The sequence below is a fragment of the Harpegnathos saltator genome, unplaced genomic scaffold (genome assembly GCF_003227715.2).
Source record: "Harpegnathos saltator strain DR-91 unplaced genomic scaffold, Hsal_v8.6 scaffold640, whole genome shotgun sequence".
NCBI classification, from domain to species: domain Eukaryota; kingdom Metazoa; phylum Arthropoda; class Insecta; order Hymenoptera; family Formicidae; genus Harpegnathos; species Harpegnathos saltator.
Window position 1 is genome coordinate 187,783 of NW_020230472.1, and position 109,622 is coordinate 297,404.

The 109,622-nt window shown below is 48.5% G+C and overlaps 5 protein-coding genes across 8 annotated transcripts; 3 read left to right on the top strand and 2 right to left on the bottom strand.

The window, feature by feature from the left end:
- Positions 1–65,410: 65,410 nt before the first annotated feature.
- On the top strand, positions 65,411–67,388 carry LOC105180854 (uncharacterized). Of its 2 annotated transcripts, XM_011137170.3 has the most exons (5): positions 65,413–65,950; positions 66,219–66,773; positions 66,907–66,972; positions 67,050–67,142; positions 67,216–67,388. In XM_011137170.3, the coding sequence occupies exons 1-5, from the start codon at positions 65,600–65,602 to the stop codon at positions 67,255–67,257; spliced, it is 1,107 nt and encodes a 368-aa protein (XP_011135472.2). In that variant the 5' UTR covers positions 65,413–65,599; the 3' UTR covers positions 67,258–67,388. The 2 variants fall into 2 exon arrangements, with proteins under 2 accessions (XP_025160489.1, XP_011135472.2); XM_025304704.1 differs by lacking the exon at positions 67,216–67,388 and having other exon boundaries at positions 65,411–65,950; positions 67,033–67,096.
- Positions 67,389–67,402: 14 nt separating this feature from the next.
- LOC105180853 (uncharacterized) lies at positions 67,403–70,374 on the top strand. Of its 2 annotated transcripts, XM_011137168.3 has the most exons (5): positions 67,403–68,355; positions 68,720–69,283; positions 69,770–69,835; positions 69,902–69,994; positions 70,071–70,374. In XM_011137168.3, exons 1-5 carry the CDS (start codon positions 68,029–68,031, stop codon positions 70,110–70,112), a joined length of 1,092 nt encoding a protein of 363 aa, XP_011135470.1. In that variant the 5' UTR covers positions 67,403–68,028; the 3' UTR covers positions 70,113–70,374. The 2 variants fall into 2 exon arrangements, with proteins under 2 accessions (XP_011135470.1, XP_011135469.1); XM_011137167.3 differs by having other exon boundaries at positions 69,902–70,374.
- Positions 70,375–72,123: 1,749 nt separating this feature from the next.
- Positions 72,124–76,003, bottom strand: LOC105180852 (tetraspanin-17). Its single transcript, XM_011137166.3, has 6 exons — positions 75,578–76,003; positions 75,121–75,333; positions 74,146–74,328; positions 73,394–73,606; positions 72,481–72,688; positions 72,124–72,313 (listed from the first exon to the last, which is right to left on the bottom strand). Exons 1-6 carry the CDS (start codon positions 75,638–75,640, stop codon positions 72,255–72,257), a joined length of 939 nt encoding a protein of 312 aa, XP_011135468.1. The 5' UTR covers positions 75,641–76,003; the 3' UTR covers positions 72,124–72,254.
- A 538-nt stretch (positions 76,004–76,541) lies between these two features.
- On the bottom strand, positions 76,542–78,920 carry Elp4 (Elongator complex protein 4). 2 transcript variants are annotated; one of them, XM_025304705.1, is made up of 5 exons: positions 78,521–78,895; positions 78,412–78,447; positions 77,699–78,315; positions 77,427–77,639; positions 76,542–77,346 (listed from the first exon to the last, which is right to left on the bottom strand). In XM_025304705.1, the coding sequence occupies exons 1-5, from the start codon at positions 78,639–78,641 to the stop codon at positions 77,233–77,235; spliced, it is 1,101 nt and encodes a 366-aa protein (XP_025160490.1). In that variant the 5' UTR covers positions 78,642–78,895; the 3' UTR covers positions 76,542–77,232. The 2 variants fall into 2 exon arrangements, with proteins under 2 accessions (XP_025160490.1, XP_025160491.1); XM_025304706.1 differs by lacking the exon at positions 77,427–77,639 and having other exon boundaries at positions 78,521–78,920.
- Positions 78,921–79,866: 946 nt separating this feature from the next.
- mam (neurogenic protein mastermind) lies at positions 79,867–104,585 on the top strand. Its single transcript, XM_025304703.1, has 2 exons — positions 79,867–84,058; positions 103,259–104,585. Exons 1-2 carry the CDS (start codon positions 83,516–83,518, stop codon positions 103,307–103,309), a joined length of 594 nt encoding a protein of 197 aa, XP_025160488.1. The 5' UTR covers positions 79,867–83,515; the 3' UTR covers positions 103,310–104,585.
- Positions 104,586–109,622: the final 5,037 nt, after the last annotated feature.

Below are 109,622 nucleotides of genomic sequence, written 5' to 3' on the forward strand. Positions count from 1 at the left end.
AAGCTGGAGGAGTTTATGGTCTTGAGGGGCGCGTCGTATGGCGGCAATAGTTTTCTAGTGAATGGAGTTGCAAAGAAAATTTATTTGTTGCATTAGAACTTTATAGAGCGTGTTGAACTTTGATGGAAAAAGTATCGAGGTACACTTCAAATTCATATTTCTTCAGATATATCAAATTTTCAAATCAACGTTGAGAGATAAGTGAAGCGTCACGATTTGAATATCTCGACGAATATCGCAGTTTTGTAGTTACAATCCGCGATGATTCAGCAAACAAATCGCCCGTGACTTGCAACTCCATCCTTCATCGCGTCAATCGAGAGAAAGTCTTAACCCAACGTCGCGTTTTTAAGTAGCGCGCCTTGATTGAAGTTTACGACTAGAAAAACCTTCTTCTGAAAAATCGCCTCCTCCGGTCTCTCTGCCTTTCCATCCCCTTCCTCCCGCTCGTCTTATTCATCCCGCTGAAGATTTAACGGTGACCCTTGCACGCCGATCGGGGAGGCAAAGGGAAGCGACCTCTCATTATCGATACCGACTAATTCCCCTGTCCATCTTAAACGAACGACCCCGATCGGCTCGCTCTTTCATCCCTTTTCGTGCGGCCCCCGGTTAAACGCCACCTACTTCCGGCCGGCGCCGGCAGTCACTCCGATCATCGAGCGCACCGGTAATTGCCGCTTTCGGTAACGCTCCATTTTCGTCGTTTCTCCTTCTTCTCCTCTCTTTATCTCGTTCAACCGCGAGCGACGTTCTCGAGAAGTCGCATGGTCGGAGGTCCTGTTTTCCCGCGGCGACCGCCCGCGACGCAATCAAGACTATTGTTCGACGTTGTGTGACTCTCGAAACGTGTAATTTCCTTCAAGAGAGATCCGGCCAGGAAGCTTTTCAACATCTTGAATTAATCGTACAACGTTGTTCATCGTACAACGGGCGAACGGTGAACGCGCAGCCCGTTAGAACGTTACGCGATCACGGATTCGCGCGTTTTAACGTGTCCATGTCATCTTCATAGAAAGAAGAGGGAAAAGAAGAAGAAACGAACACACACACACACACACATACACATATGCCGAGAGGAGCAGCGGATGCGCAAGGTGCATCCACGACGAACATTGAGAGGCGCGTTTTCGCAGCGTAACGATAACGAGGGGAAAAAGAAGCAAGCTGAAAAAAGGATAGCTCGCCGAAGGGGATGAAAAGGGTTTACGATGAGTCCGGGTCCCAACCTGTTATTCGGTTGCCACCGCAATTTTTCCCCCTTTCGGCGGGAAAACGTTTAGGGACATAATGCTACCGGCCGACGAAAGAGTTGGCGGCGCATTCAATTGTGTGAACGCCAGCGCAGCGCACAAGGTGGCAGTGTACGCTCGTCTCTACCTGCGACTATTGCGACCGGCGGCAAAGAGGGGCAAAGGGTTGCGGCCGGGCCGCTTTGTGGGGCCTCACCCTTTCGGGTCCGCTCTAACTGTTCGCTCCCTGTGCATCGGTAACGCGCGTAACCGTGCCGCCGTAACAGGTGCCACGTTCGTGTGTGCAGGCGACACGCACACGCTCATCCACGGGGCACGAGAGGGTTATAACCGAGGAGGGATGCACGAGCCGGCGGGATCGCGCGACCCTTTCTCGCAGGTGAGCAGCCGCCCCCGCTGCTCGTGGGAGTTTGCCGACGCCCTCCGCGGAGCGAACAAATGTCAGCCGCGGGCGGCGCGCCGCTGCTCCGCAATTAGTCCGCGGAGGAGTTGTATAATTTTGCGCCGTTTAACGAGCTCCCACCGGCCGAGGTGGGCGTTTTCCGGCCCGTCGCGTTCCGCGGGACGATCAGTGGCGGGTTCAGTGAATCATTCGCTCTCCTGCAAGCCCGCGACGCGTTTTGTCCTCGGCGAGTTCTCATTTACCTCGTTCGTCGACGAATAATCAGGCGCTTCGCACCGGCGACACGAGTAATTAACGATGTGACTCACGGATGTGAGTCTAATGACAGATAATGTACACCTCATTTTTGCTGGCGATTATTATTCATTGCCAGGAGCGGCCGTCATTCGTTCCAGCAAGTCCTGAGTTCCACCGCTGCGCTGCGCTGTGGAATCGAGGTCGGATAAAGTCACGCGCGAGGACAGATCGCGAAGCAGCGCACATCTGTTTTCGCCTCCACTTGCCCCCGTCGTCAACCTGTCGCCGCGCGTACAGCCACCGATGACTTTTATGGCGCGCGGCTCGGCGCCGCTCAATAGAGCGTCTGTTTCCATCGAGCGGAAGGATATATCGCTTTCCAATTATTCCGCGCGCCGAAGGTGCGCGACAAAAAAAAAAAACGAGAGGAAGGAAGATGAGAAAGGGAAGAGAAGGGGCTGTGCGTTTTCGTCCGCAACCCTATCGGACCTCCCTTGCACAATAGTAACGCGTGCGTATGGTGCACACGCGGTTTGCGCGTCGCGTCGCCGCAGGCGCGTGCATCCAGCGGAGAGATACGCAGGTATGGGCACAGAAAAAGAGGGAGAGGGACAGAGAGAGAGAGAGAGAGAGGGAGAGAGAGAGGGTTGCATCGACGACGGGGTTTACGTTGGGGTAGGTCTCGGAGCCTTATAATCCATTACCCGATATATTAATTCGTCTCTCCCGGGTGTTCCAGGTAGCGCGGCTTCTCTCTCCTCTAAAAAAGGAGGAAGGCCGGGCCCAGAAACGCGCCGCGCACGCGTCCAGGTAGACCCGAAAGGGGTCCGACACGGGCCTCATAAAAAAACTTCGTCACTCAGGTAGAAGAGAGCGAAAGAGAGAGAGAGAGAGGGAGAGAGAGAGAGGGAGAGAGAGAGAGAGAGAGAGAGAGAGAGAGAGAGAGAGAGAGAGAGAGAGAGAGAGAGAGAGACACCGATGCGGAACCAGCCGCGGCATGGGCGGTCGTAAAGTACCTGCCTGCGATAGAAACCGTGTTTTCGGCGATCTCTCGGCCCGATGAGATAAAGAAGTATAGATCGGAATCGCGCGCGAGCGAGCGATTCCACGAAGAATTCGTGTTGAATTGTTAGCGGTTTCTCTTCTCTTGCGTTTTCATCGAATATACACATGTCGTATCGTACAACGGATATATTTATTTATTTATTTATTTATTTATTCAATGAGAACTAATCCTTTAATTCCATAGAAAAAATAAATTTATATATATATATTTATATATATAAAATCAAAAGTTTCGATTCTGCTGCATGTCTGCGAAATTCAAGCATTTCCAGATTAAATAACAGAAAAATATGCGAATAATCATGCTGACGGTAATTCATAAGGCGACTCAACTATATTCGCAGCGGAGTGCAAGTTTATACGTCGCGACAATTGATGGTTTGTTTGGATATTATAATGTGGAAATTTATACCGTGCGCGTAAAATATTTGCCTGTACTGCATCTGCAAAATTTTTGGATGATATAAGTATATCCGAGTCAAAGTTTCGACTCAATTTTCAACCTGAACTAACGTCCATGGATTTTGGAGATTTTATTTGCGCAGAAGCTGCAGTCTCGCTCAACGTCGCTCGTATGTTCCTAAGAGAACTTTGAAAAGCCGCTTAGCAGAGCTGTTGATTACAAATACAATCAAAGTGGACTGTGCTGTTGAATGGAGTATCGAGCGCTCGAGCTGATAATGACACCGAATGTCGAGGTTCTCACGCCAGGCTGTGTATATTTTCAGCGTACGAATGCGACGCACCTTCTCCGAAAAAATTCCCCGCGTACGGCTGTCGTTCCCCAGACGCAATCGTTGACGATCGAGCCGAGGCAGAACGACTAATAACGAAACGGAGCGGAGTAAATTAGATGAGAGAAAGATTTCCACGAATATATATATATATACGCACGCACGCCGGGGAGCTCGGGGCGAGCATCGGCACGGAAAACTCGTTTCCGACGGCTGAAGATAAGGGAAAAAAGTTCCTCAAACATCGAGACGAGAGGTATCTAAGCGCGGCCGGAACTACGGCGTACAGCTGCTCCGTCGCTTCGCGCGAGTCACCTGTTCCTGCGGTCTCCCTTACAAACGCTCTGAGGACACCAAAGTCCTCGGAGCAGCGTCCTCGGTCCACTTGGAGGCGACGCGAGCGCAAAATCCGCGGTGCGAAGAGCGCTCCCCTCGCGCCGCGACAGCTCCGGCAACCGGATTTACCCTCCACCCCTACGCGCGTTTCTCCTGTTTACCCGTCACCTGGCGCGCACCTCCGCTCGCGTCCAGCCCCTTTATATGCCCTCCCCCGTCCTCCTCGCACCTCTCTCTCTCTCTCTCTCTCTCACATTTTTTACACGTCATCTCGCGCCAGCGAGCGCCCCGTTTAACAGCCGTCCAGTCGGTCAGCGGCGAGTTGCGAGACGGTAACGGCCGGCTGGACACCTTTTCTTCTTCAACCCCCTTTGGTCAGGAGTCCGGAGCCGGGTTACGTACGTGGGATCTTTACGAGCGAATCGAGCGTCCACCCTGTCGGGGTCAAGGGGTTGGCCAGCTGGCGTCGGACGGTTGTGCAATCTGCACGGGGTTCCCTCCTTTTCTGGATCGGACGGCCGGAGGGAGAGAAACGAGGACCAGACGAGGAGAGCCTCGGCGAGGAGGACAGAGAGCGACGAGAATCACGGGGTTGCGGAGGTGAGGCTTGGCAGCCTCTCTGTGTGCTCTCGGGGGTTGGCTGACAGCGTCGCTGCCAACACTGCTCATTGTCCGAGCTCGATGGCCGTCTGTGCCGCGCCATTGTCGGTAATGATTTCGGAGAGGCTCGTGGGACAGAATGCACATGTGTGCGTGTGTGCGTGCGCGTGTGTGCGCACATCCGAGTAGCCGGAGAGTCGCGCTGAGCGCTCTGCGTCGTTCGCCGCAATAAACATATCTCTCGCGGCCGTCTCGCGCGCGCCGATTCATGCGACGTGTATATCGCGTCCACACGTGGCCCGCCTTAATCGTGATTTATGCGGGAGCACTGTGCGCGCAGATAGCTCTGTTGGCGGCTCTGTGTTATCAGCGCCGCGGATAAGTCCCGCTTGGAATGGCCCCTGTGCGATTTAGGACTGGAAGTATGAAGCAGGAGAGACCGCGCGCGCGCGCGCCAGACCAGTCAACGATTTTTGTTACTACATTTTATGTCACGAGCGAAATTGTAGCGACTCAAGCGGCGTATTCTTCGTGGTTTGGCAGAATCTCCCATCTGTCAGCTTCAACTGTTTACATTTCGCACGCGAGAGAAGAAGATTGGTTGAGTCGTTGGCGCGTCTATGAACGAACCGATCGCGTCTCATCGATTGAAAGAATTCAACTAGGGAGAAACGGGATTTCCGCTTCTTCGGACTTTAAATTTGGCTACAAGAAACGGAGATTTCCTTTTCCTCCGAACGCGTCTGCTTCGTTCGTTCGAATCATTTTTCCCCGTGTACGCTGGTCTTTCGTCGTAACTAGATATTTTTTTTCATATTTTCTTCAACCGAGCGCGAAAGGACAGCCCGAAGATGGAAATCCTTGAAGATGCCGTTATAATGGCCGCAGCCACGGACCGGTGGTCCATCGTCGCAGCGGAGGGTTCGCGTCACAGATTTACATCATCGACGCGAGATCGAGCATTTTAAGCAGTCCGGGGCCTCATTAGGCTGCCAGGTTCGCACCTTTCCTACGGAGGTGGCGTTTCCGGTGAGTTATGGCGACGGGTGCGTACACTTTTGCCTCCTTCTCCTTGCTTCTTTCTTTTTTCCGAAAATTTATGTCACCGGCCAGCGGCGGTTATAGATTCTCGAATGACAGGAAACAAGTTACGAGAACGACGAGGCTGAATATTCATGTCGCGAAATAAATCGTCTCTTCAGTCTCGCATACGAGTCTCCTGCGCGCTCCTCGTCCTTACGGCTAGTCAACGGAACTGACGGTCGGCTCGGCAGGAAGCGGAAACAAACGTCCGTTGAATATCAAAGTAGAGACGGACATTTCGCCGCACGGCGACCCCGGATCGTTGATAATTAATTCAACGCGAGCTGATCAGGCATGCTCTAAACGCCTCAATGACGAATCGCATTTTTCTCTGCGAGTCTGCACGCTGCTGCGTGCGCGACCGCAGAAATCTCGTAAAGTTCTCGGCAAGTTTTCCGAAGAATAACACAAACGGTGTAAAAGTGGACTTACATCGCTTATAAATCAAGAGCACGAGCTCGCCGCCATTATGAAACCGACACCGCCATCGCTCCACCTTAACCCTTGCGCAACCCTATCCCTCGGCAAAGGCTCGCCATTCGAGCGCGTTGCCTCACCCTTCCCCTCGAAAGAAGGAAAGGGATTAATTCGTGCTGCTGTCACAACATGGCTATTCTGGCATCAATCCGCTTCTTCATTGGCCGCGATCGGCGATCGTTTTTCGGCGGGCTCGACGGCGAGCATCGAGATCCCTTGTGCGATTAATCGAAACTTCAAACCCTTCGTACTTTGTCCAACGACGTACGTTTTTTTTTTTTCGACAATAATAACCCGCGAGAAAATTCCCGCTCGATGTACATCAAACGTACAACCAGCGGTCGGAAGCGTTGCGTTTCTTCTGCCAAGCGTCTCCACGCTCTGGTAATAATAGCGGCGGCCTGTCGAATTGGCAAAACGGGCTCTAACCGACGCGGAGGACCAGTTCGGAATTTGTATTCTTTATTCGTAACGTACGCGCCTCGCGCCGGGTCGTAAAGATATTTCACACGCGCCCTCCATTCGAATTAATTCCTCGTCGCCTTACGATCCTATTTCGTAGCTTGCACCTGAAGGGTCCTCCGTCGCCGGCGCACCTTTCCTAAGCTTTTTTACCTGTCCGCTCGAGCGTTAATATCTCGACATCTCTAACGAGTCGCTCGGTTACTCGAGAATGGAGCGATGCATTATATATTCGCCCGTCCGATAAATACCGATCCACCGGTAATCCACCGATACAAACTCGCGTCCGGGATCACAATTTTCCGCGATGACGCACCGTGAAAAATCCTCTCGCTCGAGCAAGGATATATGGTGTTTATTGTGCAAGAGACTCATCTTTACAACTTATTAAAATGAAACTCGCAAGATCTCTGATCGCGTTCTTCTTCCTTGCGGCGGTTCCGCCGCAGAATCCCAACGAACAGCAGCCGACAATAACGTTACACGAACGTTATAATCTTCCACTCGGCGACGTAAGTGTAATATAACGTGTACTTCAGTAGAGCATTGCCAGAGAAGAGAGAAATGATAACATCGGCCACGGCGGTAGTCGATGTCCACGGGGATTCAATCCCCACGGAATCTACGATGCCTTCCGGACTTGCCGCGCGGCAAATTCCGCTCGCAGAGGTCCGCACGGTCTAATTAATTGTTTATCCGCGGGGAAGAGAGCGCACCGAGTAGCCGAGCGAGCGAGCGCACGGGGAAGCGGGAATAATAATTAGAATTTACGCGCGTGCGGTGCGGACGGAGCTTCCGCCCGGCTTCCTAATTCCTGTCACCGCGAGAGGTCCGTCGTCGGGCTGAATTGCGGGCCCACCATTGCGGGATAAATCACCGTTGCGTGACCATGAGGTGTAGGTGACAACGCGAGCGAGAGCGTGGAAGGGTCGCTGAACCTTTATTACCCGCCGCGGCAATCTCTATTTTATGGCACATAAGCTCGATCGAAACGTGCTCACTGACGCTTCATTGGTCAGCCGAACGACGCACCGAGGCGCATTACACGACGATAGCGTCTGGATTAACATGGGCCGGCCCGTTCTCAAATGTCGATGAGAGCTTTCCTTCATCGATCATCCGCGAGAACGAGAGAACGACGACGCTCGGGAGTCTCGCGGATGAAATTAATATCGGCCGTCGTAACGTCCGAATACTGGCTCGTGGCTGTCTAATAGGAAAGTTTTGATGAGATTACGAAGTACTCGCAGAGGCGGAATAGCCAGGATAGCGAGGGCAGGAGGCGACTTCATGGGAGAGAGAGAGGAGACACTAAAATATTATATAACTCGAAACTTTAATGCCAGGTTTATTGATTAGTAATGAGCGTTAATTCAGACGGGCTGAGCCGTGACCGCGCCGGCGGCTTTGCGAGAAGAAAAAATCGGGACAATTTCTGAGCAAAGGACAAAGCCGTCGGATTCGCACTCTGTGCAATCGATCGCGATTTTCCTTCGCAGCGAAATAAATCGAACTTGTTTAATAGGTCGGCGTTTTCGCGACAGAATACTCGAATCGCTGGCGTGACGCGATAAATCACAGCGACGTTTTTTTTCCTACCGTTCGCCCCGGTCAAAGGATTCGAGATACTTTTTGCTCCCCCCTCCCCCACGCCCGTAATAAGGGGGTGCCTGTCTTTTTCTCTTGCCCCGCCTCTGCGTGCTGCCATCGTCGAGTTTCCACTTTCCGGGAGAGACAACGCGCGCTCTCGCCCCCGGACTTCACCCTCTCTCTGTCACCATCTCTCTTTCTCTCTCTCCTCATACGCAGATGCGCGGTTTTCCGCTATCCCTTCGCAACCATCGCTGTTTTACTCTCGATTCTCTCCTCTCCCCCAGACGAACGGCACCCGTGCCGCTCCGTTCTCTCCGTTCGACGCACCGCGTGCTTCGCGTTTGCACGCGGACCAGAAGCAACCCTCGTGCCTCGTGTAACGAATCCGCGCTTTTTTCGCCCTTTTTTCCGAACGAAAATATCCACTTTTCGGGGTGAAACGCGCGGCGTGCGCACGCGTCCCGGAGTAACTCGAAGACAGAGAAGGACAGACGCGGTAAAAAAAAAATGTCGGGACCACGCTCATACGAGCGTGAGAGCAAGAGAGAAAAACAGCGCGAGCGAGGAGCGGCGGGGAGAGAAAGGGAGGGGGACAGACGAACTGACTGCACACAGGATTCGGGAAAAAAAGTGGTTAAAAATATGTAAACCGACATCCGCGAGATCGGTAACACGTGGAGGGAGGAAACAGAAGGGGAGACAATGTGTCGTCGACACGCGCTTGTCCCGTGTTTCTCCTCGCCGCCGCCGCCGCCGCCGCCGCCGTCATTGCCTCTCGCTGCCGGTATCGAGGATGCTTTTTATGCTCCGCGATCCTGAGGGAGGTTTCCCGCGAGACGAGGCTATCTTGTCATCGACAGCCAGAAGCGATATTTGTCTCCTCTTCCGAGGATAAACACGGAGACGTAGTTTCGGCCCGTTCCTCAGGAAACGGGATTTTATCCGCCTTAATACGTTCGATTTCCGCCGGTGCGCTTTTACAGCCCAAGTTTTGTCCTTGCTCCTTGTGTGTTATCGCAATCGTACAGGGAACGAAGTGTATAATAAACGTTACAAAAATCATTTCTACGTAACATATCCGGGCTGCGCGACGAGGAAGGAAGCTCGAGCCAGGGGCGAGGATCGTGGACGAGAACGAACGATGAGAAAAGGAAAAGATAGGAAGAGAGGGAGAGAGAATCCACAGCTTCGGAAAAATAATATTGTTGGCGGGAGAAGAGCGAGTGCGCGGGAGGCGAGCGGTTAAAAGCGTACGGCGTTTAGTCTTTCGCGTCGGGCGACGTCGTTACTAATTATCGGAATTAGCGGCGCTTATTTGTTACGTGGAGCGTGGGAGGGTAAGGATTAGGGGGCTTTTAGAATGTTTTGAGGCTCGGGAGGTGTGCATGGGCAAGAGCGCGCGCGAGAGAGAGAGAGAGAGAGAGAGAGAGAGAGAGAGAGAGAGAGAGACAGAGAGAGACAGAGAGAGAACGGGACTTTATAGCGGGCGTGGCGGGCTCCTCTCCTAGCGGAGAGGAGGCGTTTGAGTATTTTTAGTTGTTTGATGCCGGCACGCGCCCTCTCCGCTTTTTTAACGACGCGCGGAAGCATCTGCCCTCGTTTAATGTCTCCCCGATCCACACACGCCCGACCGGCGCACTTTGTTGCCCGCTCGCGAGCGAGCACGCGCGCGCGGGCACGCGCGGCGGTTTATTGTCTACGCTGGAAAATGGGATTGAGTTACTCGCTTGTCTCGGGAAGAGAGCGAGAGAGAGAGAGAGAGAGAGAGAGAGAGAGAGGGAGGGAGAGAGAGGGAAAGAGAGAGGCGCTGGTAACGACGCCGGCCGAACCGTTTCCTTCTTCGCACCGCGTTGCTTTCCCGACCTTTTAGGAGGAAGAAAGCGTTCGGATCTCCTTGGTAGTTAATTTGTCGAGTCAAACGAGACTTTTCCTTGCCTTTCCTTCTTCCCTCTCCAGCTAGCCGCCTCCCTCTCTCGCGCACTCGTTTCTCTCTTCGTTCTTTCTTGAAATCTTCGCTAATAATGATAAGCGCACAGAAATAAAATGACAAGACGATATTCATTACGAAATTAATAAGGAGGCTCACCAATAACGACGAGAGTCGCGAGCTGGAGGTCGAGTATCGCTCGTTGAAAGAGCGGCTCTACGAGAGGCAGACGTCGCCGCAAAGTACAGGATCCGCATCGCGGAGCTCGCAGGTCCTTGTATTATTGAAATGCTCGATGAAGGAGAGAGATGTTGTACTTAATTACGCCCACTCCGGCGGAACAGGCTCATTTGGCATGATCGTCCTCGACGAGAGACGATCGCGTCTGATAATTGTCGGCCGGCGGCCGATCCGCGTAAGATGGAGACGGCGCCCTTTGTGCGGAGAAGTCCGTCGACCAATTATCGTCAAGAGAGTTATCCGACCGCCAAAGAGCCGCACGGAATGAGCGTTCGGGAGGGCTAGGGTTACTTTAATGGCCGAGTCTCCCTCTTCTTCTTCCCCTCCCTCTCTCTCTCTCTCTCTCTCTCTCTCTCTCTCTCGAGCACCGATCGTTCAGATCACTCGTCGCCGATACATGCTCTTGGCTCTCACTTAATTGGTAAACTATAGGGAAATCATCCGCGCAATAAGTCACTTGCTCGCAGAGACGTTTCTATCATCCGTCCGCTGAGCTCTTCTTTCTTCAGCGAATTACCTACAAGTAGCTTCCTTCCGCCAGACTCTGTGCATTTTGTCTCGTTCCGGCTGACCTTTTCCCCAAAATCTCAGGCTGCGTCGTTCACTTCCCACCTGTGATTACTCCTCTTTCGTAATTTTTTCAATTCATCTCAAAACTTCACGTTTGATTCGCTGACTCGCTATGAGCATCGCGGGAAAGCTACCGCTCGTCGCTCGCGTGTCTATCTGGACGTACTTTCGCCCGCCATGTCCGGGGTGTAGCAACGCGGTCTCGATGATTTCGTCACGGGGCGCGAGCACGCGCCGGGGAGAGAAATCAAGTGACAGCCTCACATATGCGGCTCGTAAAGACACTGCGGTGGCGGCCATCGCCGATGTTTTTCCCCGATATTTTTATTGCCATGCAGCGTGCTGGATTGGCCGGCCGGTCCGACCCTGCCTTCGGTTAACCGGAGGAGACCCCGTCGACGAGCACCCCCGCCGACGATGACGCCTTTCGCAGTTTGTGCGAGCGGCCGACCGCGGGAGCGGAATCTCATTCGCGCCAGGCGCGTAATAAATTCCCCGACGGCTATCGTAGATTTATCATAGTCACGCACTCCCGTGGCTGGCCGTCGATAATTGCCGGATTGTGGCGGCGGTGACGGAAGCGGCGGTCCTCGGCCGACCGTCCCGCGGAGGAGGGTTCGCCGCCGTCGACGACGAGTACCACGAGGGTGAGAAAAATAACGATTCGGGGCATTTTTCAGGGCATCGGGGGCGCAAAGGAGGGGTCTCCCTCGCGAGGAAGAGGGAGAAAAGAGAGCGGCGGATCGACGAGGCGTCGCGCGACGATGGATTCGGGGATTTTCGCTCTCTGCTCGTACGTGACTTCCGAATCGTACTATCATCGCACCTGCCGAAGAAAGAAGCGAGGCATGGGGAGGCAGAGGGAGAGAGAGAGAGAGAGAGAGAGAGAGAAAGAGAGAAGAAGAAAAAAGCAAGAGAAACGGCAAGCCGTTCAAGATGTCGAAAGCCCATCGACGCGCACACACGTTCGCTTAAGTAGTCGATCCGCTACGTGTTAATCCCGTCAATGGCGGGTCTTTATGTGTCAGACGCAGGATTGTAACAGGGGAATGAGGAACGACGAGAGGCGAAAGGTGACGAGGAGCGCCTACGCAGAGCAATAGTGTTGTTACGCGGACAAATGAGGACTGGGGAATGAGAGAGGGGCTGGAGTGGGATACAACGTTTTCATTAGGTAAGAAAATTAAGTCATTGCTCGGTACTGGAATACTCTTCCCTTCCCCCCTCCCCCCCCCGCGTCCCTCTCTCGGATCATAGATCTTCTTAATCGCCTCGGCAAACTCGCCACCCCTGACGTTAGGGCTGCAATTGCACCGCTGCAGCCTGTACGAGTATCGCCTTTATTTCCGCGTGATTCGCCTCCGCTGCGAGCGAGCGGAGCGTGAGATTAAACATCGTCAAGCACGTAGAATGATGTACAGATCGGCTGTTCGGTCTATCTATCGGATACACGCATTATTATGAGACGTTGCTCGGGGAAGAGGACCTAATAATAAATATTGATCGACAAATTCGCGAGATATTGCGAATATTTCCTATCAAATATGCATAATTTAAGAGGGAGATTAGGAGACATCGTAGCAGCGGCGCTACGATGGATTGGGCCGAAACAAGTGGGAGAAAACTGAAACTCGTACAAAGAGACGGCACAAAGAGCGATCGCGAGGAGGAGCGTCGTGGAGAATATTCCCGCGCTCTCCGAGCCGCTGAGCGCGTCCTCCCAACGTCCTTCGAAAAACCGTCGAAAAACCGGCCGAGCGCGATCTGTCAGGGAGGAATTTAGCGGCGTGTATATGCACCACGGCGGCGGCGGCGGACAAACAAGATTTCTCGGCCGAATGACGTATCGAATTTTGTGCCAACAAAACTTCCGGCCGCACTTTTGTCCAGCAGTTCACGGTGGCGGCCTCGGCGACGCGGACGCGCACGGCCGCAGGCTCCGGCGAAGAGCACCGTGATCCTCACACGGTGGCAGTCCTTTTGTCGCGCACAAAAGAGTTGACAAAACATGACAATCACGCCGGTCATAAGTCTCATAACCGGGCGTGGGAGGAGCAGCGAGAGGAGCCGGCCGACGGAATGGAACAAATATTATTTTGACAATCGACGAGCAGCTCAGCCGAGCCGAGCGTAATCCACCCTTCGGGGCTGTCGCTTATCGCGGAAATTACAGGGGGGAAGATTAAGCGCGGCCGTGGTTCTCTCTTCGAGCCAGCCAGCGCTGGCGGTCGATCGCGTCGCGATCCGGCGAGCTCGACCTCGAAGGAGCCGCGAGAATCTCGAGGACGCGGGCGACCGCGAGCGGGGGGTGAACAGGCTCACGGGGATAATCACGAGGCCCGGGTCTCGCTCTGAGGAGACTCCTCAGGTGGAGGCGAATGAAAACCGCGCGGTGGACACGTTAAAAGGTTTCTTTACGAGGTCATAACGAGGATCATGGCCCTCGTTGCAGGCCGAGCCGTTTCGCGACGACGCGATCATAAAGCGCATAATGTTGTCGGGGTGAGCAGGCGAACGAGCAGCGCGCCCACCCCACGCAACTGCGCCACCCCTCGCTCCCTTGGCCTCGCCTCGCCTCGCGTCGGTCCGCCATCGCGACATAAAACATTTTTGATATACAGGATAGGGTGGCCAGGCGGCGAAATGGGGTCTCCGAGTTCTTACCGATGACGGCCATTACCTTTCGACGGAGAAACGAGATTCGCGAGAGGCCGCGCTGCGAGACATCGACGGCGCTGGCGGAGTTGATGAGCAGGAGCATCGGCCGTGTCGAATTTCGCAGCAATCTCGACATCTTGCAAGAATTTCGTCGGACGTCGCATCGTCGAGTAAAAGTCACACACTTTACGCTTGTCAGCTTGACACTAATAGGCAGATGCGTCGTGTGCGATCTTCTCGACTGCACTACTTTCATAATTTACACAGAGTGTTCCGCACAATGGGATCTATTGTGCTTGAAAAGTGTTCGCTTTACATCCTTAACCCTCAGTTACGCAAAGTCGATTCTTACGTAACACGGACCCGACGATTTCCTTTTACCCGACTTTTGGAAGGCCAGCGGTTAAAAATGCTGAAATGTAAACCAGGTCTCGTGCACAAAACTCGGAAAAAAAAAACACTTTCACCCAAGGGCACCCTTCGATCTAGTTCTACATGAGCTTTTAGTACAAGGCCACTTAAAAATGACCTGCAAAAAACTGACTTTAAAAAGAGAAATGTAGTCCGAAGTAAAGAAAAGGTCAATCGTCACAATTTCATTCGTCGTGGCAGTTTTTTTTCGCATTTTGATGAAGCGGTAAGCTAGCTAATGCTATACAAAAATAAAATCTGCACTCAACGTTGCAAAATGTAGCGATTGTCTTGGTTGTTTTGTAATTACCGGACAAACAGGTAGAAAAGAGACGCAGGAAATTTATTTATTTCAGATTTTATTATATTATTTTTATGATACACGAGAAGGATATTACGGATATCGTAGCAATGCATCACGACAAAATGTGTTTGGAATAGTTAAAAGTGTGCGGACGCATTTGTAGCTTTATAGATAGTTAAAACATGATGAAGATGCAAACCCACAATGGAGCAATGATCGATTTAACAAACGAGACATATGTCTTTGGCGAATTGCCGCAAATATTTGTCGCGTTTTGTGCAACGCGAAAAAGATGGCCGCATCGAAATCGCGTCTCTCGATCAGAATAACGCTCTCTCCGATGATTCGCGACACACACCAAGGATACGAGTCGAGGTCGCAGGACCTCGCGCCGCCATGTGTTTTAATTTGCGCTCTGATCCCGAGATGCGTGTTTCGCGCGTGAGACGCATAAAAAGTCACGATCGTCCCGGGGCTTACTCTATGGGGTTTCCTCTCGTGGATTCTGTATAAGCGTCGCGCGTTCCCGACGCCAGGACCAGGATATCTCAGTAAGCCGTAAGCCAAACAGGACTAGCCGGTAAACCACTCGGGGTGGCGTTATCTGTTTGCGAGCGCAATACGCGCTGAGATCGACTGGCTGGTGCGTGCGTGCGTGCGTGCGTGCGTGCGTGAGTACGTCTACCGAAGTGATAATATTGCGACAAGACTGCACAATATTTACATGTTTGCCATTGTCAACTGAAATCCGTCTCTATTTAAAGAAGGGAAGAATTCGAGTTTGTCGCTGCGAAATCAAGAGACACGGTAACGAAATTGCGCCCGAACGACGCGAGGTATACCGCGCCTATATTACGCGAAACTGCGAGTTGAAACGAGGTGAGATATTCATATCTCAGCAATGGCTAAACCGATGGAGGTTTTTTCAGTGCCAATCGATTCGGCCGTAAAAGATAGGAAGAAAAGTGTCCTTGTGTTTTTTGTGTACGTTGTCTCTAAATGTAAATATATTAAAATAAAGTCCAAATCACGGAAAATTTTGATTCAGTAAGAAAATAAGAAACGCTAGACCGCAGAGGAAAGGGGGATTTGTGCATCTCACTTTTCCGACACCAGAGGCGTTACAAGCGCGCTGAAGAAGCAGCGAGTGCGAGTGAGCAAGCGATAGAGAGTAAGAGAGAGAAAAATATTGTTAGGATACAGGAGTAGAAATGTGCGAGAAAGAGCAAGAGAGAGAGAGAGAGAGAGAGAGAGAGAGAGAGAGAGAGAGAGAGAGAGAGAGAAGCCAAGACTTTTTGCATTAAACATTTTTTACTGCGTTATTATAATAACTAATTTATTATAATAACAAATAAAATAACCATAAAACTCAGTGTTGTAGTAAATAATGAAGACACTGTTTTTGAAGTAACGGACTGTGTATTATTGGGAGTTTTCGATACATTTCGTATAAAAATTAAGAGTCAAGAGGACTCTCCGCGATGATATTAAACAGTTTACGACGAGAGGAAGATAGCCGATGGTGTTTTCGATTCCGAACCTCGAAGAGAACGCGTAGAGCCGTGCCAGCTTTGGCACATGCTTATTAACACTACGTACGCATACAATTTACCGAATAGCCAAGAAGCGAAACGCGTCAGAACCATTTCAAACGGAGAGAATACTTTCGTTCTACCGCCCGATGTTCGTGAGCTGCATAGTTGCTTCGACACGACGCGTAACACGCTACGTGACAAAACTATCCGATATTCACGTCGGACTACGTTGAACTATGTTACAATGTAATTAGACTCGTTACAAGATGCCTAGGGTGTGTGGGGTGTCCTTGAAACAGAATCCCGACTGGCGCTGAAACTATGTGGAAAATGTTGAATTTGCAGGATCCTGCAATCCGCGGATTGCCTAGTTGACTTGAGACATTAAGTCGTTCGTATCCGCGGAAGCTCGAATACTTTTGCAAGCTCGTTGTTGAGCGAGTGGGCCTCCTCGTTATCTCTTCATCGTCGAGGATCAAATTCCACACACCGTAAGCCTCGCCATGAGCCGTGATCAAATTGTAAAGCAAGGATCACTTTTAAGCGCACCGCCCAGCATGATAAAGACTCGATATTTTGTTAATGTCTCTCTCTCTCTCTCCCTCTCTCTCTCTCTCTCTCTCTCTCTCTCCTGTCTCTCTCTCTCTCTCTCTTTCTCCCCCCCTCTCTCTCTCTCTCTCTCTCTCTCTCTCTCAATTTTGGCTACAGACACCGGTCAAGGTTAAGCCCCAACGCCATTTTACGAAAAGTACGATAATAGACCTTAGAATATTAATGAAGGTATGGTACAAACAAGGACCATGCGTACGCAGTCTCCAATGGTCAAAAATTACACGTTTCGCAGCGACAAAACTACATCCAACGGCCTCGAGGGCCAACAAAAAACTTATTTTGTTGATGTCCACGCTGCATTGACGACGGATTCGCATGACATTTTATCGATATCGTATGGATATAGTCGATATCTATATATCAACTCGATACCTCAAAAGTATCATATACGTTTCGGCAAATTATTGATAATCTCATCGGTATCTGATCGTATCTAGTCTTATTCAAATCGAGTACGTAAACACTTGAACTTGTCACTGTAGGAATGAGTTTTTCGACATTATTTCCAGTTTTTCTTTTTTTGTTACAGCAGTGGCTACAAATATAGAGTATTGCGAAAGTGCTCAATTAATGACAGAGCCCTAATTTGTTTAATCTTTTGACAATCGACAAGTAGTTTTCCTTAGTAAATCAGCTAATATTCATATTTATTTTAAATACGTATTCACACTCTAAATTTCATATATTACCGATCTCGATTGAGTCTCGAGTAAAAATAAAAACTTACAACAACGGCAGATCTTGCTAAGACGGCTTAAAACCTGTTTCGTTGACAAATTACTTTCTTCCAGTATATAATAAAATTTCATAGCAGTCAAAATCGTGCCCGAACGACGAAAAAGGATGTTTTCTGTAATGGTCTTAGCCCTACCTTTAACTCTTTAAGTCCTTCCCATGATACAGCATCAGGTCTCTGGGAAACGCCGAACAAAACGGAGACATGACTCGTGGAACGTTAAAGGATTACTGACTTCGTTTTGTGAAGGAAAATCTATTCGAAACGATTATTTGATTGAAGAACCGAAAATCATTACTCATCGAAGAATTCTGACATCTTCGAGCGATGCTGGAACAGTTATGACAAATCGTTTTTCTACAACGGAGGAGTGTCTGAGTTTGCAAATGGTCAAGGTTGGAAATTTCTCGGCGTGAGGCGACCTACAAAACGCAAAAAAGTGCGTTGATTCTCTCGACGACATAAAGTCCACGATGCGATCATTAGCATGAATGAACGAGGAGAAACGTCACGCACACCGTTCGCGATCCGGAAACTGAGCGGCGAGGCAACCCGATACCCGGGCTTTTTCACAAGCGGAGCGATGTGAGATTTTCCGTATTTACGTAATCGATGCCACTCTCACAATAGCGGGCGACCACTCGCCGGAAGACGCTGGAGAGGCCACTACAACGTCCAAGCTTACGAACCCGAATTGCACAAGGGACGGTCAAGCGGATCCGACATGTAGGTTGAGTAATATTATATTTGTTAATTGTGAAACACAATACCCTCCCGGGCTTGTCCGCGGGATTTCACCTGTATACGCGCGTGGGAAATCGGGCCCCGGTCCTCGACGAAGATCCCGAGGGTGGCTGCAGTCCTCGGCCGACTCCATGCGCGCGTCAAGATCGAAGATACTGTCGTATTCCGTCGCGGACCAGATCATTTAATGCCATCCATTTCGGCGACTCGAAATCATTTAGCGCTGTGAAAGGCTTGTGGCAGAGATATTCATCTTCGAGAAGGGACCAAGGTGTAACATGGAAAGGAAAATATGAAGAAAAAATTAAATTACCCACAAGTCGCGCGATGGATTAGGAAATTCTTTAAAATGTTTCATATCAATCTTAAGGTACATTCCGAAACGGAATAATTCGTGTAATTGTGGTGCCTTTTGTAAGGCGAACGATAATGATGAGCATTTTTATCAATGTCCTTAAATGCAATTAGATGTGAGATCGGAAATGTATGATGAAAAAGATATAAAAATAATAAAAATCCTAGATGTTAAAAATGAATGAAATGATAAAAATGGTAAAGAAATAATAGGAATGATAAAAATAAAAATATATAAAAGTATGTACGTATAGGACGGTAAAAGAATATAAATATTCGATAATCGTATTTTGATTTTTTATAAATTTTTCATAATTAAATAAACGCGCACTAAAAGAAATCACGACTGCACACGATACGATCTCGCATGTTCACGATGTATACGTACGAAAAAAGACATAATGGCGTCCGCGAGAGAGCACTTCTTGCAACGATCGGCGCGGCCGAGCGGTAGAAGGGAATTACGTTTCGAAAATTATCGGAAAGCGTCCGTGAAAGGCCCCTGTCCATCTTTTAGGCTAAGCCGCCTAATTTCATCCCCCGGTGTCTAGATAGTATTTCATCTTCGGCAAATCCCCCGAACAGGTAAAAATAGGGGTGAGCCGCGGTAGGGGATGTTCCCACGCTTCGGGTTGCAAAACACCGATCGGGGCATGAATGATGCGCCGCGGACATGTTATTTTCGTGGAAACTCTTGCGTGCGGACGTCACTCATATCCGGTCGTGGACCAAGCATCGTATTAAACGCCCTGAAAATCCTATTACTATATAATTTATCAGCGCGTGTTCTTCACACGCGAAAACACAATTCGACGCTTCCACGACGGACGGCACGAAACATACGCGTTAGCTCTCGGTATACAGAAATATTGCTGCGCTCTCCTCGAATGGGAAAAATCGCGAGCTTCCATAAAAAACTGTGCGACGCGAGGAAATATTGATTTTTGTTAGAGATGATTCGCAGCAACTCGTTGATTCCAATTCGCGAGGCAGACGAGCGACTTTGACATTTTTCCGGCCGGGATCTCCAACTCTCTGAGTTCACGCGAAATATTTTCGCGAAAGAGAGAAGGAGTCGTTTTGCGCGTATATATTTTTAAAAAAATATTCTCCACACGCACGAAATTCCAGCCGCGAGCGCTTTTCCCACGTGCACGGTTATTTGGATACGTATAAAAAGGACACGTCACACCGAACGGTCTAACTTCTGTATTCCACGGCGATTCATCTCGGTCATCCCCTATTCCGGCGCGGGAGGCAATAACAGTCTGGCGCAACCCTTTTCAGCGGGTCAGCCCCGCATCTCTCAGAGACATGCATAGCCTCTTATGTAAACGGCTATTCAAATATCGGATCCCAAGCGCATACCTGTGCGGCTTGGGAACTCAGCGAGCCCTTTGGAAAAAGATGCAATTTTGAGAGGAAGGCCGGCACAGGGCCGATCGCGCGACGTTTACCGGATTTCGTCGGCGCGCGCGCGCGTATCTGCCGTGGGATCGATTCGTCTTCACCTCTTCCGGCATACTCATGCATACGGCGCGTTGCGCTTGCGTTATTCGTTATTCCACGGCTTTGAATGAGTGTCGCACCGTGGGAGTGCCGCGTCGGGGTTACCGTTTCGGAAAATCTCGTAACGTTCCCATTCAAATTTTCGTAACCGTTCCACCTGCGCCGCTACAGAGCAATGGGAGAGGGAGAAAGAGGAAGGTAGAGGCGACGCATCGCGGATATATTATTCGACTGTGAGAATGCCGGATATTTTTGACGTTTCATCATGAGACGTCCCTTACGTTGCTCCGCAGTCTCGTTCCTTTCCCCTCTCTCTTTCTGCTTCTCTTTTTGATCGCTCTTAAATATTACAAAAAAATAGTCAAACTAAAGGAAGTAACACCCTACAAGAACCAAAGCATGCCAAGAACGCAAGCCATGAGTGCGAATAATCTTCAAGTCGCGGACGATGATAATGTTTGACATGCAACGCCGAATATAAAATAAACAGCGTTTCACGAGAGATGCCCCACCTGTACAATAGCAATAATTCATATTTTATAATTCCGATAATTGCCGCTGCAAACGCCCAGCTCGCACGCTCAACCGGAAGTTGCGAGAGCTTAATCTCTTTTTCTCTTGGTCGAGACCCATATTTGTTTTCCGCTTTTTACTGCCGGGTGAGACATTGGACGCACTCGACACGTCTCGCCTCGCCTCGCCTCGCCTCGCCGCGCCTCGTCTCGACGCTGCACACGGCGAGACGACACGCGGCGGGAAATGGAAAAGGGATCGTTTAAAAAGAAAAATCCACTGCTCCAAATGGTCAGAGCGACACATTCCCCGTTTCAAAAATAGAAAGAGCGTCGGCTATCGGCTCCAAATGCGCGACGCAAAGTTTCACACGCGGCGTCATATGACGCCGGACCTGCACTCGCTTCCACTCACGTTCATCCGGTCATTTCCCGTCCCGGACGTGTCCAGCCGTATGTTTCCACGAATGCAAGGGGATGCACTTCGAATCCTCTTCGGAGATCGCGATATGTAAATATACGCAGCACTATCCAAACGCCAAATGAAAAATCTCTCCGCGCGTACGTCGAACGACTCCCCCACCGGAGAGGACTAACCCCTCTCCAGGCGAAAGCGAATCGCCAGAAAAAAACCTCTCTTTTATATTTAATAAAATTCATATGTTTGCTACATATCTCACAAGCTGATTTACGAGTACACATTCAAATTTATTATTAAATTGTCGTTTGTATTTAATTCGTTTTGACATGTTCATTTTAACATCATTTCAACACTCCTACTATATTTTTAATAATATTATAGTAATTATTTGGAACACTATACCAAAAACTGCGTTACTTTAACTAAACTATTAAAGAAAACCCCGAATGCAACTTTAAACATCGCTTCGTGAAATATTTTCGCTTTTACAACTTTGCCCGACTGCGTTGTAAAGATAGCTCAAGCCGGATAAGGGTTAACGTCGGTGGTGTTCGGGCAGGCCACCTTGCAGCTTCGTTGAGAATTACGGCCGAGTTTTCGCGGACCTAACGAAAACATAACGTGATTCACTGCCGACTTAGCGATCGGCAGAGCACGCGTTAGATCAAACGGAGACCGACAGACGGCTATCAGCGTCCGCGCCGATCGCCGTATATTGCTTAATTATCACCTCTCGACCGCTGTTTTCTTTTTTTTTGCACGGAGATAGTTGAAGAATTTTTACAATCGTAGCGGAAGGATCGGGGGAGAGCTCTTCGCCGAGAGCTGCTCGAGAGCTCGGCGAGATAGCCCAGCGTGCATGGATCCATGGAAGGGACAAACCGCATCTCGCCCTAAACAAACACCCGGTAGGACTCGCGCGGTGCATTATGCAACCTGACGTAACCGCGCTGTGGATATATCTTCCCATCTAGTTTCTCCATCTAGTAGTAAAGTAACTCGCCCGGTTCCGCGGCGGCGTCTGAGTGTCTCCGTCGAAATTGCGAGTCTTTGCACACCCGCGCTCGTGTACTTTAACTCGACGCGTTGTACATTGCGGCGTTAAAGTCGTCTGTTTGCCTTCAGATCGAAGTCGATTCCCGCTTACGATACATCCGACGATAGCCGAAGAATTCTTATCGGGCTGGAAGGATCGATGGATTCTACGATAAGGTGCCGAAACTCGGCAAGATGACCAATTCTTGCGTCGTAAATATTCTTGTGTCGCGGTAATGTTCCTACGATCTCTTATTGTCACGCGATCTAATATTATTATTTTTCTTTTTTTTTTTCGATAAATCTTCGATTTGCCAAGAATTGATAAAGTGTGTTAGAATTTAATTAATGATTAAAGTGGAGCGTTCTAATTGTTTTTTTACACGGTTTCTCAGCAATGTACGGCTTTTGATCTTATGTACGAGTAGAAGCCGTGAATACGCGTGGCTCGCGTAGGAAGCGACATGACGAGCGCGCGAGTCCATTTGCGGGGTGTGGCGATATTTACTTCCGCGTACAAATGAGCCGGTGTTTTTTTCTTCCCGGGCAACACGTGCCACCGAAAAGCGTGAAATTTATGTCGGGCACGAGTGATAGAGCACTAATTTAATTTCTACTCCCGCTACATATTCTGCGCGTGCGCTTCGTCACAACCGTACTGAAACGGAAAAAATACGAAAGAAAAGTATTATTATTATTCCCTGGCGGGAAGATCAGATTCAGAGATCCACGCTGCGCGCATTGAGAAACACCGACTCGCTCCGATTTGATCGATGCAATCGATAAAACGCGCAATCGCCGATTAAAGTCTCTCTCTCTCTCTCTCTTTAAAGACCTGTCCGCCGTTTAAAGGGCGAGCTGCGGTACAGAAAGGCGTAACACGCTTAACACGCGTGTCTATTTAATTAAGATGCTTAGGACGGCGTGATGAAGGGCCGCGATGCCGTATCTAACTCACGCGATACAGCGTCTAATGCTAATAGGAAACACGAAGCTAATTTAATCACGCGCTGCGCGCTTGTTGATGTGTCCGATCGATTTTCCACCCTAAATACACAAATTAATATTTCCGTCACGACGCAATATTTCACCGCAAGTACCGCGGCATGGTGCAATGAATAATTTATAATCTCTGTACACACAGCAAACGCCTAGAAATGTATTTATTCTCTTCTTCCATGCGAATGTAAAGCACGATTTGTGTCCTTAACGAATCGGTTAATCTGCAAAGCAAGCAAGTTGCAAATACAATATATTACATATAATCGTATATATTTTCGATGGAAATTATATATATTCAATTTTTCTGCTCGTCCTCATTTTCGTATCAGTAAAAAAGTGACTTGGCAGGGGCCAATTGGATGAGATTAAAAAGGCGGGAGCAGATACGAAAGGTATCAGACGAAGGTGATATTACAAGAATGCAGAGTGGAGCTGAAGCTGCTAGGTTTTAACCAGTTCCTTTGTGCGATATGGACGACCAAAGCGTTTAGTTATCGCCGGAACATTAACTGATCTATGCCTCTAAATGTAAGCTCTCTAAATATAGGCATATCCTTGGGCTATTGTTTTGTTGACTTATCGTTTGACTTACCGTTGACTTACCAACTAACAATGTTGATATCAGAAAGTACAGAACGGCACGGTTATCTCGCGTTCCCGAGTATACGAAAAAAATATAGATATGATTATATTTATATATCGTCTTGACGGCATTACTTAGCTTATCTGGAGTTCATATGTCAAACCGGGTGATTTGGAGGAAGGATACATGTGCGTGTGATGTTGTATACTTAAATATTTGTACTTACTTCAATATTTAAGTATATAAAAATAAATGTTGAAAGTACAATATTTGAAAAACAAACGTTCTCGCGACACACGTGTGTCGATTTTGACGAATCTTGAACTGTATAAACGCAGTAAACGTACATGTGAGTTTTTAGTTTTACTTTAAAGATTCTTTTCCTGAAAATTGCGGCAATATATGGTAGGAGCAAATGTGTGTATATGTGCACATAAATAATATATATAACATATGTATCTCCCTCAGAGATATCAGCAGGCACATTGCGCAAAGACGCTTGAATCGTTTGAAGTCAAGCGATGCATCATGATTCATAATCTTCGTTATCATCGCGGCAAACGTTACCAAGCGCGCTGGATACGATCCCGCGTCTTTCAGCAGGAGCGGCTATCGTTTAAACGAATTTTATCGGCCTGTCAAGCCAGCACCGCCGACGCATCCATCGCCTAATTAGTCGGTTTATCCCAGTGACACGTGCCGGACATTCGGGGGGCCGCCGCGCATCTGCGAAACTAAGACAATAGCTGGAGCTGGCTGCAGCTGTTTGAAAAAAGCGGGACGGCTGTAATTGGCTGCGGCGGCGGCGGCGGGTGCGGCGGGGCAGGCAGATACGAGAGACACGACGAATCTATTTCATTAGTTTGCACCCTTCGCCGAGCGCCGCCGGTTAAAGTAGACACTTCGATTACCTCCGGCCGTTTCCGGAAAATTTATGTCTGTCTCACCGCGAGCAATTTTACGCCCCTTATCTCCTCACACACCGGTCCGGCTTTTGTTTCGTCGTTGCGACTGAATCATCGCGCCGGTCCTTCCGCGGCGGGAGGAGACGGCGTCGCGCAGGAATATATTCGGCGAGAGAAAGAGGAAGAGGAGGAGGACGAAGGCGCGGCGACGTTTATTCCGCCAGCTTCTCCAAACGCACGTGTGAGGGTTAAAATATGTCGAAAACATTGTCGATTCCTTTTATCCTTTCTCCGAGAAAGCTCGTCGAGTGGCAGCGCTTGGTGCACCCATCGGAACCATGTCGCCGTCTACCGCGTATGCCCCCCTCTCATCGCCGGATTACATTTCTTTCAAGACAGCGATCGTTATCGCGGCTTGATACCACTCCTGCGCCAAATTACACGCTTAACACGAGCCGAGACCAAAGCGAGAGAGGGTAGGAAGGAGATTGACGCGCCTGTAAAGATTCCAATCTCTCGGGCGTAACGAGTTGTGACATGCCTCGTTGCCTCCTCACACACTATCCAATCCTTTGCTGCCGATCCGATATAGAGTACGCCAGAAAGAGAGAGAGAGAGAGAGAGAGAGAGAGAGAGAGAGAGAGAGAGAGAGAAAGTGGATTCTCTCCGTTCGTGTCGGCTGCTGGATCGGATCCATGCTCGCTTTGGAAGCTAGTCGGTCGTGCGATCGAGGCCTAAGTCCTGGGCGCGCCTCGTTCATTGTGCGAAGCAACGCGCTGTCGCTCATGCGGACTAAATCGCGCGCGATAGACGACAGATACGGAAATTGCACGCGCGCAGTCACGCGGCTGTCTGTTTCGTCGAACTAGAGGAGAAAGCACATGCAAGTGTGACGACGACGATGATGATAATGGCGAGAAATGGGAGAGAGGAGCGACGCGAAGGCACGTCGCGCCGCGCCGCGAGTAAAAGCGAGCGGATCATATTTACGTACGATCGAGATCTCCATGTGAAACTCAAAACCGAGTCCTCGACGACGACGAGCAGAAAGTAGGGGCGAGGAGGAGGAGGAGGAGAGAGAGAGAGAGAGAGAGAGAGAGAGGTAAAAAAACGTCTTTCGCGTAATATTTCCGGATTCTTTCTTTCGGATCTGTTGTGACCGGCGCTGGTAGTGGTAGCAGCCAGGTCGCTGTGAGCAGAGTTTCCTTGCCTGCCAACTCCCAATAGAGACGCGCCGCTAATTCCACTGAGTCGGATTTTCCTAGAAGATAGAGATCTGTCGAGAGAGAGAGAGAGAGAGAGAGAGAGAGAGAGAGAGAGAGAGAGAGAGGACACGAGAATGGAAGGATTTGTAGATGCAGGTCGCAGCTATGTATTGTGTTGCGTCACATTCTCGCATCCTCGCCGCGCGCGCATGTACCTGCCCCTGACCTTTTGACATTGCATCAAAGTCCAAAAGATATCGCGATAAATGATTCGAAAGCACTACCTGTGCCTCGTGTCACGACTAATCTGCCAGTTTATCAGCGATTACGACGTACCCGTTGCTTATCACGCGCAGGTATCGAATCCTTGCGGATCCGTCGTCGTGGCACCGCGGTCGCGACTCGTCATCCTTCGTGGATATCGAGAAAGCTCTTTAAAATTTAGTCTCTTTGACAGGATCAAGCGCGACCTCTTACCCATGCAAACAAATCCCTGTTTGTCCGATAACTGGGAACCGCGTAAGACAACTCGTCTCTCGAACGTGTCTCCCAGCCATCTCCCTGTCGGAAGGTTCAAGTTTAAACTTCTCTCTTCCTGTGGACAAATATTATCGATCTTACACGGCAGAGAGCCCTTTTCCCCCGGTGTACTCGGAAAAATCACGGCACCATAAGTCCGCAGCCGCGAAGATTCACACCTAATCTCTTGTATCGCTTTACATAGCAGCGACTGAATCGCATGACGAAGGGTCAGGAGAAAAGTAGAGAACCTTGGTATTACCGCGCGATCGCGAGTATACACAGCGAGCGATCGATATGTTTGTGTGATATTGGGATTTTGTAAATACGTAGATAAGTCACACGCATGCAAGGGAACATACACGGCTGGACCTTGAAGAATCAGATATCTCAAAACTTGGCTCCGCCGAAAAAAGACTCATGTTATGATCTGAATGTTACGAATGAGTAAACTGTGAGTAAAATGTGACAGGAAAAAAAACTGTATATATTTCAACACGACTAATCAAATTTTTTTGTAAGTTGCTCTATTTTCTCGTTTGCGCACGATTGCTTATTTTTAGCTCGTTCCCGCTCGAATATTTTAGTCGGTTTCATATAAACGCGCTCCTCTTCACAGTAAGGACGACACCGGGCCTCGTAACTTACAACTTTGGCTTTTAGAAAAGTGTAACGGCGCAGGATCCGTGGGAGCTAACGGACCGCGGTCTGTAAAGAGTTTAACTGGTGGGACGCAATAATTCAAACCGTTTCTATGGTCAGTGCCGGGACCAAGCTGAAAGGGCTAAGATATTTATGGGTCGCAGCTGATCTCCGACAGTCTGGCGTTTCTGACCCAAAAATGAGCGTGGAACTTGTTATGCTCGCCAATAATCAGCACACCCGTAGATCGAAGAATAGCTTTTGTATCGCCTATAAAACCACTGTGAAATGAGATTGTTAAGATCCAGAGATTCGTGGTAAGGCACACCCGTCACGTGTCGCATAGATCATACGACATTGTAACGACTTATAAAATCGTCCGAAAAACATCTTTCAGACACTCACGCTGTCAGTGAGCAGAACTCGTCTCATCGTATAACTCGCACTGATTAGCCCATCTTTCTTCATCAATATCTCAAGATTTCATCCGGTTGTTTGCAAAGTAATAAAGGAATTTTCTATCCAGTCTTACTCATTGTCAGTCTATTTGCACGTGACGAGTGCGCCTTAAATTCGCAAACATCTTGCACAGCAGTTTCAATAACAGATGTTAATATGAAACATATTAAAGATTCATTCGCGAATAGAGGAATAAAGGGAGCGAAGAAGAGACGCACCTCCTCGTGGTCTCGCACGGGAAAACATTGAGCGCGACGTCTCTAAAGACGTCGTCGTGTTTACATCGCCTAGATACGGAGCTGCTTGCATGAATGCGTATCAATAAGACACTCGCGATCCCTCGTAATCCTTTGAAACGCCCGTAGCTGCTTCCTCGTTGCGACACGCACACCCTGGGGGAAACCCTTTCAGCCCAGCTAGCCTTCTCTTTCTTCAGCTCGGCTGCCAGGCGTATCAACAGAAATTCCATGCAACCCTCGCCGCAGCCTCCGTCCCAGCCATTCTTCCCGATGTAATCGAGTCGCGCAGAGAGAAAGACAGAGACTACCCCTTTGAGCCTGAGTCCAGCAGGTCGTGTAGGTACGACCAGGCGAGGGAAGAATAGTGTTTTGGCAGACCACGATAATGTCGGCGCGGGCGTTTTCTTTGACGAGCTACCGTAGCCAGCGCTAATGGAAGTCGCCGCGATATTCGGAGGTGGTAGCTCGTGAAACACGATCAGGATTTAACCCCCTGTGACACCCCGTCCTACCTTACCCCCCTCCCTACCGATGTCACCGCTGCTTTACCCTTAATCCGCCTACGCCGAGTGGACACCGCTACCAGGGTACAATATCGCGGGGCTCCCTCACTCTTTCTCTCACCCCTCTCTTTCTCTCTTTCTCACCCTCACTCTCGTCGTTTCGGCTTCGCTCAGTACTCGCGTCGTACAACACAGGCGCGCGGCCTACACCCCCGGAGAGATCCGTGGCGGCATCATCATTTTCGTCACGTGTCGTTACCTGACGCGAGATCGAGTTTCTCGATGGTCATCCGGCGCCGCGCTTCGCTTGATTGCCGAGATGCCGCAGGAATCGAAGCGTGAGCGGTGCGAATGTCCCGTGGGAGTGACTGAAAGCCGCGCTAGCTCTGTTAGCCTCTAACGAATCTAACACCTACAGGACGGAGCGCGAAGGACGGTGAGCGCAGGAAACGCTTGATAATCTGTGGCGAGTCGAGACTTGCCGCAGACGGCGCGTCCTACAGGTATCTTTTTCGAGTGTTGTATTTGAGATTCGAGTGTTGTATTTGTATCGCTAACGCGTCTCCCCGGGAGAACGAAAGTTGTCGTCATCGTCAGCCTCGCTATCGTAGCATTGAGATTTTCCGCATCCTCACGTCGCACTAAACAGCATCGTTCGCAACGTGTCAGCAAGGAACGGAAAAGTGCCGTTTCCGTCTTCGGGAATCAAATGCCGGGAACTGTTCTCGTGCTTGCTGCGACATACTTTTCCCCGGCGTTTTCTATTACCAAAATACGAGAGAGGTGTTTCCCCTCTCCGCGATCGTCAATCTTCAAGAGCCTGAAAATAGCTGAGGGAACGCTGCACGGAGAGAAAGAGCCATCGTTTTAGGAAGGACAGCTATTGTTTAATTTTCTATCTCTTTTGCTTTCTTTAATCTTGCACACATAGCACAGTTATCTCGCGCCCATCAGAAATGAGAACGCAGACTTCGTCGGGTATCAAAGATTTCAGACTAAGTCGCTTCGGTATCTTTCGAACGTCTGCAGCAAGCCTTTCACGAGACTCTAGAATATTCGTAACAAAAAAATTTAGAATTTTGGCGGAAATGGGCGGAAGAGGTCAAAGTTTTGTCGCAGAGAGATTTATTGTCCGAACAGTCCGGGAAGTCAATGCGACTCCTTATAACCCTTAACCCAAAACCGTTGTCCACTGTTATTCGATGGACCTGACAGTTACAGAATCCTAAATCGAAGGCTTTCAAATCTGTAAGCCATGAACTAGCCATCCAATAATGAGAGACAATTAACTTCTATTGTGGACTGTGACATTTTTAATCTGATCATTTCTCGGGTTTTAGGACTACCCGTAACGTCTAGGAAATTTTTAAAAGAACCTTTGCCGATTCCGAACGGAGGAAAAGGGAGTGAAAAATAGGATTATAATCTCATAGCGGTAAAGGATTGTGCCAAATCGTGACACCGAATAATGAGCGAAGCGATTTATTGCGCTTTTGATACTTTTATGCGTCTCCATCGACGTGTCTCGTCGGGGAAGATGGATATTTATTGCGGCATTAATTGGGAGCATTATGTAAGGTTAATGCATAAGTAGCCATCGATACATCGCGTTGGAGAAACTCGATAGTAAAGATACCGCTGGAAAAAAAAAAATGCGACGTTCGTCGCAGCCTCATAAATTTTTCATGAGATTACGAATAATTATGCTAATATTCACGCTCAAGCTCGCCCGGCGCGGCGCGTCCCCCGCGTGTCACTTCACGTAATGGAAAGATCGACTTTTAAAACCGAGCCGGTCATGCATCGGCGGGCAGGTAGTGAGTCCCGGCGATGTTTACGAGAGAAGTAGAAATGCCGGCAAGAGCAGCGAGTAAAATTACGCGGTGAATTTATCGTCAGACGAATGCGGAGAATGTAACTCGGACTGTGTCCTGAGAGACAAAATTGTGCGGCGCGATTACGCAAAGCGGCGTAAAAGCGGAGTTCTACCGTCTACCGTATCTCTGGGCTACTCCTGCTGGTCCTGCTGGTGTTCGAAAACGAACGAGGTGGTCGGACGTGTGGACGTAAAATAGAGATAGGAGCGATGCATCGGGCATTCTCTCGAGTGCATACAACTAGCCCTGCATCGAAACATCTGCTACGAGGCCACTAACAGTCTGACAGTCCGGCCGAGCATTTGCGCAACTGTCGCGTCGGCTCTTGGGTCACGAGACAGGAAAACCCATTTAGATTCCCGATGATAATTAGAGCAATGATCGATGCTGATAATAATATATTTTTACGACTCGAACCTTGCTGCTGTCCGCGGCATATGACGCGCTTTCTTCGCCGACACGCCTGTAAGCGATACAACAAACACGGTGTAATCGACAATTTGATATTTTTTTTTTCACACGAATACCTCGTCGGTCTTCCCGCAAGTACGAGCCGCATGCACTGTGGATGAGTATTGAAGACTTTCGGTCTTTTTCTGCAAAGTCGTACCGATTGCTCGAAATTACAATTACAAATGCGAAATACATATGTGAAAAACGACGGAAAATTCGGAAGAGTTGACACCTCGGGCTGTCAGTTGTTGTTAAGATTTGCCCGGAAGGTCCTGCGGCTTGTACTGTATATGGCGGAGTTTATCTTTCGATAACGTGGTCTCCATATTACTGGCATCTCGAGGGTGATACGCGTCGCAGGAAAGTTACATCAACGCGGCGCGAACATGAGTCAATTGTACCACTATCCGTGGGTGGAGAGAAGAAAAGATAAGGTGATGTCTAATGGTGTCATCCGAGATCATAATGGACGGTCCGAGGATAAAGGCTTATATTCGAAAGGCAATGACTCACAGTCAAAATGGCGGGAATGTGTCTTTACAAGAATAAGAAATACGCAAAGGGGGCGGCTATTGTTATAACAGCCAAGATGTTTTATTCGCCGACGTCGCCACAGGTCTAATCGACCAATCGAACGACATTCGGTTTTCTTCCATTCGTCGTTCCTCGTCGTATCGTTTGATCCTCCGACTCGGTCGACATTTTTTCGAGTATAGTTTCTTTCACGGGAAAGGGGATCGCTTAGCGGGAATATATTTTAACTTGCATCTCTCTTTTCCTTCCTTCTTCCCTCTCTCTCTCTTTCTTTCCTCTCTTTCTCTCTCTCTCTCTCTCTCTCTCTCTCTCTCTCTCTTTTCTTCTCTCTCATCCCAGCCGTTAATTCATAGTTCAGCTCTGCGACAGTGCTTACCCCGAACATCCGTTGACTTCTCTTCCTACCCTATTTCTCCTCACATTTTTTCGTCTTTCTTAAACTGTCGTCAAAGAAATTAGAGCTGTGTCGAATTTCGACCATGCGAACATCCGGTGGCTATGAAGAGTTGTGCTTCTTGGCCGCAGGCCTACAGTTGCGAGCGGCCGAGAATTATATCGAGAATTTGATGTTCTTTAGCTCTTTTCGTCAATGAGCTAGTGAATTTTAATCAAGTCAACAGTCTGATCGAGCGGACTCGCGTTTTTGCACGAAAAAACACTTCTCTCTCTCTCTCGGCATAATTTTATACCAGAGTTATATGTAAAAACCATAAAGTATTCTTTCTACAAGAGTACTGTAATATAATGAGTACAAATCACGCCGAATCTGCGCGAGACCAAATGACTCATCGTCTTGTACGAGCATCAGTTTCTCGATATCGTCTTATTTACGATGGCGTGTCCTACGAGAGCGCATAATCGAGTCTCCGTCCTCTTACGATTTTTCGCCTCCAAGGCGATGATATTTCACCGATCCGCTGAATAGCCGGCGACTCCCGTCGTAAATGTAAAGATCAAGTGAGCGAGATTGTCCCCTTTTGCCTCCACCTCGCAAATTCTCGCTCTAATCTGTGAGTAATTGTCCCGGCACAAAGGCGAAAACGGTGCCGAGCTGCCGACGACCCGCCCGCCCTACCAGCACAGTGCCTGTTCCTTTCAATGCATTTTTTTTTACTTTGGCGATCAGCCCTGACACCCACACAAGCGATTAATCTTCAATTATGGCGCCGCTGACAGCCGCACTCGTAACACCTTTGTAGTCGCCTCGGAATTCCAGGGAATCCGAAACTTTATGCTACCGTACGATTTCCATCGAGCGACGCTCGAGCGAGAGCGAGAAGGGAGAATCAGCGGTGTGCGCGGCGTTGAAACATTTTAGGGATTCTTCGCGCAAGACGCTTCAAGATGAAGTTGTTATACTCAGCTCTAATAATTGAGCATCTAAGCACTTCATACTTGTGGCCAATTCCCTCTGCCGGCTGTCATGATTACAACTTTTAATATCAGATAATTCACATCGGACCTTGAAAATGTCAGATTACGACTTGAACTTTTGCGGCGCGACAACGTCATTCCTGCATCCCCAAGTGACACGATAAAAGAGAGCGAACGCGTTAAAGAAAGGGTATTATCTTGGCGTACGACCGAGGGCTACATCTGACGAAGCGGCGATCAGGTCAAGAATGATCGAAGGTTTGCAGGTATTGGTATCGAGCAGGTATCGGTTTTCGGAGATGTCATTTGTATCGGCCTCCAAATATGTGGCATCCTACTCTAAGATATTGATGTGCATGGGGTCGGCTTGTCATTGTACACGTGCGACTTCCTCGAGGCATACCCGCTCGACACAGCCTCGGGATCCTCCTCGTAACCTTCGAACGAAAGAGAACTACACTTGATATATTGAAACTTTTGTATCTTCCCCGGGACGCAACAGCCGGCGTATCCTTTTATACACGCTCCGGAGGATCGCGATCGTAGGATAACTCACCTGCCCGCCTTCGATCCTCGGCGAAGTCGTCGTTCCGTCGCTAAAAAGCCCCAGTTAAGTCGACGTCGTAAAATCGTCAATGCGATCCGCTGTCGTAACGACGCTTTCTTTCCCGCCAAATGAAATAGTGGCGATTCCGAGGAGACGCGCGCGCGCGCGCGCTCTCGATGTTATTAGCCTGAAAAATTCCGCTCGTGAATAGCGTTCACTGCGAGAAGAAAAAATCATCGGCTGGCTGGACCACCGTGGGCGCTTCTCTCTCCTGGACGAACAAAATTCACTTCTGCTCTCTGCTCCAAATTAATTCCCGCTCTCTCGCGTTGCTTTCACAATGCGGACGGTAGTCGGCGATAGATAGATAGAGACAATGGCACAAGAGCGATCGCCACGTGACTGGCTGCTGGAGTGTCGGCGCGTGAAGAAAAGGTAGAGCTGACTGCCGCGATGAGCGGAGAACTGTAAATCATTTCTGAGATCATTACTACTCGTTCCGCCGCCGCCTCCGCCGCCGCCACCTTCGCCGCCTCCGCCGCCGCCGCCGCCGCCGCCGCCGCAATCGCTCGATGAAACGAAGGCGGCGGCGCGGCAGTGCGGTTTTTGCGAGGAGCGTTTTAACGCCGGCATAAAACGCATCGTTAACCGTCGAGGGTGAGGAATCGACGGGAAAACGGGGATGAGAGGGAGAAAGGGAGAAAGGGAGAAAGAGAGAGCCGCCGCCCTTACCACACGGTCTCACCCACACGCACATTCCCACACGCGCCGCGTGGACGTTGGCCTAATAACTCGGCTCAAATGATGGATGTTACTTCGGTGGCCACATCTCGGGCCGTTATTATGAGGCGGTTTCGCGAGTCGGCGGAAAAGCATGGAGTCATTCGCGAAGCTTAACGTGAGCGGCCAACGGAACCTCACGGCCAACATATGGCGCCTACGGCACCCCGCGATGTGCTCGATAATTGATCTGGTCCTCGTGGGTAGTTTTGCTCAGAAGTTAGCGCCGCGAGTCGGAGCCTGTGCGGGTGTGGGCTCGAGTTCAGGGTGAAAAATCGATTTCGTGCAAACAGGGTGAAGAACTCTGACCACCGGCTAACACCGATCTGTCGCGGTAACGCGAGACATAACGCTGCAACATTGAACGGTTTAGTTGCCATTCCCTCATGGCACTTCCGAGCCGATCGATGCTGAATCGTCATGCGTCTGAGACGAATTCGCGCGTCTCGAAGGCTGACGACCGATTCGTCACCGAGCGGCGTATATACGGTAAATGCGACGCTCTCTCTCTCTCTCTCTCTCTCTCTCTCTCTCTCTCTCTCTCTTTCTTCTCTTATTTTCTCGCGATCGAGAATCGATGGAGGGAGAGATCGTGACGCATAAAAATTTAGAGAAATTCGATGAATGCGCGATGCAGCTGGCGACTCGCGTGTGGGTGCGCGCGGATCCGAGTGAGCGACGTGCGTGACGGGACGGAATAAATAAAAGTATACGGCTCGAGACACTCTCGATGGCGCGAGAGACGCGCATTGTGGCGCGTGGCGGTACCCACGTGTGCTCGATTCAGCGTATTTTCTTTTTTCTCGAGGAGTTTGCCGAAACTTCCTTTTCACCTCGAGTCGTTGATCCGCGATGAAGGATTGCTTGACTTTGCCGTCGTAAGAGACAGAGGGGCGAGACGGGGCAGGGAGGGTGGGAGGGAAAGAGGTTCGCGCATATGGATGTTTCGCGCGTAATATACGCGTAACATAATTTTCCAATTTATCCGACGAAACTCCGGGCTGGAAGTTGGAACGTCAAGCGTATAAATGATGATCGGACGCTGCACTCTTTGAACTCATTCGCCTGCACACTCGATAATAATTTCATTTCGCCCGCTTTCGTTTACCTTGTCTTCGCAGATCTCTCGAGTCGTGCCCCGTCATTATTCGTCAACCTCTCCCGATCACTGTTCCGAGTCTAATCGCCCGACGATAATTACAACAATCAGCCGGGCGCGTTCCGCAAGTCTTGCGGAAACAGCATTCGCTTAATGGCCGGCCGGCCGGCCGACTGGAAAACCGACCAAGTTTGAGGCTAAGCAAAACACACACATCAATAAAGAGAAGCGCCGTTGGCGCCAGTCTTCAAAGAAGGGAAGAAACAAGGAGTTCGAGTTAGACCGCTCCGAAAGGGTCGCAGCCCGGCAATTATATCATCCGTCCGCGACGCGAAGATCGAAAACTCTCGAGATGCCCTCCTGCCTACCCCGAGATATCCACGTCGGATAATAAACTCGGTCCACCGCCAATGACTCGTAAACCGTCGATCAGTCACTCGCTGTGCAGTCGTTCAGGTAGCCGAAGAGGCTCGCGGGGACCGATCGACGGCTTAGCGAGACGCTCGAAAATGCAAACGGCGCCTTTCCGCTGCTTCTTCAGGGCCCTTCGGCGCGAGTCACCTCGCGCCAGTTTCCATCCAGCGCACGCGCCATTGTCTTCGATTTATGCGGATGTTTGCATGCTAGAGTCAGCCTCCGCGATCTTGGCGGGTCCGTTCGCAAACGTACGCAGCGAAAGACTCCGCTGTCAATCCTCCCGCGGCCAGCGAGCAACAAAGGAGCTGACCTCGCTGGGCTATAAACAGCATTTTAAAGCTCTCTATTCGTCTTGCACTAATATCCGTGAAATTTCGAGATTGATGCTGTCCGACAGTCCACCCCCGCGGACGGAGGAGAGAGTTGCATTCGCTCGACAAAGTTCTCTTTAAAAACGCGCCTGAATCCGTTGGAAGAATCTCGAGTGCTGACCTCGGGGTGACACCAAAGAGTTGAGTGAAACTTTACTTCAAAGTTGAAATTGGATCAATCAAATTTATCGCTCCCTTGAAATCTCCACAAGAGATCGCACAAAAGATTGTCGATAAAGAATATACGGAATAAAAATAATACAATCAGCAGATACAACGCGGTTCTTGTCGCGTGCTATTATTCTCTTTCGCGTGGAAACGCTCCGAACGTTGCAGTATGAACCATTTTGTAGCCCTTGAGAAATGCTCACGCAACATCTACCTGTATAAAACTCATTTTTTCTTTTCCAATTCTTCTCCTCTTGGAAACAGTTCCTTCCCGAGCTGCTACATCTTTCGGAAATCATTTGTCGGCCGGCGAGATAACTCAAGCGAAAATAACACGCGGGTCTATTCTGTCGGTTTCGCGGAGAGCCTCACGAGATTCCTACGCTCGTTCAGCTCTCATACAGGACGTTCAGGATCGTTCCTTCATCCTCAGTGTTTTGCATCCCGTCGCGCTCCTCGATAGCACTCGGAAAATCGGCCGATTAGTGTACGACACGTAGACAGACATATTTTACGCGCGCAACTTCCGCTCGCGAAAGGTTTTCCCGCGTGGCGCGGAAGTCACGAAAGGCCACGCGATATCCGGCATGAAAGCACGAGACTCGAGAAAACGAGAAACGAATTTAATCCGACTCGTTCAAGCAGAGGGCCGACTCTCGAGAGCAGATGCGTATCCCGGAAAGATCCGAGATTCCAGATATCCCGCCAATTTCTCCTGCGGGTTGTCAATATCTGTAAGGACCACGACAATGGTTGAGGGGTAGAAGCGGCCTTCCTAAGATACTCGCTCGAGCCGAACAATAACATATTGCAGAATCTCCGGGGCACCTATATACGCGCCCGCGCGTGCGGGTGTGCGTGCGTGCGTGCGTGCGTGCGTGCGTACGTGCGCGCGTGTAAATACGCACCCCCGAACGCGCGCGCGTTCACGTGAGGGTGGCGAGCGAGGCGAGCGATGCTTTCGCGCGTATGTGTGTGTGTGTGTGTGTGTGTGTATGTGTTTCTGTGTGCATGGGGTATTCTGCCGTGTGCCTACGTACATACGTCTCTTTCCACTCGAGCACCACCGTAACCGTCGCGCATGACGAAGGAACGAGGATGAAACACCCTCTCGAGTTTCGCTACGTACGAGTGGATTACGCGCCCGCGGAGTTACGAGGCGGGTTTCTGTTTCTTTTTAGCAGTCGGTGTACGTTCAACGGGCTCAACCGCCGTGACTGGGTTTTTGATAAGAGAGCGATTACAGGACACACGCCGACTCTCTCGAGGCACTTATCGGATCGGCCGGCCGGCCGCTCGCCTCCACCCCGTCGTGTAAACTAATTGCGTCTCTGCAAAGATAGCGCGCTATGCGACGCGCAATTGCACGTGACTGTTGCAGGTGACAGGCTCCGAAAAGACGATCTTTCAGTGGGAGTGGATCTTGCTGATGGACAGAGCAGCGTTTTTATATGTTGGTTTCAATGTCTCAGTGTCTTTCCTTGAATTGATATTATTAGTAACAAAATAGGCTGCGACTCGCGTGATTTTTGACAACAATCAAATACAAAATGTTGTCCACGCCGTAGGAAATCACCGTAGAAGATTTCTCGGTCGAAGACGGAACAACACCTACTTTCTTCCTAGAAAGTCCTGTCTCACACTGTCTCGCGCGTTTTTCGAATCCCTGAATAAGAGGCTGAACGGGACAAAATCGCAGCGGCGTCAGGTCAACGTTTGTTGTCTTCGAATTAAAAGGTCGACACGTTGCGTAACGCTATTGTGCGCCTCTGCTTCGCTTTTACGTAACATTTAGATTTTCTGCTCTACTTTTACGTAACATGTAGATTTACGGTCGAAACGTGTTAACAATTTTGTCAGGCGCCGGCGGAGAAAGGTCCTCACACAAAATTGCACGCCGAGAATCTTTATCTGAGCTACATCGCCAGGCTCCACTAAATCACGGCGGAAAATTTACGGCATTGCTCCAGTTTTGGTCACGAAATTACTCCGTGCCCACACATTCCTTCCCCATTCCCGTTTCCCGCCAGGTCCGGTTAGGGCCTACCTGCGGGGAACTGATGCAAGGACGAGGAAATACTTTCTTTTGACCGAGAAGAAAAAGTGATTTTTATAAAAAACAAAAGAGAATACACATTACGTGCTCTCTTATCCTTATCCCGAGAGAGGATCCCCTCGATACGTAGTCACGGGCTCTTTGCGAGAGAAGAAAGATAAATTGCGTCACGAGCGTCAAACGGTGCTGTCATTGTGCATCAACGCAACTCCCCGAAATAAGAGCGTGCGCCTGCGGCGAGGGTGTGGGAGGTAGAGGAGGATCCCACGAGTTTAATTTCTTCCTTCCTGTGAGTCTCCTTCGTTCCCAAACGTTCGCACCTACACACGTAGGAGCGCGTCGTTCCTCGGTGACGTCTCAGCTTGTCTCAAGCAATTTCGCTCAAAGGTCAGGCCGACAACGGAGTGTACTCTCGAAGGGCGAAGACACGCGAGGAGGCTCTCGCTCTCGTTTCGAATCGTTAAGATCGCGTTCCTCCGACTCCTCTTTCTATCGCAAACCCGCTATTTTCACGCGCGCGCGCCAGAGAGTAACGAGGAGCTTGTCGGTGGAGTCGAGGGGTTCGGAGATGGCGAGCAGGAAGGCGCGGAAGAAAAGGAGAAGATTGTTGCGAAGGAAGAAGCCGAGAGTTTAATGATATTCCTGATTACGGCGGCACATGGAAGGAGGAGAAGCGAAAGGTAGACGGAGAAAGAGAGAGAAAGAGAGAGAGAGAGAGAGAGAGAGAGAGAGAGAGAGAGGCCGACAGATCGGCAGGGCGGCGTAGAGGATGGCGATGGCGGTGGCGGTGGCGGTGGCAGTGGTGGTGGTGATGGCGGTGGTGGTAGTGGAGGAACGAGCCAGGAGACTGCTCCACCTTGCCGTGTCAACCCCGTATTCATCCAAACCGACTTGCCCTTCCACCCGCATTCAAGCCCGTCCTCATCCTCGTCGTCGCTGTCGTCGTCGTCGTCGTCGTCATCGTCGTCGTCGTCGTCGTCGTCGTGGCCTCTCGCATAAAAAGTATTGATCTGAGCTTCTTCTTGGCCCGCGAGGTTCTCGAGCCGAGAGGGTTGAATCTACCCTAACTGCTTGCCCTGCCTTTATATTCATCATCCCTCTAGCGCCCCGAGAACGGCGGCAGCGGCGGCGGCTCTGTCTTCCGAGGGCGGTCGGACTTCCTCCCCTTTCTCTCTCTCTCTCTCTCTCTCTCTCTCTCTCTCTCTCTCTCTCACTCACTCTCTCTTTCTCTCGCTATCCTGTGACTCTCAGTCGCCGACCTCGTCACCCCCGCGACACTCTCTCTACCTCTTCACCCTTGCCACCTCCCAAGAAATCCAAGTTGCGTTTCGGGAGGGAAGCTATTTTTTATGCGATTCTACGTCGAATGCCAATGAGTTCTTTCTGCCCCTCCCTTTTGGTATCACCCGGAGCACCCACCCCTCCCCCAGGAACTTTAATTAGCATCTGAGAGTTGTCGCGATGGTTTTTGGACGACGATCCGCACGTCGCGTGGCGATAGAGAGAAAAGGAAGCTTGGAGAGCCGCTTCTATCCCGGCCGGCGGATTTATGGGGAGAGAGACTTGTTAGAAACGCATCCTCCGCTGAATGAGACACGAGATAGTCGAATAAAAGACGGGAAAAGTCAATTCTATTTCACTGCCGAGAAGCCGAGAAAGATGTCGAAGATTCGGAGGGCGGGAGAGCAAACAACAATTGGAATCTGCAAAGAGAGCATTTGCCTAATTTGTTTTTTGCATTCTCGTTAACTCGCAAACAAATTCGATTACCCGCAAATTCGCGTTACCCGCCGATGAATATTTCATCGATTTTGTCACCGCAGCTGCATCAGCGAGGCGCTTCGCGGGATGTCGCGTGTCAACCCCGACAGATTTTTCAGCTGTGAAATAATAATAAGCTATGAGTAAATAAATAATGCCGAAAAATGTGACAAAGGGGGGAGAGGGAGGGAGCAAACAACGAAACAATACCGAGAAACGAATTATATCTCAAATTTTCCGTTCCTCCGCATCTATATTGAATTTTCGTCCGGTACCCTCGCGATCGTCGCGAACGATCGGAGGAGCATCGGGAAATTTCTTTTCGACAGAGTTACTTCGCACCACACAACGCGAAGAGGTCGTCGGCTGCGGAGTCCTCGGCTCATCTTTCGCACGCTGCACCCACATCCGTCCGCTATTCACAACCGTGGCCGGAGATTAACGGCGAACCCTTTAGCGGCGGCCGTGCAAGACCATCATCGCGACAGCAATCTGTGACATGCGTCCCGGCGCCGGTTATGGTATCTCTCAAAACATCGGAGATCCACTTAAATATTTCCAAAACGAGAATCGGCCCGCGCGCGGTCCCGAATCCTTTCGAATCCTAGTTCTGTTGTGACAGGTCATCTACCTTCCGACCGTCCGCTCTATCAGATTACACGTTATTTATTTAAGACGCGCGGACGCATCGGCCATTGTGCATTTAATACATTCAACGGGTGTCGCGCGATGAAATCTCTCACTGACAAAATCGCTGCGCGTTCGCTCAGCTGAATTACACACACGCACAAACACACGCAAGAAAGAGAGCAGCCGTGGGGCAGCTCCGAAATGCGTTTGCGAGTTGTGCGACCTCCGCAGGTAGCGTTCCCAGCCTTCGATATATTACGAGAGAGCGCGCGGGGGTGGGAGGAGTGAAAGGGGGATGAGGTTTCGAAAATCACGAGCGGAATGAGCCTAATGAAGTTTCCAGAGCGATTTGTCTTTCTGACGGCCGTGCATGGCCGGAAAACGCGAGAGATGATGTCGACGCGGGAAAAGTGATCGTGCGAGATATCTGGGCGGTTCGTTAGAATCGGCCTCCGCCGATAAAGGATTCGAGGAGAGCGAGAGCGTATTCGATGATAAATAATGCTCGCCTCTTTTCCGCCCCCGCCCCCTGCCGATGTATGTGCGAGGATACATGAGAGATGTGCGCGTTTTTAATTTTTACACGCCAGCGATACAAGTCACGCTCGCGAGACCGTCACGAGAACGGACCTCCCACATTGTTCGCGAAATAGAGCGGAATAAATTCCGAGGAGAGAGTAATTCGATTAGTCGTAGTTCACGTCGGTAGGTGGGATTGAATTTCTCGGGGATAAATGGAGATTCTCTTTCGGGGCTTCAGCTTGTGTCGGCGCGGCGTGTCTCTTTCTCTCGATTGCGCAAAGAGAGAGCCTCGCTTACGTGGCCGCCTTTAATGACGTGAGATTATTCTCACGACGGCGACAACGACGACAGAAGCTGGGGGAGAGAGAGAGAGAGAGAGAGAGAGAGAGAGAGAGAGAGAGAGAGAGAGAGCGCGGAGCTTTTCTCACCCCGAAGCTGCTACGAATTATCCTCGTCGACACGATACACCTTGCGCTGCTTCTACTGCGCGTAGCAGGTAAGGCTGTTGCCATTGGACACTGCTGTAGGGAGATAAAAGCAGGGTTGGTTGCCATAGCGACCGGGAAGGGTTAGCATTCCTACCCCTTTCCGAATACCGCTCGGTGAAGGGTTAATGAGATTGGACCCTCCGCACAGACGGGAGGATCTCTTTCCCCCTACGAGGCTTTTGTCCCTTTTTTATTGACGCCATAGCTGAAACATGGCTAACCAATGTTCTCGGTAACTCCAGCGTTCGTTAAGAGTAATCCTTATATTTCACCGCGGCTACTCGTGACATCGCGCAACGACAATTAAACGATAATAAATATAAAAAAGAACACAATGAATCGCGTTGAGAATAGAACGAGAGTTTTTTGAACTCTACCTTCCGCCACGCCACGCGGTGGTGTCAACAACGTTCGGTCACGTTGGATCCCTTCCTTCCGATCGAAAAAAATATTTTCGCAGTGCCCGATTCCAATTGTACCTGCGGCTTTGCCCCTATTCAGGCTATTTCCGTCTCCCTCTCGCTTGACTGCCTTTTGAAGTTTCGCGCACGAATCTAGATCACGCTTCGTCGGAGATGTGTGGATGTGTGCGTGTCGTGTGTGTGAGTGGGCGAGCGTGGGTGCGCGCTTTGGGTGTGTAGGGGGCATTCTTATTTCCATACAAAGCCGTACGATTTCACCGGCTCAACCTTTGAAAGACGGAGAGAGAGACGCGAGGGTTTTCCAAGGTCCCTCACTAGCACGCCCATGACGCAGGCAGAGTTAGATAAGTGTTACGATTTTTCGAATGCCCGCCGAAGCCCTGGGAAAATTATGTAAACCGTAGCGATTCCCACAATATGCCGGGTGATGGAAAAGCGAAAGGATGGCCGGGGGCGGTGAGAGAGCGCGAGGAACCGGGAAACGCGACTCTCTCTGTGTACGCGACAAGGGCGAACACATTTGGCAGCTCGTCCCGCGGAAATCGAAAGCGCGATCGTGTATCGGCAGTTGTCTCCCGCCTCCCTCCTGCGTCCCCCAAACTCGCGGCTCGTAAATTGATAAAAATGGCTCGCGCTAAGAGTCGGTCGGCGATGATAATAAATCGTGCAATAAACGACGTAAACGTCCTTCGTGAATCAACCTCGAGCGAAGAAGAACAGGAGAGCAGGGAAGAGGGACAACATATGCGGGTGTTTAAGTCATCAACGTGAGAGAGTGAAAGAGAGAGAGAGAGAGAGAGAGAGAGAGAGAGAGAGAGAGAGAGGAAATGCTCTCACGAGGATTACGCAGTCGCGAGTGCTTTTTGGAAAATAACAGGATTAATTTTATTTCAGCCCAATCGTCCGCGCACTTTTTTCATCCCGTGTTTCTCGAATTTCCTCGTATTCCTCATCCTGGATGCTACAGGATCAACGCCCGACTTGGATTTTCTTACGGAGTCCCAACACGCAACCGGCTCTCGAAAAGAGCCCTGCTGTATCTTACGTAACTCGTTCGTTATTTATTTCGTTGTATCGCGATACTGATTATATCCGGCCGATACTCTCGTCTCTTTTCGTGTCTGCGCTTCTGTGAGGAAACGGCGGCCATTTCAGTCTTCGGGGAGGCGGCTTCTCGAAAGCAGAGGCAGTAACTTTCGACCCCGCTACGACTCGCAATTATACGAGAAGCCTGCACGGCACGAGACTCTCTCTCTCTCTCTCTCTCTCTTCTTGACATTTTGCAGAACATACCATTGGAAAACGGAGGCTGAAGGATTCAGAGGCGTGGCGAGTATTTAGCAGCCGGCTCTCGTTGGAGTCGTACGTATCCCTCTACATTTCTCCACATCCCTCTACTCCTTGGTGTCGTGTTAAGGTCTATGAATTTCGGACGACGTAACAAAGACCAAGTGACCGGCCGGCCATTGTCGCGCTCTTCCGGTCAGACGTGCGCTCGTCGTCATTCGGGAATCTGGTTTTTCTCCATTTTCACTATTTTCACCGCGCGATCGGCGCAGGGTAGTCGCGCAGAGTGAAAGGGTGAGCAAAGAAGCGAGCTGCGCCCTTGACAATCGCGGCACCTTGTACCGCCTGCAGTTAAACGAAGAAATAATTTCTCCAAAAAGGGGGCGACGTCGTCAAAAGCGTGGCTCTCGCTGCAGGATGTTCCCAATGTCCGGAACCAAGATCGATCGACCTGAGAGAGTTTGCAATGGATTGTCAACAAACTTCAAAGGATCGGCAATATTCTCGGGCCCGAATTTCGCTTACCGACGCCCCCATAATGTTCTCGTTAGCCGAAGTCTGCTGGGTGCAAGCGGTCTCAGCGGTGTCGCAAAAGTGTAATGACAAATAAGTGAATGTGAGCGAGCTAAGCAAGTCGAGTGAGAAATTCTCCATCGTATCAAGACAGCATAATCACCGCTTTATATTGCTCTTTGAATGTTCATCCACCCGTGACAAAATGTGCAGACAATCATTTCCTATTATGTTTTTACACCAAGAGCGATTCTGTAAAAGAGAATATTTTTCTTTAAGTACAAATTTATAAAACAGGGGATGCTGCGTCATCGTTATGTCATCCGACATGATCCTTGAGACCAGTCAATCCTGCCTGCCAATCATTCCTGCATAACACAATACGGCGAGTGATATTTTCGAAAAGTCGAAAACCGACATCGGAAAGAAATAGAAACGTTAATATCCAATAATTCGTTTGTTCACGTCGCTTAATCTCCAATCGGAGCGTTCGATCCGAATCCAATCAAGTTCCTCAAATCCTCTTCCACGCTCGCCGTAGACGCGTCACGCGAGAGAAAAAATCAATGATTTCGTCCGCTCGCTATCGCAGTCGTATTCCATCACATCTCGATGTCATATTTTTATTACGGTCCCCGGTCGGTAAACACATTACAGGTTTCTCACATTAGACGCCGCGTGTAGGAGCGGTGGAGGCGGGGGTGGCGGCGGCTGCTGCGGTGGCGGCGATGGCAACGGCGAGCCAAGGAGGAAATCGAAAAGACGGAAGCGGGCGAAGGATGCCGGCGCGGCGCGGCGCGGCGCGGCGCGCGCGCGTCCTTCCAGCAGGATCGCATCTGTCTTCCCTCGAGTTTCGGACCTCTCGATCATCCGTCGTATTTGCCTCCTCGAGAACTCGCCCCGTACCATTCGAGACGGGAAACCTATCAGGTTCGAGAGGAGCGGCTCTCTAACGAGAAAAGGGACACCGGAAAGGCGGCGGACGGGCGACGCGCAGTCACGAGGAGTCGCGGAGATATTAAGACAAACAAAATAATAACGTCCGAAAACGGGGGAGTTTCATCTCCCGGTGGGAGCTCGCTCGCGCGCGCAAGCTGCCAGCTTTATTTACCTCTGCTCGTTCCAGGAGAGCCTTCATCGTCAAAGTGGGATTTCGCAATATTGGCGTCGTCGCGGCTCGCATTGTATCCACGTGCGGCTGCGACTCGCCGCGAGATAACACGTCGACTCGTAATTACCGCAACTCGTAATTATCACGTCGCAAGTGTTGCGAGCGCTGCGACGTGTTCCCTCGTACGTTCGCAGCGCAACCGAGACCCGTTGGAACTCCTTCCCCCCGTTGGAAATCGACTTACCACCCCAATGACCATGACGGAATTATGTAAAACGAGAATACCCGGGACCCAACCCCGCCGACTCCGCCATTGGAGGAGCCAACAATGCAGTTTTCTGCATAATACGGTAGAACGGACGCAGCAGCAGCCGAATGTGACGGGCGCGGATGGGAAAAGGGGGGCACGCATATGCCGCCTTGCACGATACACTCGGCGACGCGTTTCAGAAACGCCGGAGCTCCGAAACGCGTGGAATCCGCCGCGCATATAATTGTCCACGCGACCGCAGCCGGCCGAGGGAATTTTTGCAATTGCGCGCAAAAACGACAGAGATCAACAAGGGGCAAGTGTTTCTCAACGAGACTCTCTCCTCGAATTGACTTATCGCGGCTTCGCTCGCCGTAATCGGCCGATGAATGTCTCGCCCTCGCTCTCGCTCTCTCGGCCGCGAAACGTATAATTACGCGAATCCGCAATTTACTCGGGCGTGATCGCGAGGCACAGCTGCTCTCTCTCTCTCTCTCTCTCTCTCTCTCTCTCTCTCTCTCTCTCTCTCTCTCTCTCTCTCTCGGGCCGGGTAATAAATCCGTGTGCTCCGATAATTAATCCGTGGATACACACGTGGAACATTCAATTAATTCAACTCAACGGCGTGTTCCAGGTATACTTTGTTAGTCCACGCGATTGTAGCAAAGGCGGAAGTCCTTGGTTTCACCGTTAATCCGGTCGCTCCGGTGATTGTGATGTTGAAATTATTTTAGACGGAGCAATTGAAAGATTGAATTACAATTGCGGAATGTCAATCTGCGGACATTTTTTCGTCGTCTCATTTATCGTTCCAGATGTCGCAGTCTTTGTATTATCCGTCGTAGTCGGAGACTGCACACACATACACACGCATATTGTGGGGATAAGATATTATTCATTGTGTGTCGCGTAGCTCGCGAATTACGTGGGTAAAGCGCGGGATAGTACGTGATTCCGGCGCGTTTTCGCTTGTAACTGGGCAGGGAACTGTAAAGGCGAGTATCACGATCGGGAGGTGAAAGAGGATAAAAGAGACATGTGCCGCCTGTTGCTGTCAGCCACGTCGCGGTGTAAGTGCCGTGAAAAGGAAGAGACGATATCGTCGTGGGTGGAAGGCGCGCGCGGTGGGCAGGGACGGCAAGATGTTTACGAGAGCGTTATAGCTTCGATCCTTGTCGGTAGTTTATCACGAGCAACTGACTTCGCGCGCCAGATATATCCGTGGTTACCGTATAAAGCCACTCTCGCTCGTCTCTCGTAGACGTTGCTCCGGATTACGAATTATGCATCCCCCTCCCCGCTCAATATTCCATCGGAATACCGAGAGAACGAAGGAACCCCCCGCCCGGCAAATTCTATTATGCAAGTTTGTCGACTTTGCGGAGAAAATCTTTTTAGGATCTATCGGTTACCATCGGCTAATTTTGCATATCAGACGCCAGCACGAGAGAGCACCCTTGAGTCATTTATTTCTCATTTATTCACCCCTTTTCTACAGCGCGATAGGAAGGAGCGATAACAATCAATCAAATGAGGATAACGCGCTTCTTTTTTCTGATTTTAATAGAATGAAATTATTTTGATAGACGAAAAGACGAAACGAAAAGAAAAGTTCCTTGAAGCCAAAGTTGCAGAGTTATCAGGATCACCATCGTCGAGAGAATGACGCCATTGAAAGTGTACGAAAGTAATTATTGCCGGTCGCCGTAAATAATCCGCTCGGTGACGTGAAATCGTTTTTAATGACTTTCGAAGGCGATATTCCCCGCTTTTGGGTGATTCGGCTCTCTCAGTTCTACCGGATACCCGGTAATGGAGTTAGACGCGCACGCGTGAGGCTATTAAAGAGTTTTCCTTTCCGCTACCGAAAACTCTCCGAAGGCCCACCCAGACGGCCGATATATAAATCAAGCGACCGCGGCATGATTTCCACGGTGTAAGGAAGCATCTGTTCAAGGGGTTCATTCTTTTTAATAACTGTCACCGAACGGACCCAAATGTGGACTTTTACATAGTTAATTTGATTTATGTGCGTGGCGACACTTCCTTTGAATCCAGCGAAAGTTTTACAAGAGAGACCCCTCCTAATAAGAATATATCATCCGCCGTACTTCACGCCGTACGCGCGGACCGTGCGTATCATATTATAAAAAACAAGTTTGCGTGCCATAAATTGATATCACTTGGGAAACGCGATAAATAAACGCTCTTCAACCTCGGCACCTCTGCAAATTCGTCACGGTGTCTCAACTACATATTAGCGGTCGTGCCGGTTGGCCTCTGCAAGAGAATCGTGTCCGCCATCCGGTAAAGACTCGGCCGTTTGTGATGACGGAGCTTCGTGAGACGTGTCGTATTCCTGATAAATAGAAAAAAAATTCGTTGACGATCCACCCCAGCTGAATGACGATAAAAATGACCGTGGCGATATGTTCGGCACGCGCGCCGAGTAACGGCTGCGTCGCGAAGGGGAAGGTGGGTGACGTGAAAAAGAAAATTGCTTGAATAATTTAAAGCGACTTAGCCGCGATTTCTTTTTTTGTGAAAAGCCGGCGGAGGGGCATCGGCGGCAGATGCAGTCTGGACTACGCTCCGATGAGCATCTTGTTCTGCGCTTGCAGTGGACTCTGCGCGTGCTGCTTCGGATTAATTTTTTTTCCCGATCCTTCCTGCGCACGGCGCAGAAAGGTGTCGTGGACACGTGCCGGGAAATCGAAAGAAATGCAACAAATGCAACGCAACGGTGTTTTTCTATCGACTTTACATTCTCCGCGTTATTTTGTTGTGTAACTGTTCGTTCTAGCCGTCACGTTCTAGTCACACCCCGTCGTAAGAGACGCAAATCAGGCACGTGATCGGATAAATTCTGGAGGCGAAATCTCGTCGAACGGAAATGTCAAAATTACCAGCCGTAATCCCACCCGTGATCCCGTAAATAATTATTATTTTACCTTGATGCTACAAACGCAGGAAGGGATTGTTTGATGGAGACGAGAATCGGTAGAATCAACAGAGAGGATAGCAGAAATAACAGAGGAGAATCAACCATTTTTAGAATCAAGTCAGAATCAATCTGTACCTGTACAATGTTGTATTTTTCGAGACTATCTAGACGGTCTTTCAAGTTTGACGCGTGGAATTTGCAAGCTGTAGGACCAACGTTCCTTTCTTTAACATCGCGCAGCGATATCGTAAAAAATCGTAAAAAAATATCAAGATATTTCGACCATCTCGCGGTCAAATAGCCGTTGATTTTTAAAATCAAACTCAATCAACAAATAACGGCGGTACAGTAAAGTTTATGAAGAGCAAAGCGGGCGGCCGGAACTCGCAATAGTAATTGCAGCTCCGCCAGAGTAGCGAAGAGGGCGCGGGCAAAGTTTGAAGTTGATCAAGTTACGCCTGGATGACGTCGCCTCATCTCCGACCCTCTCTTAGCTCCTACGAGAGGAGGCTAATGAAAGAATAAATACTTGATGCCGTGGGCCTAATTATGTCGCGGCTCTCGAGTTAAGGCGGAAGAGCGACTACGGGAGATGAATCGGAGAGCGTACGCGGAAGAGGATTTTAGAAAGAAAGTTGCGGCAGCGCGATACGAGGGTGGGATCTAAGATTGGTGGCTTGATCTTGAATAATTGATAACGGTTCCGCGCGTGGCCTTAAAAGCCTTTGACTGCTTAATCTTTTACGTTCGAAAGTGCCGGCGCTTCCGCTGCTACTTAGATTCACGCGGTAAATCAAGCCAGACGAGTTCGAAATAGGTGACTGTGCAAGCAGAAATTCGTTAAACAACTGTTTGTTTGTTCGTTTGTTCGTCTCGCTCGCTCGCGCGTTAAGAATTTTTCCGCGTTGGTCCAACAATATTCTCCAGTCCAGCGATATTCTCTGCGCAAATAGAATTTCCATTGTACCTTCCCTCCTTGCGATCGATTTCTCAATTTTCACGACGAAATTTTCACGGCTACATTAATATCTCCCGCGGAGTGCCATCAAGCGGAACGAGACGACCTCGCGGAGATCTCGCGGGCCCGGAAATCGCGTCTTGATCTCGGCGGCGCGTGAACTAATTTACAGATCTCTCGATTCCTACCGTATGATCAAAAGGAATATTAGCTTTTCGTCGAGGCTCAAGGGCCAAGAGCAATGGCCGCCAACGGCAGAGTAAGGCCGGCCCAGCGCCCTTCATCGTTCCACCATAATTTCCGAGAATGAGATAAGCTACATCTCTCCCCGGACCCTCGGACGATGCCATGGGGGTTGCAACCCTCTCCCCGACTCAACCCCCTCGACTCTTTGCGCGCTGGGGTTGTATCTGGGGAACCTTCCGTGCAACTGACCAATGCGCCATTGGCTGGCCGTGTACTAATCAATAAATCGTTCTGTGCAGCGCCGAACCGACGTTCAGACACCCTTCGAACGACGAAGGGGCGACCTGCCGGTTCACTATCGTTGCGCGGAATGGACGCCGCGATGCACTCCATTCTCATCGACCGACTCTCTCTCTCTCTCTCTCTCTCTCTCTCTCTCTCTCTTACTCGTTTTTTCTCTTTTTCTCTCTCGCTCTCTTTCTTCCTCTCCTACGGCTGTTTGCTCGTGAGATGGAAATGGCGATCACGATGACTCGCGATAAAGTCTCATTCTTACCCCCGAGCCGCTTCATCTCAGTTCCGCGGCTGAATGCTGAATTCTTACACAGGATGTACCTCAGCTATATATCGCGTTTTGAATTCCGAGCGGCTGGATCTCCGAGCGGGGAATTAAAGCGCTTTTCTTCGGCGAAATTGCTCCGAGGGGTCTAAATTTAACGGCGCCTCCTAAAATTAAGTTCCGCAGATTCGAATGAACTTGGGCTCGGATGACTAAAACATGAATTAACCCTCACAACACTTCTACTCTTTCTTTTTTTTTGGCAGGAAGTCTCATTAGGTCGCGGGGGGGGACGAGACTTTTGGAATAAGCGTGACTGAATATCCATTGCCACTGCAAACAATAATATGTCTATTGATAATGGGCGTTTACGAGGGACCGCTCGGTCTCCCGATATTTCGCAGAAGCATTACGGCAGTCCCTTCTCCATCGTTTCTTACGTCTTCACGGGGAAAAGTCCGCGGTGGCCATTGATCGATGGAGACGGAGATGCGAATAAACAAAAGTTCGCGCCAAGAGGAGGGTGCTCGCATCATCAGTCATCGGTTTTGTCATGTGTGCTCCTGATGCGGACAGTAGTAGACGCTACGCATCCTGCGGATCGTGGAAGACTCCGCAGCAACGCGGAGGAAAAGACGATGGAAGGGGAATAACATATACGATCTGGGCAGAACTTGCCTTTTTATCTCCTCGCCACCCTGCCCCATCTCGAGCAGGGTCTGAGATCGCCGGCGAAAGTTACGTCGCCGTAAACGTAGGCCTCGAATACGTCGATGCGGACGGGAGGTTTCTCTTCGCCGGAAACAAAATCGTAAGATGATTAAAAGGAATGGCGAGGAGGAGAGGAACGGTTAGGTGCAAGAGCGCAGCCGCGCGGTTCCTCGAATATTTCCGCATTTAATATCCTCGCGGGATCGGCGAGGGGGAGGAACGTGCGAGAAGTAGATCCATCAACATCCGCCGCATAGGTGAGCCCGGCTTGCACAATCGGCTACGTTTTCCAGGAAAAGCGAAGGGTCAACAATGGACTCGGGGCCGCACCCGACCCAGGTAGGGCCATTTTGAATACGCATAACGACCGTTCATTGTGATCTTTGCTACGGTTCCACGGTGCTCCTTTGAAGTTCCTGGAAAATTGCGGGAACATTACGCGATCTGTGCGTCTCGATGAGAGCGAACAGACGGGAAGAGGGGAGGGAAGGGAGGGTGCGTTAAAAAATATCTTGTCGCGCGATAGCGGGCGAGGTGTGACGTGTATAAATCAGCACCAATGGTGAGTAAGGCGCGAGTAATGCATACAACTTTCCAACTGTGTACATGTGTGTGTGTGTGTGTGTGTATACTTCGTTGTCTTTAATTAAATGTTTCTTCGACTCGTGTTATCGTCAACGCGCTAGGGGAATTTAATTTGCCGAGCAATTAAATCGTGTCCTCCGTATTAATTAACAGAAGGAGAATGACGCCCGGCGCCTTTGAAGCGCGAGAGAGGCGAGTTAAATTACTCGTTACTAGGCGCTGAAGATGACCCGGGGCGAAACAATAATCCCATGCTGTAAGTAAATTTCTCCTTCGTCTGTTTTTTCTCTCTCGGCCAGTACACTCCCGCTTCCCTCTGGGCATTACACGTTGTTCTACCGGGTCGAAGTTTGTTCCGGCAACTTAAGAAGACATCCAGAAACGCTCTCAGGACTGTGGACGATGAGATAGGGTCCGGTTGCCCTGGATACGGTCTCGTATCTTCTTCCAACGTTTACTTATCCGTTTACCATCCCGTCGAGTATGAAAGCTCGCGTTATCATGCGGTTATAATGAACACCCGTCCGCTCGAATTTAAGGACGGCAGTCGCGCGGCTCGTTTCCTTCCTAACTGCCTGCGTAAACACGAGGAAATATTCACCTCTGGAACACCGTAAAACACTTTCTTATTTCGCGTATATTAAGGTGAGACGAGCTTAATATTTGAAGGATCAACGAGTGCGAGTGGACGAGTGAACGGAAGGCTCGCTGTACAGCTGGACGAGAGAGTGGCTACGAGCAGTTATGTAAGAAGCTTGACACGCAGGATGCACGCAGGTTCTATATAAATTAAATTGGACACGAAGAAGCCCGGAAGCCGCGGTGACCTACATAAACGCTTCGAATATCGCTTGACCTTAATCCCGATAATGATCAAAACGTAACACTTTTATGATTTCGGAGGGTATCCTCGGCGGTCCCTTCGACCGGTAAGTATCAGGGGAAGACCACGTGTCGTCGACGAACTTGAATATAAAAATTTCAGGAGGGTTAAATTCCGAGATCTGCTCAGATAAAATGGCATCTCTCCTTCGTGATACATCCATCTCGATAAAACGATCGAGCTCTCACGGTTGAGTCTCTGGATGAATGATTGAATTTCCTCCGTGGAAGCGGAACGTCAACCGGTCAAATTGACCGACTCCGCTCGGTCGCGAAGACGCGAAACGCGTCCTCGGCTTTCGCGTCAGGCGCGAGGCTCGCGCGATGGAGTTCCGGAACGCCTATACGCCTGCCTTTACGCACGCTGCCGATTATAAGACTGTTTTTATTAGCGGAGCACTCTCGGGTCGAATTTGATAGGAACTTGATGAAAAGATAACAAAGATAATTACGGCGGCTGATTTACGCAGTCGCACGAGCGGTCGCGCCCCAACGACGAAGGGGGATCCGCCCGAGATCGCTCGCTTACTTATCGCGCTCGGGTATTTCGCGCTTATTGAGTTTACGCGCGCTCGCGTGCGAGTCGCGTATCTCGCGTTACTACCGCTACGTCGTACTTAACGTTGTTTAACTTCGCCGAAGATTTAAGTGGTTACACCCGAACTTGGATGTAATGGTACTTCCGCGCGGGAGGTTCGGTCTTGCTTGCACGAGCTCGACTGGGAGCTACGTCCGAGCGGAATATCGTTGAACTCAAATTAAAACTTCGCCGAGCGATCGCGGATCGCGCTCTCGCAACTACGGCGCTCGCGATCTTCGCTGTAAGCAAAATTTTACCCTCTGATGCACCCTCGCGATAAGGAGCGGTCGCGTCATACTTATATCCTAATTACAGTTCGAGCTCTCTGGAGAAATTTTGCACGAGAGACTGCCCTGATCTTATTATCGAATGCGCCTGATTGTTATGAGAATATTGCAATCGCGTTGAAAATGCATACAAATATATCATTAATGTATTTGCTCCAAAAAAATTATAAAACGTCTTTGCTGAGTTTAATCTAAATTAATTAAATCAATCTAAAATTAATCTAAAACTAATCTAAATTCATTGTTTTAAATTCATTCATAAATTATATTTTACTTATAAATTAAATTTTTACTACATAAAATGTGTTTCATAAATTTAGAATTTTTTATATATACAGTACCCTTCTTTCCGTCCACTCTCCGTCTCTTTCATTCCACATCTTTCTGAACGGAATCTCTAATAAGCTTCTTTAATCGGTATCCATTATCCCGGATCCAAATGTTTGAAAGTTCAAATCATGATGGAACATCTTCGATTTCTTCGATTATTATCCGATCAGACTCGCGCGCCACGCAATTCGGGAGTTTTTGCGTCCAATCAGTCTCTCGCCTCAAATTTACTATCCAAACTGATTGTGACGAGTACACAACTAATCCGGTCATCCGATTACTAACTCCGACTCAATCGGTCAGTGGGCAACGTACATTCTTTTTTTCGCATGTCCCTCTCAACGACAAACATCGAGACTATCTATAGCTCGGACTACCGTGAGCATTGTGAATTTCGGCAACACGAAGCGTGCGTTGTGGAGGTCACCGGTTTAACAGCTGCAGAAGGAAAAAGCTTTTATCCAGCGCTGACCGGTCAAGATTCGCTTGGGGTTGCCGACAGGGAGGAAGGGGAGGAAGAGAAAGATGGAGAGAAAGAGAGAGATAGAGAGGGTCGTACAGAGAGAACCGCAACCCCTGCATGTGCGCGCCAGGGGGTGAGTTACATGAAGGGTAACTCCAGCAGGATTATCGCACGTGCAATGGTGGACTGACGCCATTGCGGTTGTCCTGATGTGTCAATCCTGCGATATCTGCGTCTGATCTGCGTTTGCGATGTAAGATGATGGGGATCGAAGATGCGCCTGAATACTGCACGATACAACTTGATCGATCGATGGGAATGACCACGAGCCAACACAAATACTCTGCAGTTAGTTTTACTTTCCAAAAGAACGCATTGTGTATGCACACAATGTGCTTGTGTTTTAAACGTGACGTGTTTGAAGTTTAAGTACACCCCTCGATATATTCTCTCCTCTTTGTCAGAGAGATCTTTTGGAAATAATAATGAAAGAAGAAAATAAAAAAGGCTGCGCATACACGGCAAGAAGGAAAATCGCTGTGCTAAAAGCTGTCTCTCTGAAGAATGTATATGCCGATTGGAAGGAAGTTTGGTATATTATAAATACCGTGACAACACGGCGCGGCGATCGCGACCCTCGTAATATGCACGAGACACGCGTCCGGCGGAGAGAAAAAAATGTAGACGTTCCCTCGTCGTTGTTACCCCTGTGCTCTCCGGCGTTTTACGTATTTTTAACCGACTTTCTTTTCAACGCCATGTCGTGCGGATTACTCGTGGCGAGATAATATTTATTATGGTGATCATTGAGGGGTGGAGGAGGACCTGGATACATTTCTGAAGAAAGAAATACACTTTCTATATATAAAACAGTCGTGCCATTGTCCCGACAGTTTCTTCACTCCGTTAAGATGTGACATGAGCTGAACGATCCAATTAATGACAGCGATCATTATCTGATGCTTACAACATGATGATACAACAGCGATGATTCGAAAAATTATTTGCCCAACAATCATCTCAAAAGTCGTTAGTTAATACCAAATATCTATTTGTTAAATTTGTGTAGTTATTTTTTACTACTTTTTTCAAACTACTAATCTGTTGATAGAAAAAAAAACACTAAATCGTCACTTCAATGGCATTTAAATCATTTCTGAGAGAATAATATAAATATAACAAAATAATTATAAGCCATGTCATAAATTAAAAAAATATAACATAATTAAAACTCCAAATGTGTTGAAACTTTTCGATAAAATCAATTTTGTGTACCGACAAGTATATTATTAATTTATAATTCATAAATTTACTTGGGATTAAGATCGCCGCTTGTTCAATTACAGCATTGCACGCGTATGTTTTCTCTTAATCGTAAAATTTCCACGTCACTGTGACACCCACAGCCAACAATGCTGCGTTGCTCGATCACAATGCGGCACGATAACGTTGTTTTGAGGATAACCGCCATTACGCTCAAATGCCGGCGGCTGATACGAAATCGCGAGCGGCATTTCCTTGACGAGCCGGTGCACGTGCGGGAAATCCTAACGAACTTTCACAAGGAGGAGGAGTGTGAGAAAGACGCTATACGGTCGTGTGGGATCTCCCGATTCTCGTGTTGTTCCTAAGCCAGCAGCCAGTCGAGTATTGACCACGCGATCCCTCGGCCACCGGACGTCCGCCTACAAACGCCATCGTAATTTGGAAGGGTGAGATATTTAGACTAGGAGAGTGGAGTCGAATTACGCGGAGCGTTTCTCGTGATACAGTCAACTCGCCCTCACCGTCACCCTCCGTGTCGCGTAAGTAATTTAGTTACGCGAGCTAAGCAACTATACGCTCGTCGTTGTCTCGCTCGTGTAACCGAATTATTGCGCAACGTTCGTCGCGCTTCGTTTTATCAGTCGGTCAGTTTGTCGTTTGCGAATGCATCCGCGTGCAAAATATTATCGTCTCGGATTCGAAATGTCAATTGTTTTAAATTTGAAGTCAAGTCTGAAAGCCAAGTCATATCTTTGTCAGCTGCTCGCATTCGGACATTAATTACTGCGGTCTCGATTCGATCAGCCGGTATTTTAGATCTCGGAGCGATGAAAGGAATAAATTGCGCATTGTAATGAACGCGTTAATCGATGTGTCCCTCTTATATGAAACGCGTTTCCAAAGATCCCGGCCGTCCTATCGCTTTCAGGAAGTTCACAGCGATCGCCGGGTGATTGACGATCGAAGGGTTACCTCCTCCCGACACTTGCGGCACAGAGGACGAGCCCAACATGTGATTCCGCTCGCCCGTGGAACCACCTGCGGCCCGAAAATAGATCGTCACACGACACGAGAGCGACCGACGCTGGTTAGTTCATAGTGGCTTGTATTTAACTTCTGAATGCGTACGTGTGCTCAACAATTATCACCCCGAATTTACTCTCTCTGTCACTCTCTCTCTCTCTCTGTCACTCTCTCTCTCTCTCTCTCTCTCTCTCTCTCTCTCTCTCACTCTCTCTCTCTCTTGCTCTGCCGCTACATCAGGACTGATACGATTACTCAACGATTGATATGAAAAATTCAGTGTCAAATTCAATGAAGAGTCAAACGTGCATAAAGTAATTTCAGTCATAATTTCTCCAGAAAGTCCGAGATCAGGAAAGTTTCCACGTAATTCTCGCGGCAGATCCGTGTTAGTTTTCGGCATGATTAATACAGAAAACCAGGGATGATCGCACGTCAGACGTGCGGCGGTAACCCTAATGGACCCCGTTGAATCGTGCCCGTCCTATGCCCGGTAGCGGACTTTTCGCGAAATCCCATTTTACACTCCAGTATCGGCGGGACAAAAGGGAGGAGATAGAGTCGGCGGACACGACCCAGCCGCAAAATTACACCGAGATGAATGCCGCCGGGCCGCATTGGAAAGCGGCGTTGTCCCTGTACCATTAGGATGACATCGCGATGACAGTAAGAAGTATTAAGGGCCGTGACAATCCCTTCCTGTCCGGCTACTGGAGCATGTACGCGCGGTACGCCGACACCGCAAGCAAGGAGACGCCGGGCGGCGCGCGCTGGAGGAGGGTGCATAATCCACGATGACGTTACTTTCCTTACTCCTCTTACCTTTCTTCTCCCTCGGTCAAGATCCTCGTTTGGGCAACGGGCTATTCTTAGGAGACGCGCCGCCTCCACCCACCCCGCCCCGCCGCCGGACGTGGTCGTTGTTCTTCTATTATTGCTGACCACCGAGGCGTATATTCCTTACACCTAATCCTTTAATCCCCGGGAAATGGAGCTGTTTGCAGCAAACAGATCGTAAACTCGTCATTGTCCATTCGGATGCAAAATCCCCGGCCGTGTTGAAGTGCCGCTCGAACTGAACTTCTCGCCCCGAGGTCGCCGCGACGTTGTTTCTGGCTATCGCGGCCATATCTGAAGGGGAGAATACCAGGTATGTAAATATGAAACCGGAATTTTTGTATAGAAAGTACACGTTTATTGTATGAAAATGATAAAAAATATTTTATTCGAAGTATTGCCCATCGCTAGCTATACATTTTTCCCACCTGTCTGACAATCTGTGAATGCCACGCCAAAAAAAATTGTTGCTCTTTTGAGGCAAACCAGTCATCGAGCCATTTTCGTACATTTTCGTAAGAAGTGAAGCGCTGCTCAGCAAGTGCGTGTCCCATCGATGCAAATAAGTAGTAATCGGACGGAGCCAAGTCTGGTGAGTAAGCCGCATGCGAAAGTATTTCCCAATTAAACGCCTCAATCGTTTCCTTCCACCAGTTTTGCTGTGTGTGATGGTGCATTATCATGAAGCAAAATCACTTTGTGTTGCCTTTCTTGATATTCTGGTCGTTTTTCACGCAAAGCTTGATTCGAAATCGATCATTTGTTGTCGGTAGCGTTCAGTATGAACGGTTTCGCCAGGTTTTAGCAGCTCATAACAGATCACACCCTTCTGATCCCACCAAACACAGAGCATTGTCTTCCGTCCATAGCGATTTGGCCTTGCAGTCGATGTCGATGGTTCGCTTGGAGCTACTCATGATTTTTTACGCTTAGGATTCTCAAAATATATCCACTTTTCATCGCCAGTCACAATTCGATGGAGAAGTGACTTTCTTTTGTACCTGGCGAGCAGCATTTCGCAAGTGGTTTTTCGGTTTTCCTGCTGTCTTTCATTCAGTTCATGTGGAACCCATTTTCCCATCTTCTGGATCTTTCCCATGGCTTTCAAACGTATGGATACGGCTTCTCGTATTCACATTTAATTAACCGGCGAGTTGTTGTTGCGTTTGAGCGTCATCCTCATCCAACAATGCTTGCAATTAGCTATCTTCAAACTTTTTCGGTGGTTTTCCACGTTCTTCGTCTCTCACGTCAAAATCGCCACGTTTGAATTCTTTAAACCACTCAAAGCACTGCGATTTACCAAGAGCATGCTCACCGTAAGCTTCGACAAGCATTCGACGCGATTCTGCAGCAGTTTTCTTCAAATGGTAACAGGAAATCAATGCTGTCCGCAAATCGTAGCTTCCAGGCACAAAATTCGACATGTTCAACGCTATTACAAACGCTATGCTGTTGTATGAAACTTGTATTGTTGTGAGTTGAAAATCTTTGTCAGATGTCAACAAACGGAAATGGCGCCAATGACGCGGTCTGACGGTAACTACATTGACAGCTAGGGCCATCTATGGGCAAATTCCGGTTTCATATTTACAGACCTGGTATACACAAAGTTGTTATGTTTAAAAATTGACACGAGATACAAATGGACCCATGTAGATTTTTTGTTTATACGCCAGCGAAACAGGAGCAAGCAACGAAACAGACATAGCGGCTTAACGTTGCGCGTAGATTCCGCGCAACTCGCTCCCGCTTGCATTCTTCCCTCAGAATGGCGGAACGATCGTTGCACGATTGAACACAACGAGCCGCTCGAAAACCGAAAAGAATAGAATTCGATCCCGGCTTAGGTCAGTGCGAGTTCCCTGGATCTGTCAATGCGTTTTTACGTAACGCGCGGAGGATGGCGAGTGAGAAAGAGCGAACGGGCGAGGTTCTAGAGGGAAGACTCTAGATGGACGGCCGAGATATCGGCCCCAGATATATTGTGGGTGGAAGGAGTTTCATCGATTCACCAAAAAGAGCAGTCACCATTGTTACGTCACAGGCTTGTATTTCTGCGAGGCCCGGTTGACGCCGTTCGGCCATCGCATCACGCCGATTCCGAAAGTAAGACGAGAAGGGTCCCGCGGTTTTTCAGGTACGACCTCTCTCTGGTCCGGTTCTCTTGGAAAATCTGATAACCACCTGGAACGCGAACCTGGTGCATCTCGATATGCATCTCTCGATAGGAACAATGCGACTTGAAAGCCGCTGCACTTTATTTTCGGAAAAAATTGCGCGGATCGACGGCGGCTTGCTACCGAAGCCTGATTTTTATTTCAGGGAAAACTCAGCTGCTCGAGAAGAATCAACTTGGAAGAACGATACGTCTTCGGTTGCCGTTGTCGAAGTGCTTTTATTAAATATAATAAGGATTTGCAGATTTAATTGAAGAAAATCAAACCGAACTTTTCGACAGACTCGATAATTATGTACGACAGGCAACGTTTTCCCAAAGGATTTCTCTGCGCGAGAAAGCTTCCTCACGCGCTATGCACACGCGGAAATACACAAAAAATATTTCTTATATAACAGTACTTATACAATTCTTTCCGATGTAATCCGATACGAGGACCAGCGTAACGTTACCGCGTGCGAACCACAATGAGGAAGGAAAAAGCAGAAACGAGCGGCCAGATCAATTTGAATCGAACCAGTACATAAGGGTCCTTAATTTTTTGCGTCTCCCTGGAAACTCGATTTACACGGCCAAAAAAAGAAGTTCTCCAGCCCGGAATTCCGCCGTGGACGTTGACTACGTTTGACAGCTTCTGCATTAACCGTAAATCCGCAGTGGTCAAGAAACTCGGTCGTAATCACGAGAGAAAATTTAAAGGATGAAAAATAAAATTATATAGAAATAATATTTTTTTTTAAATATGGAACTTTTCCAATTAAAAATCCAATTAAATTTGAGAAAGAAGGATTTTCAATTGCGTTGCGAGAGAAAAAATATTGTCATACTATATAGTGTAAACATATTTTTCCTCGTGTATTGCTTTAATATTAATAAATATTTAAAGATTCAATTAAACTATGTTTAAGTATTGTTTTTGGTAACTATATGCTTACTTGGACGAAACGTTAACGTGATGTGAACTATATCGCACGTGTATATTGCGAAAACTCTTTGTGTACATTTTAATCTCTTCTGCTAAAATGTTGGGAATCGAGTAACCGTTAATGGAGACGAAGAAAAAAAAGTGTACGATCAATACAAGTCTAATGAATTATATTAGCGCAGCATCCTATATGTATATAGTGTTGAAGAAAAATATTCTGTGTGTATATAGTACCAGCGCACGCGCCGGGAGGTTCATTACCGCGACGGGATGGTTTCGCAAATTATCGTGAACGATGAAGAATCTGCGGCTAGCATATGGCGCGCGCGTTCCGGAGGCGTGTTGGAGATTGCTCGCGTGCGCGAAGGAAGCTACAAAATGTTCGGTGAAGCGTGAACGATAGACACCGGCGGAGCGCCCGCGCCGGCGATTCACTCCGCTGTTTTTCGGCAAGGAAATCTGAATGGGACTCGGAATCGTATCGGGCTTCAATAGCTGATCGTTAACGGCAATTGCGTATCCCCGTCGGAAAGCGACGGCCGCGTTTGGTGCTTTATGCAGTCGGATTAGACTATAGACGGTGGTTCGCTGCACAGAGGAGCAACGAGGGACAGAAATCCGACAGAGTCGACCGGTCGCATTGGTCGTATTGGTCGTTGAATGAGATAGAGGACTGTTTGCTAGGGAATTGGAGAAAAGGCCGCGCAAGCCTTTCGCTCCTTGCGTGTCCAAATATTAGCATTGTGGAGCGACAAGCCCGACGATGCGTACGCTGATTCGTGACATCCATTTCGTCGGGTAGATCACTGGTACCGTCGCGCAAATCCTTGCGACTCCTGCGACTCCTCGCGGCCTCTCGCATCTTTTCACGAGCACGAACGGCGATCCGGCTTCGCGGGTCTAAATGAAATTACCGAGTAATCCGCAGGCCGGAGACATCAACAGGATTTAAGGGCGGATATTTGGGCGTGCATTTGCTTCGCGCTTGACTTACTCTCAACGGAAAATTTCGCCGACGGATCGTCCGACTTCTTAAACGCCCAGCACAAGTCCGCACGAATCGGCACGAACCGAGGCACGACGGAATTTAGCGAGTGAAAGAAGGGATTAAGTTCCTGCTAGTTTCCAATAATTTATAACGTCACTCTCAGCTGGTGTTCTCAATTTGTCTTCTTCGTCATCCGTCTGTATTTTGAAAGAATATTATAATCTATGTGTTGGGGTCTAAATAGAAATTCTTGTTCAGTGATGAAGACTGCGGTCAAATACTGCGGCATCTAACCAAAAGAATTGTGAATCCTTTTAGAAGTCTTCTGGGAAAAGAATGAAACTAGTTCCCCTAGGAATGAAAGAAACAACTTAGCGCGTAACTTTCTAGTGCCGCTGCACGGATCGAAAAGATCGAGAAAATAATTTTTTCTTTCATATAAAATCTTTTTTCCGATTTTTTGCCACATCATCTAGCAGTGCAAGAATGTGACAATTAGTGCAGTTTATTTCGCTACAAAATATAACGAGCAAAACGAGAGCTACACATTTGAATAATCAAAGTAGAATAACAAACTAGTTTGTTTCTGTTTCAAAGACTTGTGTTCGCCATGCCATAATTCGGTAGGATTTTAACGGCTGGATACACAAGTTGCTAGAAATTGTTAAGAAATTATTAATGTTTACCGCAATTTTTAGTAACTCTCATATATGGCTAACAAAATCAGAGTTACGTAGATATAAGATCTTTAGATCCTTTCTCGGTACGTCCTGGTTCGTTCTTCGGTCAAGCGTGGCTCTACAACGCAATTTTGTACGATTCACCGAAAAAGAAAGAAGGAAACCCAACAAGGGGGCTGCACGTCGAAAAGGAGAATTTATGTATATAATATGGTGCAACGTCGACATCTGTAGAATTTTACCCTGTTCTCTCTCTCTCGGTCGGTCAACGGCTGCAGAAAGCAAGTCCTTTTATGAGTTTTGACCGGCCATTTGTCTTATTATCCCCGATTTCTGGCAATAGCCTTAGTGGTGACCACTAAAACGTGAATGCTGAATCTCCGATCTAACGTGTTGTTGAAAGTGATTAGTGACGAATTATACACGTTTAGTAGCTTGATTTTACATGGTAGTAAGAAAGAAAACGTTATCATCTAATATTTCAACAACCTCATCGGGTCGATCAAAATATTTATAGCTCGATTTTCTGCTTCCTTCGACAATGAACCACTTTATCTCCTACGGCAGAGGTATGCGAATGCTACAGAATATCGGCAAAGGATCACAAACAACATTACTCTCGATTTGATATTTGAACCTAATATTTGAGGCTTTGGTGGAATGAGGCTCGCCTTGGCTTCTAGCTTGGTACCTTGTCTTCGTGAATTTGTTTTCAACGTTTTGTGAATATTTTAGTTCATTTCTTCAGAGAGAAGAAGAACACTTTAAAACTTGATTGTTCTTCGACAAAAGTAAGCTACATGCTTACAGAAAAAATAAATGGAGAGGTGGAAATGATAGGAAGGAGAGAAAAAGGGTAAGAAGGAGATAATTTTACGTTTGGTCAAATAAGGATTTTTATAGAACCAAAAAGGATAGGCTGTCAAATTGAACTGAGTTGCAATCAGCCGTCTCTGTTGAGATATTATTATGAATACATCTGCAGATATGAATAAATCCACAGATTTCCTGTATCTTCTAGAAAAGTAGAGAGAGAGAGAGAGAGAGAGAGAGAGAGAGAGAGAGAGAGAGGCGTTGATCTTAGATAAAACATATGTTTGATCCAATAGAGTTTTTTTCTTTCCATTTTCCATGTGATATTCTGACTGAACGCTGATTCGCTCATTTCTCTCTTATGCAAATCTCTCTAGTGTGAATCATAATTTTCTTCTGAACTGAACACGACACACGAACTCAAATTGAACGAACTTTTTGACTGATCCGGTATAAGCTATCCCAGAGCCGTCAGAATTGTCGTCGTGAATTGATCATCGAGAAACACGGATAAGTGAAACAGAGAGAGCGGGATGACACTACGGAACAATATCCCGTGAAGAGAAACAGGAAAACAGAATTGTCCAGCAGCCCCGGAGATCCTCCCGGCGTGTAACGCCGGCAGGATATTTATCTGGAGTGTCACTTCACCCAACTTTCACCGACACAATGTTACCTCATTCTCCCCTACGGCACCCACTCACCCCGTCGGCCTCCTCTCGCGCACGCCACCAAGAAGATGTCCTCGAAGATCCTCGTAATGGGCTTTCATTCAGCCGACTGCGGCCGCTCCATCTCATCATTTGCATTGCTCGCGATCGATTTATCTTGCTGGCAGAATGTTCGCTTGCAGTCCGAGCAGGACTGCTGGACAGGATCCATTATCGTCACAACGTGACGACACAACGGGAATCAATGAACGTTCGAGAAAACCGCAGGACGCGACAACATTGTCGCGTCGGCCTCAACGATCTTTGACCGTACCAAAGACCACTGCTATTCTCGTTGGAATTGCGATGCACCTGCATCTTGACACTTTTGCTATTGTGGCATTATCTGCCATAAAATATGACGAATCTTGAAGCAGTAACCATGATGGACCAATAGTATCCGTCAGGACGATGGAAACGAGTAACTATGAAATTTATGTTACTCCTCATCATAGAAATAAATATAAAATCGATATAATTCTTAAAAAAGGCAAAGAGAGGAATAAAATTGTAGGAATTTTTAATTATTAAAAAAAAATCAAAATAAAGGAGCGCGACTCCGTCAAAGAACTATGTCTATGTCAAACGTACGCAGCGTCGAAAATTAATCATTCGTCATCGGTGGCGACGACAGTTCGCCAAAAAGGGTTTTCCACAAAAGTTCCTTCCACCACGCACAAATAAAAATGGAGTACGGAACAAATTGCCTAATGCGTAACTGACGTCGGTCTATGCTATTCATTATGATCTTGCAAAAATGACACAGTTTAGTAACGGCTTAGCTCTTCAGCGTGAGTGAATCATACATCATTGCAAAGTGCCCGCAACTAAACGACGTGGCATTTGACAATTTGGGAGGGATCATTGTGCTTTCACCGACTAACACGACCCTCTGAAAGAGACATCAAGATCGCGAAGAAGAAAATTTCTCCCTTCGAGAAAATCCTTTCGGGCGATTGCTGAGACGAATCTCCATCTTCACAATTGACAATGTCCGGTCGCGCCATACGTGGCGAGCTCTGCCTGAAACTTACTTCGCGTACACATTATGGAGTGGTGGCTTTGTGCGTCGATCAAAGGAAGATCTCAAGTCGCGCACTCGTAGCCATCTAACAACGACGAAAATCAATCGGCAAACGTGGCGTGCGTGGTCATTTTTTGCGTTCTCGAAATGTTGGCGTCCGTGCTCGCGAGCCTCCGTGAATTCTCGATCCGGTTCACATTATGGCAGTTTACATAATTTCCCCCGCGCGAAAGGAGGAAATCCCGGGCCACGGGATCAATGGGAACAAGGGAGGGATCGAAGTCGCGGTGCGGAGGCTCAGCGGAGACGCGCGAGACGTGCAGTATGGGCAAAGGGACCCTCGTCCTGCAAAATATCAAAGGCTCAGTAGGGAAATTGAAAGGCTTTGTATGGAAATAAGAATGTATCGACTGCCCCCGAACAACCACTCATCCGGAGACAAGATTTTCGAATCTGACATTTAAATGCTTCGTCGCAAGAGATCGAAAGGAGATGGCCGAAGGGAGGTTGGGGCTTCTTATTTATTCTATCCCAGAGTGTAATTTTCATCGATGCTATTGCGCAATCCAGTTGCTACATTCTTCCTTCCTACCTTCCTTCTTCCTTCCTACGATTTCATGCTTTTGTCACATACGTCAACACAGAACAATTTCTTTTATAAAAATAAGAATTATTGCGAGTCTTCGGGATATGCATTCGTTCCCGCAAACGTTAAATGACAAGGTCCTAATATTTGTGGCTTTTAAATAGAATTACGAATTTAATCCTTTATAGTTGATAACGCTTCTGTAACAATGTCAATTATTCGCAGCAATAGTACAACTTATTGATAAATCTAAACATTGTACATTGCAACACAGATTATAACAATGTTCCCGTTTAAAGTATAAAATGGTGCCGTCGAGTTATAAAATCTTTCAATAATCGATATAACGGTACGTCTGCATGCGTCACGGTAACTTGCCGACCTTACCACGAGTCTGCAATAGTTGAAAAAAATTGCAAATTTTTAATAAAGTCACCGATAACACGAGAATAAAGATCGTCAGTCTTACAAAATTTAGAGAATACGAAAATTTAGATTTTGAATAATCTCCTATCGGTAAATCTTGTATCGAATAGACGCAGATGATAACTACAGAAATACTGTTTAATAAAAGTATTTGATATACTTTATTCCAAGTTTGTATACATATTGACGTAAGATTAAAATATTCTGAATTATAAAATTAATATTTATTAATAGAATTTTCAGATGTTTATATAAAAATAGAAGAGATCGGTAATGTCATTCTTCTTCTATTACCTTCGAGTCCTTTTGGTAGTTCCTTCAAGCCCTTATGGTGGTCACACAAATTTAGCCAAGAAAGCGACGAACTACGACGAGCAAAGACCGTACTTATAGAATGCGTATACGAGACAGTTCTCCGACTAGTAGTAATCTTCTGTCGATAAATTTTGTATCAAATCATAGTAAATAATAATTATAAAAATATAGTTTTATAAAAATATTTGATAGAATATATAAATATTGGGATAACCGTAAATCATAAAAATAATACTTTAAATTCAAATTTATGCATTTAAACTCGAAAGTAAAATCTTGAATTTTCATAAATTATTGCACGTTCAATCTATAACAATATATGCTATGCAGTATATCAAAACACATTATATACTTTACAATATAGTAGGTAATGCGGATCTTAATACAGAGAAAGCCCGAATTTCTTCATTATTCATACATTTCTTTTGAATGTTTTTATACAGAATTTATTGAAGTAGTAATTTAATGATATTTTATAAAATCCATTACTATTTTAACAGTAAGAATCATCTAAATGCGAACTAACAACATGTGTTTAAAGATAAATTTATGATAAGCTACTAATTTATCTTCAACCCTTTATTTACGTCAGCAACTACTGCAAAAACACGAAGGCGTGACGATGATCAACGAACGTGGGTGGTCAATTGATCACCGACAGTTTCATACGAACCACGAGACAGTTCAGGTCTGTTCAATCGCGGTAACGCGTCTTTTCCACGTACGGAGTGATTAATATATCTGTGACGTGATATATTAAATATTGAAGATAATAAATATCAAAGAGCTACCATCGCCAAATATTCCGAGGGAAATGAAATTTTTACGTGCGGAAAACGGATTTGTGTCGAAGCGGTATCGCGCATCTCACGGAGGATGCGCAAACCGCATTAAACCATTCCTGTTGTTAATCAAATTATGCGGGATGTTTGCCAACGAAATTACAAAGGGACGCGTGAAACGTTGCTCTTGGCCCATTTACGGTATTTGCGTCTTTTGGTTGAGCTTATACGTATCACACGTATGTTTTCTACTGTGTTACTTCGCGAAAGGTGAATCCATCCAAATAACACTAACGATAGAGTTTACGAAGCATTTAATAGGATATGCAAGTCTCGGAGTCAACGTCATCGCCGCTTACACCGCGCAAGATAGCGTCGTTAAGGTAAACAATACGACGAAACAAAATGCAAGGTAGCTCAAATTAATATTCATTCTCTAAAAATCCCGATTCGTTTAATCTTGTGCTTTACTTCGTTCCTTTTTAAACAGACCTCGCAATTCGCATCTTGCGTAAAAGTCACAAAAATAAATAATTACAACCCTCGTCCCAAATCTTAACCGCTTCTTTTTCTATTTCTTTCTCTCCCTCTCTCTCTCTCTCTCTCTCTTTTCCTCCATCACTCTTCGATAAATAAATCTCCGCTTCACAGTTTTTCGATCGACTGGACAGTTATGACAGCGAAGTTGCGCGGATGAAGAACACGAGGCAAGATCACTTGTGGATACTCTCGATCGCCACGTTTGCGACGTTCGTTATCAACCTGATGCTCGCGAGCGTGATCGCAAGCGAGATAACGAACGACATCATGTTCTTCATGATACTTTCGGATATCTTCACGACCATCATGCACATGTGCGGCACTCTCGGCAAGTCTCTCATGCTGTATTTGCTGTTAGAACGTTTCAGGCATCTGAACAGGAAGATCGCGCCGAGCGTGTCGTGGGACGAGAAGCGACACGGTTCGAACGCGATCAAGGTCCTGGATGTCAAAACCCTCCACTCGATGCTGTACGACGCTCAGCAGGCTTTTTGCAACATGTACAATAATCCTATGTTGATGTGGTTCGCCTCGCTCATGATACACGTTGTTGCGAACATTCGTGCTTTTCGGCAGAAGCCACTGATCCTGGCCTGCGCTTTAGTATGTCCTGGGATCTTGCAGGTGTTTGCTCTGTGCACGATGTGTCACTACACGACCCAGGAGGTACGCAAGTTGAATCACGAATTTGTCCGTAAATGAGTCTCTCTCTCTCTCTCTCTCTCTCGCCTTGAGACCACCGATAATTAATATTCACATTCGTAACACATTCGTCGTTCTAAACGTTTGCGCGTTCCAGGCGAACAGGATCGCTTGCGTCTTAAACGAAGACATGTGCAGGCTTGTTAGCTCGGGGGAAACGATGGTAAGTGCGAATATTTCGTAAGAAACAAATGTTTCTCGCGTGATTTTTCAATCGTTGCAGGTTCTCTCTCGTTGCAGGTGAAAATTGACGTTTTCACATATTTCTTGCACAATCAAGTGTCTTTCGAGGCGGCGGGCTTCTTCACGATCGATCTGCCGCTGTTTCAGTCCGTGAGTATTCCCTCGTCTTGCTTGCGAATTAAGTTAACTGCGGAGTTAACATTGACGATGGCTTCGTTTTCAGATTGTCGCGGCGATAACTACTTATTTCATAATACTGATATAATCTCCCGGCCCCTAAATATATATTTCTCTTAACGTGTGCCGTTCCTTCTCACGATAAATATCGAAAAAAAATTAAAAATAAGATTAAAAATAAGATTAAAAAATTAAAAATTAAAAATAAGATTATAGATACGAATATTGTATTATTGTGTTATTAACGTGCATCGTTCTTTCTCACGGTGAATATAAAGAATTCATAAGGTGTACAAAGTGCGTACTTTGGATTTAATCGCCGGTCCACTCTGTAATAGCCCGGTGTGGAATTGATAGCAGCGTTGACATAAATTCCTCGCGAGCGTAATGAAATAAAAACAGTCGCGCTTCTATGTATCGACTTTTTTATACGTCGGCACGAGCCTCGCGTGATTCGATGTGGAACAGGACCATAATGCGGCGCGTATCGTTAGTAAGATTAATGTCGCTGCGTTACATTTATTAGCTAACGCGTCGCAAATGGATTCACAATGTTATGCGCGCGATTCCGACGATCGTCGTTAACGCGATTGTGTCGATGCTTTGTCAGACAATCCTAATCGCTGTCTGCCATCGCACTGGTTGCACCGTTTCGCTGGAACGTAATTTCAGGCTCGGCGGCGCACGAAAGAAAGAGAGGAAAAACGGATAGGAAAAAAGCGATGATCAATATGGAACTCGGTCGCATCAGCACGTCGGCGGTCATTAGGATACTCCGCGAATCGACCAGCTTCGCTTCAGTCGCCGGTAACGAGCTTCTTCAAAATAGTCGGACGATTTGGCAGTAGCGTTCCTCGTCATGATGAGATTGACCTCGCCGACGATGACGCCTTTTCAAAACCTCAAGTTTCTGATAATAACAAAGAAAACGATGGGTTTGATCTCTTGCAAATTGGTGAACGGTCGGCTCAGGCCAGGCAGTATCTGGAGCCGTTGTTACTGTGCGTTATGGATATTGTTCCACTGTTCGTACACAGGTATGAACCATTATAGATGGTACACCATGTCGTCTGCTGATACGGTCGGAACGCTTTTCTTCCTCAACATCCTGCGATATGACGTCTTCTTCGTCTCGTTGCTACCTTACCACTTCGTGGCGGTCTTTCGTTGTCGAGCTATCACTACGGTGAGTGTACTCGTAAAATAGCAAATTGCAATTAGACGTAGCGGAAAGCGCGAGGTCTCACGTGTAACAACGTCTTGAAAGTGATCAGCATTCAAATGAGCGTGAGTTGTTTCCAGTGTCTCACAGGTCCGCATCCGCGAAGCGACTGTAAGCGCGAAATTTTGTTAAAACTTATTCCAAATCCTAGTAAGTTCAGTTTTCTAAAATTTGTCACAAATACATATATACGGAGATTGTTATGAGGGAAGAATAAATATTCTTTGCTTGAAATAACCATTACTTGGAAGAAGGAAAGTAAACTGTCTAAAGCAACCGCTCTTTCTCAGCAGTGGGATGATATTTTTCTCGTGCATAATTGTCGTAGTTTTCCGACAAGCTCGAGGCGTACGACGACAAAGCGACGATATTGGGACACCGCAGGAAGGACAAATACATATTTATATGGTTGTGCTTCGCGTACACGCTCGTCACACTAACTATGAAGACGTATTACATCAGCGTGGATATAGAACAAGGAACGGCGGCATTGCTGAGGGCGATATTCGAGATGATCATTCCTACCATCATCGGCACTTATTGCGTCTTCATCACCGTCATATATCTCGACTTGATACGCCAACGTTTCCGTCATTTGAACGAGACGATAGTGCCGCACGTGTCGCAGTTACCGGTGACCGGATCGCCGGGCGAAATCACAGTTTACGATGTGCGCTATTTGCACGGCGTGCTCATCGACAGCGCCGAGCTGATAAACAATTTGTACGGCATAGGCACCTTGACGACCTTCTCGTCCATACTGCTGGAATTCGTTTCGGTTATATATCTGTTCATAGATGATATAGAGGACAATAATGCGATGGTGACGATATTGGATTTATTCTTTCAAGCCATTTTCTTATTCACGACGTACCACTGCACGACTCTGGAGGTGAACAGAGGGCTATCTCCCGTTATTTAACCCGTAACTGCTGTGAAGCCATTTTAAGTACCCGCACACTGTTCACCGGTCAAATTGACCGGTAGGAAATGGAATTGATGAATATCTTGACAAATAACACGATCACGATCACACAACTGCGCGTACATCAGTCGACTGACATTCAGAATGTAAGAAAATACACTGACGGATGAATACGCAACTAGAAAATTAACTGCGTTATTTAAATTTCAAATAGTGCAATGGTCAAATTGACCGGAGAACAGCAGTTACGGGTTAAGACGATTTTTCCGCGCACCATGCCGTCGCTTGTTGCACGTAAATTCAGAAAAATGCTTGATTATTCGATGACTCGTTTCGTTTTGTATGCGATATATACCATAGATGCGTCTGTACTCTCAATCATCTCATATAGTATTGTCATTATTATTATTATTATTATTATTATTATTATTATTATTATTATTATTATTACAGGCGAATCGCGTCGAGGAAAATATAGAGAAATATGGGCTGTCTTTTCAAAACGCGAAATGCCGCATGGTAAGTTTCAGGTTTATAAAACTAGCAGATCTACCAATCGTTTAACAATATATTGATCAATTTCAGGACAAAACCGAAATGATGCTATATTTCTATCACGCAAGATTTTGCTTCACAGCCGCTCAATTTTTTATTCTGGATTTAACGCTTTTTCTCTCGGTAAATGAATCCTTACTCGATTTACGCGATTACGCCGTTAAAAAATATTTTTCTGCGAATTCTTTCGTTGTTTCAGATATTTTCTACGGTGACAACGTTTATAACAATAATAATATAAGCTTTGCAATATGAGCTGAAGAAGACATATCGGAAAAGGAAACGTCGCAAAGAGAGAAAGCTTCGTGCATGTGTCGCAGTGTATCGCACACATATACGTTAGATAAAATTAACACAGATAACGTTACGTAAATGAGGGCAGCAAGGATTCTATTTATTACAAAAAAGATTTCGAACATAAAATTCAATACATCAATATCATATTGGATAAATATTCTATTTACATAATACCACACACGCGCGCGTAATTAAGTTATACACGAATATACGAATATACAAATATACGAATATACGAATATACGAATATACGAATATACGAATATACGAATATACGAATACACGAGAAACGAAACAAATATATACGTGTAAAAGGTAGTCATTAAAAATACAATTTAAACCACGAATGAATAAAAAACTTTCTCATACTCCCTCATCGTGTCACATGTCTAGTTTTATTATTAAAACAACTAAGTGAATAATGCATCGAAAAGGCACCTGTTCATCAAACGGCAGCACACAATCGTTTCTCTCTCGTTCTACCTTCATTCGAAAATATCAATTCGCGAATTGGAACAGGACAGTAATCCACATGAATTTTAGCATCCTCGCTTCACCACATCATTTCCGTCTCCGAATTGGTGCGCGCCAGAGGGTTCAAACATAAATTTTTCAAAACTTGGACAGCCTCTTCCCCGTCGTCCTTCGCGTATAGGGTCGTCCGTTTCGCGCTGCTCGTTTTGACCGACTTCCTACCAAAAGTATCCACCAACGAGCGGACTTTGATCCCATGCCTTCTGGAGGGTCTGGCAGTTTTCTTCTTGAAGGAGTTCTTCGAGGATAACGACCCTACTCTCGACGCGGTGAACGACGAGCGGCGGTGTTTCTTCTTGGACAGTCCGCCATTAGCCGCATTCAAATGCGCCATCGATTTTGTCGTCGACCTCTTGATACTGCGATCGACGTCCCTCATGGTGATCACCGCGCAATCCGGCTGCGGCGCCTTTCTCTTCGGCTGGTTTCGTCGTCGCACGTTTGGAAGCGTGCGAGGACTCTTGTAGATGGGTCCTATAGTGCTCACTATCCTGCGACTCATGCGCAGCGGCTCCAGGATACCGTGATCCTGCCAGGTCGCCACGACGGGTAAGCCGCAGGCGTTGTGCATACCTACCAACGGTACGCCAATGGTCCGGTGTCCTTTCAACTCGAGAACTGATCGATACTTGGAGCCACGCAGACTACGTCGAGCATTCTGCTCGTAAGCAGATATCTTCTGGCCAACGTGACCCTCCATCACATTCGCGGTCTTCTCGTTCCTCACGTCAGCTGTCATGGTCGCATCTCTTCGCGAAGAAGAAACGCACGCACGTCTCGAGGCTCGCTGGTTGTTCGAGGCGAGTCTCCTCCGAGAGCTCCTGCGGAAATATTCGTCTATATCGGAACCGTCTCGCGATCGTTGCTCCTCCATCTTGTTGAGACACTCGTTGTCCTCGGTATCCTTGTCTATTGTGTCGATGTCAACGCAATAACAGTCGCGTTGACTGTCGCAAAAGTGGCAAAACAATCTCCTCCTCGGAACGTTGCCTTGATGATGTTCAATCTGCGAGGCGGTAATTTGGGACGCGGTTCGGTGCTGGAGGTTACCGGTCGCAGGTATTTTCCTCTTCGACGTCGCGTAAACGCTCTTCTCCGGCTCGGAGACGAGGGACTCGAATTGCAGCTGAGGTGCCACCGATCGCCTCAGTGTTCCAAAGTTGTGCGCGATCGACGCCTGGTAATCCTTGATGGGGATGCTTCGAACCGTACCGCCGCCTTGAGGCCTTTTGATCTTGACGAGCTTGTCGTCGTTGAGCGGCTTCGCGCTCGCGTCGTCGTTAGTTGCCCTCGGCGGCGGCGCCGAGATCTGCGGGGATCTTTTTGGAAAATCCCAAGGACGATGATCGACCTCGACGTCAATCGCACGCTCCTCGTACGCTCGATCGCTCCTTAGCGTATCTTCGGTGTACTCGGGGGGATTCCGCCATTCCTCGATTATGCTCTTGCCGCTTGGTACTAAGATGCTGTACTTGGAATCGTCGCTAATAGTTTCTCGCTTATTCGTATCCTTGTCGATAGCCTGTCGCCCTTCGCCGCCCTCTAGCCATCTTCATGACTTCACACCGAAAGTCGTTCCGGCCGTGTGTATTCTGTTCTCGATTCCCATGCCTAGACACCAAATTGTGCACCATAAATAGTAGTGTTTTCTTTTTCTCGATTTTCGCCGAGCTTGGAAAAATTTCTTATAAATACACCGATATGCCATGATGAAAAATTACGAATTATTAATAAGGTATCAGTGAATAATTTTTCGCTTGTATCTTTTGATCTCTTACCGAAATCATGATCACTTTCCGCGAACGGACTGAGGGTTTGCGTGGAGGTAAATGTCGATGTTTGCGACTTGCTCCTCTTCTTTCCCCGCGAGCAGGCGAGGAGTACGCTGAGAAGCGCGATTACTTCGACAAACATGATGGCTAGTACGATGGCCAAGAGGATCAGTGCCTGATTCTGCATCCATTTCTCGATGTGCTCGAGGCAACCCTGAATGCAAAGCGAACAAGATGCGAGATACGCGTGAGATGGCGCGATCGGTAAATTAATGTACTCCAATGTATTGTTACCGAGGTACAATTAACGACCGAAGAATGGACGAGTTAAAAATAAAAAGAAAAAAAAGGAACACACGCATCTCAACACATCGGCCACCCGCATTTGAATAAATTCGCTCTCAGCCTTGGTCTTTCTACGGAGGTTCTCCGTAGGAGAGATTGGAGGCCGTTAACCAGCGAACGATCGTTCCCCCTAACATACACGAGGACATGCCGGCTTTATCGCGAGCCTCTCCGGTCGAAGCGCGAAAAATGCGAACTGCGTGCTGAATATCACGAGAACGAGAGACCGTGATTTTCGGAATGGGAATCAAGTTCGATTTTTCGCGCAGAGTACGCGATCTCGCGATCATGATGGGATAAAAATACCACGAGCGACATTCCTCCTCTGCGCTTGTACAGCGGCGAGAAGAGATGCGTCGCTTTGTTTGCTTCATGCAAATCCCATGCGTTATCGGCAACGTGTCGATATTCTATATTTAAGAAGCATTTGTCCCCCTGCCGCTCGATACGGAGGGGCCTTCGTGTGTTCATATTTGTGCGAGTCGATTCGAAGAGCGGGCCGCATGTATTCCCGCCGCCGCCGCGGCAGGCCGCAACAGAGAAGGCTAATAACTTCCTCATTATCGCCGCATACCACTGTGTGTCGGGCGTATTGATGTTCAGCAGGGTTCAGAGTCTGGCAGAGAGTGAGATTGGCAGGCACAGGGTTGAGGAAGGAGTCCGTCTCATTGGCGTTATTCAGGGTGCAACAACTGAGAGGCACCACTAATTCTCTTCGGCCGACTTCCTGCAGCCGCCACCACGACGTGCCGTAATTGTTGCTTCCGTTGATGCCACAACAGGAGAACTGTAATGGTCACGGTGATAGAGATATATAGGTGGCTCTTTCTTTCCTTCTTTGTCGCAGTACATATCAGACTGTGCACTGTGACATGTCGATAAATGTTTACGATGGCAGCAAACAATGCAGCTCGTATAACAAGGCGCGATATTAGGATAGTCCGAAAAAACCGATTCGATTTTCTGCCTGAAATCAGTCAGCGCAAAATCGTAGTAAATGACGGCGGTTATTCGGTTGATAATTAATTCGTTTCAATTAAATGCAGCAGAGACAAGTTTATTTGAAAAACTGATCAAACTAAAGTTTTGAGCGACTCAACACATGAATAAAAAAAGCGCGTATAAGTAGTTAGTTTAAAATTAAAATAATGAAAATTAAATTAAAATTAAATTAAATAAAATTAAATAATTAAAATCATTAAAATGGCTGTTTTGAACCTGCATATATTATTAGTGTGAAATAATAAAATTACAAAGTTTATTTCGATAATAAATAGTTAGACTACATTGCAATAGAAATATACAATCGATTCTGTGCAAACTTACTGCCGTTTGTGCCAGATCAAGAGCCGCTGTGAACTGCTCACGGCCGGGAACGGCGTAGCTGCGTTGTAAAGCGCGTATCAAACGCGCTGGTCTTACATCCATTCCCAACAGGTGAGGCCAAAACATCGCGATGATGCAAACGGAGCATTCGCCGAAGAACAGTAGGATTACAGTCACGAGGTACTAAAAGACGTAAAACCAAAAGCTTCATCCTGAACCATTCAATTGCTCATGCATGCATTACTTTTGAGCATTCAATTATTCTTGTTCGTTAATCTATTCGTGTTTGCTCCTCTAATATTTCAATTAATCTCAAAAGTTACGAAACACCAACATGTTAAATGTTAAAATCGTCGATCCTGAATAAATTTTTGTATATTATGGATAACTGCGAGAAAGAACTCTGACGACAGTCGTTTGCTATTTATTCTCTCAACAAGTCAACACACACACTCGCTCGTCCGCAAGCGCATAATTAGTGTTTTTACGTGCGCGGCGCTCGAACGCGCCCTCCTTCTATTTACGCGCGTGTCTGCATACGAACGGATCCGTTTCCGGGCAACGACGCGTGACCGAGTCCAAAGTAGAGGAAATTTGGTATTTCGTAGGTAGAACAGACGTATGAACAGACGCTTTACGCTGCAGGGAATTTGTTGATCGAACAGATTCTAATTAATTAATGCGTTAATCTGGTGGAGTCGCCGACACAAAGAGAGAAAAGTTTCCATCTGAACGAGCGCGAAAAGCCACTGCGATGAATGATTTTTATGCATTGCATCGAGCGATAATAATAGCGAAATATGAATCTCCTGAAACGCGTTAATTTTTTTAATTCAACTGAGGTCGCGAAACATCGCGCAATGTTTTCGAGAAATATGAAGTATTGCCGAATGAAACTGCAAGGTAGGATAAAGCCGAGAAGAATTTTCAATAAGAGATACTACAAACTTATATCTATACTTAGATCTCTCTTACAGAGGTCGTGAAGCAGCAATTATCATAGAGATAGGCTCCCCAGAATCCGAGGAGCCCGATAAGAAATCCTGACGCAACTAATGCGAATGCCAGGTAATAGAAGATTGGCTGATCCGGATAGATGTCACCAGCTCCTAGTAGACGCGACAGTAAAATTCGCTCGTCATCGGCCAACAGTAATCCTCCCAATAATATCAACACAAATCCCGACACCTGAAAAAGAAATATCATACTCTTCTACAAGTCTCATCGAGTTTCAAATCTACGACAACACAACTTCTTTTGTTGTAATGTAACATCCGACATTCAATTGTCTGACCTGTGTCTATAATAAATCGGGCAAAAATATTGCGCCCGAAATGTCACTGTTAGTCGAGATTCTTGAAATATAAATTGAAATATAAATTTAAATCGTGGCTACACGTGTTTCCGAATTAACCGGGCGACAGCAACTTACCAAGAAAATTATATTCGCGCAACAGACGCAAGCGCGCGATGGAAGCACTTTGTTATTTTTCATGGTTTCGTTTTTCGTATATTAACTTGAAATAATTGTCAGCGATTAATAACTTTAGCGATCAGTGGTGACTGCTTGTCGCATAAAGTCTCGACGAACACTCTCCGTGCACCGCATAATAGTCCGACACTCGCACGATTAGGTCATTTGAAAAAGTCACGGACTGTCTCAGCGGACAATTTTCGAAGTGGATCTGATCGCGTTTGTACGCGGACTGAAAACCTCTCGTGCGTGCTCGTGGTGGATGGAGTCCGCAGGAACACTTCTGGCGTTCGTAGTCGCGCTTGCGTTGCATGCCCTCATGCGCGACCGACCGGACGGAACCGGAAGGAAGTAGAAAGGTGTGGATGGAAAAAAAGAGGGGAGAAAATGTTTTCTGTACGAGCATTTGTATCGGTGATCGGCTCGCGTACGATTTGCCCCGGTAAAGGCTCACCTAACAAGAAGGGGAACTTTCAGCTTTCAGCTGCAGACGATTATTCTCGTTTAGTCGATTGAAATATACTTTCGCTCGTGTTTTCACTAAAATTCATTTGTTGTCCACGTCATCTTGTTTTCTCGGTTAAATATTGAGACTATCGCAGCTCTCTTGCGTTTACGTAAAAGTAACATACATGGAAATATTTAAATTTCGTCCTTCTTATATGATCTATTGCCTATTAAGCATTTACGGTAAAAGCAACCTTCTGCAATTGTATAAAATCGTACTACTTATTAATAAATGCTCGTAAAACAATTTATTAGTAAATATTTGTAATAACTGGAGATCAAGTTATATGTATATATTTATGTATAAACATCGCTTCACTGTCGATAATCTGTCAGTCGTCGCATGTAGAAAAAATCTGTAACGTAACTTGTGAGAAAGAACTCTGTAAAGATATCATAATCATTATAAGGGAAATATTTATAAAGGATATTTATAAGTTAGTAAAATTGAATTCATACACACATGAATATCTCAAAAGTAGATTTGAGATGGATTTCTAATCTTATTTTCTAATTTTCAGTTTAATTTTAACTTAATATAGCTGCCTGTTATAAGTTTCGCGAAAATTTATAATTTATACAAATTAAATCTTATTTTAAATTAATTATATATAATATAATAACAAATTAAATTAAAACTTTCTGCAGCTTGAGAGACTCGTTCTTAGAAGGGTAATTGACAATAATCCTTGCATCGTATGACGTCAAAATTTTGCTCGAGATCTTTATGAAAGTATAATACGAAACGACTTGCAGGTTCAACCCATATACCGTGTAACGCGGCAAAAAGATATTTTATGCGCATTATTGTAAGTGTTCACGGAGCCTATCTCCTCTTGTCTACATTAATTCAGCCGCCACACCATGCATTTCCCGTTAAACGGGATAGGTATAACATACGTATATGTGTAAATTCGGTTTACTACTTGCTTGTACAAAGCACTCATAAAAGATAAACATAAAAAAATAATCATAACTGAAAGAATTAACTTTAATAAGTCTTAGCGGATGAGTAGAACACTAGGTAAAATACGAGTTATTAAATATAAATTTTAAATAATATATATAACTATTATTGAATTAAATTCAATACAAAGTATATAAATTTAGAAATCTAATGCACTTTTACGAGATCCGCTCATACATCCTGTGTCCGATATTATTGTGTCATCTTGCTCTCGTTGTGTCGTGTCTGCAAACTCTGGCGGTAGATGCAATATCTGAGAAAAATAAATAGATAATATAAGAATTTCTCCTCGTCAACACCAATATCTACAAATAGACCTTAAAATTGACTGACTTCTATAATAAACTTTTTACGACGTAATTTGAATACTAGGTCCCTGAATTGTGGACACTGAGGCGCCAACGTATTTAATGCAGATAATTTGTTGATGTACAAAAGCCCGTGATAATCCTTGAATAATGGATTGGTCTCTTTTGCAGATCCCGCAAACGATTCTAATCTGATTGCTATGTCTGACATGTGTTCGATTTTCTCGACAACAACATCCTAGAAACCATGTATTGTAAATTTGTTTGTTAAAATAGAGGTAAATTTTCAAAACTTACAGTATTGTTAAAAGTGTTAATTGGAGTCGTTATCAGGCCAACTGCATAAGAATTCCTTAAAAGTGCTCTCAGGCAATAGAGAAACTTTAACAAATCACGATGCGAGGAATTTATTCTGTTGCAAAGCCATAATCTGGATCCCAAAGAATGAATGGCAATTCTTAAAATCTTCCTCTTCTCTGGTGTTTCGTTGACAGAATACTTTCCATCATGCAAAGTTTTTTGAATGGTATGTAATAGATCTGCATAAGCAATGTTCTCAAACATACTGTTCTGTCCTTCTAGATCATCTTGGTGCCACTCCTTTATATCTGCTTGTTCTAGGACCTCATGTTGCATTGATTTCGTAAGGTCATAAAAATGACCAAATACTTGACTTCCTGTAGGAGAAGAATCTACTACTCTCATATTTTGATAGCGCCAAGCAATTTCCATTTGTTCTAAATTTATTGCTTTTGCCTGTGAATCCGAATCATTTACAACAGCTGGTAATTCAGATATTAATCTAGAAGGCTGAATATCTTGTGATGCAACTAATACAGGCTGAGAAGTGACTATCCCTTCTGCTATAAAGTACTTTAACATAACTTTTGCATACAGATCGTACTTATCTTCCTCTGTAAAGAAAATATATTCTCTTAATTGTATGTATATGTAATTTACATATTGAATATATACTATTTAAATACCATAAAATTTACTCGAATACATACCAATTACAAATATCGAACCAATGGGTAAGCCTCCACCTAAAAAAATAATTAATAAAGATTTTGAAGATACAATTACATTCGAGGAAAAGAATAACACTAGTTGACAAACCTATCATATGATCTAAAGAAGGTATTCCTGTTGATATGAGCAACTGTGAATTTTTTACAGAAGGTTTTGTGCCTGCTATTAACGGAATTTTATTTTTAAGCCTTGTTGTCTCCGAAGCCATCTTTTTACTTAAATATCATAAAATTTCTAACAAGGACTCGTAAATCCTCTAACCTATAATACAGTCTGTAAAATTATATTTTTATTCACACGCGTAAATGAGGGTTAATATAGTGACAACAATTTTACACTATTAAAATGTCATATTTTTCAAAACTAGAAGCTCACAACAAATCACATAACAAGCAACAAATCAAAATATCATCATCTTTCATATTGTAACATTCAAAACACATGGTCTGCTCTTTTTATTACTGTACTTTTTCAAACCTTAAAAAGAAACAGGTACACAATTGAAAATTAGTAGAAAGAGGAAAGAAACAGAATTAGTGCAAGATAATGTAAAGAGTGTAGAGAAAGAGAACATACCAATATATATACAATTGTGCGTGCAACTTTACTGACATCTTTGTGAACAATGAGGTATTACATTATCAAATACTACCAACGTTATTTGAACAACTACCAAAATATCTGAATATAATTATGATTTATAATTATCCACAAATGTTTCATAGTTTATAAATTTATAAATTATTTTATTATCATTTTTTAAAAGATTTGTAATTAATTAGTTTATTTCAGCATGTTGGAGTTCTCTGCAGCATATAGCGTGTATTGAGTTGTGCAGTTTTCAAAAAATAAATGCTGAAACGTGATTGGCCGACGCGCGCCATGATGAGAACGTTCGTGAATCTCTACCGTTGCAACGTCCATTTGAACGGCAACGGCGGAGCGGTATGGTGAGCTCAGATGATTGTGTATAAATATTATTGTTAAGAATGTTGAAAGTAAGTCTCTTGCGTTTGTTTATGATGAACATGACCGAAAACAAATATTTTATAAACAGATTGCTAAGAATATTGACTAAAGTGTTTTGCGTCTACCGTATGACGACTCGAAGTTCAATTTGCTAACCTTTTCGGTTTACATTTTCGGCTCGTCGAAAGACGATATCTCACGCAAAATATCGCCGAAAATGGCGGAAGTAACTTTCGCACGTATATTGCAACAAAACTGTAGGCCTTCCTCTGAGCAGAATTAGACCTTAATGAGCGAAAAACCAATGACGAGCACATTATTTCAACGATTTTTAATATTACATTGCGTATTTACATGTTATTATCTCACATCATTATCCTTCTATTATGCATCATTAACATTATATCGATACAACATAATTACGAATAATTTTGATATCTTAAGAATATTTTTACGATATTTGCGAGAAAAGATCATATTATCCACGCTTGAAATTCGTGGACCGATCGTATATATATCATATATATTACCGTTGCAGTATATGTCGCGAAAGTCGTATCGAATGTTATCAAACATCATGGAATATTATAGAACAGATCGCGACGATACAATCAGAGAGCTATTCCATATTTTTTTAACGGTTTGGTCGGTTTAACGGTTCGTCGAAATGAATCTTCAATATCAATATTAGGAGAGTTGAAAAAATAGATATATTATACATATTGAAAGTAAATATGTTATAGTAATGAATATTTTCTATCGAGACATGCGCGTCGAAAAATTTTGTCGATAACGGACATTTCGCTCGTCAGTAGTAGTCGGTATCGGAACGAAACAGTCGTTCGTCTCATCGAATTTCGAAGCTTATTTTCGCAACAACGCGCTCAGAATTTCGATCCGACGCGCGAAATTGCATTGCCGTGAGTTTTCGTTGTCGGAATAATCCGAAAAGATGAGTTTCAATCGTTCGTTAAAATCTGACGAAACAGTCGCGGAATTATCATCATAGAGAAGTGCATCGGAGATTACTCCGGCGATGCATCGTGCGAGGACGCCACATTGGACGATGTCGATAGCTGCTTTCATCCTCAATAGTTGCGCTTGCTGGCGTCAGAGCGCAGCCAAGTCGCAGCGACTGTAATTACGGTTCGCGGTTTGAACGATATACGCTTCCGTAGCTACGCGCAGTTCTGTTAATGGCACCGCGCGTTCACTCGGGAACGATCACGAGCGGTTTAACACGGCGCTTTGTTTTCGTCAGCTGGGTGCGATCGCGCGCGAGCACCCGCGCGAAAACGACGGAGAAGAGCGCGGAGAAAGACAAATCTCGTGCTGACGACGCCGCGCCGTGGCGAAGAGCGCGCGCGCGCGCGTGCGTGTGTGCTCGGCACGCGAAAAGTGAGGTTATGTAATTGTTTGTAGTGCGGCGATCGCTGGCGCGGCGCGTTCGATGCCAACGCTCGATGACATGTGATTCACCACCGCGACGGTCGACGGGCGGCTCGGGTCGAGTGTGGTGTGTGCCAGTGGATGAGCATCGCCGCACGACGTATATGACGGGGCCACGCGCGGTATTCCTCACATATACACACTCTCTCTCTCTCTCTCCCCCTCTCTCTGTTCGGGAACCGTGCGTGCGTACGCGGCGTCCTGTGCGGTGTTGTGAAATTCGTATGAACAAATTCGACGTCGCGGAGTAACTGTGCCCGAGTGAGTTGCGCCGAGACGGTGTCCATGACAAGTAAACGTGATCACGCAGCATCCTTCGAATCGTCCGACACGGGGTCTTTGAGAGTACGTTGGGACAGTGTGTTTGGAGCGCGAAGAGAAAACGGCGAGAGAGAGAGAGAGAGAGAGAGAGAGAGAAAGGGGTAAGGACTCGTGAAGAAGGCACGCGCGCACAAGCCGAAGGCCACGGGAAAGAGAGAGAAACGGACATACAGACACGTTCTCGCGCGATCATTTCTCGCGCGCGCGTCAAACTTGAAACGGCTGCGGCGAGTGCGCGTAGAGACTCCGGCTGAACACTGGAATCACTCTTTCGTCTCCCTCTCCCTGCTACTGTCCCCTTCATGCCCTCTCGCTCTTGCTCCGGTCCTCTCTCCTTCGCTCGCGCGCACTCCTCCTCCTCCTCCTCCTCCTCCACTTGCCCGGTCCCTTCTCTCCGTCGTTCTTCCTTCGCCACCGAGCGCTTCCCTCTCGTTCCGTCCGTCGGTTGTCATCTCACTCCCGCGCACCGGTGCCGTTTGACGACCTCTCGCTCCCACCCGCTCTCTTTTCTTCTCTTTCTCCACAAGCGGACAAGCGGCAGCACGCTGCCCTCGCTCAACTACCTGTTGTGACGTCCAATGCGCTCCACGCACCGGGCAAATCCGCTGTAGATATTTAGCGTCGTGTGCCGCTGTGTTTTCTCAGTGCGTTCCCTACGACTGATCATCGAAGATCTCGCTACTACTCGCCGACTCGTTATCAGGCGCTCTCTCTCTCTCTCTCTCTCGCGCGCGCGGCGAGAGACGCGTGCCGTTTTCACGAGCGTGATTATCGACGCGCCGCGACGACGGCGGCGGCAGTTACCACGTCGCGCGGAAGGAGGTCCTACGATTGTGAAGCCGCGAAAGGCTTGTGTCGCGCGAGCACTCCCTCTCTCGCACCAACGTCTACGTCTTCGACGAGAGCAACGGGTGAGCAAGCGAGAGGGAGAGACGGAGAAAGAGAGAGAAAGCGTGTGTGTTTATGTGTGAGTGCGCTACGTCGGCGAGGCGAAGAGAGAGAGAGAGAGAGGAGAGAGAGAGAGAGAGAGAGAGAGGGAGGGAGGGAGAGAAGAGCGAGCGAGAGAAAGGACTCGAGCCAGGCGCTCTTATCGAGAACTTAGTCGCGCGCGGTGAACCTTCCGTCCCACCGTCGTCTCGTCGAATCTCCCGTTGCGCGCGCGTTGCTCGAGAGTGACAGTTGCGAACCCGTGACCCGAAAGGCGACCGATATATTTCGTCGCGTTGGAGTTGGATCTGCTGGCGCGCGCGCGCGCGCGTCGTCGGCATCGGACTTTGAAGTTGACGTCGATGATCATCATCGCGCGGCGTTACTCGCGCCCCGCGAGTCCCAGAGAACGTCCCAGATTCGCCGGTGTGAGGACGGAACGCGCGGCGCCGTTCGCATTCTAAATTGATCGCGATCTCGTGCAAACGCTCGAGCACCCGCTCGTCGAGAACTGTCAAGACTCGTCGCGCGATAATCGCGCGCGGGCTTCCGAAATCGCGTACCCACCCCGGGGTGGGGTGGGGGGGAGGGAGAAGAGCGCGAAGGAGAAAGGGACGGGGCCGGGATTTCGCGTACCGGCTCGCGCGCGTGTTCCCTCCTGCGTGCGCGACGCGTGCTGCATCGCGGCGCAGTCACGTGTACCGGGAACAAAAGGCGGATCGCGCCGCCGTGGCGCGTCCATTGACGACGTACTCTACCGCGTCGATGGCATCGCGTTACGTAGCGGAAGCTCGTCGTTCGCGTGCACCGCTCGTCGTCGCGTGTGCGATTCCGCCGCCGTGGTCTTTTTCTCTCGTGACGCGCGATCAGTGGCCGGAGTGGCACGTCTCTAACTTCGCGTCGCGATAAGTGCCGCGTCGTCCGTGACTTCCTAGTGCAGTCCGCGCGAAACTGCAGACGGAGGTGGACAGAGAGAGACAGAGACCAGTTTCGCAAGCGGAAGTGAATCAGTGCTGCTCCGTTCCTTCGGACGAAAATAGAAGTGTACTTCGGAAGGACGAGACGGCCCGAGAGAGAGAGAGAGAGAGAGGCAGAAAGTGAAATACAGAGACAGAGCGAGAAAGAAAAACCGTCGATCTTGACCGCGGTCAAGTCCAGTGGCGCTTCGAGCGGTCCACGTGCGCGGTATACAGGTTGCCAGATGCGTCCTGACGGCCGGAAGTCAGGCGGGATCGTGTTGTGACGGAGTGAACGCGGAGGATGCTTGACTCGCGGGCGGCGAGGGTGCTGGTGGATGACGACGACGACGTGATCGCACCGGCATCGCGCGTCATCCTTAGCAACCAGATCGACTATCCTACCACGGCGATTCTCCATTGAGAGCTGGCTTATTCTGCGGTGGATTTAGGGGGCTGTATGGAGGCCGGGGGGCTTCTGCCCCGTCAGCCCGCGCAAGGCCCCCCCGGCGTCGCCCCCGGCACGATCAACGTGTGCGCGGGCCAGGGCCCGAACGGGCACGCTGGCAACGTACCTGCGGCAGCGATACACGACCTCAACGCGGCGGCGGTAGCGGCGGCGGCGGCGGCGGCCGGTCAGCTGGGCATTACCAGTCAGCAGCAATTGCACTTGCAACAACAGCAGCACTTGCAGCAACAGCATCAGCAGCAGCAGCAGCAGCAACAGCAGCAGCAAATGGGCCAGGCACCCGGTATGGGTGACGTGATCACCCCGAAGAGGCAAGCGGTCGTGGACCGTCTGCGACGAAGGATCGAGGGCTACCGGCGCAGGCAGACCGACTGCATCCCCAGGTTCGATCAAAGCTTCAACGGCCTGTGCGAGCAGAATATACAGGACACTCTGATGCTGAAGCAGCGCTTCCTCGAGAGCAAGGCGAAGCGGCAGGCGAAGAAGACGGACAAGAAGCAGAGCGACCCGGTCGGCCTCTCCAGCGTTCACGTGGTGAGTCGTTGTCTCTTTTCTATCTCGCGCCGCCGATCTTGGTCTTTTTCCTTTCCCCCCTCTTCCTTTTCCCTTCTTCTTTTTCTTGTTCTTCTTCTTCTTTTTCTTCTTCTTCTTCTTCTTCTTCTTCTTCTTCTTCTTCTTCTTCTTCTTCTTCTTCTTCTTCTGCCCGTCTTCGCGCCGAGCACGCGTAGGTGTGCCTACGCCGCTGTGGGAATTCGAACTTGTTGCAAAGTCGGCGGCTCTTCCTTTCTCGTTGCGCTTCGCCGTGTCGCAGGTGATAGCGCGCGCGCTCATCAGTGATAGTCTCGAGGCGTCTCGTGACGAACGTAGAGCACACCACGGCAATCGCCGAAATGATTTACGCGGAAGATGAAGAGGAAGGAAAAAGGGGAGGGGTTCTTTGTTGATAAAACGCCCCGGAGATTTCCCCCCGGTAGGGACGAACGCACAACGAATCGCAATCGTTCGTACGATCGCTCGACGAGCAAAGCGACTCGTCCGTTCGAGCTTTCGCTCAAAGATCGCGAAGAAAAAGGCCTCGCTCGCGGAGTCCTTTTACTTCACCGTGCCAGTGAATCGCGCTCCTCTGCTGTGCTCATCGAGTGAAAATCGATGAATTTAACGTTTCGCTGAAATCGAGGCGGAACAGGTGGACGCGTCGGGACTCGTTAAGGTCGTAGGTCGCAGCCGCGCTAGTTACACCCGTAGGCGTTCGATTCGAGACGTCCCTGCGTTAACCTTGGCGCTACGTCAATGCAGGGGCGTTCTTACGATCCTCGCTGCGCGTAACGTTATTGTCACGAACGTCCTCCGCGCGCGCGCGCGCGCGCGCACGCGCGATACGTTTACGTAGAGGGACCTTTGCATGCAGGCGTCTGACTCGCGCGAGACGGAGAATTTCCCTCGAATAATTCCGTCAACTCGCAATTCCCGTCCCTAATGAGAAAGCAACTTAATCTTCACTTTCCCGGAGCTTCGCGCTCGAACACACACGCGAGCCTGAGAGGCAGGAGCGAAGTTTTGTTACGTGTTACCTGAGATATTGTATCTCGCTTGAATTTTTCATACAGCTGGCGGAAAGAGAGAAGAGGGCTTATAACAAACTTGGACATCTTACGATCAGTTTCTTACGCGCACAGTATCGCACAGTCGGCTATCTTTAGCTCGCTTCGAAGCTGTAATCGCGGGAGTCGCGGGCCGAAATAAAGTCGTAATAAAGTCCAAACAAAATCACCCGCCGAATGCTCGACTCGAGCAACATCTCAAGCGCGACGGGAGATCCTTCTTTGTTCGCCGCGGCGGCGGCATTATGTCGCCGATGTACCGCGCGCGCGGGAGCATGCGATATTAAGTAATACGTAGACGCGGACGTCACACCGTCGCACTTTATAAATGTCGCGCACGGCGCAAAGATGAACGATAACAACTTCCATAGTGGATGACGTCGGGTCATCGGTTTGTTGCACGTGTAACGTGTGACGTGACGTACGTCGCCCGTCCTACGAATCGCCCGCCAGCCGCACATAAAGGTGATAGGTAACACTCACACGTCACACGAAACTGTTACCGTGGGAGGTTGATATAATTAGCTCGCGCGTTCGTGTAGGAAAAAGCCGGCGAGATATCGGCAACGTTTATCAATGAACCGGACTTCATGCGAAATCGTCGGAACGCACGTCGTAACGAGCGCTGATTTGCATCCTATCCGCAGTTTAGCCTGTTTCTTACGATCGCGTTGTAATAACGATTTGCTCTCACGAGGTGTCTCTCGCATCGATTTGTAGCCGAATCCGACGTCCTGCGCCCAAACGGGCCGTACTAAGCTTTGCACAATCTAATATCAATTAATAAATTAAGTTGAATCTCTCGGATAAACTCGACGTTAACATATTTATTTAACGTTTATCCGCCTCGGTCCCTCGCTTCCATCTCCAGTTTCACCAGAAAACGACTAGAGGAAAGGGATTGTGAGATTCCTCCGATAACAAGGAAAATCCGATCGATCCCGATTTAGATTTTAATCGGCGCGAAATCACCTCGTCCTCGCGCAACCGCGACGTGCCGTTTCGACTCTCCGGTCCGGCCCCGCGATATCGCCCGATTGATAGCGCGTTATCGCGCCCGGCGCATACGAACGATACGATACAGGAACGATAGGCGCGACGAGGGGGGGGGGGCGAGGGGGAATCAGTAAGGAACTCTATCCGGCGCGGTGTAATAGGATCGCCGATAATCGCGCGTACTCGGTCTATTTTTTCCTCGCCTTTTTTTCCTCCACCAGAGCTCCTTCGCCGCGTACGCGCACGTGTCCAGGTCGGTGCGTGCTGGCTGCGTACGGCGCGCGCTCATTCATAATCGCGGTGCACAGTCGGGCCGCGCGAACGGCCCGCGAACAATGGTAGTGCATGAACGGGCCGGCACGACGCGGGGGAAAGCTGGTGGGAATCACGATTTCCGCCGAGAAGCTAACAGCGTTGAACCAGATCCTTCGCGAGCCTCTCCTTCCTTTCGGCGCTCCAGTTCGACTCGCGTGCTCCCGATTTATCTCTGCCGATCGACGGTAGTAGTAGTAGCAGTGGCGGTGGTAGAACCGTTGTGCGAGCCGCGACCGCGCGAGCGTCTCGAATATGGATTTTGAACGTGAAGAATTTTTCTACACACACCGCTGGCGTAGAACACGCTTTCGTTTCTCACTGTCTTGCTCGGCTTGAAAATCATACTCGTAATCGAGCTCGCGATTGGTTTAACTGTGTTTTCCCCACAGTGTATTCTTTTCTTCCTTTCTTCCTCCCGCCTCCGAGATCTATCGCGCGGGGACGTGGAAAACAATGGTTAAACTAACAAACAGTCGTATAGTTGATTGTCACGCCGACTTCTGCTGATTATTTCGATACCCAACGCGAGTTTAATCGCCGGATATATTCACGCGGCGAATAAATGCAATCCGTGCATTAGTAGATGCATACATTTATTAGCTTCATTCATCGCCTCGCTATCGGCCTGTGTTATATTCAACTATACGTAAGGGTTTTATACGTAAATTATTGAGACGCGACAATATTATAGCGTCACTAGTGACTTTCATGACGGCCAACATGTTAACATATCATCGACCGCTCAGATAAAGATTTATCTGTCTCACGATGGAGCTCTTATTGAGCGCTCAACCGCTGGTCGTTCAGTCCTGGCGAGACACGGTCAGTTTTCTTTTCAGACTTCATGGTACTAATCCCCGATATTATATCGGAATCGCAAGAGTTTAAATTCGAGTAAATCATTACACAAGCAAAAGCCTGCGCGATACTCAGAGCCTAGTAAAAGGTAATTCACACGCAGTCAACAATGTGTCGAAGGTTGATGAAAACGTCAGAGAGTCAGGAGACGAGTCTCTCTCCCTCTTTCTCTCTCTCTCTCTCTCTCTCTCTCTCGCGCTCTCTCTCTCTCTCTCTCTCTCTCTCTCTCTCTCTCTCTCTCTCTCTCTCTCTCTCTCTCTCTCTCTCTCTCTCTCTCTCTCTCTCTCTCTCTCTCTCTCTCTCTCTCGTTCTCTTCGACACCTCTTGTGCAACGAGATCGGTTCTTAGCGGGCACGAGCCGGCACGAAATCGCTTTGTCGCTCACCGAGCGACTCGTCTTTATTCAAAGCCGTTCGGTGCCGCGAATGACACGTGTCAGACTGCTCGCAACACGGAGGATGATGCCACTCCGACTAGATCGGCATCAGTGGTGTTCAGTCGGCAAGCTGATCGCGCGTACGTAGAACAACCGATCGGCACGACGGCGAGCGAGAGAGAAACTCGAGGTTATTTGTTCGCGTTCATTCTTATCCGACGCTACCTCGGGAGTGACTCACTTGCTGAGCGGCGAACGAGACCGGCGAGAGATCAGTTGCAGTGACGCTCATCGCGCGGAATAAGACGCTATTTTGATCGAGCGTGCTCTGCTCAAGTATAACGCGCTCGATAAATCGTATCAATCTATTTACGCGATATTTCAGGTTAATTTCATTCCTTACTAAAAAAAGCGCGGCGAAAGTCGTTCCTTCGTACTTCTCTGTCGCGCGGTACACCGTGATCGAAAAAATTAAATATCCTTGCGAGCGCATCGACTGCCCTTTAATCTCGGTAACTCTAAACGTCGAATTTCTACGTCCGTGCCTCTCGTAATCGCGGACAATCCAGGTAGCTAATTAGACATTGGGAAAACAATGAAGCTCATTGTCGTGTATTTCGGGTTTCACTTTCGGATACTCCCCGGACGGGAGTAAACTCTTCAAGGGCTGCTGTTAGTCGGAGCCTTGCCGTGCCATTGTGCTCGAATGGCGAATATAATTGTTGCCGCACGAGCAAAAGGCCCGCTAAACCGTAAGAAAATAGATCGTGGCGTTTTAGTTAAACCTTTCGGTTAGACGAGAAACTACAAACGCACCGTCGCCCGCGCGCCGTCTCGTGCGCCTAATATTACGCGAAGTAATATAAGTGGATAGCAATTTGTCAGGACTGGAGCATTTTTGTTGCACGCGCGCTCAGCCCTTTCCCATCGGGAATGTTTCCCTTTCGAGACGATCGAGAGGGGGAGAGAGAGAGAGAGAGAGAGAGAGAGAGAGAGAGAGAGAGAGAGAGAGAGAGAGAGAATTCGGCGGCGTTCGTTTCAGCACGGTCATTATGCTGGCTCGACAACTCTCATTACGACCCATTAGTCGGACGCCCACCGACAATTTAGGACACCGTGTATAGGTCTGAGGTACTAGGCGTCTCTGTTACTCGTCGCCGTGGTGTCGGTTCGTAAGAATCAGATTTATCGGATGATCTTTCTCTGCTTTTGCTCGAATCCAGTGTGACCGCTAAGTGTGACCGGGCCTAACCTTCTCGCACGTAGGTTCGTCTCAAGGATATCTCGCGTCCGACTCTTGAAATCTGCCCGCCACCGGCGAAGGACGCACATATGGATGTGGATGTTCTTATCAAAGTCTGGAGACTCGTTATTAGCACACCAATATCTGGTTTAACGGGTAGATCAATGTGTAAATTTCCAAAGTTCTTTCATCTAGTCCGTCTCGAGCGGTAGCGCCCGAGATAAGTCTAGGACGTATTCGTATTCCGTTTTTTTTTTGTCATTCGCGGTGAGAATGCTAATGGTAGGAATAAATATAAATAAATATCAAATAAATATAGAATCACATGACCGAAGACCTCGCGAGAACGTTCGATGGCGATCGGAAGGGAAATATTCGACGCGGAACTCGTTCTCAAAGATCAAAAGTGGAGGATCGCTCTGGCTAGAGGCGCGTGCGACACTTGAGATTTTTACAATCCTTATGCAACGCTGCAAACTCGCGTCCGCGATGGGCAAGGTCGCGAAACGAAAGTGAAAGATGACGAGACCACGGCGACGGGGAGAAAAAAGAAGTGAAAAAGAGGCCAGTCGGACTTTTGTTACACCTACGAGCCACGCTCGTCGTCGTCGTCGTCGTCGTCATCTGGTCGCGAGCGCGAAACGCACCTCCGCCGGATGATCGGTGCCGCTCAACCTTGGACGATAAGTTGACGGGACGCAATATCGGCGACAGAAAAGGCAGGAGAGAACAGGCGGAGAGAACGGGTCAGGAGACGGGCAGGAAGGCGCGGAGGTGTCCGACAATGCTACGTCTTTCTGTATGCGCGATTTGCATCACGCGTCGTCACGCGCGAGCATCGGCGATCGCGCGGCGCGCAGCGGTTCTCATGGCTCTCCCGTATATGTTCCAGCTCGAACGATGACGAACGGAATTTCGTGGAATGCCATTCATGAATCGGCTGGACGCGCCCGATAACGATCGGGCTTATCGTAACGGTTTCGCGCGACTCGTTTGCAACCTCCGTTGCGTTTTGTTTGCGACCGTGTGATTTTCGACTGTGCGACAAACAGTAGGGAGATTCGTCGTACGTAGATTCTCTGCTGATTTTGCATGAAATAAGACTAGATCTCCTTGCACTTGCGATTGAGATTTTGGATGAAAAGATCGTCGCCAAGCACGATCGTCAGATGAAATCGAGATGCGCGAGATTTTTCTGTTAAAATTTTCGAGTCGATATTTAGCATACGACGAGAGTGTAAACTTTGTTCCACGATCCTCGCGTGGCCGATACGACGCCGTCGACAGAAAATATTTTATCTCGAGATAAAATAATTTGTGTGCTTCCGGTATCCTTATCTATCAACTGAAGAGGTACAGGCGATTAAGCACACGGCACACGTTTCAGAGAAACAGAGAACGTATGTATACTGCTCTGCGTATTGTGCTGTGTAATATTAATATTTTGACGAATGTTACACACCACAAAATATCTCCCTCTTTTGTATAAATTTATACCAGAAAGGATAAAGTTCGCGTGTATTTTCTCATCCACTATGTACAAAATTTGGAAAAAAGATTAGTTTATCATCACAGTGGCTGACTTACGAGCCAAGATATTAATTCATAACCGAGTAACCGATTCCGGTTATCGCGTGTATTGCGCGTTATGCAGCATTGTTCGACATCATAAAAGTCGTAAACGCAATATTTCTCGCGCGGCCACGAGCGTAAGTCTCGCTGGTAGGAGCGGAGCAACTTGGCGTAAACTTCGATAAAACCGCAACGCCATCGGCGACTCGCCGAAGCGTTATCTTTGTGAAATGCAGATTGCCTTGTGTTCGATTCGCAGAATTTCAAGGCTACGTATCGGCCAACGCGATGTTTGCGCGATAATCAGAATTATATGCGCGTGAGCTTGGCAGTAGCGCTCGAGGAAGCGCTACCAGAAGATGCGAATTATTTGTTGGACAAAAGTTTTCCTCGTCGACAATGTGTGAGGGAGAAGCGCCTCGCGAAAACGCGAGTCGTCGCGTGTCGGTAGATAAAACTTCATTAAAACGGATACCTTGAAATATTGCTAGCATTATTGGTGTTATCGCGCCTATTACTGGCGCCGACGTAGCGTGCGTCGCGAAGTATTTCGACGAAATCTTACGAATATCCCGAAAAGCATGTAATTACATCTTGAAGTCGTAACTCACCCGTCGATGGGCGTTTTAAACGACGTAACAACGCTACCATTACCGCCTTTTGAATACCGTGAATTATCGCGGCGAGAGACACCGATCCCGGGGACTGATACTTTCCGAGTCGAGATTTTAGTTCTACATTGCAGATCCTGCAGATTCGTTGAATTTTAAGCACCGGTGGAAAATGTTGAGATGCAACGTTATACGTTAGGAATTATTTCTTACATCTCTTTCTTGTTTCGAGATTTAAGGGACTTGTTTAAGAATAATTCAACGCTCGATCGTATGGAAAATTTATCCGCACCAGATCTTTGTTCTTAATTTCAACAAATAATATTAATTCATGAAATCGATACATCGGTGAATGAAATTGACATTAAATGCGGATGAAATATTCGGGTAAATAATCGAATATTAAATAATATCTGAATAAGTGCTTTCCAACTTGCGGATTAACGTGGAAGTAGAATTTCGACTCGGGCGCGTTCGCAGTCTCGAGGTCGCGTAATAACGCTAAAAAGTAAGATACGCGCCAAACATGCCATTAACTCTTTATCGCTCGCGTTGGAAAGAATTATGTCCGCGATGTGGCGTTCCATATGATTTCGTAACTTCGTTCGCACACGTCGTTACATCGCGTTGACGGTTATAAACGACTCATCGGCAAGTTATTCAGTTAGTAAAATTGACGTTCCGACATTGTTTTCCCGGATCCGAGGCGAACGATCTCGCGCGAGACAGCGCGCCGCGAGAGCAGACGTTCTCTCTCCCTCTCTCGCGATTTTTGTCGCATTAACGAGCGCGAGCGTGTCGCAGCCGCGCATCTCGCGAGATTCGGGATATTGCCGATGCGACGTTACGCGGTGAGATATGTAACGGGCCTTCTCGGAACGCCGGGGGCTGGAATTCGTGGTCGTGTTCCGACCACCCAAGCAGTTCCGCCGGACATACCGGGCGCGCCTCTCGGAACGAGTCGAACGTGCTTTCGCCCTGGCTTTGATTATGTTTACGAGCGAATCGCGGGCGCGGTTATAATCGCGTTTACCCCGCGTGGCCGGTCGATCTCGTCGAACCGAGCGCGAGCGAGCGCACTCGAGGCGCATCGGCGGGACTACTTGCATCCTCCTAGCCAGGGAGGTCAGGTCGCGACGACGAATTCGGAGGGATTACCGCGAGTCAGCTCGAGAGCGCGTCGGCGGCTTTATTATTGACGTAAGCAATTATTCGTGACGCTAGGTTTTCACACGAGGAATAGCTAGCTGCGCGCGGAATTATTTATTTACTCGCGGAGCGCGCGTCGTAGGCTTGTACACGTGTAGTCTTAGGATCGACAAAGGGTCGTAATTACGACTTCCATAAAGCGAGATACGAGTGGGGACCATCTTCAGCAGGGGAGACCTTCCACCGGTGTCCCTCAGCCGTGACCGAAGCGCAGGCAACAAAAGGCACCTCGAAATGCATCCGCCGTTCCGAGAACCGTTCGTCTTGCGGACGCTCGTGGGTCATTGGCGAGATCTCGAAAACGAACGCTCGTGTGTGGTGCGTGTGTACGTGTGTGGATCCTCTCGGGCTTCTCTCGCCTGTGCACACGCGTGTGTAAACGCGTCTCCTCTCTTCTTTGGCCGCCGATGGTTGCGAGCGACCGGAACGATCCGTTCTCTGCTCTGCTCTTCTCTCTTCGTCGCTCTCGGCCGCAGGCGCAGGGTCCACCCTGCGCGGCACGTAAGAAACACAGGAGCAAACCTGTGGCTCCCCGAATCGAAATTTTCATTCTGCTTTCGACCTCAATATTTCATCGGGCTAATTCCATTACTCTCAAAAACTTATATCAATCCATCTCGCGATTGCAGGACCCGAGTTTCTATATAAGTTAAATCTTCCGATGAGAGATCCTTCAGCGTCCATGGCCGATAGACAGCTCGGTAGTCGAAAACAGGGTCACAATTTCTCCTCAACACTAATTTAATATTTCGCAACCTATATTAAACTATTTTCATTCCATTCAACCTACACCTTCCTCGAGAGGGTTTCTTAAGGACTCACAAGTGGCAAGTTGTGCGTCCTCCATCGTTTAGAGGAGCGCTGAGTAGGGTTTCAGTTTCCATATATATATATATATATATATATAAGAGAGAAGAAGTCTCCATTGATTCTTCAGAATCAACAGCTGATGCTAGACAGTGAAGTGGAAAATAGGAGGAACTTGCGCGGTCAATCCTTCACCGCTGCATTTTTTGCACTAGTTTGCCCTTTTCTTCTCTTTTCCATCGGAGTCTCAACCGTTTAGCCATTTCTCCCCGAGTTCTTCTCGGCAAATATATATTATTCGAACGATGAAAAAACAGACCTACGGCAGGCACGCGTCGCTTTCCTTCTGATCTTCAGCGACGGCGGCGGCACGTTCGGACGCACGTCTCGCGCCGCACATCGCATCGGTCGAACCCGTAATCCGTCCGAGACGTTTGTCCGTTTACGGCTGCACTTTGGCAAGACAGAGGGTGTTACATTCCGGACGTATGACGCATGCCGGCGAACGGCTCTGGGCGAACCCTATGCTGCGACCTTGAGGCTTTCCAGATCTCGAGGCACCTCCGAAGCCGGCCGCCGGGCCAGCGACACGCTCTGTGCCGCTCGGTATTCCCGTCCAACATTTCGTCGCAATATATCGCGGCATCGGCAATCGATACGTCGATTTCCCGTCCGCTCGCGCTGCGCGAAGCGAGTCACGCTGTAATAAAACATGCAGCCTGTTATTTTGACACACACGTGTCGCGATCGCGAGACGCACTCGAGTCGTCTTACGGTACGGGATTTGAGCGGTTCCGTGTGACCCATATGCATTCCACGGCTACATGTCCTCCTCTCTCTCGCCGCTCGGTTCACCCGCTCTCGGACACGCGGCTCGTTCTCCTCGGGAGTGTGCGAGCGCGTAATGAGCGACAGGTTTAATCCGGCCGCCGGTCACGTACAAGTTAGATGGCCCGCACGCCCCTGAATATACCGTATCTCCGGCAAAAGAGTCTCGGGACCGGTTCGGTCCTCGCTCTCGGGACACCGAGGGGCGATCGGTTTGCTTTATCGCGGCGCCCTCAAGCGTACGCTTGGGGGCTGCTGAGAGGAAATGCAGGTGTCGCAGGTACGTACGATCGTCCTGAGCGCCGCGAAGCGTTGGTCGATGCGTATATACACTCACATACAAGGACGTTATCTAAACAAGTGTGTTATCTAAGAGGATATCTCGGAGGACATGTAGTGACAATAAAATGACTCTTGTGTAATAATATTCCCTGCTGGCAAACGGCCTCGGTCCCGCGAATGCCGCCTTGCCATCGCGATGTATCGCGATATAGTTGTAAGTCGCGCCGGTCTTCGACCAGCCGCGTCCGATTTTCCAACAATGCGCGTTTCTCATATCCGTTAATTGAGAAATCGCGAGCTTGTTCCAAGTGGGGAGATAACGTTTCGGTCGCTAAACTAGTTTAGTATGCGGCGGTGCCGCGACCGGCCGAAAATTTTGACCGAGCGTCGATATATCCACGGCAAGTCATCCGCAGGGCCGAGTGTATAAAAAAAAAAGAAAAAAGAAATAACACCCTAGTCACGTCTGGCGGCGGGAGAACGCGTCAAAGCGAGTCCACTCTTCGGGATCGTGTACGGGTGGAAATAAATGTTTCGCAATAAAGGGTCGCGTTAGTCGCCGCCGCGACGTGCGTAACGATTTACCGCGCCAGGTGCACCGCGCGAGCGCGCAGCCGTTCTATCGCGCGACTTTCATTACCGCGTCTAGGCGGGCGCGACGCGCGCTTTAACGGCACAAAAATACGGAATCCATCTCGCGCGGCGGGATGACGAAACGCGTTACGCGCAGATGAAGTCACGGATACTGCGGCGGCGATAATGCGCCATCGTCGGCGGCGCATACGCGTGCGTGTGCCGCGGACGTTTAAGTCCCCAATCTGGACAATCGTAAAAGCAGCGAGTTAGGCAAAAATACGTACAATGGCCGTTCGCACCAGCCGGCCGCCGTTAATTTTGCCCCTGCGGGAGACGGACCGCGCGCGCGCGAAAGTTAGAACCGTTCGATCGTGAAAGCGAAAGTTCAAGTACAATCGAGACGCGAGACAAGAAATTCGGAAGTCAGACTAAAGTTCACTCGCGGTGAGACGACGCCTCGTATGCACGCGTTGCACAGCTCGGGCGAAACTCCAGCTATATTGTTAGGTTTTTTCGAAGCTATCGCTCGAGATCGAGATTTCTCGATGTCTATTCTGCGCCGAGAGAAAAAAGAGTCGAAACTCACATACGCGGCCAACGCAGTTTCAAATTCGTCCGGCTCAGCGTGAGTCCTTTGTTGCGTCTGCTCGTGTTAGGCTCTCGCAACGGAATCAAAGAGAGGAAGGAAAAGTATCGCCATTGTGGGGGATACCGTCGGAATAATAATGCAATTGTCGTTCTGAATCCTGAGCGTGTTCCTCGCTCTTTTGTCGCTTACAATCGCGGGTCTTACATATGTAACGCTTATGAAAATGGACAGTCGAACAAGTAGGACGAAGAGTTCCGCTGTATAATAGGTTTCTAAAATTACACATCCTCGACTTGTATAGAATGCCTCGGCCGATCGGAAGTTAATTGCGGTTTTATGATATTTTCGTCTGTCCGCTGAATCTCTAATACGCGTGATATGATGATTCAACCATTAACACCGCGTAATACACTCACGCACGCGGAGTTTATTAGTTATTAACATATTGAAAATATAATTCGTTACCGAGTTAGACGTGTAGAGGCGGGGTGAAAATTACTGTCGAAACGTGCGCGAGCTTGACTCACGTTTACAGAGCGCGATCACTCGTCAGCGAGATGTTAATAATTTCGCATGCAGATCGAGAAACGGTGGTCGAGCGCCACGGATTACAAAGCTATCGCCTGAATGATAAATAAGGTCCACCGTCTCGCTCATCGCCTTATACTTGGAGGAAATAATTCAGACGTTGATATCGATCGGCGACTTCCGCCACGTAACGGCCGGTATGTGGCAACTCTGCTCAAAAAAAGAAGATAAATAAAAACAGAAAGGAGGAAAGGAAAATTATCGTTTCCAGCGAGATTCTACGTATGTGAAAAACTTTGTCGAACGTTGCTCACACATGGCGATTCACGAACGTATCAGCGAAAACTCCGCACTGACGTGGAAGTTTCTTGTTTCTCGAAAATTAGTCCGCGCTGTTGTTTATTGATAACCGCTGTTCTCGTATTTTCTATTCTCGGAGAAAGTGCAAGAAGAGAAGAAGGAACGAAATAAGGTCAGCCGATGCAGAAACGCGCATATGTCGGCTGGTTCATTGCGACCGCCGCGTGCAAACTCCTTGCCCCCGCGCCGGATAGCGAGTACACACCCTCCATTGTCGCCCAGAATCGAAGCAGGTTACTCGGCACAAAATTGCAACGCTTATTATTGTATTCCGGCGCAATAAACGGGCCCCTGTTTCGGCGCAACAGCGAACGTAATCACGGCCCCGCGCGGTTTCCTTTCCTTCCCTCCTTCTGTCGTTTTTTCCTTCGTTACAATCGACGGCTTCGGTAAAACGGATATTGCGCAACGTTCATGCGTTGCACATCCGTCGTCTTCAACGATTCCCCCCGCGCTTTTGCGTGACTCGCACGGGAAACTTTCTCCGCTCTCTGCGGGATGAACGTTGTAACAAAGTCCTGCGCGCGAGAGACGCGCCGATAGAAGGCGACTCCTCGCGTCGGCTGAATTATTTACCTGAGCCGTGCGCAATCGTGACCTCGCGGAGAAACGTCCGCAGCGTGTCTCGAGGAGCTAAAAGCGCCTTGCGAGTGATAAGAACGAACGATCGAAAGTCTCGAAACGAGTCTGAGAGCGGGACGCAGCTTAGTGCTCGTTGCGCCCTGCAACGCATAAGCGGGAATTCAGCATGGTCTTTTCAGTTTCTAGTTCATCATTACGAAAGTATATGATAAGAAAGTTTATTGACAAAGTATTAATTTTTCTTTTCTACCGAGTTCATGTATTGCGCAAGATTAGAAAATGTTTCCACGCGATGGAAATACACGAAAACATGAATTGGAACATCTCGAGCTGTCACGTGGCGTAAAGATTTGCCTGATACAAAAGTCGTCGTGTAGCTTGTCGTGTGTAGCGAAAGTGCATTTGCTCCGCTGAGGGAAATTTTTCAAGTTTCAAGTGACATTATTATATCTTTATAATCGATTTTAGAAACTTGAAGATACACAAACGGTTTGCAAAAATATTTCTGCATCCACACCGTACGTGCAAAAAGTACAAGGAAGGTAGCAAGATTGTGATTAGAGTCTGTGATTATTTGACGTAACGTTTGGGCGATCGACACTTGGGTTGGGTTGGTTGTCATTCACTTTGGCATCTCCTTAAAAGGGCATATTTAACTTTCGCGTATGCGTTCAGAATAGAGTCCATGGTCGGGCGAAGTGTATTGCTGCTGGGAGTTGCGCGCGACACGGTGGCCCTCGGAACGACGGCGACGTGTCGATGAAGGGGCAGAAGAAACGGTCGAGCGAACGAACGAACGAACGAACGGGCGAACGGACGAACGGCGCGAGGAATCGTGCAAAAATATCTTCGCCGTGATCGTCGTCGTTGTCGCTGCGCTCGACTTCCTGGCGCCGATTCTCTCGGCGACGCAATGCGTATGAGAGCCGCGCGCGAGAGAGCGTTCGCGCTCTCCTCCAGCCAGATGCGACTCGTACGTGTCGTCGGATAGTTTACCAATTGCTACAGAATCGCACGTAGGGATATGGAACGCGCGGAGGAGGTTGGCCGAAAGGGGAAGGGTTCAGTGGTGTTCACGCGTGTGCGTGAGTGCGTGAGTGCCGTGCAGCGCGCGGTGCGTTTCACGCGATGCACTCTCTCGTTCGTTTCTACGTTTCTGTTTTTCTTTTCTCTCCCTCTCTCTCGCTCTCGCGCTGCAAGATTGACTCTCCCTTTTCTCTCTCTCTCTCTCTCTCTCTCTTTCCCCCCTCTCTCTCTCTCCTTTTTCTCTCTTCTCCCTCCCTTCACCTCGAGCACACGAATACACTCTTGCGCGCGCGTGTTCCTTTCGACGCGCTCGCTCCTCTCCTACTCTCTCTTTCTCTTTCGCCCTTGCTCTTCCTCCGAATGTGCGCTTGCTTGCTTGCTTGCTTGCTTGCTTGCTTGCTTGCTTGCTTGCTTGCTTGCTTGCTTGCTTGCTTGCTTGCTTGCTTGCTTGCTTGCTTGCTTGCTTGCTCGCTCGCTCGCTCGCTCGCTTGCTCGTTCGTTCGTTCGTTCGTTCGTTCGTTCGTTCGTTCGTTCATTCGCTTGCATGTGGAAGCGGTGCCACCCGTCCGTCGAGCGTTGTTGCCGTCTCTTCGTCCCTCTTCTCCTCGGCGAGTACCTCACGTCAGAGCTCCAGCTGAGCGTTCTCCAGCGGTTTTCAACCGCGTCTGTTCTTACGCGAACTGAACGAACGCCGTGGATGGGGGCGTCGTTGTGGACTCTCGGCGATTCTCTCGAAGCCGCGCTACATAAACACGAAGGCACAAAGATAGATAAATTTATTTATCTCAAGATAAGCCCGCCACACAAAGATGAAAACACAACGGCACGGAATCGTATCTCTGTTCTCGCTCGCGCCGCGAGCAATTTCATCCGACTCTACGTCGGTGCTCGACATCTCGCGCGATCCATTCACCAATTGCACAAGATCGACCACCATTGTGTGTTACGAGACCTGTGAGAAAAATGCGACGCGAGAGAAATATAGATCGTCGAACAGCGAGAATCGTGCGTCACGACATCGCACGCGTCACCGCCGGATATCTCGGAGCGTAGAAAGTCATCGCTATCTCGGAAATTAAGTCGCGTGCTCTGTCACGCGCTCCTTTCTCTCCTTCTCTCTCTCTCTCTCTCCTTCTCTCTCTCTCTCTCTCTCCTTCTCTCTCTCTCTCTCTCTCTCTCTCTCTCTCTTTCTCGGGGTTGTGATATATTTTCGGCCGTCCTCGATGTGTCTTTGAGATCATCGGGCATCGGGCGAGATGCTAAGTGCTCTCTGCGAGCGACGTTACATTATATAATATATTTGTGACATTGGATAATTTCCGAGTTGCGGTGTATATAGCGATATTGACCCAGTTTTTCCCCCGGTTTTTACGTTCCCGCTCGCGACGTCGTCTCCGCGTGCGATAGGCAGTCTTAAAGTTGGCGAAACGAGGTTAAACCACCATACAAAAGCCGCGCTTATAACCATATGGTGTCTGCGGCGGTGTTTTGTGCTCAGGTATAGGGTTGGCCAGAGTCGTGTACGCCTCGCACGGCAGCGAATACCGTCTCGATTTCGTGGCGTTCAGTTAGTGGATGAGGTAGCGAGCGCGAGGGGATGATGTAGAAGAAAGAAAGCGTGAAAGCGAAGTTTCGTGCCACTTCGGGGGTGGCTGCGTCGGTGCCAGTGGTCCTCAAGGCGCCTTCTCCATCTCGCGCGATCGTTAGGAATAATAATCTCTCGGGAGGGCATTCTTACTTGCTTTCGGGAGCGAGAAATCCTCCTTCCTCGGCGAGAACAGAAGAGAATGGACGAATAGAGTTATCGCAGAACTGTCACGCATTGATCATCGGCAGCTAATCGGCGGATTAACGTAAATCGCGGGTGACATGATCGCGCACGGTCTTTAACACACAAATAAAACGACGCGCAAATGTAAAACGAGAGGCGAAAAAAAGGAAGGGGAAACAAGTTGCGCAAGCGCGGATACACACGTAGGAAGATGACAAAAACCAGATTTGTTATGTAAAACGATCTTCGAACGATTACGAAACCTGTCTATCGATTACGCGAGTGCGCCTATAATCTGGCATCTGCCGTATGTCGCCGGACGACATAAAAGCTTGGCAGTTTCAATTTGTACGCTTATCGTCACTCGACGTCATATCACGACGACACGCGGTAACGCGGCGATTGCTTAAGGTAATTTGCCTACGAGCCAGTTTAACGCGTATCACGCCAGCCGCGCGCGGGGATACATTTCGCACAAGCGGAAAAATTAACTTTGGCCGTGTGCTTTGGAAGCTCTCGGCTCGCGGGTCGACTGCTACGAATATATTCCGCAGTTTGTAGAGCGATATCGCCTCTCTCTCTCTCTCTCTCTCTCTCTCTCGTCTCTCTCGTCTCTCTCTCTCTCTCTCTCTCTTCCTCTCTCAGATACCATTTAATCGAAATTCGCGAAAGGCCTCGGAGCGCGCGCTAGTAGTGGACACTTTTCCGATGCATCGGCCGGCTAAAGGGTTAAGCGGTTATCGCATCGTTAAGCATTCCCGAGCCGAGCCCAAGTCGCCAAGTGCCCCCAACACGGCTGGGCAGGTATTTATTGATTCAATGGTAGCAGCGCGAGCTCGGCTATAGTTACGCGCCGTGATGTAACTCTAGGATAGAGAGAGCCCGGATGGCAGCGGGCTGCTAGGGATAGAGAGAGGTGATAAGTACGTGCATCGTTCAACCCCCCTCGGCCGATTACTCCGACGTCGCACCGAGAGAGACACACACACACAGAGAGAGAGAGAGAGAGAGAGAGAAATAGAAAACACACGTTGGATTAGACGGTGCGCGCCGACCGCGGACTGCCGAAGAATCGCAGAACAACGCGGAAAATTTGCCTCGGGCCGATAGAAAAACTCATGTCGCGAGTCGCGATCGAGCGGAGGGACAAACTCTCCTTGCTCGAAAGGATTTTCCGCGGAGCTTTCATTTGTTCGCGAAAAAGCGAACATTAAAGAGAAAGAGAGGACACCTCTCGCAGGAAATCGTTATAATATCCGTGGAAAGTTGAGACGCACGAGGATTCCGCCGGGAGTCCCCGACGTGTTCGAGTTGACGAGGTTGCGCAGGTTGCGATAGTTGGGGTCGAGAGTTCGGAGGTCGCCACATTGTGCGCGTATCGAGTAATGTGTACCTGCCGCTTAATATACAAAACAGCGAAATGCGTCGCGCGCGCGACGCAAAAATTGCGTCTTTTTCCCTCCCTCTTTGAAGTTGCCATTGAGCGCGACGCGCAGACAACTGCAGCGGGAGCAGCGCGACAGCACAGGTCGCCCTCGCGCTGTATTTTTGTGATTTTATCGTGTTGCGTAATCCGCCGCGCGGTGCATCGCGCGCATGTAATAAATCGTTAAACAAACCGCCCGGGGGCATTCTACTTAAGCGGCCGCCATATGCGTGCGCGCGCGCCCGCGCCCGCGTTAAATCGTACTCATCGCACGTTCATTCGTGTCATATTGAGACGGAAGCAGCGTGAACGAAATAATTTTAGCCATTAGAGACGTTTGACAGACGAGACATCGGGTGACATATACGTATTTTTCATGTCGTCCGCGTGGCATTGCGCGTGCGCACGCGCTCGCTGCTCGTCCGTTACAATTCAGGAGAGCAGCTCGAGCCGCGCGCGCGCTTCTTAGTATTAATTAAGCCTCATTTATAATTAAGAGATCGCGTTACTTTCGACGCGCCAACGCTGCAGCGAAACGATATATCACGCAGACACACGCGGTTAAATCGTCCTCGTCGTCGTCGAGCGTCGTTCGTTTTGTATTTTAAACGATGACGCTCCGCTTACGCAATCCGCCGTGACACGTCAAGGAAAACTATATCCGGATACGCGAGACCCTTTTAATAACCAGTGGTATCCGTCGTGGAATTATCTAGGAACAGAGGACGACGTAATCGCGGAAAGAGCTTCCTCTCTGCGTAACTCCCAAGTTTTATCCGCTTTTCTCGATGTTTTCTAATGTCGATTGAATGAGCGCGAGTATACTGCTCTCCTCTCTCTCTGTCTCTCTTCCCGCTCGCGAAACAAGGAGGGAGCTCGCGATCCTGCGACACGCCCCCGTCGCCGAGGGGAAATTAGATTTGCCTGTTTCATCTCGCGCTCTCCAAGCGTGCGTAACTCCGGCGGCAAATTGACTTCGGCGCGGTGTCCGCGTCGGGATACAATTCGCGGTTTCTTTCGGCAATATCGCCGGATCGAGCCGCTCTGAAACCGAGTGAGAGGCAACGACGATCGAGAACGTGACGAATCCGGATTTCGGGGATCGCGGATTCGATTTTTGACGCGTCGCGTGTCGCCACTCAGAGATATCCAAATCCGATTCGACACTCTGCTCGTCCACTAATTTTCCATAATTTCGCTCATTTTGGACCACCGACGAATCGCAAATACGCTAATAGCGCACGAACACTCGCACCTTGTCGCACTTATTATCTCGCTTAGCGTTTTCACTCTTCGATTAATTTGAATCAGCGTGCAGTAGGTGAGACGGAGATGCGACATCTAGGTAAATCGGACTCAATCGGTCAGCGCGCCCCGCTATGCTTATTTTGCGGAAATGGAGTTTCAAATCGCGAACATCTATCGCTCACGCGTCGGCGCGTATAATATGCACGGCGCAGCGTGCGTCACTCACACGTCGCTAATGCGCTTTATTGCCGACGAATTTCATCGCAACGCGCGCGCACGCACGCACACATTACACGAGATCGAGAAAGCAGTTACAAATTACGGCTGAATAATTACCGGGGCCGCGGTTGCGCGACGTCCATCGTGCGAAATATGTCCGTTATATCAAAACAAATTCACGCTACTTAATCAGGCATTAAGTGGGAGATCGTGATAAAGGATATTGGCGATCGTGGCCTGTGTCGCGAGGTGGCGCGAGGCAGGCCGGAGGGGATGGGGTAAGAGGGGCCAGGCAAAGAAGACCCTCGAAGCGAGGAAGAGAATGCGAAGGGATGAGAGTGCTACGTCAGGGTGGTTCGCTCGATACTGACCACCAGCCCTCTCCCGACACACCTACGTACCATCCACGCCACTTTCGCCATCCTTTTCCTCGTGTTGTCTTCACGACTCATTCATTTCCCTTCTCCTTTGAATGTCGCGACGTTCATTTGAATATCTCTTTCTGAAAATGCTGAAAATACTTCCGACGAACCGTCCGACGTGCGAACGTTCCGAAACGAGCAAAATGCAGGCGTATTATGTCATATTTAATTTTAATTTTATCTTTAATTTTTGTTTTGTTGAAGCTGGACATCAGATTCGCAATCGCGCAAAAATATCCTAATCCAGAAGGTACAATACTTATGTTTGTCGTTTCTCTTTTTGTTTCAGGTGAGTACTCGCAATAATGGAATTATGATGTGCTTTTGTGTCCCGTCCTGATATACGATCGTAGGATCAATGTGAGTAAACAATGAAACCTGCACGTGATCGTGGGCAGAAAGGTTGTTCGCAATTTCTTTCGCGAGTTTTCGGACTCATCCGTTTTGCGCGAGGACCAAATTCTCCCTTTAGAAGGAGGGAGAAATTCTGCCATTGGACTAACCATTTCGAAATTCGTACGTAAAATTAACGGACATCTTTCTGTCCACCGCACAGAGCAATGTTGGCAAGTCTGAGCGCGTTAGCGAAATGTCAATTACTTTAGTATCTCGCGAATATTATAATCTCAAGTATTTGTAATTTACGTAACAGGCAAGAGAGTATATATATATATATACATAATGATAACGCGAATGCAGCGAATCCGACCGGCCGATCGGCGGCGACTCGCGTCTCCCGCTTCGCGACAACAGCATACACACGCGAACGCGTGTACGTGATAACATTTATGCAACATCGCGGCTGCTCGAAACACAAGTGGCGCAAAAACGATTACGTCGCATGATTAGATAACGTACATGCGAAACGAGCGGTTATTACTTACAGTCGGATGGCACGTACCTTAAACAAGCGCGCCCGAGTTTTCTTTATGCGGGCAGTGCGATCTATCGGGAGGGGGCGGGGAGGGCAGTTCTCTCTCGTACAGGAGGCAAGCAATCCAATTAACCGACTAGATACGAGCCCACCTCTAATTACGGTATAATCACCACCAGATGAATCGACCTAATTAATTAACCCGCCGTCACAAACTGTCACTAGCTAGCCAGCTCTCATGAATGATATGTAAACACAATTTAATCCCGCTTAATTCCCCGTCGCTTTCACCGGCAGAACAATCAGCCGGAACTATCCATCTTACATCAGCGCGAAATCATTCGTACTCGCGACGGTCTCGTCCGAGTGGTGTCTCAGACACGTTCCGAGACGTGCGTTTTCACGCAGATAAACGCGGGCAATCGTCCTCCGATTCCGAGCTCGCTCTGATCGCGAGCAGTCGCGTTATTTGCGCCGGCGGATTGACCGGCAAATGCGAGATTAACGCATTAAACAGCTCCAAGTATCGCGCTGCGCGCGCGGTTCTGCGTGGATGAGGGGAAAAGCGTACGTAGCATTCACGACTAGCCTGAATGACAGCCACTGGCGAGCAGGAGGCAGCTGAGCGGACAAAGAGCGAACGGTTATTGCAGGACGACAGTGCAGACTCGACGCCGGCACACCGGTGAAGCCCCTCTTCCTTCTGTTTCGCTCCTCGTTCCGCAACCTCTCTCTCGCTCTTTCTCTCTCTCTCTCTCTCTCTCTCTCTCTCTCTCTCTCTCTCTCTCTCTCTCTCTCTCTCTCTCTCTCTCTCTCTCTCTCTCTCTCTCTCTCTCTCTCTCTCTCTGTCTGTCTGTCTGTCTCTGTCTCTCTGCTCTTTCTGTCCTGCTCTCTACCGTTCGCTACTCATTGTCTATCCTTTGCGCGCATCTAAACCTATGAAGCTACCTGCACCTACGTTCCCCGGTATTCGGCGAGAAGAGACCTCTCAGCCGAATCTCGAATGCCCAGGCCTCGCTTTCCCGTGTGAGCGAGCGAGCGAGCAAGACCCTCTTCTCCGATGACGACGTACTCGCCCGCATGCGACGCGCACATACATACTCGTTCACCCTTAACGGGACGCACCGAATTAGCCGTTACTTATTATCGAGAAACACGAATGCGAGTGGGTCCGCCGCGTACCGTTCGTCAATTAGGCCCGGTGATTGCCTCCGTCGAGATCGTCGTCTCTCGCGCAGACCCGCGCCGAGTCTCTCAACCTTGCGCGTTCGGAGACAAGACGCGGAGAGGCAATCGGCAGATCTCGGGTAGAAAGTAACCCGCGGATTACGTAATGAGCTCGAGCACGCGCGCGGCGGGATTACGGACGGGGACGGTCGCAAAAGTGCGACGAAAGTGCCGGCGACGGTCTTTGCGACTCGCTGCGCGGCAACGCGACGATCTCGTGACCGTAGCGCGCGGACCATTTTTCTAAGCCAGGTGAAAGTGTCGGCTTGTCCACGAGGGTAGGACGCGCGCGCGCGCGCGAGCGTCAATTTCTCCGAGAGATCGTGAGCGACGGAGGTCACTCTCGTCCCCTCGGCCGTTATCGCCAGGATCGACCCGCGCGCGCACCGCTTTCTCACACGACTTGGCGGCGCTTGGCCCGCGGCTCGAGATACCTTTCTTGTCCCACCTTCTGAAATTTGTCGTGAAATATATAATAACGGAATGTAATTCGGTAAAGAGAGGCGCGCGGCGCAAGCTTCGGCGTCGTCCAAGTTTCAGTGAAAAGACCGCGATTACGGATGAATGGATCCGTCGATTCAAGCATCGAGGATACTTTGCCGAATCCTTACGAGTCGGACCGAGACGCGTGAAAGTGAGAGAAGCGCATGGCGGCTGCGACAAAGTTCGAGTATAATTTTACATCTCGCGCTACCATTTTACCCTCAAAGATTCACTTCTCTCCTCCTTGTGCTCCCTTCTCTCTCTCTCTCTCTCTCTCTCTCTCTCTCTCTCTCTCTCTCTCTCTCTCGCCCTCATGCCCTCCTTCTTTCCATCTCTTTCTCTCTCACTCTTCTTCGTCTCCATCGCTCCAACCGCTGGTTCTTCTTTCCCTCTCGCGACTAAGTAGTCGATCCTTCCGAGACGCTTAATTCAAGGTGACGGTCGATCGATGAAGACGCGGCTGTATGCTCGAGGCGGGCTGAAATTAGGCGTCCGTCGATATCGCTCCACCCCCGCCGCTCACCGGCCCCGTGGTTTTTGCGTCCGCCATAAAACGCCCGTATCCTCTCGTCCACGCCCGTTTCCATCTTCTCGCTTTTTTTACCCGTGACTCGCGTAATCGCTCGCAGGTTCGATAGGGATGCTTCAATTTATTAAGATATCGGCGCTGCTCGATGCCGTACCTCTTCTCGCGCGCACGCGCGTCGGTGAGGGAACTGGACGAGGTCCATTGTGCGTTATTTCTCCGAAATTTTGTCTCTCTCTCTCTCTCTCTCTCCCTCTCTCTCTCTCTCTCTCTCTCTCTCTCTCTCTCTCTCTTCGACTTCTCTTCCATTTCTCTGGAAATTCTTCCCACCTCGGAATCCGGCGTCCGAAAATTCCGGCCATGGACGCCGGAAACGCCCGAAAGAACCGCCGCCGGGTTACCGAAGCAAGCGTCGACGCTTCGACATTTGGCCGCGCATTCCCGCACGTAATCCACGTCCTCTGCATTCCTGCGTTTCCGACGAGCGGATACGTGAATAAGTGTGTCGTGTGGTAGGGTAAACGCGCTATTCGAGAAACACTTGGCTTTACCTGGACCCGTGTAGAGCTCGACGAGCGCCTCGAGGCAGCTCGAGTCGCCGAGGCTACGGGACAGATAGTAGTACGCACCCGACAGTGAACGCAGATAAGCGAGGCGCGTTAAACTCACAGTGGTCCGTAATAATAGATTGCGGGCTCCTAGAGTTCGTGCACTCTCGCGCGCATCGCGCGCGTGCATTTTGCGGCGCAAACTTGGCCCTCGTAGGGAAACCTCGTCGGGCGGCCGCAATTTCGAAAGATCTTCGCTCGCTCCTCGCCTCAGCATGAGACGACGCGAGGTAGCTAGACGCCAGACGTGGCGTTTTACAACGAACATTAACGTCAGAATTAGCAACGTCGAGCAATGAGTCGTTTGAGAATCCTCGGTCAGTTTAGGTGCTCTCTCTCTCTCTCTCTCTCTCTCTCTCTCTCTCTCTCTCTCTCTCTCTCTCTCTCTCTCTCTCTCTCTCTCTCCTCTCTCTCTCTCTCTCTCTCCTCTCTCTCTCTCTCTCTCTCTCTCTCTCTCTCTCTCTTTTCTCCTCTCTTCCTCTCTCTCTCTCTCTCTCTCTCTCTCTCTCTCTCTCTCTCTCCTCTCTCTCTCTCTCTCTCTGACGGATTATAAGAGTAAAAGGAATTTTCCACACAATGGGCCTGTGTGTCATAAAAAGTGACCTTCGATCGGAGACGCAGTTGTTCTGCTGTCCTCCGGATCGGTCGCGGAGTTGCAGCGAGAAGCTTTATTGAAGAACAGACACACTCCTAATCCGTAGACAACAGGTTCTGCCGGTGGCCGGGCGGGGAGACGGCGCTAAATGAGTAGATATTCTCGTCGCGATGATAACGAGCAACATGAATTAAAGGATAGGCTTGTGGTGTTTTTTTTTTTTTTTTTTTTTGCGCTGGTCATCCGCGCGGCGTCGCGGCGGCTTCGCCGGCTCGCAGCCGAACGAAACTCGACTTTTTTCGCCATTCCGTGACAGTGACACCAGTTCGGGCAAAAGAGTCTCCGGGTTGCTTTAATTCGAGAGGGAAACGCTTTTCGTCGGCTTTCGGATCGCTTTCCTCTCGTTACCGTCGCGATCCACGAGTGCTGCGGCGCGCGTGCCGCGCATCGTAAATAATTTCTCGCAGGCATCAAAGCGAGAACGTCAACGTTGTGATTCCTCGTATCGTATCTCCCGGCTTGCGAGCTTCTTTCCCGGCTCGACCGTTCTCCCGCCGTTCTTTTCTCTCGCCGACGATACTTCCATTTCGAGCCGGTTTTCCGCTCGACCTCCGCTATGAAACAATCAAATTGGCCTGAACGATTCGGCACGCCAGCAATTTAAGCTGAATTACCTCGAATTATATTGATGAATTAACGGGGGCCGTCCGGCCGGGGTCGTCCGGGCTTAATTGCGCGTGCACGGCGAAGTCAAAGGTTCGGTCCGAAGCGTCAAAACGGGCATGGGTCGGCTGTGCTATGCTGCGCTCGATAACAACGCTCCCGCATGCGAGGCGGGCCAACCTCGCGCTGGCGTGATCCGCGTCGCGCGATCGCGCTCTTATTCACCGGCGCCGCGCCGCGCACGGTCGCGTCGTGACGCCGACGTATCGCGCGCGCGCGTTGCGGCGTCGGCATTAATTCGTCGACTCCGAGCGAAGACAACTGGTCGGCAGGTCGCGTCGCTGCTCGCCGTGCTTCTGGACCCTCTTCGACGACAGCCTGACAGCGACGTTGCGCGACCCGGGTGTACACGCTCTCCGGCTATATTAATCGCACTATCGAACGTTCCTGTCGCGCAGCGGGCTCAAAACGCCGTCGTGCCGGCGATTCGGCGATGAGCCGCTCGAGGAAGCGCTGGAGCGTAAACTTGGAAAACTCACGGCTTCGCGTGAAACGGGGACGCAACGGGAGGTAGAGAATGCTCTGTGACTAAGCGGCTCTCGTCGCTCCCGCTTGGGCTGTTGGGTGGTGAACTAGTGGCAGGCTGGCTTTACTAGGCTGAACCGCGGTTATCATTCTGTCTCCTCCAAGCCGATGACTGGCCGAACGATGTACTAATCTCTTATTCCTTCTTGCTAGGTTAGCTATGTCCGCCTGTAGGTGTTTTATTGATTGACGTACTAGCGGCCTTTGTTCATTTTTTGTTTAACATTTGCCGTTTAATAAATTCGCGAGGAGGCGTGAATCGAGAAAAAAGCGAAATGTTGACATGATTCTCTTAGATGATGAATATATATTTTTTTGGCGGAAGACACAGTCGGGTATCGTGTACATCTGATACACAGGGGTGTTCGAATTTCCTCACACGAACTGCAAAATTGTGCATCGTGACTGCCGATTGTACGAGGAACACAACAATATTCTGAATAATTACAGACAGGGTTAGCGACATAAAGCGTAAAATTATATAAACGAGAAATAAACATGTGAGGCGTAACTGTTTTCGACCCCCGTAAATTGAATCGACTGTTCACGACGCGTGAACATCGGAGACATGATGCGCTCTGTGATTTGACAAAACATTATTCTGAATAATTCCAATTAATAGATCCATATCAAGAATGTCAAGAGGTATCGCCGGTGTGGTGGGTGCTCGGTAAAAGTCGCGCGTGCCCTCGAATGAGACATAGCTAGTTTTTTAAACAGTGCAAGACAGTGTCGGGTGTTCCTCCGACACTGTTTCTCGTGCGGGAAAAGAGCGGCAAAGAAATTCGGTTCGATAACACGCGTCAGACCGAGATTAGAAACTGACATTTTCTACTCTGCGGAGTTGTGTACAGGTAAGTTAACTCTCTCGCACGGAGCGTTCGCGAGGAGGGAAATCCGCGGGCTTGGCTGGGGAGTGGAGGGGAAGGAGAGACGCGGAGGATGAGGAGCGAGACAGAGAGACAGATAGAGAAGTTATAAGTAATTACAGCGTTGGGCAGGTACAATCGCCGTCTATCGTAAGTGAGCTCTGCTTCGCGCGGTCCCCGTGGCTGCGCGTACGCGCGCGGCGTGTAACGCGAAACCACCCAT

Excerpts from the sequence above, each read along its gene's own strand:
- LOC105180854 (XM_011137170.3), top strand. The coding sequence starts at position 65,600 with ATGAAATTTTTACGTGCGGAAAACGGATTTGTGTCGAAGCGGTATCGC. Across the intron at positions 66,973-67,049 it reads TTAGCTCGGGGGAAACGATG|GTGAAAATTGACGTTTTCAC; the intron begins GTAAGTGCGAAT and ends CTCTCGTTGCAG. Across the intron at positions 67,143-67,215 it reads ATCTGCCGCTGTTTCAGTCC|ATTGTCGCGGCGATAACTAC; the intron begins GTGAGTATTCCC and ends CTTCGTTTTCAG.
- LOC105180853 (XM_011137167.3), top strand. The coding sequence starts at position 68,029 with ATGATGAGATTGACCTCGCCGACGATGACGCCTTTTCAAAACCTCAAG. Across the intron at positions 68,356-68,719 it reads GTTGTCGAGCTATCACTACG|TTTTCCGACAAGCTCGAGGC; the intron begins GTGAGTGTACTC and ends TAATTGTCGTAG. Across the intron at positions 69,284-69,769 it reads ACCACTGCACGACTCTGGAG|GCGAATCGCGTCGAGGAAAA; the intron begins GTGAACAGAGGG and ends TTATTATTACAG.
- LOC105180852 (XM_011137166.3), bottom strand. The coding sequence starts at position 75,640 with ATGAAAAATAACAAAGTGCTTCCATCGCGCGCTTGCGTCTGTTGCGCG. Across the intron at positions 75,334-75,577 it reads GCGCGAATATAATTTTCTTG|GTGTCGGGATTTGTGTTGAT; the intron begins GTAAGTTGCTGT and ends TTTCTTTTTCAG. Across the intron at positions 73,607-74,145 it reads TTGATCTGGCACAAACGGCA|TTCTCCTGTTGTGGCATCAA; the intron begins GTAAGTTTGCAC and ends TGACCATTACAG.
- Elp4 (XM_025304705.1), bottom strand. The coding sequence starts at position 78,641 with ATGGCTTCGGAGACAACAAGGCTTAAAAATAAAATTCCGTTAATAGCA. Across the intron at positions 78,316-78,411 it reads TGGTTCGATATTTGTAATTG|AGGAAGATAAGTACGATCTG; the intron begins GTATGTATTCGA and ends TTTTCTTTACAG. Across the intron at positions 77,347-77,426 it reads GTAAAAAGTTTATTATAGAA|ATATTGCATCTACCGCCAGA; the intron begins GTCAGTCAATTT and ends TATTTTTCTCAG.
- mam (XM_025304703.1), top strand. The coding sequence starts at position 83,516 with ATGGAGGCCGGGGGGCTTCTGCCCCGTCAGCCCGCGCAAGGCCCCCCC. Across the intron at positions 84,059-103,258 it reads GCCTCTCCAGCGTTCACGTG|GTGAGTACTCGCAATAATGG; the intron begins GTGAGTCGTTGT and ends TTTTTGTTTCAG.